This window comes from Mobula hypostoma, chromosome 13 (genome assembly GCF_963921235.1).
Source record: "Mobula hypostoma chromosome 13, sMobHyp1.1, whole genome shotgun sequence".
Taxonomy (NCBI): domain Eukaryota; kingdom Metazoa; phylum Chordata; class Chondrichthyes; order Myliobatiformes; family Myliobatidae; genus Mobula; species Mobula hypostoma.
The window spans coordinates 33,317,633-33,451,386 of record NC_086109.1 but is presented as its reverse complement, the minus strand read 5'-3'; the positions used below and the strand labels follow the sequence as shown (position 1 = coordinate 33,451,386).

The 133,754-nt window shown below is 40.9% G+C and overlaps 1 protein-coding gene across 6 annotated transcripts; it reads right to left on the bottom strand.

Moving 5' to 3' along the window:
- Positions 1 to 17,298: 17,298 nt before the first annotated feature.
- Positions 17,299 to 121,259, bottom strand: LOC134355532 (high mobility group protein HMG-I/HMG-Y-like). Of its 6 annotated transcripts, none has more exons than XM_063065535.1 (7): positions 121,192 to 121,259; positions 117,345 to 117,457; positions 98,438 to 98,549; positions 96,578 to 96,664; positions 67,685 to 67,738; positions 57,532 to 57,582; positions 17,299 to 22,739 (listed from the first exon to the last, which is right to left on the bottom strand). In XM_063065535.1, exons 3-7 carry the CDS (start codon positions 98,537 to 98,539, stop codon positions 22,683 to 22,685), a joined length of 351 nt encoding a protein of 116 aa, XP_062921605.1. In that variant the 5' UTR covers positions 98,540 to 98,549; positions 117,345 to 117,457; positions 121,192 to 121,259; the 3' UTR covers positions 17,299 to 22,682. The 6 variants fall into 6 exon arrangements, with proteins under 6 accessions (XP_062921605.1, XP_062921607.1, XP_062921606.1 ...); XM_063065537.1 differs by lacking the exons at positions 117,345 to 117,457; positions 121,192 to 121,259 and adding an exon at positions 98,723 to 98,852 and having other exon boundaries at positions 17,299 to 18,598; positions 22,679 to 22,739; XM_063065536.1 differs by lacking the exons at positions 117,345 to 117,457; positions 121,192 to 121,259 and adding an exon at positions 98,850 to 99,037.
- Positions 121,260 to 133,754: the final 12,495 nt, after the last annotated feature.

Sequence of the window (133,754 nt, the reverse complement as noted above, 5' to 3'; positions counted from 1 at the left end):
TACAGGGCCAGTGTAGGGAGCAGTTGGCTACAATTCCTCCCAGAAAGAATACTATTGGAAACATACCAGCGTTCCTACATTTTTAGTTGGTGTATACAAGGCAAATTACTTGCATCATATTTATTTCTGATACAGGAAAAAGCTACTTAGACATCCAAGTTTATATCAGTTGTCAGGACAATCCTATCAATTCCATTCCCCACTTATTTCATTATAATCTATTTACCGCTGTATATCTATCAGCTCGCTCCAGTTCACCTAAACCAGGAGCAAGGTATAAATATAGTCACTCAACCTTCCAGCATCTTTTTGTTGTCAAAACGCCATTGTTACCTTGTACATGACTTTGATGTGAGAATTACAAGTCAAAGGAGGCTATCTGTCTCTCCTTCAACTTGTTCAGCTACTCATCCAAATTCTTAAAGTTCAAAGTAAATTTATTATCAAAGTACCTATATGTTTCCAATACTACCTTGAGATTAGTTTTCTCGCAGGCATTTACAGGAAAAAAGAAATACAATAGAATTTCTGAAAAAACATACATAATCAAGGACTGATGAATGTAGAAAAAAAACAAACTGCAAATAAAAAAAATACTGAAAACCCAAGTTGTAAAGAGTCCTAGAAGTGAGCCTGTAGGTAGTAGAATTAGTTCAGAGTAGTGCTGATTTAAGTTATCCATGCTGGTTCAGGATCGTGATGGTTGTAAGTAACTGCTTCTGAACCTGGTGATGTGGGACCTATCTGTACCTCCTGTCTGATGGTAATGGTGAGAAGAGGACATGGCCTGGACGGTGGAGGGTCTTTGATGGACACTGCCTTCCTGTGGCCCAGTTCCATATGAGTATGTTCTATGGAGGGGAGGGCTTTACTTGTGATGGACTGGGTTCTGCCCATCATTTTCATAGATTTTTCTGTTCCTAGGGGTGTTACCATATCAGACAGTGAGCAACTGGTTGATCTACTTCATCCATTTCTCTTCCACTATTACCCTTAATATACAAAAATCTGTCCAGAAGCTCAATTACTGAACTTCAGCAGAATTTCTCAAACTTTCTAAAGTATTTGAAAGCAAAGATTTTGTTATTATAGCATTGCTTACTTATTTAAACCATTTTAATTTTGTTCTTGATAAATCTGAATTAATAAATACTTTAAACTCCTTGACCAAGGTTCAGACCAATCGCTGATTTGAAGTAGTAACAGGATACAAACACTAAACAAAATGCAACAAAAAGCAGAAGCAAAAATCTCGGATTTGAGCAACAATCCTGGAAGATCAACTGCAATTCCAAAAACTGTCAGACAATCCATAAGGTTTAATAACTCACAATCTACTAATACAAACACTAACTACAATATAGATGGAATCAGATGAGCAACTTCTGGATGACGACTCACTTCCTTAATTTCTCAGTTAAGCAGTACAAATATCACAAAAGTGGTTTTACAAGAGTTTCCAGTGGTTCTTTTAAATATCTTTATCCCAGAGATAATTAATTACCTCTCCAAAGTAAAAAAAATAACTTTTCAGAGACTTGGAAACGTTAGTACATGAGATATGTTTGCAACTCAAAAGTTTGCCATCTTTAAATTTGAGGTTAGTGGATGATGAAATGTTCAGTCCCAAACTAAAATCATGCTGCAAAGACCTCAAGACATAAGATATAGAACATACAGTAGTCATGTATATAAATGAAAATTTCCAATAACAGGCAAAGCTATAAACTGCTAAGAGATTTCAGCTCTCAGCATAAGTGACTGACACTGAAGATGAGCTACAGGTTATTTTCATGGATGCAGTTTCACTTAAGGAATTCAACCAGGTAAATATTCAATTGTACTTGAGCATAAATTAAATTTCACCAAATATCAATCATGAAACATATTAATCACTCGGTTTTTACCTTTGTTGTCATCAAATTTACTTGGTGCAGCAGAAAACAAAGCACATTTTAACCCTGGTTAGGTAAAATGTTGCAGAACTGATCAATCCTTGGAATTGTTAGAAACATAATAAATCTTAACCTGGGATTTTTACTGGGATTGCCCTAAGTTGTTAAGCAATTGTTAAGGGTATGGTGTTTGCATTGATTTCATCAAAAAAAGTTTGTTATTTTGCTTTTATAGAGAGCCAATGTTTTATAATCACACATACTTAGCTGTCACTGTACTCTGACAAGGAGTGTATCATGGGCTTTTCAACTGTTGTGTTTTGTGAAAAAATACCAGGCAAAGTTACTAGAGGGCAGCACATTGGACCAGCCGTTCAAAGCTGAGACTTTGCTTCCCATCTCCAGTGACCAGGTTCAGTCCTGATTTCCTGGCTGTCTGCATGGAGTTTGTATTTTCTCCCTGAACCTTGCTGTCTGTACTCCTTGCAGATCAAAAGAAATGCAGGCAGGTAGCTAGTGACCACTGTGAAAATTGCCCCTGAGTGAGTGAAGGGTGGAACCTGGCAAGAGCTGAAGGGACTGTGGGAAGAATAATAGAGCATCAGTGAAGAAGAGAGTTTAATAGCCATTCTGCGGTCAGTGGGCTAAAGGACCTGTTTTGATGCATTCAAATTAGAATTTTATTTCTTACATCCATCTCACAACATGGAGTAAAAATCTTTATGTTGTGTGTCTGTCACTGTGTACAAGCAATAAGGAAGGGAAACATTGCCCAGACACCAAGATTGTATACATAATTCTTTTGTATATATGTATGTACAGACAGGTAGGCAATCAGATCAATCTGTATTGATATGGCCTGGTGAAAGAAGCTGTCCCAGAACCTGTTGGTCTGGCCTTAATGCTGTGGTACCGTCTGCCAGACGGAAGCAGCTGAAACAGTTTGTGGTTGGGGAGGCTGGAGACCCTGATGATCCTCCGGGCCGGTTTTACAAACCTGCTGCTGTAAATGTCCTGAATAGAGGAAAGTTCACATCCACAGATGCCCTGAGCTGTCTGCACAAATCTCGGCAGTGCCCTGTGATTGAGGGTAGTACCGTTCCTGTACCAGGCAGAGACACAGCCAATCAGGATGCTGGCGATGGTGCCCCTGTAGAAGGTTCTGAGGACCTGGGGACTCATGCCAAACTTCTTCAGCAGACTGAGGTGAAAGAGGTGCTGTTGTGCTTTTTTGTACCACACAACCGGCGTGGACAGTTCAGGTGAGATCCTCAGTGATGTGTACGCCGAGGAACTTGAAACTACTCACCCTCCCAACTACAGTCCCATTGTTGTCAATAGGGGCTCATCTATCTCTATTCTGCCCCCCACACACAATGACTATGAAATTTAATAACAACCACTACTACAATCTTGATTTAAATCCTTCTTGGGTTAATGGAAATAAAGATGAAACAATTTAGGTGAAATACTTTTCTACAAAAAAATTCTTGACGGTCAGATTGATAAGAAGCAGGACCCAGCCTTCTGGCTGGACTCATTATGTTACCACCCACCTGAACTTACTCCCCAGACAAACGGACAGGATGAGGCTCTCAGTACCCAAATGTCACAACTATTCAAACTCATCTAAATAATTAAAAATCTACTGTGGTGCAAAGTTGGGGGACCACAATCCCGAGCAAACACTAGAGGGAGAGAGAGCTTAAAAGAAGCTTGTGGGGCGGTCAACACATTTTGCATGCCACAGTCCCAAGGAGTTAATTGATCGTGCATAATTAGGTACTTGGCAAGGTCCATTAGACGGAAGCAGAGCAGCCATTGTGTGAGTGGGCCAGCGTTAGAGTGGGAGTGTTGAGGCTTTAGCGAGAAAAGGCTAGGCAATAGGTCGCTATTTATTCTTTCTTTATTCTTAATGTACATTCAGAGCAGTGGGGATGCCAGGCAGGATAGTGGAATGCTCCTTTTGTGTGTATGGGAAAGCAGGAAGACCTCCAGTGATCCTGACAACTGCACCAGCAAGAAATGCATCCAGTTGCAGCTTCCAACAGACCATGTTAAGAAATGAGAACTGGAACTGGTTTAACTCTGGATCATTCAGGAGGCTGAGGAGTTGATAGGATATACAGAGAGGTAGTTATACCCAGGGTGCAGGATGCAGGTAACTGAGTGGCCGTAAGGATGGGGAAAGGGGATCGGCAGCCTGTGCAGTGTACCCCTGTGGCCATACTCCTCAACAACAGCTACACTGCTTTGGATATGGTTGGGGTGAATGACCTAGCAGAGGGAAGCCACAGTAGTCAGATCTCTGGTATTAAGATTGGCTCTATAGGTCAGAGGGGAAGGGGAAAGAGGCGAGCTGTAGTAACAGGGGTTTTGTTGGTTAGGAAAACAGAAAGGAGGTTCTGTGGACGAGACTGAAATTTCTGGATGGTTTGTTGCCTCCCAGGTGCCATGGTCAGAGACATCTCAGATCGAGTCCACAATATTCTTAAGTGGGAGGGGACAGCCTGCAGTCGTGGTCCATTTCAGTACCAATGTTATGGGTAGGGGGAGTGACCAGGTCCTGCAAAGTGAGTTCAAAGAGTTATGTGCTAGGTTAAAGGACAGGGTCCCGCTTGGTGGCGCAATAATATCAGTGCCGGACTCCAGACCAAAGGTTCCTGAGTTCGAATCCAAGTCAGGTTGAGCGTCGAGCTAGCAACTCAGCCTCATAAAAACGAGAATAGCTTTCTACCGAAACACCATCATGACGGTGCCCCGATAACTCCACTGTCTAGTTAATGGCCATTCTTCTTCTTCTTAAAGGACAGGACCCCCTGGGTTGAGATCTAAGGATTGCTACCTATGCCATATACTAGTGAGACCAGAAATAGGAAGATCATAAAGTTCAACATGTGGATAAGGAGATGGTGCAGAAGGGAATGCTTCAGATATTTGAATCTTTTGGCTGTCTTCCAGGGAAGGAGGGACCTGTTCGTGTTACTGCTGCAAAGGGGGAATGGGAACTAGAACACCAGAACAGATAGTGAATTGGTTGTGGAGAGAGATGCTGTTAAGCCTGCATGCAAAGTCAGGAATCAAAAGGTCAAGTATGGTGGGACTAATGTTCTGAACTGTGTATATTTCAATGCAAGGTATATTGTAGGAAAAGTGGATGAGCTTAGGACATAGATCAGATCATGGAGTTATGACATTGTAGTTATTAGTGAGACTTGGTTGCAGGGTAGATCAGTGTTCTGGGGTTCTGTTCTTTTAGATTTGATAGGGCAGGAGGGATGGGATTACTAGTCAGGGAAAATGTCACAACAGTGCTCAGTCAGGACAGACTGGAAAGCCCATCTAGTGAGGTTTTATGGGTAGAACTAAGGAATAAAAAAAGGTATAACCCACATTAGTGGTATTATAGAACACCGAATAGTCCATGGGATTTAAAGGAGCAAATTTGTAGAGAGATCACAGACTATTGCAAGAAATATAAGCTTATGATAGTAGGTGATTACAACTTTTCACATATTGGGAATCCCATACTTGAAAAGGGCTGGATAGAAACAAAGAAAATAGGTGCAGGAGTAGGCCATTCGGCCCTTCGAGCCTGCACTGCCATTCAGTATGATCATGGCTGATCATCCAACTCAGAACTCTGTACCTGCCTTCTCTCCATACCCCCTCATCCCTTTAGCCACAACGGTCATATCTAACTCCCTCTTAAATATAGCCAATGAACTGGCCTCAACTGTTTCCTGTGGCAGAGAATTCCACAGATTCACCACTCCCTATGTGAAGAAGTTTTTCCTAATCTCGGTCCTAAAAGGCTTCCCCTTTATCCTCAAACTGTGACCCCTCATTCTGGACTTCCCCAACATTGGGAACAATCTTCCTGCATCTAGCCTGTCCAATCCCTTTAGGATTTTATATGCTTCAATAAGATCCCCCCTCAATCTTCTAAATTCCAACGAGTATACGCCTAGTCAATCCAGTCTTTCATCATATGAAAGTCCTACCATCCCAGGAATCAATCTGGTGAACCTTTTTTGTACTCCCTCTATGGCAAGGATGTCTTTCCTCAGATTGGGGGACCAAAACTGCACACAATACTCCAGGTGTGGTCTCACCAAGGCCTTGTACAACTGCAGTAGTACCTCCCTGCTCCTGTACTCGAATCCTCTTGCTATGAATGCCAGCATATCATTCGCCTTTTTCACCGCCTGCTGTACCTGTATGCCCACTTTCAATGACTGGTGTATAATGACACCCAGGTCTCGTTGCACCTCCCCTTTTCCTAATTGGCCACCATTCAGATAATAATCTGTTTTCCTGTTTTTGCCACCAAAGTGGATAACCTCACATTTATCCACATTAAATTGCATCTGCCATGAATTTGCCCACTCTCCTAACCTATCCAAGTCACCTTGCATCCTCTTAGCATCCTCCTCACAGCTAACACTGCCACCCAGCTTCGTGTCATCCGCAAACTTGGAGATGCTGCATTTAATTCCCTCATCCAAGTCATTAATATATATTATAAGCAACTGGAGTCCCAGCATGGAGCCTTGCGGTACCCCACTAGTCACTGCCTGCCATTCTGAAAAGGTCCCGTTTATTCCCACTCTTTGCTTCCTGTCTGCCAACCAGTTCCCTATCCACATCAATACCTTACCTGCAATACCGTGTGCTTTAAGTTTTCACACTAATCTCCTGTGTGGGACCTTGTCAAAAGCCTTTTGAAAATCCAAATATACCACATCCACTGGTTCTCCCCTATCCACTCTACTAGTTACATCCTCAAAAAATTCTATGAGATTCATCAGACATGATTTTCCTTTCACAAATCCATGCTGACTTTGTCCGATGATAGAAAAGAGTTTGTCAAATGTGTTCAGGAAAGTTTCCTTAATAAGTACATAGAAGTCCCAAATAGAGAGAGTGTGATAGTAGATCTCTTATTAGGGAGTGAGACAGGGCGGGTGACAGAAGTTTCTGTAGGGGAACACTTTGCATGTATTCATTATAATGCATTAGTTTCAAAGTAATTATAGAAGAGGATAGATCTGGTCCTTGGGATGAGATTCTAAATTAGAGAAAAGGCAGTTTTGTATGTATCAGAAAGAACCTGGCAAGTGTGGATTGGGACAGATTGTTCACTGGCCTAAATGGGAGGCCTTCATTGTGTGAAATTTTGAGAGTACAGTGTTCCTGTCAGAATAAAAGGCAAGGTTAACAGATTTAGGAAATCTTGGTTTTCAAGAGAAATTGAGACCCTGGTTAAGAAGGAGGTCTGTAGCAGGAATAGGCAGGTAGGAACAAATGAGGTATTTATGGGGTAAAAGAAATGCAAGAGAAAACTTAAAAAGGAAATCAGGAGGGCTAAAATAAGACATGAATTTCAGACAAGGTGATGCAGAATCCTAAGAGATTCTGCAGATATATTAAAAGCAGAAGGATCGCAAGGGACAAAATTGGTCCCCTGGAGAGTCAAAGTGGCAATCAATCAGTGGAGCCAAAAAAGGAGGGGCAATCCAAAATGAATTTTTAGCATTTGTATTTACTTGGGAGATGGACACAGAGTCTATAGAAGTGAGGCAATGCAGCTACAAGATCATGGACCCTGTACAGGTTATTTGAGGCAAATTACGGTGGATAAATCCCCAGGGTTCTACAAATGTGTTCCCTCGACCCCTGTGGGAGGCTAGTGCAGAAAATGCAGGGTTCCTAGCAGAGATATTTAAACCATCCTGAGTCACGGGTGAGGTGCTGGAGGATTGGAGAATAACTAACGTTGTTCTGTTGTTTAAGAAAGGCTTTCAGAATAAGCTGGGAAATTATAGGCCAGTGAGCCTGACATCAGTAGTGAGAAAGTTATTGGAATGTATTCTAAGAGACTATATATATTTGGATAGACAGAGACTGACTGGAGATAGTCAACATGGTTTTGTGTTTGGTAAGTCGTGTCATACCAATCTTATAGAGTTTTTTTTGAGGAAGTTATCAAGAAAGTTTTCTATGTTTCTAAGTTCAGGGCAGTGGATGTTGTCTACATGGACTTCAGCAAGACCTTTGACAAGATTCCGCGTGGAAGGTCGGTCAAGAATGTTCAGTCACTCGGTATTCAAGATGAGGCAGTAAATTGTATTAGACATTGGCTTAGAGAGTGGTTATAGGTGTCTGCCTTGCTGACTGGAGGACTGTGACTAGTGGAGGATCACAGGGATCGGTGCTGGGTCTGTTGCTGTTGGTCATATATAGAAACAATTTGAATGATAATGTGGTAAACTTTTTCAGCAAATTTGAGAATGACTCCAAAATCGGGGGTGTAGTGGACAGTGAGGAAGACTATCAGAGCTTGCAGCAGGATTTGGACTAGCTGATGAAATTGGCTAAAAAATGGAAAATGGAATTTAATGCAGACAAGTGTGAGCTGTTGCACTTTGAGAGGACCAACCAGTGTAGGTCTCACACAGTGAGCAGTAGGGCACTGAGGAAAGCAGTAGAACAGAGGGATCTAGGAATACATATCCATCATTCTTTGAAAATAATGTCACAGGTAGATATGGTTGTAAAGAAATTTTTTGGCCTTCATACATCAATGTATTGTGTACAGGTGTTGGGGTTTTATGTTGAAACTGTTTAACCCATTGGTGAGGCCTTATTTGTTGTATTGTGTCTATTTGGACACCTACCTACAGGAAAGGTATAAATAAGATTGAAAGAGTTCAGCAAAAATTTTTAAGTATTTTGCTGGGGACTTGAGAACCTGAATTACAGAGAAAGATTGAATAAATTGGGACTTTATTCCCTAGAATGTAGAAGACTGAGGGAATAGTTGATAAAGATACACAAAATTATGAGGGGTAGAGACAGGGTAAATGCAAGCATGCAGGTTGGGTGAGACTACGACTAGAGGTCATGGGTTAAGGGTGAGAAGTGAAATGTTTAAGGGGAACATGAGGGGGAACTTCTTCAGTCAGAGGATGGTGAGAGTGTAGATGTTGCAGGTGGTGGACGCTGGGTCAATTTCAGCATTTAAGAGGAGGGAGGGGTATGGAGGGCTATGGTCTGGTGCAGATCAATGGGACAAGACAGATTATTGGTTTGGCATGGACTAGATGGGCCAAAGGGCCTGTTTCTGAGCTGTAGTGCTCTGTGACTCTATGACCAAAGCCCAGTATCTAGGGTATCCACACCCTTCCTCAAGGATAGTGTCTATAAATGGATGCAATTTTCCTTTTGGGGCCTAACTGATGTTCAACGTACCTTCCTTGCTTTATACTTACTTACCACTACCTGTTATGCTGCTGGAATTTAGGGCTGCAATGAAGGTCCTCCATTTCTCTCTATTCTTGGCCACACAGATGCATAAGGTTTCTTCATTGCTGTTTCCGCAAGTTTTGTTTGACCAGTCAGGATTGTTAGCCCTGAGCTGAACCCCCCAAACCTGGAAGGCTGGGAGATCACTCTTAGTCTGGCCTCTAACCTTTGACCTGTTTGACATGGGTGAAATCTACCAAGTGCCAAAGCATAAAGCCCCGACACTAGTTAACATAGCTGTCTGGGTCATGGAGTCACGTAAGCCTCCAAACTACGACAGGGTTTATACCCTGCCCCTTTATTTACTAAGTCCAGTACTTCTTTATGCTTAATGTTTCTCTCAACATTGTGCTGCAACTTCCAAACCTTTCTACACATCCTGTATATGCTAACAGGCCTTTTCTTCCATAAACATAAAGATATCTACTTTGTTCTTAAATCATGTGATACTTGATCTAGAAATCCACATTTCTGACATTCCTCCTAAGTAAAACATGTTGCTTTCCAAAGAATAGCCTTCAAAGCCTTGAGTAGAAACTGCACATACCAAAATACCTTAAAAGATCTCCTTACTTAAATTAGGTTAGTATTAATGAACCTTGAGCCTGAATAATAGATGGAATGTGTGAAAATTAAAACCAGAATTACAAGCTGCAGAGCTGAGACATTTATAGTTAACTTTCGATTTACAGCAATGATCATGCATTTCAGTCTCAAGAGTCACACGAAAACCTTCTTCACAGACAGCACAGTGGATGCACTTTCAAAGCCTACAGAGTTCTTTCTTTTTTAAAGATAAAAGTAAACACAAGGGGAGCCAGCTTGATGAACTGAGCAGCTTTAATGTTTCTTTTTCCTCTGCAAAGACGTCAAACACATCTGAGAGAAACCAGTCTGTGTCTGAAACCAGTAAGTATGTTGCATGTATTCTTTGAATTCGTCACCGCAATACCATGATTGTCATAGCAATGAAAAATCATCAGGCAGTTAATTTAAGAGACTGACTGCACTTTTCATCAAACCCGGAGGCACAATTTTACAGACTGTTGAAAAATTAATAGTTAAAGAATGCAAACTATAATTATAAATTTTAGATCCATGCCAATTTCTGATTGCTAATTTTATTGATAAATACTTTAAAAGGACTTGGATCCTTTAGTTCAAGCTGATGCCTCAAGAAGGCAGATATGCCCTTTTCTCATTTCTGCCATCAGGGAGGTAGTCAGGACCCTGAATATACACATTCAACATTTTAGGAACAGCTTCTTCCCCTCTGCTGTCAGATTCCTGAATGGACAATGAACAAACCCATGAACACTGCCTCACATTTTTGTTCTCTTTTTGCACAATTATATTTTATATATAATTGTAATTTATGTATTGTGCTGTATTGCTGCTACAAAACAACACATTTCATGACATATGTCAGTGACATTAAACCTGATTTTGATTCCGATTCTAAAGGTTTTGTGTGATGAAAGCTGAAAAGCAACACAATACTTTGCGGACTTCCACATCTCTGTGAAAGGAGGAGAAAGCAGCGGTGAAATAAAGCTTGCTTTTACATCTCAGGTTTTCTGAGCAAGGCTATTTAATTCAAAGGTCTGTCCTTGCCCAGCAAAGAAGAGTAAGTTTTCTAAAAAGGCGAGTTCTTTTGGATGACAACACAAAAGAATGCATACAGTGCCTTGAAAAAGTCTTCAGCCCCCACAACTATTTTCACATTTTACTGTCTCATTTTCTAAATTTAAAATATATTGGAGCAGGATTTTTGAGCTAATCTACAAAACAGTGTGCATCATATTTCAAAAGAAAAATTCCAAATCTTGTCAACAATTTGCTAAAAATTAAAAACCAAAATTTGAGGCTGAAAAAGTATTCATCACCTTTGTAATTACTACACTAACTTTACTCAGCTACAATATAAGACCTTACCAAATCACCCAATTTATTGATGTAGAAAATTGGAGGATCACTTGTTTTCAATAAATTCATAAGAATAAATACCCTGTCTCTCTGTAAGATCCAACAGTATGGTACATTTTCAACAGACCATACCAAAATGAAGACAAAAGAGCATTCAAGACAAGGTCAGGGAACAGCACAACACCATCTCAAAGGCCGCATATCTTGAAGTTCAGTGCAGTTCATCAGTGGAAAAAATATGAAATGATTGCCACACAGCCTATGTCAGGCTGCCCCAGAGAAGTATGGCACTTGTAAGAGTGGTGACTATGACGCTAACAGTCAGTGGCTGGACCTGGAGACGAAGTTCATGACTCTACAATCTCTAAGGCCTTGCACAAAAAGGGTATTTATGAAAGTGTGGTAAGAAAGAACCCCTGGCTAAAAAAAAAAACATATTCTTGCTTGTAAAGACTTTACAAAGCATCACTTAGAAGATACTGTAAGGATGTGGAAAAAGGGGAGACTTCTTGGCCTCAACTCTATGTAGTATGCGTGGCATAAATCTGATACTGCAGATCAGCCAGTAAAACCATCCCTATCATAAAGTATAATGGAGGGTAGCATCATGCAATGGAGATGCTTTTCAGCAGCAGGGACTGGAAATCTGGTCAGGTTTGCTGGGAAGATGAATGCTGCTAAAAACAAAGAGGCACACACAAAGTGCTGGAGAAATTCAGCAGGTCAGGTAGCATCTATGGAAATAAAAAAACAGTTGATGATTTGGGACGAGACATTTCTTCGGGACTGGAAATGAAGGCTGAAGATGCCAAAATAAAAAGGTGAGGGGAAGGAAAAGAGGATAGCTGGTAGGCAATAGGTGAGGCCAGGTGGATAGGAAATATAAAGGACTGGAAAGGAAAGAATCTGATACGAGAGGAGAGTGGAGAAAGAGGAGGAGGGGACGTGGGTGGAGGGGACAGACTGGTGAGAAAAGCTGAGAGGCCAAAGTGGGGAATAGAAGAACAGAAGGAAGGGAAAAATATTTTTACCGGAAGGAGAAACTGATATTCATGCAATCAGGTTGGAGGCTACCCAGACGGAATGTAAGATGTTGCTCCTCCACCCTGAGGGTGGCCTCATAATGGCACAAGAGAAAGCTATGGACCAAGATGTTGGAAATGGAATGGGAATCAGAATTAAAATGTTTGGACACCAGGAAGTTGCAGTTTTTGCAGATGGAGCAGAGGAGTTCGATGAAGCCGTCTCCCAATTTACAACAGGTCTCATCCACGTAAAGGACGCAGCATCGGGGGTATTGCACAGAGTAGATGATCCCAACAGATTCACAGGTGAAGTGCTGCCTCACCTGGAAGGACTGCTTGGGGCCCTGAATGGGAGGAAGGAGGTGAATGGGCAGGAGCAGCATTTTGGCCACTTGCAGGGTTAAGTGCTGGGAGATTAGTGAGAATGGACAAATGGACAAGGGAATCACCAAGGGAAGTTGGGGGGGGGCGGGGGGGAGAGATACTGTATGTTTGGTTGTAAGATCACTAAGAGATCCTGGATAAAAACTTGCTAGCCTCTGCCAGAAACCTTAAACTGGAGAGCAAGTTTGTCTTTCAGTCAGTAACAACCCAAAGAACACTGCCAGAGCAACCATGGAGTGGCTTCAGATGAAGACAACTGATATCCTTGAGTAGTCCAGTCAGAGTCCTAAGCTTAACCCCATCGAACATCTCTGACAAGACCTCAAGATTGTTCCACCACCCTCCCCAACTAACCTGGCACAGCTTGAGCAATTTTGCTTCATCGCATTGTGCTAACAGAAATTTATCCAAAAAGACTACTAGCTGCGAGAGTTGGTTCAACTAAGTACTGAGCAAAGGAGGGGATGAATACTTTTGAACTCCTGACATTACAGCTTTTGAAATTTTACTTTTTCTTGCTTTACTATTTTCCCTGTTTCTTGGGCTCTACTGTGAACAAAAGAGCATCCCATTCATGAATATAAATTGTCAGTTAAATTCATCAAAATCCCTGATTGTCATACTGATTTATGTGAACAAAGGGTTAGGGGATGAATACTTTTTCAAGGCACTGCAAACAGAGGTTAGAGGTTACATCATCATCAGGTGCCATGCCCAGTTTGAGCTTTGACTGCCATGGCCCACACACTCCTGTTTCGGGTCAAGTTGATCAATTCATTGGTATTCATTTCCAGTTCTCTGGCTGCTGTCTCCATCATCATTTGTCTTTGTCTTCCTCTTGCTTTCTTCCCTCCAATCTTTCCCATAATTACCATGCATTCTAACTCCTCTTTCCTAATCACATCCAATGAAGTCACATTGCCTTTTCATGATCTCATACATTAATCTCTTTTTGTGTTTGCTCTGTTCATGACATCCTCATCAGATATTTGTTTTGTCCATGATATTCTTTGCATCCTTCTCAAAAACCACATCTCTGCTGCTACAATTCATCTCCTCATGTTACTAGATATTGTCCAACATTCTGAGCCATATAACATAACTGGATAAACGTAACATTTCAGCACTGAGGCAGGTTGTCATGCCTAATTTAGTATTGGTCAGTATACTCTTCATTCTCGTAAAGGTGTTTTTTGCCATCCCTATTCTTCTTTTGATGTCCAAGTCGCACCTGCCATCTAATGTCACCCAGTTTCCTAAGTAGCAAAAGTTCTGTACTTGTTTTATGTCTTCCCCGTTTATTCTCAGCCTGCAGATAGGATTCTCCTTCTTTTTGGATATCACCATACATTTTGTCTTTTTGCAATTGACAGACAGACCCATTTTTGCACTTTCTTCAACAATTACATCAATTAAGTTTTGTAGTTCTTCCTCTGTACTTGCAATTAACAGTGTCATCTGCATATCTGAAATTATTGATGTTTTCACCGCCAACTTTGATTCCCAAGATGTCTCTTATTTTTTGTAATATTGTTTCACTGTACACATTAAATAAATCAGGGAGAAAACACACTCTTGTCTAACGCCTCTTGATTTTTGTAAACTGACTCACTTCTCCATCTATTCTTACAGCGGCAGTTTGTTCCCAGTACAGATTTCTGATTAGGCGGAGGTCTTTCAAATCTAGATGTAGAGTTTTCTGTAATATTTCAAATAACTTATTGTACTTCACTTTATCAAATGCTTTTGTGTAGTCGATAAAACAAATCTTTTTGTATTTGAATAGCCTGTTCTGATAGTATCCTCAACATGAATATTGTGTTTCTTGTACCTTTGGCTTTCACAAAACCACATTGTTCTTTGCCTATTTCAGCTTGTATCTTACTTTTAGCTCTTGTCATCAAAATTCTTAGAAGTATCTTGGTGATATGACTCATTAAACTTATGGTCCTTTGTAATTCACATTCTATTGCTCCAGGTTTCTTAGGAAGAATGATAAATACTGATTTTTTCATCTCTTCTGGTATTATTCCAGTCTCATAAATGTCATTGATTAAATCAATAAGTTTTTCAATTCCATAATCTTCAAGGGTGATAATTTGTTCTATTACTAATTCAGCAGGACCTGCTGCCTTTCCTTTCTTCATCTTATTTGTTTATTGCATTATGAACTTCAAATTTTAAAATACTTGGACCCTCAAAAGAGGTTACAGTAATACCAAAAGCAGGAATAGCTACAGAAATGCACCACATTTTAAACATCATTCATTTTGCAGGAGGGTGTAATATACCTCAATTGTACTACACTAATAAAAACCCAAAAGCACAGATTATGTTAAACAATCTTTTGATTTTAAACAAAAATATTGTATTTTTATAAAAAAAAGGTTCATTTGGACATATTATTCAGTGTGCTCTGATATGAAAATCACGAGTCAAAGCCAACATTTTTAAACATTTCAGCAACCGACTTTATGCCAAAATTTGTTGATAACATTTGCTTTAGTCTTTGTGGCATTACAACAAAAATAATTCAGATGACGAACTCTAAATTATTTACCCAACAAGAAATTTCAAAAGTTGAACTACATTAAAGAAAACAGAAATGCTTCAACATTTGTATTATACAAATGACATCTGGCATTTCTGTTTCACAATTTTTCTCTCGGATCTTCCTGGGAGTAGTGAGATCGGGACAGTTACGTCACATGTACCAATGGATTTTCCAAGTTGCAACCCTGAGAATGGCTCTGCAGAGACCCTGCAGAGTACAGGACTTTGCAGTCACAAGTCCCATTGAAATATTGTCAGCCACTTAATCCAAGCCGCCATATTGAGTCAACTGTCACAAAGACGAGGGTATTTTCTGGAGGACTGGAAACTTGCAAATGCCACTTCACACTTTGAGGAAGGATGCAAAAGACAAACAAATATAGGCCAGTTAGCCCGACTTCAATGCTTGATAAGATGTTGGAGTCCATTATTGAGGATGAGGTTTCGGGGTATTTGATTGCACAAGATAAAATAGGCTGAAATCAGCATGGTTGCCTTAAGGGGGAAATCTTCCTTGAGAAATGTATTGGATTCTATTGCTTCTTTTCACGTCATTGAATTGCATGATGCAACTGATGGCTTTGTGGCCAAGAATGCAGATGGTACAAAGGCAGGTGGAAGGGCAGACAGTGTTGAGAAAGTTGGGAGTCTGAAAAAGGACAAGATGGATTAGCAGAAAGGGCAAAGAATGGCAGATGGAATATCATGCAGGGTAGTGCACGGTCATGCATTTTGGTAAAAGGACTAAAGATGTAGATTATTTTTTTTAAAAAGGGAAAAAATTCAGAAATCAGAAATATTCCTGACAAACAAAACATTAGCTTCTATGTGGCAATGAAAATTGTACAAGTTTGTCTTGTTCACTAAAATTAAGGCAAATCAAACCTGGAAATTCCTGCCACACCTACTTATTCTCAATGAACAGCAAGTGATGGAATGTCCTGTCAACAATCGGCACTTACTCATTTGTAACCTGGTCAATAATACTGGAGGTTCATCAGGACTACTAACTCCGAACCTCTTAGTCCAATTCCCTTCATAAATCGACAAGTACTTAAGCAGTCCCTCATTCCATGCAACAAGGCATCGGCAATACTCGGGCAAGGCCAAGTACCAAGTAATGTATTCCATAGAATCCCAGGTACTGAAAATCTCTAACAAGAGTCCAACCATCTTGCTAAATCCTCCGTTTTCTTCCCGTACTCCTCACCATCATAAATGCCAACCTTTCATTCTTTAATTCACCTCTTGAAATCAAGAAAAAGTTATGCACTGACTATACCCCAATCCCTGCTAATGTGCTGAGAACCTGTACTTCCCAATAAGCTGTTGACACTTTCCAATTCTGTACACCTGACAATAACACCGAATTTAAACTGCATCACTCATTATTGTGGTTTCAGCACAGGATTTGATTACTTCTGATGTGATAATTAGAATTTAATAATGCTTTGAATTTAATCAATAAGTTTAATATATTTTTGCTAATAGTTGACAGCAAACTGCACAACAAATGATTTGAGTTTTATGGCAAAGTATACTGAATTACCACATTTTTTTTCTTCATTGTCTTGTACCCCCAAATGCAATTGATGTCATAAGGTACTGTGAGGATTTTAACCGAGAAGGATGTTACATTAAGACACCCATCCACTATCCCAACTATTCAGAAATCCTGACAATTTGGTACATGGCTCACCAAGTGATGTTTGCTGCTTCTGCCAGTCAACTCTCCAAGGCCTTGGCTCCTACAGTACCTTCTACCTCATTGGTTGCCATGATCGTTTTCAACTCACCAGGGTCATTGGAAAATTTATATAGCACCTGTGTAACATCTAAAAAGAGCAAGTTAGAAGAATAAAATCCAGTAGTCCAGAAAATCTGCAAATCTGGCTCCAAAGTCCCAGGGGTACTGAACTGTTGGAGTTTTATTTAATATTATTGTGAAATAATGTACATTTCATTAATTAAAAAAACACCCCAACTATTCAAAATGCTTTTATTTCATCCCTAAGATTATTTCATGATAATACTAAACACATAAAACTGTACTCAGGTCTGTAACATTAACTATTAGTTATGATTTTTTTTAAGTCAAAAGTTTTCAAAAAGTGTTTTGACAGGAGCATGTAATGTCATGAGTAATCCAGCAGATGGCGGCACAGAAGCACAATTTCAGTTCAAAAGGGCACACAATAATACGAGTTTGAATAATCATTGTTTTTATTGTTGCACCAAACATCATTCAAAAAATAAAATATCAATGTAAGCAATTAAACACAACTAAGGCATTCATGTACAAATCATCTGCCACATTTTATTGATCAGTAAACATGTTAAAGTACTGTACCAAACTCCCACAGTGCCAAGAGATTAGATTTTTAAAAAATGACTGGAATGCAAAACACTTCTGATGGGAAAATATTAAACTATAACATTGTATAACTGTTGTGCCCTTAATCACACACATTTATTTAGATTTTTCACAATCACTGCTTCAAGTTTCTATCATGAATATAAAATGTTTCCACAACATTGTCTCTTTACATCGTTTAGCAAATATGAGATTTCAGTAAAACTTTCTATACTATGCATGTATTAAGTCAGCAGGTTCACCAACATTTGTCCTGAGGTAGGCATTCTGTGATTTGCCTTGAACATAACCAGGATTTTTATTTAACTGAGGTACAATCCAAATCTGTGCTTTATCTCCTTTGCATAACAAGTGTTTTTCTTTTCTGAAGTCTCGTTAACATCTTTGCTTTATTTCAATACAGTAATCAGCTCTTCACTTGTATTCAAATATCCACCAATTTGTAAAACAGCTAACACCATGAATTTCAACTTTTAAACAGTGAGTTGGTAAAATTGTAAAACATATCTGATATCTGTCAGTCCAGTTCCTTGCAGTATAAAACACATGTAGGATCACTGACGCCACAGTATAATCCAGGTACCCACCAGAACAGAGATTGTATATCTTGGTACTGAACTCATTGGTTTGGCAGTGTTGGAAGGAAGGGGAATTAGTCTCTTAATGTTTGGTGCAACAAAATTATAAAAGTCTGTATAAACACATTTGCAATTTACTTCCAAAGATTGCACAAAAACATTTTCCTCCACTGCTACAGTCTTAATGCATCAGTGTTCTATTTACCTTATATGGGTTGTATGCATTGTATCACAGCAATGCACATGGATACAAAACAATGCAAGTATTTTCCCATCAATGTGGGAATTGGGTTTGTGTTCATTGACAATTACCAAGATGATGTACTCTTTCTATTAAGGATATGGTAAAATGGCATGGACATAGGGTAGATTACAAGAACTCATGTCCACAGAAAGAAATCTACACAATACGTAGTATTTTTTCTGTTTCCAGTCTGGTATTCCTTTCCTTAACATCACTGAACCCCCAAATGGTGGCTGGAATCCAGGTTTGTGCCTCTCCTTGTACTATGCGGCATTGAAATAACGATATTGTGTCTGATCAAAGAATGGCCTCTATGAACAGAATAATGAGATCTGGTTTAAAGAGGCAGCATATCAATCAAGATATACTAAAGAGCAGTTGGCAGCTATAAAGTGTAGATTACACACTATGAAAGAAGTCCAGACACAACTACTTACATTCATGATTTGTAATTTAAAATAAATATTCTAAACATTTTTCCAAATTTATTAGTGAAGAATTAAATTTAGAAAAAAATGTTTAAAATATATTCTAAATATTGTGAAACAGTGCTCAAATTACCATCTTTAGTGGTTCCAAGATCTGCCTACTGAAGGGGATGGGTTTAACATGAGAATAGTTGTCTAGCAATCAGTTTTACATAAAAATTAACTATTTTGGGAATGATACAATACAGGTACACCATTAAATGTTTTCGTAACAGATGCCATTTTATAATCTATTAATTTGAATTTACAGTTATAACATTCAAGCATTATAGCTCTCAACATGTCTTGTGACAATCTTCTGTGGCTTCAGAGTCTTTCAAGTAGATTGCAAATTCATATCTTGAACATTTTCTTAAATAACTGTAACATTTACAATGCAAATCCCCTTTCTTTCCTTTTTACCAACTTACTGTTTTTTTTTTGTAATGTAATAAGCAGCAAACTCAAATCTTTACATTTTTTTTCTCTCAATGTGAGTTATACCTGAAACCTTCACCATAGTTAATCAGTGGTTAAGGAGATGCACAGATGAATTGTATTTTGTGTACAGCAGCAACCGAGAAAATATGAAACTAAAAAGAGGTAGTTATGAATACGGAAACCAAAGTTGCATCTGTTCAGCACAGTACTAATACTGCAAAATAATGTGAAATCTGAGTAATGAACTGACTCCTGCTGAAAAATCTTTACAAGCAGATTCATTCATAAGTAGTAAAGAAAGTTGTACTTTACCAGTATTCAAACAGAAATATTTAAGAACATGGATTAACAAATTACCGTTATTGAGTTTTGCCTCATTATATCTATTGACATTTAAGAAGAAATATTTCATTTGCTTATCCATAAACTGGGTATTCCATAACTTTAAACAGTCTTTTAATTGTCCTTTCTCCAAAAATTTGCTTCAAGCCAGTTTTCAATTAAATATCTAGGATAAACACAGCAATTTAAAGAGGCATACTATAATTTGGCAGCCATTTTGTTCAATGCATAAAAGATTTCTGTACTTGTTCATGGTCAAACAACATAAAATTCATTTTGTTTAGTTAAGCAGCCTGAGCACTTTGTGAAAGAGGATTTCATAGACTCAAAATTCTGATACCTGAAGCCACAGGAGGCCGTGAAAGAGCACTTTTATTATACAACGTTTATCTTGTCCATATTAGCTAGCAGGTTAAATCTAAGTTTCAATAACATCTAATATTAGATGCAAATTAAAATGGCAGGATATTAAATAGTCTGTTAATGAAACTGCAAAACCAGTGAATTTATCTGTATAATGATTCAGTCATCATATGGGTGCTATTCCAAATTAGAAGTTACACATTTAATAATGCTTTTCAATATGTCACATTGTAAATGAACTTTACAGGTGATCAATTATCATAATACAGGAAACTCAGCTGTCAATTTGTACACAGTCAGATCCCACAATCACACCTCATCTGCTTCACTGATGTTGATGGGGGAAAGTTTTGGGCAACTGAAGGAAGAAAGCTCTCCTATTCTCTTCAAAATAGGGCCATGGAATTATCTTAACATCCAGCCAAGTGTGGTGACTGGGCTTCAGTTTACTGGCTCACTGAAAAGACAGTATCCCCTGACAGTGTAGCAAACTCTCAGTTTTGCACTAGAGCTTTAGTCAAAATTGTTATGCTTCAGATTTTCAAGTGGCACAAAGCTTTGCTTCGAGAATTGATAGATCTCACAATTCTGCATCAGAATTATAATCAATGATATTCAAAGCATAGTAAATGAAAATTATTCCTCATGAATTTATAATGTCCTCTTCCCTAAAAAAATGTGGATGATTAAAGCATTACCAAGAACATGAAATCCAGAAAACAGACTAACAAACACTAGTTAACTTGGTCCTTTCTAAATTTAACTTTAAGCAATGCTTATGCATTATCTGAATAAGTTGGTTAAACAAGCAAATAATGCCTCTGCAACTCATAATTATAGCTTAACTCTAGCACTTGGTGTTTGTTATAGTAAAGCAATATTGATTAAATGTTTGCAGTCGGTAAGAGGTATTACAATCTAAATAAGGTATCATATGAAGCATTATATTTGCAAGTAATACCTCAATTATTATATTCTAAATGTCATTAATGTTATTTTATCAACAGTCTCTATATAGTTACTTTCAAAGTTCAGCATGTCATAAACTAGGAACTTAACATGCAAAAGTAAAAATGTGTAATTTCTATCTTTCAGTACACTTTTATCCCTCAAGTCTTAATCCGATACCTGTTTCAACATGGCTTAACTGTCAGCATCTTAAAAGTCTCTCCTCTTGAGTATCCACTGAATTTTAAAGGATTCATTGGTACATATATATGTGCAATTTGTTAATTACAGTCGGTATAGTCCAGCTAAAGGATACTCTCTTACTCAAATAGCAATAAAAAATAATTAATCTGTATTGCCAGAATATAAATCTCTATATTAGCAAAATCAACTGAATGGACTCAAATAAATTCAGCAATTGCAGTCTTTCATTTAACCAGGTCAATGGTTCCCAGTTTAATTTTGTGTATTTAAACACATTATTGATCAGTGGCATAGTGAACTCAGCTAAATTACAAGATGACAAGCACAATTGCTGGTGTAAATGCTCCAAGGGGACAAAAAATTATTTTGCATATGTAATTACTATAATTTTAATGTACAAAGTAACATTGCCCATGTAGCATTTTAAAATAATAGTTCAGAAGTAGAATTCTTATTAAATGGACAGATTTCCAAATCTTATGGATTTCCTGAGCCTTTATACTTCTACTGTCGTATTGAAATGAAACATTTTACCTCATTTGACCTATAACTGCTTCTGGATTCAAGTTCAATACAACAGGGGACAAATAATCTCTGCCTAGTTATAAAATGCTCCTTCACTGTCAATAGCTAATTTCACTCCCGTGTTTGTGTTTACCAACAAACCAAATTGTAGTCTCCAATTCAGAGATTAAACAGTCAAATGTCTTTCCTTGAATAAAAAAGGTCTCACTGCTTACTTTTATGGAAAGCAGTGTATGCATTTGGAATACGGAAAGAATAACAGGGCTAAGATTCATGTAAATGAAATGTCACTCTTAACTTCACAAATTATTTAAAATGCATTTGCATGTCACATGAAGCATGGTATACATAATGCAAAAGTTATTAATAATAGAATATAAACATGATTAGCTCCAGGCAAAGTTAACTATTATATAAAGCCTAAAGAATTCTCTTCCACCTGGAAGGATGCCTACAAAGTATAATTCATAATCTGTTTCAAAGACTAACATAGGTTCATCTACACAATCCTAAACCATGCCAAAAACAAAAATAAAATGACTCACAAAAGAAATGTATAAAATGGATGGTTATGTAGCTATGAATGTGTTAGCCATTTTGACTTATAGGAAACGGCTGTTCTATAATCCATCTGGGCTGGGATTCTACTACAAATGCAGGCATGAAGAGCTGCTCTCTGCTGTCTATTATGACAGCCATTGTACCTATCTTCATGTTTGCCAAGGGTTAACACCTCCAACATGTGATATACATTTTCTACACGAATAATCAACAACAGAACAGACCCTTGCTTGTTTTATTTTATTTCTTGGCACTAAAATGTTCATTAGCATTGTCCTCTTAACTGGTTTAATTTGAAGGCCAATACTTAGAAACTTAACCAGAATGACAAAACATGACATAATGAATTCAATTGTTTACACTGCCCTTCGTTAAATGTCATTTTCTTTGAAATACCTTGATCTGTATTTAAAAATGTAGTGTAGTGTTCCAGTGCTGTTGGTAGTTCCCTGTTAAGACTATAATGAAATCAGTGTGATAGGGTTTGTGGTCCAGGTATTGACAGGAGCCAACTGTTGGATGAGGTAGTGAAAATCTTACAGATTTATTGTTCTTCTGAAGATTCTTGAGAAGCATGCTCTTCTTCTTGCTCTACCTTTTCCTACAAACAAAAATGAAAATTACAATCAGAAGTACTACAAGTATAGTCTTCCTATCAAATCTAATTAACTTGGACTTCCAAAGTGGACTTTCCTCACATTTGTCTTTTATATTGTGGTATGCATTGCAATCTCTCAACAAATAAAAATGTAATCAAGACTCACATGTACACATTTATCAGCCGGTAATGGTTATGCAAAGAGTTCCACAGTTTAGCCACATGTGGAGATACAATGGTGAATATTGTATATCAATGCTGAAGCCATTATCTGGTGACTGCATAAATGAAGGTAAAAGCTACACTGAATTATTCACATAATACTACCGAAGAGTTGATGAACTGCCTTGATTCACTGGCAGATAAGCCTTTAAATGGGTTATTGCTCAGCAGGGAGATGTGGACAAACCTTAACTCCGCAGAATGCCAGCTGCAGGTCAACCAGGCAGCTCTGAGACCTCACTGAGCTTTCCATTCGAATTAACAGGGCAACTCTTATAGTCTTTGTACTGTGTGCAGTCATTTAATTTTTTTTTAAATGTCCTTCATTTTCTCTTTGGGTACTGAATGATTACCAAACTCAGAGACATTCATAACAGTGATGGCTTTGATAGGCATTGAGCAGGGCCTCCCTGGCTGTCCAAGATGGGGGAAGACTGGCACCAACTGGACAATGCCAGAACAGTGGAAGGCTGGGTTGAAGACTACAACACTTCTCTCTGCATAAAGGAGTGAAAATAATGTGCCTTATTCATGTGATATAACAGGTTTAAGTGATGTGCACCATTGCAATTACCACTGGACCTGAAAAGCAAGCGAGTGATATTATTTCTTCCACTGAATAACTTTTTTAAAAATCCATAACTTCTAAAATAATCAATTCTCATTTCATTTATTCCAAGTTTGTAAATGCTGGTTTAGTTTGCCAATTCAAATCCCTTGCCATCTTGGCTCACGGACCGGCTCCTTTTGGGTACTGTGCCTTCAACTCTGGCATCGTTATCCCTCTTATGTAATTATACAGTCCTGGAAAGCATCTGTCCTATTCCTCACCCTCCTTTGCTCTCCAAGCAATTCAAAAGCAACCTTCCAAATTTGTACCCACTGTACCAGGAAATCCTTGCTGGAATCTCAGTATTGTATCATCCCAAATAATCAAACTATCATCTAGGTCACCCACAACCTACAGTGTTATTCTGATAAAGCTAATTTATGCCAGTTCAGCCTTCCTACAACTTTAGACACAGATGACTATGCAATCCACCATCTGATATATGATGCACCTCGGCTTGTTCTTGAGATACCCACCATCAGAGGAACCACCTTCTTCAGCCAATTCAATTCATTCCATGTAAAACCAAGGAACAATTGACAGCAGTGGATACAGCAAAGGTTCTGGGAAAAGACAGTATCGCAGACTGTAATGATGAAGACCTGCACTCCATAATTAATATTTACCTAATAAAGTGGAAAATTACCAGGAGGTACAATTTACATAAAGTAGGACAAATCAGCCAGTGAACAACGTAGTCTTTGCTATTGGTTTGCTCACGCTTGAATGCTGGTAGCGGGTGCACTTTATTTGTGCCGGTGGGGGGAGAGGGATCGTTGCTTGTTGCCGCCTATGCACGGGAGGGAGGGGGAGCTGGGGGGGGGGGGTGACTTTGGGGTTCTAACATTTAATTGTTGTTCATTCTTGGGGCACTCCTCTGTTTTCGTGGATGGTTGCAAAGAAAAAGCATTTCAGGATGTATATTGTATACATTTCTCCGACATTAAATTGTACCTTTGAACCTTGAAATCCAACCCAGTTAATTACTGCCCAACTTCCTCTAATCCTAAGCGAAGTGCTGCAAGACTTCACTGACTGAGCGTTCGAGTGGCATTTACTCACTGATACCCAGTTTGAGTTTCATCAATGTACTCAGCTCCAGACATGATGATCACCTTGAGCTACAACGAACAGATGCAATGATGACGACACTTAACATCAAGGTAGCACTTGATCCAGTGTGGAATTATGGTGCCCAGAAGCCAAAAGGCATAAAGGGAAAAATATTCCAACCGCTGCACAAAGGAGGATGGTTATAGCTTCTGGAGATGAATCATCCCATTCCCTTGATATTACTGCATTTATTATCTATCAAACCTGGCATTCTGCTGTTGTTCACAGATAGAGGGAAATTCCCACTGATTATCTCAGTGACTGAAATAGAAGACATTAGTGCCACAGAAAACTCACACAGTTACAAGGTCATGAGCAGGCACTGCCAATGAAACTAAAAGAAAAGCTCCACATTTATTCAAAAAAAAGGTATAGGATGTATTTATTCTGTCAGTCCATGGCCTCATCTGAGCCAAGATGACGCCACTTTCAGAGTGGAGGAGCAACACCTTATATTCAGTCTGGGTAGCCTCCAACCTAATGGCATGAATATCAATTTCTCCTTACGGTAAATGTTTTTCCCTACCCTTCCCCCTTCCTCTATTCCCCATTCTGGCCTTCTACCTCTTCTCACCTACTTTTCACTTTCCTGGAAACTGGTATGAGCTCTTAAAATTAATTTCAGTACTATTCCACAAACCTGAAAAATTGACTTGACATGGGCTGATGGAAAACAGGTAAAAGTGCACTCAGATCTTAGTTGTCCCAGAATGGAGCAGTTGACTGAGATGACATCAAAAAAAGAGAATAATGGTCCTCATTTTCCTGACATGTCCCCAGCCTAAGGGGTAAAGCACAAGAACGGGCGCAATAAGAACAGAACAATGAAGCCAGAGTAGCAAATCTGAACTGTGGCTATTTTAATTTGTTGCAAGATCCAACTTCAGCTATTTTCAGCATTCCCTCAGGTCCACTTAGTGATTAATTTCAGGCTTTCAGCAACACAGGAAATAACATCGGAACAGCATTGCTCATGTGCAGGGATTTCCCCCACCCACATTGATCAAATGCTGATTGAAAAACAGCCATAACCCAGGTTTACAAATACTCTACATCTCGTTGGGAGCAGAGTTATATATCTGTATGTAATCTTCCACCGTAGCAACGGTACTTTGAAGAATATTATCAGTATGATCTAGGCACTTTAGAAATTCCAGATTTCAGTTCATGGCACTTATATTAAAGTGAAGTCTATATGTGATCATTGGCTCCTAACAGTATTTCTTCTGGCAGGAAGATTTATTAAGAAGACTCCTATAGTAAAACATTGCAATACTTGACATCAGTCCAAATTCAAAGTGAAGTATTGTGGAAAATAGATGAGTCAATTTCAAATGTGACTCTGAGTCAGCACTGCCACTTCCTCCTTGGCAAAATGATTGAGAGAATCGGATGCAGAAAATTTACGGAGTGAAACAGAGCATACAGTAGGTCAGCAGTCAAGTATTCACTGATATACCCAGGCCTGAAGGGGAGCTTCAGCTGCTAATCTCTGTGTTTATGCCAAAAACATACATGACTTTTCTTATTACAGTCTTTTTATTTTAAAATAAACTGGTGAATAAATAAACTGAACATCTTTTTAAAATTTAGCTACATACCCCTCTGCTATTCATTTGTGTCTGCCCTATTTAACTGTCTTTATATATTAGCATTAACAAAAGTAAGACGCTATGGTGAATTCCCAGAATTAAAGTCTCTATAAAATTGTTCCCATTAACATGGTCTTCAAAACATCAAAACAATGAAAGTTAATATGCGTAGAAAGAATGGAGGTATTTTATGTTTCTCCATCAAAACACAGAGCTGTTTTTGTCAGATACCCAACTACACACAGAATTTTCACAATAGTAGATCTGAGAAAGCAGCACATGAATACATATACAAGATGCATCTGAAAACCAACACATCTCTACTCCTCCAATGAGAAATCTATTGCCAATAAGTAACACCCACAGAAATGTTTCACGGCACCCAGGATATAATATAAAGTCCCAAAGACTTTATTCTCTTATGGCGCAACTAAGAATCGGAACTCCCATCCCACCATCAGATTCTGCCTCATCCAACCCATGTTTTTCTCAATATCAGCCTACCCCATGAATCAAAAAGGAGGAAAAAAATAGAAAACTAGACTCAGAGGAAGGAAACATCAGAGGGAATGTTTTCCAAAATCCAGAGGTGACCTTAGCATTTCCATAGAGGCCAAATAACCATGGAACAAAGTTCATTTTCCTAGTTTTTAAATGTTATCCCAACAATCACAGTAATTTACAGTATCTTTATTTGTAATGAGGTCAATCAGCACCTCAACAACTTATCTGTTATGTCTCTCAAAAGAAAAAACTCCTGCTATGACACCTTCAGATGAATCTAGCCTATGGATTCACTTGAATCTGCTCTTGAAATTGTGAGATACTAAGCAAATTAATTGTTTCCATCTGGGATAACCTGGTGGCAAGGAAGCGTAAAGTTACTTTAACTGCTAATGGCCACAAGAATGTATACAAAAGTCTTCTCTCCAAATAGAGCCTACCTCTGTGATGACAGACGTTGCAAACCCAAACCAGCAAATACACCACTCTTTTGACAGGTCTAGGCAGGTGTTTCTGAAGATTAGTTTGGAACGAGCTCTTCGCAGAAGGCATGGCTTTGTTCCTGGTTTGGGGTATTTGGCCATATGAATGTCCCTCCCACATTCCCCACAAGCTACAGTTTGAAAATACACCTCATGTCACTGGTAGAGGATTCTGAGGACTGTATCTGAGGCTGCTTGGTCAGATCTGTCAATGTCATCAACGTCCCTTTAACTAACAGGAAAAGCAAAATACACCCAGTTCTGCAGAAACCTTTCCAAGATGACAATTGTTCGAACTCAGCGGGTCAGGCCGTAACTGTGAAGGAAAACAAATGATAGATATTTCAAGTTGAGACCCTTCATCTTGGCTGATGACTGGATGTACAGTCTCGACTCAAAATGCCGACTGTCCATTTCTCTCCACAGACACTGCCTGACCTGCTTTTCCCTCCAGCACCTTCTTGGTTGCTCCAGATTCCAGCATTGCAGTCTCTTGTGTCACCAGTGACAGAATAAGGTCCATATAAATGACTGCTTTTTAAAAAGTACCAACCGCAGAGTCTTAAAATGAGAAACCAATTCCAAAACTGAGATCAAAATTGTATGTGTCTGGATAATAAAAGAATAACTCAGAAAATAAACATACTGTGAGGTCAATAACAGTACTAGTTTCTGCTAAGGAAATACTCAAAACTATAAAATCAGAAGAAATCAAAAAATTAGTGGTTTTCCTTCATGTAACACAGATCAGGCTGCCCCTATGTTTTACAACACAAAAACAGACCCTTCGGCCCAAATGTACATGCTGACCAAATTGCCAAACTGAGCTAACCCTATTTGTCCATGTTTAGCCCATATCTGCTCAACCTTTCCAAGTGTATCTAAATGGACTTGAAACTAATTGTACCTGCCTCACCCATTTCCTCCAACACCCACCATCCTGTGTAGAAAGATTCTCTGTAAGGTTCTCTATAAATCATTCCTCTATTACCTTTAATCTACATCCTCTCGTTTTAAACTCCTCTACCCTGGGAAAGAGATCGATCATTCACTGTCTATTCCTTTCATGACTTTGTAATCCTCTATAAGGACATCCTTCAGCCTCCTACACTTCAGCAAAATAGTCCAAGCCTATCCAGTCTCTCCTTATAACTCAAGCCCACCATTTCCAGTAACATGCTTGTGAATCTTTTCTGCATCCTTTCCGGCTTAAAAACGTCCTTCCTATAGCTCAGTGACCAAAACTGCACACAATACTCCATGTATGGTCTTTTACAACTGGAACATGACACCTTAATTCTTGTGTTCAATCCCCTGACCAATGAGTGCCAAATGCCCATCTCTGTTGCCACTTTCAGGAAACTATGGACATGATTGACTAGAGGGCCTTTTTCCTGTGCTGTATGACTACGAGTCTCGGGAACCTATGTGGTAGGCATCACTGAAATATGGCTAGTTTGTATTTCTCCAAGTATGATAAGCCTGTTTCAATGCCCAACTCAGCCCAACTCTCCTTTGCTGCTTATATTAAAACCAGTAATGCTCCTTACAATGGAAACCCAAAAGTGATCCAATTTGGAATTTCTAACCTGCAAATTAATAAATGTGTACAGCGGCTCTTTTAAAAGGCAGCTCATCAATATTGTTTTCCTCTGACAATGTCTTGCTGTCGCCAAAAGGAGAAATAATGAAGTACAATGCTTTAACCTGGTCAAGAGCATTGCTTGGATGTGAAATTAGACCCTGAGCACTAAAGTGTAGACTTCACTGAGCAATAGCATTGTAAACCACGGGGAATATCAGTTAGGCAAGATGAATGACTCTCAAGAAAGTCCTTGAACTAGCATAAGAAAAAGAAGATGCAAAGGCACATTATTTAGGACACAAGAAAAGTTGTTGAGATTGTCGCCACCTGGGGAATTGATGGCGGTAGATCAGAAGTATGCCTAGAGAAATGTGGCAGATATAACATCAATTATGAATTGAGCATGTTAAGTGTAGACTAGTTAGCATGGAGGGCACTGAGTACTTGGTATTAAGGAGAAAGGCCCTGTGGAAATTAATTGGCAGCTTTTTGCAAACTGGAACTAATTTACAGTACCCCAATGCTTCTAATTAATATGTTCAACCTATTGAGAAGAAACTATGAGTTAATGAGTGATATAACATTGACAATCGAAGTACAAAATGCATGACAAGCATAATGATAATCTCATGAACACTCAAGATATACCACAGAAACACATTTCAAACCATTAGAATCACAAAGCGCTGATTCAAAATTACTGTTTCTATTTCTGAGACAGAAGTACTGGTTACAATTTACAACAGTAGATGATAAAAAAAACTGCAAACTCAACTAGCTCCATCATGGGCAAAGCAGTGAAAATCTGCAGATGCTGAAATTCAGAGCAACATTCACAAAATGCTGGAGGAATTTCTGAAGGGTTTTGGCCCCTAACATCCACTGTACTATTTTCCCAGATGCTGCCTGACCTCCAGCATTTTGTGTGTGTAGCTCCATCATGAGCACTAGTCTCTCCATCATCAAGGACATCTTCAATAGGCGATGCCTCAAATAGGTAGCACCCATCACTCAGGACATGCTCTCTTCTCATTGCCTCCATCAAGGAGGTGGCGCAGGAGCCTGAAGACACACACTCAACATTTTAGAAAGAGCTTCATCCTGTCCACCATTAGATTTTTGTACAATGAACTTATGTACACTACAACACACATCAAAGTTGCTGGTGAACACAGCAGGCCAGGCAGCATCTCTAGGAAAAGGTGCAGTCGACGTTTCAGGCCGAGACTCTTTGTCATGTACACTACCTCTATTTTCTCTCTCTCTCTTTTTGCACTACGTACTTGATTTATATTGTAATTTTTAGTTTTTTTAAATTGTGTATTGCATCTTACTGCTGATGCAAAACAACAAATTTCACAATAGATGCCAGTGATATTAAACCTGATTCTGATAACACAATTGTAAGTGTTGAGGACCTATCAGAATTCTATTTTATTTTCAAAATCGCTTAAGAATGGTGAAAGGATTAGGCTATGCTGCAGCCAGTCTCTTGGTGGGGGACGGAGTGTATCTACATGCAATGCTCCAGTTATATAAATGATCACCATTCATCCGAAGCAAAGCTCAAATGCAATAAACCACATGGAAATTAAGATAAAACCACAAAGGTTAATTTTATCTTTCACTTGCCTGAGTCTTATGACCTGCTTATTTTGTTTCCTTACTGATATGTTCTCCCCAAACATCGTAAGTATATGACTTATTCCTCTTCTAGTGTTTTGACTTTCCTCCTCTAAAAGAACCTGTAATGGCTTGAAGTTTCTGGGAAATGCATGCAGTTTCTCCATGAAAACCAGTAAGTTCAGTTCTTCAGCACAAGCCCATACAAAGTTGGAAGCTCTGAACACATTCCAGTAGCCAAATCTGTTAACGTGCTCCACCAAATCAGTTCCAGGAGTTTGCAGAGGTTCTCCAGTACTTATATTGAAGACTCTGCTCAAGAATGGCGCACCAACTCAAATCTGATAACAGTACCACCCAGCCCATTTATTTCAATAGTTACTGTATAGCTGTGAGAAAGACAAGCAAGGAAAATACAAGATTATAAATAATTGAAAACATCATTTAATTGTTTTTGGACGATTCATTCAGGGACATTCAGAAGTATTTCATAAACCTGACGGTGAAGCTAGGGGCGTGACCCTGCCATTCTTTTTGTCAGGATTCCATGTTCTGGGACATATAAATGTACCTTAAGCTTCTAACACAATAGGTTCCAAGATACTGTCAGTCAGGAAGTTCATTCCCTTGAACTGAACCGGGCAAGAACAGAGCAAAGAGGGAATCTAAACAGTGAACATTGGCAGTAGGAGTCACTCAGCAAAATCTAGACCATCACGTTTATTTTACTGCAACACTTACAATATTTATTTTACCTTATTTGTCTTTCAGGGGATCACAGCATAACTGACAAGTTAAGCAGTAGCTGCATTACCCCTTAGCAAAATCATTACTATTAGCATTTGTAAACAATTAGAATTGTCAGCTTCATCCCAACAATTACTGCCTATAACTTCTGAATGCTTTACAATAGGGCTAAGACTGAAGCGATCAGCAATTACAAATACTCCAACCCTGTAATTTTTCCAGTACATTATTATAGATATCAACAAAGCAGTTACAGAAATTCAACAGTCTCTAAGGTTCCTCAATACACCAACATGTCAATAAAATATGCCTTCAAGAACACTATCCCCTGCACTTTTCAGATATGTACAATGTCCAAGCCCAACAAAACCATATAAATGTATTTTCAAATAACAAATAATGTATAAAATGATCCTATAATTTGAAAACCTCGTGACTATTATGAACATCACCAAGTCATTTTGACAACAAAGGAAATATCATAAAATATGAAAATACTGAGTAATTGAGTTTAAGATGCATGCAATCCAGCTTCCCATTTAAAGAGGCTGAAACATGAGAATTAGGAATTTAACTGAATATTTGCACATATTTCTGTTCATTTCTACAGAACAAAATATCTCTCATTTGGAGTGCTTTGCACACTCCTGGAGTTATATTCAATAATTTATAAATTCTGAATGTACATTTGAAGTAATTCACAAGGGACTCAATTACAGTGAAACTGAACACAAAATTAAAATCCTGCTGCTTAATACATGCCCTTTGTTTTATTAAGTAACTCATCACTATTATTTAATAAAAACATCATTGAATAAAAGGATAATTTTTATAGAAACTGCACTCCCAGGTAACTCACTGGGAAATTATTGACTGAACCTGGACAGATGCTCCTTGCAATTTACCACCAGAAATTGTGGTTGCATTCAGTGACAGCTATTGTAAATTTATATTTTCTTACCTCACCATTTATGTAAAACTGAAATCTTGCTTCAATCATTAAAATATTTTCCCGATTTTAAATTTTGTCTGACATGATAGACACAAGAGATCCTGCAGATGCTGGAAATCCAGAGCAACACACCCAAAGTGCTAGTGGAAATCAACAGATCAGGCAGCATCTATGGAAAGGAATAAAATTCAGAATTTCGGGAAGGGACTTCGCCCAAAGAGTCGACTCCATTCCTTTCCACAGATACTGCTTGACCTGCTAAGTTCCTCCAGTATTTTGAGTGCTTTGACATGATAGACAGGTACATGGACATGGATATAGTGAAACAAAGTGCCTACATCTACTTTTGCAGGTAACTTCATGTAAGATTATAGTAATATAAAAAGTTCTACCACCCTACAATAGAGAGAATGTGTGTGTGAGTGTTGTGTGTAACCTCAGTATAAAATACAAGTGATGGAGAAGATATCCTTCTATATCCACAGAAAGAGAAACTAAATTAAGCACTGTATAGGAGCACTGCTCTCTAATCAAGCCTGAACTGTAATATAGTGTATGCAAATGACTGACATTTAAAACAATTTTCTTGCTTGCACGAGGTCAAATGATTTTCCTTAAGCAGAGAAACATTACATAAAAATTACTATTGAAAACAAGGTTGTTTTTGGCTTACACTCAGCAGTATAGAATCTTATAGCAATTACACTGTCCTTGAGCATTAATTGTACGGTTTCCATTAAAGACTGTGACAGCTGTCTGCTTGAAGTAATGGCACTCACACATTACAGCAACAAAGGCAGCAAGCAGAGAAGTAGAAACTTGAAAGACAAAGTTTTGTTTTGTTTGCAGTCAAGACACCAGGTTGCATCAAATCTCTAATGTCTCCTCAACCAGAATTACAGCAAGATATTAACCTACTAATAGGCATTGCTCATCTGAAGGGCAAGTTTTACATAATAAATTAATGATCCATTGTTTGGTATGATTGAGACGTTTCTGTTTTCTGCAGGAATTAAAACAATTTGATAATTCACTGAATATACCAAGTCTGATTAATGATGACTTAATCAAACAATTCATGATTCCACAAGGAAAACAATACACTGAACAAACAAACATGCATTGGTTAAGGCCACTTTGCTTTCTTGGATTATTGACCCTGATAATACTCCAAAGGGTGAGGATGTACATGCCTATAAGTCTGGACAGCTCAGGGTAAAAAAACTGAACCCCTGAGAATATTTTTATTTCAACAGAGCCGTTTATAATTTTGCCTCCAAGTTTCACGATAGAAAATGCACAGAAATGGCCTTTCAGTCCACCCAGTCCATGGCAATGATCGAGGGTTCAATTCCAGCCACGCTGTGGACAATAAAAATCCTTCCTCAGCTTCCCCTCAAACCTTCCCACCTCTTACTCTAAAACTATTCCTTCTTGTTATAGACACAAAAGAATCGATAGATATGGGAAATCTTGAACAGTAACACACAAAATGCTCAGCAGGTCAGGCGGCATACATAGAGGGAAATAAACAGTCAACGTTATGGGCCGAGGCCCTTTATCAGGACTAGAAAGGAAGGGGACACAAGCCCAGTTCTGGCTCATTCTCTCTTCCAGTCCTGATGAAGTGTCTCAGCCTGTAACAGTGACAGCTTTTATCCCCTCCACAGATGCTGCCTTACCTCCTGAGTTTGTCCAGCGATTTTTGGGTCAACCTCATTATGGAGATCTCTGCTATGCAGAAAAGTTTCCCACTATATACACCCCTCACAATTTTGTGTACATGCACCAGCTTCCCTTTCAGCCTTCTCCATTCCAAGGAAGGCAAACCCATTTATTCAGTCTCTCCTCCAAAATGAAACCCCTATCCGAGTAAGTTTAATTCAGTTTAATTGTCATTTTGCCATACATGAGTACTGCCAAATGAAACAACGTTACTCTGGGGCCAAGGTACAAAACACAGTACGAACAGTCACACACTGCACAAGCACATATAGTACGTAAAAGGTAGCTGTAAAATAGTCAAACAAAAAATAGTCAAAGTCTCTGGGTCTACGAGTGTTGCAGCAGTCTGCAGTCGAACGCGAAACAACTGGTCTCCTGGCGAGTGAACACTGAAGAGCAGCACCGACACCTCCAGTACTGACCCCAACACCTCTCGCAGCACCGACACCTCCAGTACTGACCCCAACGCCTCTCGCAGCACCCACACCTCCAGTACTGACCCCAACGCCTCTCGCAGCACCCACACCTCCAGTACTGACCCCAACACCTCTCACAGCACCCACACCTCCAGTACCGACCCCAACACCTCTCACAGCACCCACACCTCCAGTACCAACCCCAACACCTCTCGCAGCACCGACACCTCCAGTACTGACCCCAACGCCTCTCGCAGCACCCACACCTCCAGTACTGACCCCAACACCTCTCACAGCACCGACACCTCCAGTACCAACCCCAACGCCTCTTGCAGCACCGACACCTCCAGTACCGATCCCAACGCCTCTCGCATCGACACCTCCAGTACCGACCCCAACGCCTCTCACAGCACCGACACCTCCAGTACTGACCCCAACACCTCTCACAGCACCCACACCTCCAGTACTGACCCCAACGCCTCTCGCAGCACCGACACCTCCAGTACTGACCCCAACACCTCTCACAGCACCGACACCTCCAGTACCAACCCCAACGCCTCTCGCAGCACCGACACCTCCAGTACTGACCCCAACACCTCCCGCAGCACCCACACCTCCAGTACTGACCACAACGCCTCTCGCAGCACCGAAACCTCCAGTACCGACCCCAACGCCTCTCACAGCACCGACACCTCCAGTACCGACCCCAACGCCTCTCACAGCACCGACACCTCCAGTACTGACCCCAACACCTCTCACAGCACCCACACCTCCAGTACTGACCCCAACGCCTCTCGCAGCACCGACACCTCCAGTACTGACCCCAACACCTCTCACAGCACCGACACCTCCAGTACCAACCCCAACGCCTCTCGCAGCACCGACACCTCCAGTACTGACCCCAACACCTCCCGCAGCACCCACACCTCCAGTACTGACCACAACGCCTCTCGCAGCACCGAAACCTCCAGTACCGACCCCAACGCCTCTCACAGCACCGACACCTCCAGTACCGACCCCAACGCCTCTCACAGCACCGACACCTCCAGTACTGACCCCAACACCTCTCACAGCACCCACACCTCCAGTACTGACCCCAACGCCTCTCGCAGCACCGACACCTCCAGTACTGACCCCAACACCTCTCACAGCACCGACACCTCCAGTACCAACCCCAACGCCTCTCGCAGCACCGACACCTCCAGTACTGACCCCAACGCCTCTCGCAGCACCGACACCTCCAGTACTGACCCCAACGCCTCTCGCAGCACCGACACCTCCAGTACTGACCCCAACACCTCTCACAGCACCGACACCTCCAGTACCGACCCCAACGCCTCTCGCAGCACCGACACCTCCAGTACTGACCCCAACACCTCTCACAGCACCAACACCTCCAGTACCGACCCCAACGCCTCTCACAGCACCGACACCTCCAGTACCGACCCCAACGCCTCTCGCAGCACCGACACCTCCAGTACTGACCCCAACACCTCTCACAGCACCGACACCTCCAGTACCGACCCCAACGCCTCTCGCAGCACCGACACCTCCAGTACTGACCCCAACACCTCTCACAGCACCGACACCTCCAGTACCGACCCCAACGCCTCTCGCAGCACCGACACCTCCAGTACCGACCCCAACGCCTCTCGCAGCACCGACACCTCCAGTACCGACCCCAACGCCTCTCGCAGCACCGACACCTCCAGTACCGACCCCAACACCTCTCACAGCACCGACACCTCCAGTACCGACCCCAACGCCTCTCGCAGCACCGACACCTCCAGTACTGACCCCAACACCTCTCGCAGCACCGACACCTCCAGTACCGACCCCAACGCCTCTCGCAGCACCCACACCTCCAGTACCGACCCCAACGCCTCTCGCAGCACCGACACCTCCAGTACCGACCCCAACACCTCTCGCAGCACCGACACCTCCAGTACCGACCCCAACGCCTCTCGCAGCACCCACACCTCCAGTACCGACCCCAACGCCTCTCACAGCACCCACACCTCCAGTACCGATCCCAACGCCTCTCGCAGCACCCACACCTCCAGTACCGACCCCAACGCCTCTCACAGCACCCACACCTCCAGTACCGACCCCAACGCCTCTCACAGCACCCACACCTCCAGTACCGACCCCAAAGCCTCTCACAGCACCGACACCTCCAGTACCAACCCCAACGCCTCTCGCATCGACACCTCCAGTACCGACCCCAACGCCTCTCGCAGCACCGACACCTCCAGTACCAACCCCAACGCCTCTCACAGCACCGACACCTCCAGTACCAACCCCAACGCCTCTCGCAGCACCCACACCTCCAGTACCGACCCCAACGCCTCTCACAGCACCCACACCTCCAGTACTGACCACAACGCCTCTCGCAGCACCGAAACCTCCAGTACCGACCCCAACGCCTCTCACAGCACCCACACCTCCAGTACCGACCCCAACGCCTCTCACAGCACCGACACCTCCAGTACCGACCCCAAAGCCTCTCACAGCACCGACACCTCCAGTACCGACCCCAAAGCCTCTCACAGCACCGACACCTCCAGTACCAACCCCAACGCCTCTCGCATCGACACCTCCAGTACCGACCCCAACGCCTCTTGCAGCACCGACACCTCCAGTACCAACCCCAACGCCTCTCGCATCGACACCTCCAGCACCGACCCCAACGCCTCTCGCAGCACCGACACCTCCAGTACCGACCCCAACGCCTCTCGCATCGACACCTCCAGCACCGACCCCAACGCCTCTCACAGCACCCACACCTCCAGTACCGACCCCAACACCTCTCGCATCGACACCTCCAGTACCGACCCCAACGCCTCTCGCAGCACCGACACCTCCAGTACCGACCCCAACGCCTCTCACAGCACCCACACCTCCAGTACCGACCCCAACACCTCTCGCAGCACCGACAGCTCCAGTACCGACCCCAACGCCTCTCGCAGCACTGACACCTCCAGTACCGACCCCAACGCCTCTCGCAGCACCGACACCTCCAGTACCAACCCCAACGCCTCTCGCATCGACACCTCCAGCACCGACCCCAACGCCTCTCGCAGCACCGACACCTCCAGTACTGACCCCAACGCCTCTCGCAGCACCGACACCTCCAGTACCGACCCCAACGCCTCTCGCATCGACACCTCCAGTACCGACCCCAACGCCTCTCGCAGCACCGACACCTCCAGTACCGACCCCAACGCCTCTCACAGCACCCACACCTCCAGTACCGACCCCAACACCTCTCGCAGCACCGACAGCTCCAGTACCGACCCCAACACCTCTCGCAGCACTGACACCTCCAGTACCGACCCCAACGCCTCTCACAGCACCGACACCTCCAGTACCGACCCCAACGCCTCTCACAGCACCCACACCTCCAGTACCGACCCCAAAGCCTCTCACAGCACCGACACCTCCAGTACCGACCCCAACGCCTCTCGCATTGACACCTCCAGTACTGACCCCAACGCCTCTCGCAGCACCGACACCTCCAGTACCAACCCCAACGCCTCTCGCATCGACACCTCCAGCACCGACCCCAACGCCTCTCGCAGCACCCACACCTCCAGTACCGACCCCAACACCTCTCGCAGCACCGACAGCTCCAGTACCGACCCCAACACCTCTCGCAGCACTGACACCTCCAGTACCGACCCCAACGCCTCTCACAGCACCGACACCTCCAGTACCGACCCCAAAGCCTCTCACAGCACCGACACCTCCAGTACCAACCCCAACGCCTCTCACAGCACCGACCCCAACGCCTCTCTCCTGGACCTGCAAACAGGCCACATCGAGGCTTGAAGCCTAGTCCTCGTTATGACCAAGGCCACACAACTTCACCATTGTCCGCCAATAAATCAGTTAACAGCACTTGCAGTATTTCACATTATCAATGTCCAACAGGGTCTTGCAATCACAAGAAAAGCGACTAAGAGAATCACTCACTGTCCAACTGCACAGCACCTTTGTACAGTGACTCTGACGCCTCTCTGTAGCAGGTGGCAGCAACATGGTCCACGCCAAGTCCATCTCCTTCAGTTTCTCCGCTTGTGAGCAACTTGCTGATGGCGTAGTCCTGCAGTACTTTACGTTCTTATTGTCCAGCAAGTCTGCCCCAACGACATGGAATAATGGTAGCACACAAACCCAGCACCATCATCAGAACACTCATCTCGAAACCCAAAGATCCAACAGCCCACATGGACAGAACAAACATAATATACCAAATCCAATGTGGAGATTGCCCCAAACACTATTCGGGACAGACAGGGAGTAAACCATCCAAGAGACTAGCTGTAAGAAGACACAATCCTCTGTCACTCATCTCAGTTCATGAAGACCAAGAAGGACACAAGTTCATCTGGAAACTACAAAAATCCTGGCAGTTGCACAAACCAAGAAATGAAGAAAATTCTTAGAAGCTTGGTTCTCAACTGAAGACTATTAAGAAGCATATTCAACTGGGTGCAATTTACGAACCTACGTGTCTGTGGGATCAGGGCCAAGCAGTGAGCCAGGGACACCCGAGGAACTAATGCTCACAACAACAGATAACCAGGAATATGGGCTAGTGGAGATCACTCAGCTATCCAGTTGGATGAGATCCTGCAGAGACTAGCAGCCAGCGCAACAGCCAACCAATCAGAACAACAAGATGGACAAATATAATGGACAAACGTGTGAGCCCTTGGCAGAAACAGCACTCAGTTGTGCACTGATGATGTCATCTCGACTGGTGATGAAATGTTTACGAACTAACCTCCACCCTCGGCGTACAACCCTTCCAACAAGCAGCCAACTCGAGCTATCAATCTTAACTTTCAGTTCAGACAATAACAACTTTGGTTAGTCCCGTAGCAGCCAATGCATCACCACCTTACCAGAAGAGGTCTGCATCTCTCTAGTGACATCACGTCCTATTTATACTGTGGCAAACAGAACTGTACAGAGTCCTCCGTCACCAAATAAATATTTTATAAAGATAAACCACAGCCGATGAAAGTTTCATGAAATTCAAGGAGTTTTATAAAGCTATAACCAGCCAAGGGAAGCTCGAGATATAGACAGATACAGAGCCGGGAAGAGAAGTGGCATATAGAGTTCGATCAGGAAAAAGGTGAAGTGGTACACTATGGATGGCCGAACTTGGAAGGAAGAGTACAAGGATAATGGTAGATTATTGGCAGTGTGGAGGAATAGAAGGATCTTGGGTCCATTGTTCTTGGATCCCTCAGAGCTACCACACAAATTTATAGAGTGAATATGAAGGTGCATGGCACGCTGCCTTCATTAGTCAGGGACTGAGTTCAAGAGCAGCGACAGCAATGCTGTAACTCTGTAAAAACTCAAGGTTAAAAGTTCAAAGTACATTTACAATAAAAATCCGTATACTGTGTACAATAAAACCCTGAGACTCCTCTTCTTGCAGACAGCCACAAAACAAAGAAACACAATAGAACCCACTTTAAAAACTCTACACAACAAAGACCATCAGACCCAATATGTAGGGACAAAAAAAGAACAAATCTTGCAAACAATAAAAAAAGCACACAAATAAGACACAGAACATTAACTGCAGAATCCCCAAAAGTGAACCCATTCAGTGCTGAGGCAAGCCTGTCCAGGAGCCAGTGGCTACAGGGCAACAATTTCTCCCAAACGTGTCGATGTGGGACCCAAGACTCCTCTACCTCCCGCCTAAAGGCAGCATTGAGAAGAGAGGGAGATCAGTCAAATGCAGGCAGATGGCGCTGAACACCCATTCATTTGCTGCTCTTGTCTTCAACGATTTTAATCCTACTCACACTAATTGGCACGAAGTAAGAGAGCTGACCACGGGCTTATGTTCCACCATCAGGAATCGACACAGGCATATGCAGCAATGACATACCTGCACTCTTCACTCTCACTCTCACCCTTACCAAACCCCCCAGGAGATCACAAAATCGCAGATCATTTAGTTGGCTAAAAATACATCTCAAAGCCAAAAGTGCAGGCTGCAATCAATCACAGTTCAGAAGTACAGGACAGTGTAAAAGTATCTGGCACATGTATATAGCTAGGGCGCCTAAGACTTTTGCACGGTACAGCAGTCATTTTATGTATTGTACTGTACGGCTGTCACAAAATAAAAATAAATTTGTGAGTTATGATAAACCTGATTCTGCTATGGGTCTCTATTGTGGACTGAAAGTGGGATGAGGGCAGGGAGAGGGGAATTATGTTTGGGAAAAGGAGAAGGGAGAGGGAAGCAGCAGAGAGACATTCTGTAATGATCAATAAATCCAATTGTCTGGAATCAAATGACCTTGCCTGGTGGCCCATGGTTGGGAGTGTCTACATCCGCACCCACCCCCCCCCCTTTGCATGCCTTCTCTGTCACCTGTCCCACACCCCTCCCACAATGCTCCACCTTCCCCATTCCCAACATACTTTGCTCCTGCCAGATTTACAAACTCGCTCCCTGCTCCACGCTGACAAATACAGTACTGTGTAAAAGTCTTAAGCACCCTAGCTATATAAATATCTCTAAGACTTTTGCACAGTTCCGTATATATAGAAAAAGAGTATCTAATTGTTTTGTGAGCCGTCTGCAACATGTTACCGTTAGTCATCGGTGCAATCTTGCCAACAGGTTATTGTGTTCAGTTCCAGTCACCTCATGAAAGGAAGAATGAGGAAAAGCTTTAAAGAGGGTACAAAGGAGATTTACCAAGATGCTGGTCCCAACGAGGAAAGGTTGTGTGAGCTAGGGCTTTTCTCTCTGGAACGATGGAGGATGAGAGGTGACTTGACAGAGGTGTATCAGACCATGAGGGACAGAGATGGCCAATAACCAGGGCAGCATCAATTTAAAGTGAGTGAAGGAAAGCTTTGGAGACACGTCAGAGACAGGTTTGATGTAATGTATGTACTGTAACTACACCCAATGGTCACTTTATTAGGAACACCTATACACCTGCTAGTTAATGCAAATATGTATTCAGCCATTCATGTGGCTGCAGCTCAATGCATAAAAGCATACAGACATGATCAAGGGTAAAGCTGCTGTTCAGACCAAACATCAAAATGGTGAAGAAATGTGATCTAAGTGACTTTAACTGTGAAATGATTGTTGGTGCCAGACGCAGTGGTTTCAGATTCTCAGAAACTGCTAATCTCCTGGGGTTTTCTCGTACGACAGTCTCTTGAGTTTACAGCAAGTGGTGCAAAAAAAAAGCATCCAGTGAGCTGCAGTTCTGTGGGTGAAAACGCATTGTTAATGAGAGAGGTCAGAGAATAGCCACAGATTCAAGCTGACAGGAAGGCGACAGTAACTCAAATAACCACGTATTACAACAGTGGTGTGCAGAAGAGCATCTTTGAACACATAACACATCGAATCTTGAAGTGGATGGGCTACAACAGCAGAAAACCACGAACATAATAAAGTGGCCACTTTATTAGGTACAGGAGTGTGTTCATAGATGTATTTATTTTCACAGAGTACTGGGTGCCTGGAATGTATACTCGAGAGCCAAAATGTAGAGCTGGCCAGTGATTCTCTGTTTGGTGAATGAAATGTGGAGGAGGTTGGCAAGAATTGGTCCCAGAATGCGCACCAGTTCAGAGATAGAAGGACAAAACAACACAATTGGGATCGCTGCTTCCAATCAAACGGTGATATGCTTCACTGTTTCTATTAAACTCTACTGCCTTCACAAAGTGGATGTACAATGAGTTAAGAATCTTCTCAAAACACCCGAGAAGGAAGCTTCTTTCAGGACTTTTAATGATATCTTACTTGCGAAACTGCAGGAAGTTAAGTAAAATATGTATTAATTTCAAAACAGAATTGTTGCACATCTGAATATACTATCGATTATTCCTGCAATCGGTATTAACCAAGCTAAGACACACATGCAACACTCCTTTACTATGCTGTATAGACAAGAGTAAACCCGTGGAGCACTGATATCTTAATAATGACAAGCAATAAACACAATACTTCCTTCAAAATACATCTACTAAATGTTTACTGATATTAACAGAACTTAAGACTCACAACTCAATATAGAATGCATCTCAAGTATGTAACATATTGCTCTCTAGTCTTTTATATACACATATTTACACTGTCCCATTCAGGCCTAAAGATTTCATCATGCTGCAGGATTTCAAACTCTTGTGGAATAATGCCTTTCCTGACAAGGGGGATCACTCTGCTTGGCAGGTGAGACTTGTGGCTGTGAAACAAGTTCAGGTTCTGAGGCTTCCTTTGTAGTGATTGTAGGAGTGAGTCTGGGACTGCAAGAAGTATTTCTGACAGCTCTGGACACCTTTCTTCTCTTAATAATTGACTATGCTCTCTTCAACTGATCAAAGTGTCATCTCCTAATCACAGTGGAAGCAACCTGTACTGTGTACGAGAGTGGTCCAGTTCTGTCCTTGATCTTTGGCAAGCACCCACTTTCGATCATCTCTCTAGTCCCTCCCCAGGACTGCTTGTCCAGGAGTGAAACATCAAACCTTTTTATGTGAGGAGCTCCCAATTTGTCTCAACCATTTGTCCTGCATATTCCTTCTGAGATCGAGTTCGAGGAGCGTGAGGGATGACTGAGGAACAGCATAACTAGCGAGCTGCTGGTTCTGAAGTATGCTGCACTATGATATGCAAAGAGGAAGTTGGCAAGCTTCTGATTGAGTGCAGCGTGCTTTGCTGACATTGCTTTAGACTCTGGACAAGCCATTTATAGCGGGGTAATTCGGCGCAGATATAATACGTCTTATTCCATCCATTTTCAAGGAAGACTGAAACTGTTCCGCAGCAAACTGTGTCCATTGTCACTAAATATTCTGGAACACCAGTCCTGAGAAGGGATTTCTCACATCAACTGTGTGCAAGGCTGTGGTAGAGGCTATTCTGGCCATTTAGTAGCTGCACCCACAGCAAAATCCACACAAATCCTCTGCCAGGACAATGCAGATCATTCCCAGGGATGGAAAGGTGCTGCTCTCGGCATCATCCGGATGTGTTAGCATCCTGAACAGTGCATGGCAAGCTACTCAATCTGCCTATTCATCCCAGACAACCAAAGCTTCGAGCCAATGCTTTCATTTTGACCACGCCTAGATGACCGGCCTGTAGCTCCACCAACACTTCAGCTCTCAGCTTGGGTGACACAACACTCTCAATCCCCATGCAAGGCAACCCCCATTAAGGACAAGCTCATTCCAGCGCTGGTAAAAATGGGGAACTGGAATTTCTGCTGCACATTCTGGTCAGTCATTCTGCGGTCTCATGGCAGTGTGGGTTTTTCTCTGGTTTCCCTTTTGGATCATCTTGGCTGCAGTAAGGAGACTTTTAATTTGCCTTAGGAAAAATATGTCAAGAGCTGTGTCCTCTTTTGTAAATTTTTCAGGTATTTTGGTTTCCCAAAGATAAATGTGACAATCATCAGCATTTCCATGATTATCTATCCTTTTGAATTTGATCTTGTAATTGTGTCCTCCACCTCTGAGGAGCCCATCTCTGCATTTGTGCTGCTGCTGTTAGTGGAACATCCTTCTATAGATTAAAAACAAACACTAGTGGTTGATAATCAGTAATGAGGGTAAATTCTCTCCCACACAGGTACTGGTTGAAATACTTTATACTCCAAACCACACTCGAGGCGTATTTGTCAATCTGTACATAATTTTTCTCTATAGCGGTAAGGGAATGTGACACTAAAGGCTATAGGATGTTCACTTCCAACACGCAAAGCACTTCAGTGTATGGTGAAAACTGCCCAGCGGATTATCGGCAACCAACTGCCCTCCATTGAGAACATATATCATAAACACTGCCTGGGCAGGGCGAAAAGCATGATCAGGGATGCATCTCACCCTAACCATGGACTTTTTACTCTCCTCCCATCCGGTAGGCGCCACAGCAGCCTCTGCTCCCGCACCAGCAGGCACAGGAAGAGCTTCTTCCCCAAGGCTGTGACACTGCCGAACCTCTCATCACAGCGTTAAGCAGTATTGCATCCATATTGTACTGTCTCAGTACTTTTATATTTGTGTGCTGTAGCACATTTTTTATTCGCAGTTTTTCGTAAATAGCACTATTTTTTGCATTTCTGGTCAGATGCTAAATGCATTTTATTGGCTTTGTATCTGTACTCGGCACAATGACAATAAAGTTGAATTTAATCTAATCACTCATAACATGACATGATTGCACGTACACCATAAGGCGAGGTGAAAGACGAGCTTCATTGGAAGGTGTGGATTATAATGTATGAGTACAGTGTGTGACATCACTTTTTCCTTTGCCTTTTGGAAAATCACCTCACATTGCTTTGACTATCGCCATTTCTTCCCAATCTGTAGTAATAAGTTCAAGGAGTGGAGCACGTTAGCCAGGTTAGGCAGGAATCTGTTAAAGTAATTGACAAATCCTAAAAAAGGACTGCAACTGTGACACACCCTTTGGCCTTGGAGCATTCACCACTGCTTGAATTTTCTCAGCACACTTGGTGTCAATGGGTGTGACCACAGTAAGTGATGCTTTGTTTAAAGAAGTCACACTTGTTGTGTCGTGCTCAAAGCCTATAATCTTTTAATCTTTTTAAACAACGTTTTGAGATCTTGGAGACATTCCATGTCATCCTCATTGGTTACAATGATTACACCAAGTACCCGGGCAACCTTACAGCATCTGGTCCACAGCTTTCTGCCAGAGTGCAGATGCATTTGCTACACCAAAAATAAATCTATTATAGCGATAAAGCCCTTTGTGAGTGTTTGGACTCCTCTTCTATCTCCATCTGTAGGTAGGCCTCAGCTAAGTCCACTTTGCTGAAGTGTTTCCCCCCAGAAAGATTTGCAAAGACATCATCTACCCTGCGCAGAGGATACAGATATACTTCAGTGCTGGGTTGATAATGACCTTAAAATTACCACAGACCCTGACAGACTACTGGGACCACTGGCATTGCCCATGGGCTCCACTCAACCTTGGAAGGACTTCCTTCAGGCTCCATGAGATCCAGCTCACTGGCTATTTTATCATGGATAGTATATGGAACTGGACTGGCTTTGTAATACTTGGGTATGACATTTTCATTCAACACCATTTTACCCTTGATAAGTTTAAAATTTCCAATGTCATCCCTAAACACTGCTGTGGCATCATCCAGTAGCTTTCCTAATTCACTTTTAGTTGACTGTATTGCAGAGGATGTGGCATGCAAATGGCAGATGGATCTCCAATCAAGCTGTAGTTACTTCAGTCAGTCCCGGCCCCACAATGCTAGCCCTCTGGGTTTTAATCACATACGAGTCCCACGTGGCTTTTTGGTTGCTGTATTTCATTGTTACAAATGTCATTCTCAAGGGAGTTATCCTTCCTCCAGTACAAGTTCTTAGTTACATATCAGCAGACTTCCGTTCCGTATCTTTGAAATTCATTTTATGGAATTACTGAAACAGCAAAGCCAGTATTCAATTCCATTTAATTAATTTGCCTCTCATTTCTGGTGTAAGCCATAATGCTGGTCTCTTGTTAGTTTTCACATTGTAAATCTCAAGGCTAACTGGTCTTACAGCCCTGCCAATTGTTGATTCTTATCATTATAAAATTTTTCATCAACAGCATGCAGATTAGTGCTCTTCTGAAAATGCAACTTGACTTTTTATCTTCTTCTATACCCTGTGCAGTCCATTTATTTTTGTCTACCTGATATGCTCTTTGTGTGTCCTACCTTGTTGTATTTTCTTCAAGTTTTCCCTTTAAACCTGCATTAGTCTAGTGTATGCGAGCCTCTGACACAACAGTAACAATTTGTTCAGCCAGGCATGTTTCTGTTTGGACATTGCAATTTTGTTCACACTCATTTTCATTCTTGACTGCAACTCAATTGTGTCTCTGGCAGCCGTTTCCATTAATACAGCAACTTCAACTACTCTTTTAAATATGAGCTGTGCTTCCATTAGGAGGCATTTTTGAATACTTTCTTATAAGATTCCACAAACTAAACGAACTGTCAGCGTATCATTAAGCCCATCACTGAACTGAAAATACTCAGACAATTTCTTCAATTCAGCCACGTAAGCTGAAATTGTCTCCCTTTCCTTTTGATTCCACCTATGAAACATAAAGCGTTCTGCAATCAACAATGATTTTGGTTTTAAATGTTCCTATATTACATTCCCGATATCACAAACGACAGGAATTCTGCAGATGCTGGAAATTCAAGCAACACACATAAAAGTTGCTGGTGAACGCAGCAGGTCAGGCAGCATCTCTAGGAAGAGGTGCAGTCGACCTTATATTCCGTCTGGGTAGCCTCCAACCTGATGGCATGATCATCGACTTCTCTAACTTCCGCTAATGCCCCACCTCCCCCTCGTACCCCATCTGTTACTTATTTTTATACACACATTCTTTCCCTCACTCTCCTTTTTCTCCCTCTGTCCCTCTGAATATACCCCTTGCCCATCCTCTAGGTCCCCCCCCTCGTCTTTCTTCCCGGACCTCCTGTCCCATGATCCTCTCGTATCCCTTTTGCCTATCACCTGTCCAGCTCTTGGCTCCATCCCTCCCCCTCCTGTCTTCTCCTATCATTTTGGATCTCCCCCTCCCCCTCAAACTATCAAATCCCTTACTCACTCTTCCTTCAGTTAGTCCTGACGAAGGGTCTCGGCCTGAAACGTCGACTGCACCTCTTCCTACAGATGCTGCCTGGCCTGCTGCGTTCACCAGCAACTTTTATGTGTGTTGCCCGATATCACAAAGCCCATTTCGGCTGGTTTTGTTCGAGCAGTTTAAGTTCTAAGCAAACTGTATCTTTTTCCACTCCTTGCACTCAGCTACACTTGCTCTCATTTTTCATTGGCTATTTCATTTGCTTGCCGGTGACCTAGTGGCATCCACACCAGACTTCAAGGTGAGTGGGCCCGTGGCTCCTTGTGCGCTTTCCATCCGCCAGGTTGAAGGCATGTTGGCTTCGTGATGTGGACAGCTTCTCCTTGTAGAACTCGAGCATGTCTTTTTATAACCAAAATGTGTTTGGATGTATTCTTTAGAAAGCTGCACTGACTGTTGTGATGACAAAACATGACTGATTCTGGTTGTGGACTGACCACTGTCTAAGCCAGCTGCTGTTTCATACACCTTTGCCTCTACTGAGCAGCCTCCGTTTCACACTTTTCCTTGAGCGCACTAAATGCAGCTTCTACGTGTGTTCTCTCCATTTCTATACAAGCTGTTCCCTATTTGCATCTCAAATTTGCGCTTAGCACAAGCTTGTACAGCAGCTATGCCAATTGTTGATTCGTTCGGGCATTGCAATGACACGCTCAATGCGCCACATTTGACCTAACTTCCAGGTTTCGGTGATCAACGTTGCTCTGATCGGAAGCTGACATTGTAATGAACAGCATTCAGATGCATGTCCAGTCCTTTGAGGACGAGTTATCTTTTCACTACACTGCCCTCGCAGTGCAGATGTACAAAGCTATGTCGTGAGTTAAATACCTTTTTTAAAAATCACCCGAGACAGAAGCTTCCTTCAGGATTTTTACTAAGATCTTACTTGTGAAATTACAGAGAGCTAAGTAAAATTCTTATTAAATTCAATATAAAATTGTCAGGTGCCTGAATATATTAATGATATTAATTCTCGTAATCATTGTCAACTAAGGTGATACACACAAGCACTACTATGCCATGTAGACAAGAGTAAATTTATGTGCAACGTCTTAATAACAATAAATGATACTTGCTTCTATATATATCTATTAAATCTTTACTGATATTATCAAAACTTAAGACTCATAAATATTGCTGTTTCAAGGGCAAATAAAGAGAGAATGGAGATAGATGTCTTTTCACTTTGTAGCTCAAGTTGAAATCCAAATTATCCTGCACAGGAAATGCTTTAAAAAACAGCTTACGTACAAGAAGTGATGTTCATGCAAAATGAATTGCATACAAAAAAAACTGCGCCTACAGACACCAGAAGGCAGATTAATGGCAAGAACAGAACAGAGAGAAGCTGAGGGATAATCCATCAAGGTTGTAATGTTAGGAAGTTAGCAGAAAAATTAAGTGCTGAAGGATTCATCAGGCTTGTGACTGCAGAATGGACAATAGTGAAAAGGTGGCATAACTACGGCTGATAGTGCGTAGGTTTACAGAGAAAAAGAAAGGCAGAAGAAAGAAAGGACATATGGCAGAAAAGGTTGCTGTGCTCGTGCAACACCAGAAATGTAGAACCTGCAATAACAAAGTGCTGCTACTCCAATCATTCATCACAGAATCCATGCCATTTGAGCAGAATGACCGTGAGTTTCAGTTCATTTTTTGGGTTAGTGTATCCAGGTTCCTCTAGGAAATGCACTTACCGTGTTCCGTATTAATATTCAGTTGAGTCATTCCTTAATTTAGTATTTCAAAAATAAATCCACTTTTGTATGCTTTACCTCTAATACAAATGGTGTCATAAAGGATTCACATGTGGCTTTACTTATAAGAAGTTCATGTCCCATTACACTCAGCTTTTGCAAGTTTTCTGATTTGGCACGAAGGCAAAAGAGTTTCCTCCAAATATATTTTTTTTAATAATAAAAGCTGTTACTTATTGCTTCACATAACTTTTACCTTTTGTGTGTATGCGCGCGCGCGCACACACACACACACACACACACACTGCATTCACAAGAAGGGAAAAAAGATTATATGTATCATGTCATTTTTGCAAAGGATTTTTTCTTTTAATCAAAACAAATTAAGAAAAGGATATATATTCTGTGCCAAATATAAAAAATGAAAATACCAGTAAATAGTTAGCAAAGGACCTCTGGATCACTGCCCATGCTTCAGTGTGAGTAAGACACCCTATTTATTTTGTGGTGAGTTTGAGGAAATGGGAACCCTTATGACTAAAGGCTGACTCGCACAGGAAACAGGAAGAAATTCTGATTAGGATCAGACTCACACCACAATGTTGACTACCAGCTCAAAAATCCAATATCCCTGATGAGAAAGAGCTATCAAAATTCCAATTCTAACAATAGGAAAACGATCCTTGCTATACTGTCGAATATATTTTATAGAAATGCTTAGGACTCAACCAATGCAACAAACGACCTGTAAGTTTACACTGCTAGTCATCTAAGCTCTGGATTTTCTCTCAGCTTGCATCATATGATATGGGAAGTACAGGTCCTAGATGCTCTGTTTTGGCAGCATAACTGTACTGATGTAATTTTCAAGTTATACATTTCAAAAATTGATGCACTGGTTTGAAATACACATGCCTCTTGTCGCACATTAATAATATGCAGATCCCCTCCAGGCTATAAATGCCCAACATGAATCCTTACATGCGAACAAACATTTGGGAGACTGGCAGGCTGGATTTGCCAGCTACTGTGACTCTGTAGGGCGCCATTCTTGACAGTAGCAGGAACTTTACCACACTTTAGTTAACCCATTAACATCTATTTTGTATTTAGAGACAAACTGCCCGGACCAGTAGCAGTGTTTTTATTTCAAACTATCAGTGAAATCTACTGTACCAGGCCCACAAAAAGTTCAAGAAGGGGCATTCATCACTTGGAGTTTCCATTTCCCATCATCTAGACAGTAGCAACCATATTCAAGTACAATAATAATTTGTCCCGTGGTAACTCTAAAGCAAGAAGGTACAAGTGCAATGGAAAGAAACCATGTTTCACCTTTTGATACTTCCACACATGCTAGTTTCCCAACTCTACCTCCCTCAACTCCATCACCATCAATGTCCTCTTCTGCTTGTGTGGTATTGGGAAGAAAGAGACATAGGTTTTGTTAATACACAACTGATAAATACCTAAAAAAGATTGCATCCTGAGAACCTGAATAGTAATAGTGAGAACATGATTAAAGGTTTCTATTTAAGGGAGAAAATTTGCAAATTAATAAACTGTGTATAAAGCCATCAAATAGTGGCCTAAAAAATCACTTGTGCTCAAATAGAAGTGTCATAATAGTGCTCCAGCTGTCCCTGACCATTTTAAAAATGTACCCAAGGAACACAAATTTTAATGACATTAATACAATGCAGATATATTCTGTTCCCTCCCAAACTTATATTTTCCGCCAGGTGGCATAGCCGAACAAAATTTCCATTGAACCGTGTGGTCGGAAGGCTGGCTTCAGTCCTGGGTCAGCTGTATCTGGCAGGAGGCAACACCTTATTTGAGATATGAATCAATATAAAAATAATGTCCAGAGCTCACAAGATTTATAAAAGTGAGAGTTCTGGTGGATGAAAGGCCATTTTAATCTGCTCTCTGCCCCTACAACTTTTTACTGAGATGCAGAGCTTCATGCAATGAACAGGTTCCACTTATACAGAAGTCGACTTTGTCCACAAATCAGAAAATCCAGTAAACACGCCTCTGCAATATTGTAATGAACAGCATCAAAAACCACACAAGACGAATACAAACAATTATTAGAGGAAATGGATTCTGTTGTTCATAAGAACAATTCACATTGGACTTTAAAATTTGATATTATGGAAGCTCTTTCATATGCAGAGAAATGTCCATAGCAGGTGCTTATAACCTTAACTGAAATGTTGACTATTCAGGTATCAGGTCTCCAGGAACTGCATCTGTCTTATAGCCCTACCATATTACTCCCTTCCTTATTATGTTAGATCCCTTTATGACAAGTGGCAAGTATATCTGTAGAATCTTTTAAAAAGGCTACTTCAATAAGATACAACAGTAGAATTAGGCCATTCAGTCCATCGAGTCTGCTTTGCCATTTCATCATAGTTGATTAGATTTCACTCTCAGGCCCATTCCTCTGCCTTCTCCCTACAAGCTTTGACGTCCTTACAAATCATAAACCTATCAACTTCTGCCGTAAATATACCCGAAGACGTGGCCTTCACAGCCTTCTACAGCAATGAATTTAACAGATCCACCACCCTTTGGCTAAAGAAATTCCTCCTTACCTCTGTTCGAAAGGGATGTCCTTACATTCTGAGTCTGAGCCCTCTGGTCCCAGACTCTCCCAATACTGGAAACATTCCCTCCACATCCACTCTATCTAGGCCTTTCAATATTCGCTAGGTTTCAATGAGATCCCCCTTCAATCTTCTAAAGTTCAGCAAGCCTGAGAAGTTTGTATATTGTATACATTTTTCTGACATTTCTACTGAACCTATTGAAGCCATCACGCTTCATATATTAACCCTTTCATTCCCGGGATCAGGTGGCATAATCTTGTAAACCTCCTCTGGACCCTCTCCTATACCAGCACATCATTTCTTAGATATGAAGCCCAAAACTGCTCACAATACTCCAAATGTGGTCTGACCAATGCCTTATAAAATCCTTGCTTTTATATTCTGGTCCTCTGGAAATGAAGGATAAATTACATTTGCCTTCCTTACATCCGACTCAACCTGCAAGTTAAGCTCCAGGGAACTCTGCACTTGGTTTCCCATTCACTTTGCACTTACAAATTTTGAATTTGCTCCCCATTTAGAAAATAGTATAAGGTTATGTCTATATTCCTTCTATCAAAGTGCATAACCATACACTTCCTTACACTGTATTCCATCTGCCACTCTCTTGCCCATTGTCCCAATCTGTTGAAATCCTTCTACAGACTCCGTACTCCCCTATCTATCTTTGTAACACCCACAAACATAGGCCACATAGCCATCAATTTTGTCATCCAGATCATTAACATACAATGTGCTAAGTATTGAACACCGACCACTAGCCAATGGCAGCCAAATAGAAAAGGCTCCCAATCTTTGCATTCTGCCAATCAGCCAGTAAGGGAGGGAGTGATGCGGAAGGCACACTATTGACATTGAGAGTAAGGAGAATTTATGCCTCCTTTGCAGACTCCAAATCACAATACTTGGTTGTATCAATGTTCATCAGGTAGAGGACCATTTCTGTCCTCCCTCAGGATTCCACAGGCATTAACCATATGGTTTCTTGCATTGTTAATCACAAGCCTTGATGTGGAAACCCTTGTGATTGATAAAGGTACTTTGGGTACTATAATGCACACCAAAACACTAAATGAGCATTGCCTACCATCTGAACTTGAATGAAACCCTCATTCCCATCCTGTCTCATTTCTTCTAAAGGAATATATGGGGAATAGCAAACTACGAGAATTGGCAGACACAAGCTACAGACACTCAGAATGATTCAATGACCCCAACCCTGACCCAGAAATGGGCACAAGCTGAGTTACAGTCACAGAGTTTGCAGTCAGTGTGACAACAACTTTAATTTTATCCTCTCAAGACAATGTGTTTCGAAAAGAGAAGGTAGAAACAATGGTCCCTATAGATTCTTGGGGAATAATATCTGTGACAGAAGAAATTATAATACTCTTTGTTCTGGTCCTTGTACGGTCCTGTCTTCTAGGTCCAAGCCTTCTAGCCAAACTATAGCAAAATTCAGAAGATGCATTTGACGGAGGAGACTGCTTTCAAACAATGCTGCTTCTAGTCAGTGGCTGGTCTCCACCCAACCCCATTCCCCCACCTCCAAGTTTACTGAGATCTGTGTGGGCAAGAGGCATGAGGACTGGTGACCTTCTAGGTACACAAGTCCGCACCTCTGGAGTTCAGCTTCCATCATCAGCGGGTCCTGGAGTGGATACCTAAGATCAACGTTCATAAGTCAACCTGAAGCCCCAGTGCTGAGATACAGGACTGTTCTGAGAGTCAGTGAATTTGGAGGCCTTATGGCTGCAAGTCCAATGGAGGCTACAGGTCTGAAGTCAACCTGTCCTGAGGTTGGAAGACTGTGTGTGAGTGGATGGGTGACTGTCCGTGTGTGAGTGGATGGGTGACTGTGTGTGAGTGGATGGGTGACTGTGTGTGAGTGAGTGGATGGGTGACTGTGTGAGTGAGTGGATGGGTGACTGTGTGAGTGAGTGGATGGGTGACTGTCTATGTGAGAGTGGATGGGTGACTGTCTATGTGAGAGTGGATGGGTGACTGTCTATGTGAGAGTGGATGGGTGACTGTGTGAGTGAGTGGATGGGTGACTGTCTATGTGAGAGTGGATGGGTGACTGTGTGTGAGTGAGTGGATGGGTGACTGTGGGTGAGTGGATGGGTGGATAGCGGAAGGAGAGGGGCATGTTTTGCTGTTTTCCTGTTAAACATCATGGGCATGCTATGTTGGTGTCAGTGACACTTGCGAACTGCTCCTAGCATATCTTAAGCTTGTGTTGGTTCTTAACGCAAACAACACGTTTCATTGTATGTTTTGATATACATGTGATAAATAAATTAGTCTGAAATTTGCTGTAAGACAATGAAATCCTGATTTTTCCTCCAGGGCTCATACACTGTCATTGGAATTTATCCACCAATACTAGAAAAAATAGCATTGCACAATTAACATCATTGTTATGTCCAATACCATAAATGTAACACTATGCAAGTATGATTCATGGCAGGAAATGCCCAGTCAAATATCCAGAATGACACAAAACAGAAGGGAAATGGTAGATATTTCATTCAAAGAAAAACAATTTTTATTTGTATCACAGTATTAGGTCGTTGAACTACAAGGCTAATGTGTCTTTTATCTTAACCCTCAGCTCCTCTATTTCTTACATCCATTCTGTCATTTGTTAACTTCTTAACTGGTCCGTGGGGATTTCAACATCAACAGCATTGACTTTTACCCCCCAGAGGCAATAGAAGAAATTGTGGGAGATGGAACTACAGTTAACAATAAACTTAATTCCACAGAGAAAATACAGGAAGACAGGATATCAAACATATTCATAATAAATTGCCTTATTGCCTCTAAGGCAACCAAATCAAGCTCTTCCATTTTCATAGCCCTTACTTACTTATTGAGATACAGTGCTGAATAGGCCTTTCTGGCTCGTCCAAGCCGCACCACCCAGCAACCCCCAATTTAAATCTAACCTAGGCACAGGACAATTTACAATGACCAATTAACTTTCTAACCAGTACACCTTTGGACTGTGGGAGGAAACTGGAGCACCTGAAGAAACCAGGTGCTGCACCAAGCCTACTAATTAGATGCTGGAAGAGTTTCTCAAAGCCTCAGAGTTTGAGCGACCTTCCACAAAATGAGATAATGGACAAATCCGAGTCTTTTCAAGAGATGCCAGGTGAGCTGTAGCCATTCAACATATACCTGACTGAAACTGCTGGCTCTAACTTCACAGGTCTAGAGGCTCGTTGATCTGCAAGAGGATTACATGTGGAATGGAGGATTGAGGGAATAATAAACCATTACAAATAACACCCATCTTTCGAGAAAGATATATATTGTTGCATGCCAGAACAGGATATGATGCAAAAATGAGAGGTTTAATAACAGATGCTGAGACATGCAACATTCAGAAACAAGGTTGAATTAGGCACAGAAAATTCTTCATTAATTTCAATGATGGAGTACAACTGAAAAGTTAAGCAGAGGTACTACTAAACAGTTTTTAAATGCTTGAGTTTATTTAAATGGATAGGGTTTCTACATGCTTTTGCTTATAAACAATAATTTTAAAGTATCTTTAAAACAACATGAATAGTTGTTATATTTAAAGCATTATGCAATTTCAATAAATGGGAGATCAGGGAAGTAAGTAGATTAGCTAAATATCAAAGTTTCTTGACACTTCATTGCTGAAGCTTTGCATCACGGATCACAGGATTCACCATCCTACTCAATGTATGGTTTATTCTCAACTGTAAGGATTTGTGTGTTGGGCCTCCATGAGCCTTTAAAAAAAAATCAGCCACTTCAACAATTGCCTCACATAGTATACAAGTCAGAGGCTACTGCTCCACCGACCAGAATCAGTGGCAGATCTCCGATTATAAATTTGATCTGCACCAAAGTGTTTAGTTAGCAGTCGAACACAGAAGTAAGCTATGAAACATTTATTTTAAAATATATGGGGTGTTAATTTGCCATGATGCATTACTGTCCATTCAGTAATTAAACATGCGTTTACATTTCTCTCATTATATCCTTGAAGCATTTATCCTCTTGCAATTTATGTCAGCTTAAATGGTGGGTGGTTAAGGTGTGAAGGTATAGCTATAACATTACATCTGGTAAAGCAGCCACTGCTTAAAACAGGGAAGAAAATGCTGATAATCAGTTGCAGTTTAACAACTGATCAGAGATCGGTAGCGTCATCGATTCAGTTCTTCATGAGGGAGAAGTGTCTTCCCCCAACCGCTCACCAATAAAATCAGTTTCACTTGCATTATCATTTCTACCTTCAAGTTTTCAGCACTACAAAAAGTTTAATTTACAGAGGAAATATAAGGTTAGAACTTCTAAGTTTTTCTAAGGTCTTGGTGGAGGAGACAGAAAGATGACAACATCATCTTCCCAATAATTCACGATATATGATCAAGAACCAAAATACTTTGTCAAATTATAAAGCCCACCACCAACATTACCTGCAACACTCAATACAGCAGCACCACCATCATTTATCCACCAATAGTCTCCACTAATCAGCCTTCATTCTAACATCATTTTTTTTTCCTTTTCAGGGTTCTTTTGTTACACTCTGACTTCGGTTCTTTGCGGGAATGGGACCCACTCTCAGGGCCTCACAACTGGCCGCTTTTCAATATGCCAAGGATGTGACCTAGAAGACTAGCACGCCTTCAAGGTGCTGGATTTTCGTGGCTCTGGAGGCGGGCAGATTTGATGTTGGTGCCACCACAGAAAACTAGTGTGTTGTGGGAGACAGAAGATTGTAAGCAGCGAGCTGGCAGCTGGCAGTGTGCCCAGAGACTCGAGATCTTTGGCACAGAGCTTGGAAAAAGCAACACAACAGACATTTAACACCATAAATCGGCGAGTTGTTTTCTACGTTTCCCCTCTCGCTGTGAAACGGGGACACCTCTTTTTCCCTTATTAGGGACAGCCCATGGTATGTCGAATTACTGGGTGAACGAGTAGTCTTTGGGGTACAGAAAGTCTGTGACTTTGTTGATGCTTTGCTGCAGCTTGAGTGGTCGGTGGGGGTGCTGATGCTTTTTTGCTGGTGGGGGGGTCATCACTTTGCTTCTGCTTATGCATGGGAGGGGGGAGCTGGGGGGCTTCAGGCTTCTAACATTTAACTGTCATTCATTCTTTGGGGCACTCCTCTGCTTTCATGGATGTTTGCGAAGAAAAAGAATTTCAGGATGTATATTGTATACATTTCTCTGACATTAAACTGAACCTACTGAAATAGCTTTACCCCCAACCTCAAATATAATGCTAAGAAAAGCCACCCACAATATTACTTTGCACAGAATGACAGCATTATTATAACAGGTACGTCAACCATACTGCATAAAACCCAATGAACAGACTTGAGAACAAAGTGCAGCACTACAGTTGGTAAGATAAGCAGTTAACTGAGATGGAAACTATCCTCTCATTATGGAGGACGTTACACTCGCCAACACTGGAGCAGCAATGACCAGTTGTGAAGCTGAAGCCACAGAAAGAAGGTGAAATTGTCATTGATAAATCTTCTTCCATGCCACTTAACTCAGACTTCTCTTCTAAATTACAAGTTGCAGATAATGCAAATATGTGGCTCTTTCTATCTTACCCTCAACACCTCTAATCTATTTTTATTTATCTTTGTATATGCATATGTATGCCATTTTGGAACAGAAATGACATTCATTATACCCAAGCTGTGCCCATGATAGAACTAAATGTTCCATCCAATGATTTCTTAGCACAAAAAAAGTAATCAGCAAGTTCAGAAAGTAAAGGAACTTTTAAGATGATGAAAATTCAAGTTAATTAGTAGGCAAAATAAAAACAGGATGAGCCAGAAGTACTAAGCAACTATTCATTGCCAGCCAGTGGTAGAACTTCACTGTGTTAAATCAAGCCAACCATTCTCACAGCTGCATTTACTTTTTCCTTAAGTAGCAGGTATGTGATAAGCAGAGAACATGATATGTGAATAAATAACTTCATTCATAAACAATCAGCCCTGGCGTGACAGGTGACTGTAGTGAGAATTGTTCTACATGCAATATTAAGCTTTTGGAGTTATAGCACAAATTTACATGTTTTTAAAAAAACTGCAGTACTCAAGTGAGTTAAAACATTTTTTTTAAAAAAACAGACAAAAAGATGCTGTTAGTGTAGGAGTGCTCCTGCATTTAAAAATTCCTTACCCTTTTTCTTGGTCTACCTCTGGGCTTTTTTGTTCCTGTAGTTTCAGCTTTCTGGAATTCCATGGAAAATAGAGTTAACATGCAATGAATATTGTAACTTTTGTTTGCCAATTTATTCATTTTTCATAGAGTCACTACAAAGATAACATAAAATTATATAGCAGTTTTAATGTAGCGATCCGGGTAATAAACATGGGGCATTCAAAGATAACTCTGCCGCGGATGGTCGCAAACCCAGCTGCCAAAGGAGGATGATTGGCATGGGGCTAGCAAGCCCATCCAGTACAAGCACAGGGCTACAGAAACACCAACAAAAGCTCAAAATACCCCCATCCCAGGGAGAGGAAGGATCTGTCAGTGGCCTTTGCCGCAGCAGGGGTGATGGGCTTAAGAAGATGTTGAAAATGAGAAAAAGATGTGCTGGTGGTTTAGGAAATTGGTGTTGATGCAAATATAGAATACTGGAAGGCACTGGTACCAAGCAGCAGTAAGTGGAGAGGAGAACTGAGCACTTAAGTTTGAAAGTAATACTGTACAACGATATAGAATGTAGTAAGGTTGTCAAAGAGATTTCTAAACAAAGATTTTAATTAGAACATTTATGATGGGAGAAAATAAAGGCTGCTAAATGTAAAGATGAAAAATTAGTTTCCTCTGGAGGAAGGCTCCAGAGGAAAGGCTATTTATTCACTGGAATGCAGGAGAATGAAAGGAGATCTTAATAGAGGTCTACAAAATTATGAGGTAAGTAGACAGGGTGAACACTTGCATGTTTCTTTTCCCCTTCAAGTTGGTTGAGACTTGAACTGGTAGTCATAGGTTTAGGGTGAAAGGTGAAGTATTTAAGGAGAATCTGAGGGGGAGCTTGTTCAGTCAGAGGGTGGTGGGAGGAATAAGCTGCCAGTGGAAATGGTAGATGGTAGAGAGTTCCGCTGTAACATTTAAGAGAAGATTGCCTAGGTACATGGATGAGAGTTATGGAAGGCTATGTCCAAGTGAGGGAGATGGGACTAGGCATAGACAGGCTGGCAGAGATTAGAAGGGCCAAAGGGCCCGTTTCTGAGCTGAAAATGAAAGTAACTTAGAAAATAAAATTATATTGAACATCAATAAAAAGAATCACTGAATTCTACAGTAAGGAGTCACCATTGGGCCAATATTCATTATTTGATAAAAGTTTTCCAAATTTTCCTATGCCTCAATTCAAACCTTTTAACCATTGGACATAATGCATGTGGGCTCAGTTTCAATTTCAATGAAAATTACAACAATAATCCTGCTTCAAACCAATTATAAAATGCAAACATTGTTTGATCTTCAAGTGGTCAAGACTTCCTTTAATTCAGAATGTGTGTGGTACAGAAACCCATGCTGATTAGTCCCAATGAAAAGCACAAGCAGAAAAACCAATCCACAAGGCAACTTTCTGTGGGTTATCATTTTGGGTCACTGACAGGATTAACATAACAAACCAGTCATTAAACAATACATCCTGCACAAAAACAAAATTATCAGACATCTTGACCACAATGCCTATCATGCAATCATTGAGGGTCTCTAAACAGTTAATTGCTAATGATTTAATAGAGTTCTTTGACTTTGAAGTTAAGAGTTGGATGAGTTATTAGCCATTATCTTACTTAATTATAATCATTACATGGATTATTTAAAATCCAACAAGCAGAATCAATGCTCACCCACAGCTTCAGAAGGTATTTATTTAACATTCTGATGTCGCCAAGTATCCAACATTGCAAAAAAAACGTTGCTCACCCCTCAAATTTATCTCAGATAATAGTACCTCTCTACAATTTCCCTTCAGAAATTGCCAATTTCATTATAGTAGATAAGCCTTCATATTCCGCAAGTTTCCTTGCCAGTGTCACTGGTGCTAAAGCCCTCACATTTCACACTTGGTCAAAAAGTTTTGATAATTTACACTTATCATTCATTTCAATGGTGATTTGTTCCTTTTATGGAAGTTGCCACAGGTGGACAGACATTAACAGTGCTGAAGGGGCAAACAGTATGACAGTTAGAAATGATCTAGTATGATGTGCTGGTTGCAATTTCTCCTGGATCCAAGGGGTTTACGAACAAACTAGGCAGGCTAAGGGAAGAGGAGAAAACAGTTCAGAAAATGAACACTATAGATCCTGAAACAATGAAAGTGCAGCTACTTTATTTCTTGAATAAATCACTGCATAAGCCTTCATTTTCTCACACACTCTAAGTGGGATTCAGAGTAGCCTGGCTCAGGCCAGCAATCAAACCAGAATCAGGTTTAATATCACCGGCATATGTTGTAAAATTTGTTAACTTAGTGGCAGCAGTACAATGCAATACATGATAATGAAGAGAACAAAAACTAAATTACAGTAACCATTACATATTAAATAGTTAAATTAAATTAGTAGCGCAAACAATAGAAATAAAAAGTAGTGAGATGGTGTTCTTGTGTTCAGTGTCCATTCAGAAATCAGATGGCAGAGGGGAAGAAGCAGTTCCTGAATCGTTCAGTGTGTTCCTTCAGGCTCCTGTACCACCTGGTGGTAACAATAAGAAGGTATATCCTAGGTGATGGGCATATGGACCCCACTTTTTTGAGGCACCCCTTGAAGGTGCCCTGGATACTATGGACGCTGGTCTCCACGATGGAGGTGATTAATTTTACAACTCTCTGCAGCTTACTTCGATCCAGTGCAGTAGCCCCCTACACTCCTATACCAGACAGTGATACAGCCAGTTGGAATGCTCTCCACAGTACATCAGTAGAAATTTGTGAATGCTTCTGGTGACATACCAAATCTCCTCAAATTCCGAAGTCCCTTGCCTTCTTTATGGCTGTTATTGAAATGTTGGGTCAAGATTAGGTCCTCAGAGATATTGACACCCAGGAACTTAAAATTGCTCACTCTCTTCACTCCTGATCTCTCTATAAGGATTGGTTTGTGTTCCCTCATCTTACCCTTCCTGAATTCCACAATCAGTTCTTTGGTCTTACTGACACTGAGTGCAAGGTTGTTGCTGTGACACCAAACAACTAGCTGGTACAAGTCGATCTTCACTAATCCGACTACCTGTAATCCGGTTCCTTCAATAATCCAGCACTAATTATGCTTCATGTGATCCTTCTGTAATTCGGCATTTTCACTAATCCGGCACTCCACAGGTCCCAATGGTGCCGGATTAGTGAAGGTCGACCTGTATATCTCACTCCTGTATGCCCTCTTGTCATCATCTGAAATTCTGCCAACTATAGTTGCATCGTTAGCAAATTTATAGATGGTATTTGAGCTATGTCTAGCCATTGTCATGGGTACAGAGAGAGTAGAGCAGTGGGTTAAGCACACATCCCCGAGGGATGCCAGTGTTGACTGTCAGTGAGATGGAGATGTTATTTCAAATCCGTACAGATAGTGGTCTTCAGGTTAAGAAGTCAAAGATCCAGTTGCAGAGAGGGGTACAGAGGCCTAGGTTCTGGAGCTTTTCGATCAGAACTGTAGGAATGATGGTGTTAAACAACATCCTGACATTTGTATTTGTGTTGTACATGTGATCCAACAGATTTGAATGCCACAGATCTAGCCCTCAGCAGACGACGAACCTCCAGGTTCATCCATGGCTTTGATTTTGAGGACACAAATGCTGAAGAATCTATGTTTGTTACCGCTGTTGTTGCTTTCTTCAACTGTTACATTTTCGGGTCAAGAGCATATCATTCAATTCAGGCAACTTTGGAGGTACTCAAGTATTTGATTAATCTTGTATGACGATTATCTCTTTTTAAACTGTAGGGAACTTCTGGAGAAAGACCATTCACAATTCAGTTTTATCTCAGTTCGATGATATTTTCATACTTACTCTGATATATTCGAGTAAATTCATGTACTCAGTTTTCCCTATTTCAAGATACAGTCAGCAGACATTTAAGAAACCAAGACCAACTGAATTATAACACATGTGGAACAAGGAAAGGGAGAGAAAAGACAGGATTGGGTGATGAGTATTGACATCACGTGGGGGAAGCAAGCTGGGACAACTTTATTCAAATTCTTCACAAGACACAAATGAAGCACTACGTAAGGAATGACATCAGACTGGGCACCTGAGATTGAAAGTCTATGCACCTGATTGAGCATAATACTCGAGGGAAAATGCTCTCTACCAAACATCCATAGCAATTTGCAAGTGACATAACAAATCTTCTCAAAGTCCTAATGAACTAGAGTCACTGACATGTCTTTGTCGTGATTGCATTGATGTGTTGAACCCCAGGAACTTGAAGCCGCTCGCCCATTCCGCCGCTGAATCCTCGATGAGGACTGGAGTGTGCTTTCCTATCTTCTCCTAAAGCCCTGCCAGTGAACCATGCATTTGGACATCAATATTTCTATGTACTTCAGCACTATTAAGAAGCCTACTATTTGTTAAAACAGCTGTAGATGAGTGTGTCCCCATGAAATTGTTCAGGGTCTACCCCAATCAAAAAGCATGAACCATGAAATCTGGAATTTGCTGAGGGCTTGATCAGGGGCATTCAAGTCAGGAGATCAAGAATGCTACAAGAGGTGCAGGTATCATCTCCGGAAAGCCATCTCACAGGTGAAGTGGAGATTCCGGACTAGACTACAATCAATGAGGGATGTTCGACAGCTGTCGCAAGGTTTGAATGCCATAACCTCCTACAAAGTTAAATCTAATGACATGAGGGACAGCAGAGCTTTGCTTCCAGAAGACCTCAATGTCTTCTATGCTCACTTTGACCACTAGCACAGGGAGGAACAACCATGGACCCCCATATCTTCCAATGATCCTTTGGTCTGCCTTCAAGACAGTGAATCCAAGGAAAGCATCCAGTCTGGATGGAGTACCTGGCCGAGAAGTGAAGACCTGTGCTGACCAACTGGCTGGTGTGGTCACGGATGTCTTCAACCTCTCACTCCGGCAGTGTGTGGTACCCACCTACTTCAAACAGGCTTCATATCATACCGGTGCTCAAGAAGAGAGTGGTAACCTGCCTCAGTGACTATTGCCCAATGGCACTTACATCCAGAGTGATGAAATGTTTCCAGGGGGCTGGTGTTGAAAACTATCAGCTCCTGTCTGAGTAGTGACTTGGATCTGCTCCAATTTGCCTACCGGAGCAACAGGTCCACAGCAGATGCCATCTCACTGGCTCTTCACACAACCCTAGAGCATCTGGACAGCAAAGGTGCATACATGAGGATGCTCTTTATCAATCGCAGTGCAGCATTTAATATCATCACACTAATCAGTAAACTCCAAGGCATGGGCCTCAATAGTCCTTTATGCACTTGGATTCTGGATTGCCTTCCTTGTAGGCCCCAGTCAGTTCGGATTGGTAAAAACGTCTCCTCAACAACCTCCATCGGCACAAGGGTATCCATAGGTTTGAGAGCTTAGCTTCCTGCTTTACACCTATCACTGTGTGGCTAAGTACAGCTCCAACACCATTTTTAAGTTTGCTGTGACACCACTGTTGTGGGCCGTATCAAAACTGATGATGAATTAGCAAAGTGGTGAGATTGAAAATTTGGATGAGTGGCGTCATACAACCTCTCTCTCTCAATGTCAGCAAGACCAAGGAACTGATTGTAGACTTCAGGAGAGGGAAACCAAAGGTCCATAAGCCAGTACACTTTGGAGGATCAGAGGTGGAGAAGGCCAGTAACTTTAGATTCTTGTGTGTCACTACCTCAGAGGATCTGTCCTGGACCCATCATATAAACGTAATTGCAAGGAAAGCACAACAGAGCCTCTACTTCCTGAAGAGTATATGGAGATTTGGGATGTCATCAAAAACCTTGACAAACTCTATATATGTATAGTGAAACATGTATTCACAGGCTGCATTACGGCCTGGTATGGGAACACCAATGGTTTTGAGCAGAAAGTCATACAAAAGGTAGTGGATTTGGCTCAATACATCACAGGCAAAGCCCTCCAAGCCATTGAGCACGTCTATATCAAACATTATCATGAAAAAGCAGCATCCATCAAAGATCCTCACCACCCTTGCCATGCTCTTTTCTCACTGCTGCCATCAAGTAGAAGGTACAAGTGCCTCAGGATTCACACCACCAGGTTCAAGAACAGTTACTACCCCTCAACCATCAGGCTCTTGAACAAAAGAGGATAACTACACTCATCTACTGAGATGTTCCCACATCTAATGATCTCACTTCATGAACTCTTTATCTTGCTATTTCATGCTCTCATTATTTATTGCTATTTATTTATATTTGCATTTGCACAGTTTGTTGTCTTCCCTGCTCTTGCTCTTTCATTGATCCTGTTTACCGTTACTGTTCTATAGATTTACTGGGTATGCCTGCAGGAAATAGAATCTCAGAGTGGTATGTGGTGACATGTATGTACTCTGATAATAAATTTTACTTTTCTCCTATCATCTGACTTCCCAAAGTACAACACCTTACACTTGCCACTTCTCTGCTGGTATCTGTAAGTGATCTATGTTCCACTTATAGATTGTCCTTTCTGCTGTCCACAATTCCATTCTTGGTAGTATCTGCAAACTTGTTAATCTACCGATCCACATATTCATCCAAATAGTTAGTATATACCACAAACAACTGAAGTCCTCGAAATTACCCTTGCGGAACATCATTGGGCACAGAGCTCAATTCTTTTCCAAAATAACATCCTTCCATCCCTAGTACTGTATCTGTTGGCTCTGAGCAAGTTAGCCCGAAATCCAAGCTTGCAATTCATCCTGTATCATTTCCCCTGGGTTGAAATGTATATATTTCTTATTGTAATTTATAGTATATTTTATTATACTTATTATACTGCACTGCTGCCACAAAACAACCAATTTCATAACATATGTCAGTGATTCTGCCTCTGGAAAGTCCTGATGGAGTGTCTTGGCCTGAAACATCGACTTCCATAGACACTGCCTGAGCTGCTGAGTTCCTCCAGCATTTTGTGTGTGTTTACTCTGGATTTCCTGCATCTGCAGAATCTCTGTGTTTACAGTATAATCTGTGTGATTTGTTTAACAAAAGGACTAAAAGGCTTATTGATGCAAGGACTTGGACAGATCAGGAGTATGGGCAAAGAAGTGGCAGATGGAATACAGTGTAGGGAAGTAATGGTCATGCACTTTGGTAAAAGGAATAAAGGCATACACTATTTTCCAGCCAGGAAGAGCAGTCAACAATCAGAGATGCAAAGGGACTTGGGAGTCCTTGTGCAAGATTCTGTAAAGGTTAACTTGAAGGTTGAGTCAGTGGTAAGAAAGGCAAATGCAATGATAGCATTCATCTTGAGAGGACCAGGCTATAAAACGAAGGATGTAATGCTGAGGCTTTACAAGGCATTGGTCAGCCCACACTTGCAGTATTATGAGCAGATTTGAACCCTTAATCTAAGAAACAATGTACTGGCATTGCAGAGGTCTGAAGGAGGTTCACAAGGAAGATTCCAGAAATAAAAGGATTAATGTATGAGAAGCATTTGATGGCTCTGTGCCTGTACTTGCTGGAATTTAGAAGAATGAGGGGGATCTCATTGAAACATATCAATTATTGAAAGGTCCAGATAGAGTGGATGTGGAGAGGACGTTTCCTATAGTGGGTGAATGCCGGACCAGAGGGCACAGCCTCAGAATAGAGGGACATCCATTTAGAACAGAGATGAGAAGGAATTTCTTTGGCCAGAAGGTGGTGAGCCATTGCCACAGACAGCCATGGAGGCCAAGTCATTGAGTATTTTTAAACACAGGTGGATAGGTTCTTGGTTCGCCAGCGTGTCAAAGGTTACAGGGACAAGGCAGCAGAATGGGGTATACAGGGATAATAAATCAGCCATGATGGAGTGGCAGACTTAATGGCCGAGTAGCCTAATTCTGCTCCTAAAATGAATCTTTGGAAACATTAAGTTAGTAAGGAAAGAAAAATACTCAAGAACTAGAATACTGGATTAACAATCATCCACAGAGGAGGCTGGTTAAAAAGCTTCCTGAAATCTGCAAGTGAACATTATATGCTACAAAAAATATGAAAAACTACAACAGCAAAGAAAGAAAATGTATGAAAAAAAAACTACTTCCTTGTCTGAGTACAGCAAACACCTCAACATTTTGGAAATGAATGTCTTTAATTCGTTTGTTTTCCTAAGCAGTATAATGTTTTTCCATATACAACAAAAAACAGCTGTTGTAATCAGTATCTCAGCACACTGTCAGATGGTAAGGTTCAAATCCTACAATAGAAATCCAAGCACCAAATCAAGAATTTAACTTTTGGAGATACGACTTTTCAGGTGAGATGTGAAACCAGTATTATATCATCTGTTCCCACTTGGATGCAAGACATCTATTAGAGTTATCCTAGAGTCCTGCCCAACATAATCACCCCTGAACCAATAATCTAAAAAAACAAATTACTTGATCAACATCATGTTTCTGTTTCCAAGGGATTGCTATCTGGACATTTTTAAAATGCAAACCTTTATCTTAATATATTTAAACTCTTCAAAGGCTGCGTATTGATGAAAACTATAGTCACAAAAACACAATGTATGTAGGCACAGTCTATATAGAGGCAACAAAAGCACATTTTATCTGTCTAGTATTGCAGATAAATTTCCTCATGAAGACAACCGGAAAATCTATCACAAATATGCTTGTCCAGCAATCCTATCCTAGGTACGAAAATGTTTGTCACAGGGATTTGCGCAGTGGCTCAGCAAATTCCCCTAATAAGCAATAAAACTATTAAAGTTTTTAATTTACATACTAAGCCAAATAAGCCCATTTCCAGCCAGACTGCGGCAGTTTTAAAACAACTGGCTTCAGAGTTTCAGGGACAGGATGAATTACTACTCCTAGTCATTATCCAGTAACTGTTGCTGGATGAGCACATAGACACAAGGCGGTCCCAACCCTCAACCTCCACTACAAAGGACATTTTAAAACTTCGGAAAACAAAAACTCGTGCTAAAGGTTCCTTTTTATTTCAATTAAACAGTCAACACTGCACAAAAGGAGGGAAATTTGATAAAACACTGGGATAACAGATAACAATTTGTTCACACCGTGTAATCATTTCAGCTTCACACATAGTTTTAGACTTACTAAAAGCCATTTATTTAATTTTGTAATTTGGCCCTGTAACATCTTAATGGCAGTTTACACATTTTTAAAATGATTAAAAGAAGCTAAATTTTTTAAAATGGGAAGGAAGAAAGGAAAGTTAAACATTTTCCTAAACAAATTGGGGAAAAAATCAAGACAAGAGGTCATTTAAGAAAAGTGACATAAAATAAAATAAGTGAGAATAAGGCACTGTAAATTTGTTAGACTTTACAATCGATACTACAATATAAGAACATCCTGTAATATTACAGAACTTCAGTACTTTTAATACTAATGCTATTTCTAGTATCAGAATACTTGTAGAATAGGAATTTCTTTATAATACATAGGCAACTTAGGAGTATAAATAAATGTTTGAACACAACTTGATGGCTTGTTCCATTCCCCAAATGTAAATATAGATCTCAGAAAGTCCAATGAATTGCAAGACAGGCCAGTTAGTTTTTCAGTAGCACATCAGAAAATTATCTCACCAAAATAATATTATACAAGACATTAAAGAAAAAAAATCACTAAATTTGAGTTAACCACATTCACTGTTCGCCAAGTAAAATTTGAGAGTCTCACTGTCATACACATTTATTATTTATTTTGGGATACAGTGCAGGGGGGTCCTTCTGGTCCTTTAAGCCACACGGTCCCAGCCATCCCCATCAAACTTGATTAGCCGTAAGCTAATCATGGGTCAATTTACAATGACCAATTAACCTACTAACCGGTACGCCTGAGGACTGTGGAGGAAGCTGGTGTCTCTGGGGAATACCCATGCAAACTCCTTACAGACCAGCACTGGAATTGAACTTTGAACTCCAGAATCCCCCAAGCTGCAATAACACCACTGCAGTATCATGCTAGTGAAAAACCAATAATGTAAAATGTTGTGAAATATTTGATGTGACTGTACATTTGTTCAAGTGGAAACTGTTGCCAATTCCCCTAACTCACAAATTCTAATATACAGACATGGTCTAACCAGTTTTAGATGCAGTATCAGAAATGTTTGCCTACCAGTTTTTTAGGTCTACCTCTGGGCTTTGTTCCTTCTTCAGCACCACCAGATTTCTGGAAAAGAATTAAATGCAAAAATCAAGTATGCACCAATAAATTAATCATCTTTTTAAAGTGCATTCTATATTCACTCTTGAGAAAACCTGGGAGTCACGATAAGACTAAGTGATTAGCAGCCTTGCGGACAGTGGAAAACTCTACCAAAACCCAGAACCTGCTGGTAAACGGCAGCAGCTCCACGTCAAACAGGTACTTCCAAGTTAAGGCACACTGACGTATTCTTGCTGACAAATCTGTCACTTCTCTCCATTGCAAGACACTGCAGCAAGAGAGCATAGACTTGCCGAAATTCCCCAGCATTTACACTGCTCCCAGATTCTGCACCAGGATAAAAGTGTCTCCACAATCCATTTATTTAAATAGAGAATTTAGATCTGAAAGAAAAATTGGAAAGGGAAGAACAAAATGAATCTTTCATTATTTATATCTAAAACCATTTCAGCAGGCAAGACTTTATAGACAATTTATTTAGTTCAATCTGTAATGGTTGAGAAAATTAGTTAATTTCAAATAGTTTTCAATGCCACTGAATTGCAAAGATTTTTAGAAACACTTCAAAGCAGTAACACATTTGAGATGGCAAAGCAAGGACCTTTCAGTATAAGAAAGCCTTTCACATACGAGACAGCAGTAGCAATATTCTGCCCCTATATTATGTTACACACTGTCCATAAAGTGTCAGGTTTATAGAAATATGCTTGCATTGCATACTCATGGATGGCTTATTCCATTTTATCATCATCAAATCGAAAAATCTTGTTTTACTACCAATAAAACATAATGAGAATTCAGAGGTCAGACAAATACCACAAAGTCCTAAGAGTTATAGCTGTATCTTCCATAGAAGTCATGTTAGCAAGAATTCAAACGCCCTGGGTCCATCATGTGTCCATCACTGCCTAAGAAAATACTGCAGAAAGAATTTGAAGAAAAATCAGTGGAATTATTGCCTTTCCCACACTCCACTACAAGGACTACATATTGGTTGATCTGGAGATAATATTGTCCAGTAGGTTCTTTGGAAGTCCAGGACGATGCGCAGATCTTGTGGTCACACCAATTTTATTAGATATTCATAAAAACAATTATGGTAACCAATTCACCCAACTGTAAGAACCAAAAAAGACAAAAAAAACAACAAAATATCATAAACACGAGGAAATCTGCAGATGCTGGAATTTCAAGCAACACACATAAAAGTTGCTGGTGAACGCCAGGCAGCATCTATAGGAAGAGGTACAGTCGACGTTTCGGGCCGAGACCCTTCATCAGGACTAACTGAAAGAGGAGCTAGTAAGAGATTTGAAAGTGGGGGGGGGGGGGGGGAGATCCAAAATGATAGGAGAAGATAGGAGGGGGAGGGATCCCTATCATAACCCTATATTCTCCTATCATTTCAGATCTTCCCCTCCCCCTCTCACTTTCAAATCTCTTACTAGCTGTTCTTTCAGTTAGTCCTGATGAAGGGTCTCGGCCCAAAACGTCGACTGTACCTCTTCCTAAAGATGCTGCCTAGCCTGCTGCGTTCACCAGCAACTTTCATGTGTATTGAACAAAATATCACGGTCACTTTATACTGAAAATCAGCTAAAACTAGATAGGAAATTATTTGATAATAGCTGTCTATGTAACAGTTCAATTTATTTGGTAACATAGGCTGCAAAGATGGTATAAAGCCACAGAACCAGCTATACTACAAATGACTAAAAATCCAATGAACATTTACAAACAGGTAATCATACAAACACATAAGCAAGCATAAAGTTAAACTACAAGAAAAATGACAACTTGGACCCTAATCCAACAGTATAGACTCTGCTAGGGTGATCTTCACAATGTGGGAGTGGAGGACGCATAATAGGGCAAGCTTGGTGCTTCATGCTTATTCGGGACACAAAACGAAACTGATGTGAGGTATATTTTCTAAACTCTACCTGTGGAATCTGGCTTCCAATATCTCAACCCAAAGTGACAGCAGTTAACACAAACAATTCAGCAAGTCAGACAACATCTATGGAGGGGAATACGCAGCTGACGTTTCAGGCCGGGCCCTTCATCAGATCTCAATTTTGAAAGTACTGTACTCTGAAGCAATGGTAAACCCAGGCGTATAATCTTATTTGAATAAATCTGCCAAATGCTCACTGGGAGCAAGAGAGCATTAGATGTTTTATGGTCAGTGAACCTCTTCCCATTAGATGTACTCTGTGTTCTGTATATATGTACACCCTGTGACCATGTGGGTTTACTGGGGGTACTTCAGTTTTCCCTCATATTCCAAAAAACATGCAGGTTGGTAGGTTAACTTACAACTGTAAATTGCCCTTAGTCAAGTTACTTTTTATTGTCATTTCAACCATAACTGCTGGTACAGTACACAGTAAAAACGAGACAACGTTTTTCAGGACCATGGTGCTACATGAACAATACAAAATCTACACTGAACTATGTAAAAAAACAACACAAAACTACACTAGATTACAGACCTACCCAGGACTGCATAAAATCCACAAAACAGTGCAGGCATTACAATAAATAATAAACAAGACAATAGGCACAGAAGAGGGCAATAGGTTGGTGTCAGTCCAGGCTCTGGGTATTGAGGAGTCTGATGGCTTCAGAGAAGAAACTGTTACATAGTCTGGTCGCGACAACCCAAATACTTTGGTGCCTTTTGCCAGATGGCAGGAGGAAGAGGAGTTTATATGAGGGGTGCGTGGGGTCCTTCATAATGCTGTTTGCTTTGTGGATGCAGCGTGTGGTGTAAATGTCTGTGATGGCGGGAAGAGAGACTCCGATGATCTTCTTAGCTGACCTCACTATCCGCTGCAGGGTCTTGCAATCGGAGATGGTGCAATTTCCAAACCAGGCAGTGATACAGCTGCTCAGGATGCTCTCAATATAACCTCTGTAGAATGTGGTGAGGATAGGGGGTGGGAGATGGACTTTTCTCAGCCTTCGCAGAAAGTAGAGACGCTGCTGGGCTTTCTTTGCTATGGAGCTGGTGTTGAGGGACCAGGTGAGATTCTCCACCAGTGGGTAGTGAGTGGTAGAATCTGTAGGGAATTGATAGAAATGTGGGGGGAAATTAAAATGGGATGAGTATTGGATTAAGATCAGTGTAAACTGTCCCTTTCATTCATCATCATGTACTTGTATATGGTGAGTTAAAGAATCAGAATCAGGTTTATTATCACTGGCATGGGTCATGAAATTTGTTAACTCAGCAGCAGTTCAATGCAATACATAATATAGAAGGAAAAAACTAAAAATAATAAATCAATTACAATATATGTATATTGAATAGATCAAAAAATTGTGCAAAAAACAGAAAAAAATATAAAATAAAAAAGTGAGGTAATGTCCAAGGGTTCAATGTCCATGTAGGAATTGGATGGCAGAGGGGAAGAAGCTGTTCCTGAATCTCTGAGTGTGTGTCTTCAGGCTTCTGTACCTCCTACCTGATGGTAACAGTGAGAAAAGGGCATGCCCTGGGTGCTGGAGGTCCTTAATAATGGACGCTGCCTTTCTGAGACACTGCTCCTTGAAGATGTCCTGGGTACTTTGTAGGCTAGTACTCAAGATGGAGCCACCTAAATTTACAACCCTTTGCAGCTTCTTTTGGTCCTGTGCAGTAGCCCCACCCCCCTCCAATACCAGACAATGATGCAGCCTGTCAGAATGCTCTCCACAGTACATCTATAGAAGTTTTTGAATGTATTTGTTGACATCCCAAATCTCTTCAAACTCTTAATTGACCTGTGGCTCTGACATCAATTGCTATGAAGTGCTTCGAGAGATTGGTTATGGCACACCTCAACCACAGCCTACCAGTCAACGGCAGATGCCATCCCTCTAGCCCTACAGTCCTCCTTAGAACACCTGGAGAATAAAGACGCATACGTAAGGCTCCTTTTCAATGACTACAGCTCTGCCTTTAATACCATCATTCCAAATAAACTGATTCCTAAGCTCCGGAACCTGGGCCTTAGCACTCAGATCTGCAGCTGGATCTTCAACTTCCTCACAGCCAGGACCCAGGCTGTAAAGATAGGGGACAAGCTCTCCTCCACAGTCACTCTGAGCACCAGTGCCCCACAAGGCTGTGTACTCAGCCCCCTGCTGTACTCACTGTACACCCATGATTGTGTAGCCAAGTTTCCATCAAACTCAATACATAAGTTTGCTGATGACACAATTGTAGACCGTATCTCGGGTAATGATGAGTTTGACTACAGAGAGGAAATTAAGAACCTGGTGGCATGCTGCGAAGACAATAACCTATCCCTCAATGTCTGCAAGACGAAGGAATTGGTTGCTGACTTCAGAAGGAGTAGCGGACCGCACGACCCAATTTACATCGGTGGTGCGCAAGTGGAACAGGTCAAAAGCTTTAAGTTCCTCAGGGTCAGTATCACAAATAACCTGATTTGGTCCAACCAAGCAGAGTTCACTGCCAAGAAGGCCCACCAGCGCCTTTGCTTCCTGAGGAAACTAAAGAAATTTGGCCTGTCCCCTAAAACCCTCACTAATTTTTATAGATGCACTGCAGAAAGCATTCTGGTATGGAAGTTCTCCTGTCCAAGACCAAAAGAAGCTGCAAAAGATCGCGAACACGGTGCAGCACATCACACAAACCAATCTTCCATCCGTGGACTCACTTTATACCGCACGCTGCGGGAGCAGTGCTGCCAGGATAATCAAGGACACGACCCACCCAGCCAACACACTTTTCATCCCTCTTCCCTCCGGGCGAAGGTTCAGGAGCTTGAAGACTCGTACGGCCAGATTTGGGAACAGCTACTGCTGAACGGATCCTGACCCGGATCTGGGCCGTACCCTCCAAATATCTGGACCAGCCTCTCGGTTTTTTTGCACTACCTTACTTCCCATTTTTCTATTTTCTATTTATGATTTATAATTTAAATTTTTAATATTTACTAATTTTAACTATTTTTAATATTTAATATTTGTAATTCAGGGAGTGTGAAGCGCAGATTCAAATATCGCTGTGATGATTGTACGTCCTAGTACCAATTGTTTGGTGACAATAAAGTATAAAGTATAATTAAGTATAGCCACTGTCTTACCTTCTTTATAACTGCATCGATATGTTGGGACCAGGTTAGATCCTCAGAGAACTTGATACCCAGGAACTTGAAAGTGTTCACTCTCTCAACTCTGATCCCTCTATTAAGGATTGGTATGTGTTCCTTCGACTTACCCTTCCTGAAGTCCACAATCAGCTCTTTCGTTTTACTGATGTTGAGTGCCAGGTTGGTGATAACATCTCCTCCTCGCTGACTATCAACACTGGTGCACCTCAGGGGTGTGTGCTTAGCCCACTACTCTACTCTGTATATACACATGACTGTGTGGCTAGGCACAGCTCAAATACCATCTATAAATGTGCTGATGATACAAACATTGTTGGTAGAATCTCAGATGGTGACAAGAAGGCATACAGGAGTGAGCTATGTCAACTAGTGGAGTGGTGTCACAGAATCAACCTTGCACTCAATGTCAATAAGACCAAAGAACTGAGTGTGGACTTCAGAAAGGGTAAGACAATGGAACACACACCAGTCTCACACAGGTATCAGAAGTGGAAAGAATGAGTAATTTAAAGTTCTTGTGTGTCAGTATCTCTGAGGATCTAACCTGAACCCAACACAAGCTGCGGAGAGTTGTAAACTTAGTCAGCTCCATCATGGACACTAGCCTCCATGGTATCCAGGACATCTTTAAGGAACAATGCCTCAAAAAGGTGGCATCCATCGTTAAGGACCCCCATCACCGGGGTCTTGTCTTGTTCTCATTGCTACCATCAGGAAGAAGGTACGGAAGCCTAAAGTCAGATACTAATTGATTCAGGAACAGTTTCTTCTCCTCTGCCATCAGATTTCTAAATGGATAGTGAACTCATGAACATTACGTCACTACTTTTTTAAATTTCTATTTTTGCACTACTTTAATTTTTTTATATACACATACACACAATTTATTGTAATTCACAGGTTGTTTTGTATTATATGTATTGCATTGTACCATAGAAACTACAGCACAGAAACAGGCCTTTTGGCCCTTCTTGGCTGTGCCGAACCATTTTCTGCCTAGTCCCACTGACCTGCACATGGACCATATCCCTCCATACACCTCCCATCCATGTATCTGTCCAATTTATTCTTAAATGTTAAAAAAGAATCCGCCTTTACCACCTCGTCTGGCAGCTCATTCCATACTCCCACCACTCTCTGTGTGAAGAAGCCCCCCCAATGTTCCCTTTAAACTTTTCCCCCCTCACCCTTAACCCATGTCCTCTGGTTTTTTTCTCCTCTTGCCTCAGTGGAAAAAGCCTGCTTGCATTCACTCTATCTATACCCATCATAATTTTATATACCTCTATCAAATCTCCCCTCATTCTTCTACGCTCCAGGGAATAAAGTCCTAACCTATTCAACCCTTCTCTGTAACTGAGTTTCTCAAGTCCTGGCAACATCCTTGTAAACCTTCTCTGCACTCTTTCAACCTTATTTATATCCTTCCTGTAATTTGCTGACCAAAACTGAACACAATACTCCAGATTCAGCCTCACCAATGCCTTATACAACCTCATCATAACATTCCAGCTCTTATACTCAATACTTTGATTAATAAAGGCCAATGTACCAAAAGCTCTCTTTACAACCCTATCTACCTGTGACACCACTTTTAGGGAATTTTGTATCTGTATTCCCAGATCTCTCTGTTCCAGTGCCTTACCATTAACCCTGTATGTTCTACGTTGGTTTGTCCTTCCAACGTGCAATACCTCACACTTGTCAGTATTAAACTCCATCTGCCATTTTTTAGCCCATTTTTCCAGCTGGTCCAAGTCCCTCTGCAGGCTCTGAAAACCTTCCTCACTGTCTACTACACCTCCAATCTTTGTATCATCGGCAAACTTGCTGATCCAATTTACCACATTATCATCCAGATCATTGATATAGATGACAAATAACAATGGACCCAGCACTGATTCCTGTGGCACACCACTAGTCACAGGCCTCCACTCAGAGAAGCAATTCTCTACCACCACTCTCTGGCTTCTTCCATCGAGCCAATGTCTAATCCAATTTACCACCTCTCCATGTATACCTAGCGACTGAATTTTCCTAACTAACCTCCCATGCGGGACCTTGTCAAAGGTCTTACTGAAGTCCATGTAGACAATATCCACTGCCTTCCCTTCATCCACTTTCCTGGTAACCTCCTCGAAAAACTCCAATAGATTGGTCAAACATGACCTACCACGCACAAAGCCATGTTGACTCTCCCTAATAAGTCCCTGTCTATCCAAATGCTTGTAGATTCTCTCTCTTAGTACTCCCTCCAATAACTTACCTACTACCGACGTTAAACTTACTGGCCTATAATTTCCCGGGTTACTTTTTGATCCTTTTTTAAACAACGGAACAACAAGAGCCACTCTCCAATCCTCCGGCACCTCACCCGTAGACAGCGACGTTTTAAATATTTCAGCCAGGGCCCCTGCAATTTCAACACTAGTCTCCTTCAAGGTCCGAGGGAACACCCTGTCAGGTCCCGGGGATTTATCCACTTTAATTTTCCTCAAGACAGCAAGGACCTCTTCCTTTTCGATCTGTACAGTTTCCATGATCTCACTACTTGTTTCCCTTAATTCCATAGACTTCATGCCAGTTTCCTTCGTAAACACAGACCGAAAAAAACCTATTTAAGATCTCCCCCATTTCCTTTGGTTCCGCACATAGCCGACCACTCTGATCTTCAAGAGGACCAATTTTATCCCTTACAATCCTTTTGCTCTTAATATACCTGTAAAAGCTCTTTGGGTTATCCTTCACTTTGACTGCTGCAAAGACAACAAATTTCACGACATATGCCAGTGATATTAAACTGCATACTGATTCTGATCAGAAGGACTGAAGCATTTCAAGGCAGTCATTCACCATAATTGTCTCATGGCAATTAGGGATGGGCAAAAATTCTGGATTTACTAGTGATACTCAGATCCTAAAAATTAATTTTAAATATACAGCAATTTTATTTTCCGTGAAGCAAAATAATTTTTCCTGAGGAATCAGAGATTATAAAGTGGAATTTAAAAAATGCCTCATCTCTTCAACACAATAAATTTTAAAGCTGAGCAAATATAATAGAAAGGACATTATTCAAAACGAAAAGAACAGTCTTCCTCAGCATGGAGTTTGCAACTGACAACTTTACTTTTCAGGATCTTTCAAATGCTTGGAATAAGATAAATTTAAATTCAACTCTTTTCTCAGCCTGACATTAGTCACTAAGGTCACAGATTCCACTGTGGCTTGTGGTTCATGCACAAGCAAACAAAGTAAGAGATGGTGGATCAGGAAGAGCAGTTTTACCAACTGCTTAAAGTAGGAACGAACAAAGAAGTTAATCACTCTTGCTGGTCAGAGATTTGGAATGTTAAGCTTTGCCAGATATCAAACTGGAGGTGTCAGGCAAACAGCCATGAAATTCCAAAGGTATGCATCAGTTGGCCCTCTCTTTAACAAAACAAAAACAAACCAAATATTATTTTAAAAAATGGTTCCAGCAGAAATAGTGCATTTACTATTTACAAATGTGTTTTCTCAAAACAAACTATGATCTCAAAATTGGTCCACATGTTTTAGGTACTGCATAAAGCACAATAGCTAATTGGTTTTCCCTTCGAATATCATGAGATTAGCCGAAAAGACTTTTCAAACTATGGTGGGTTTATACTCAAAAGTAAATGGCCCCGACAGGATTCACCCAAATTAGCACAGCTACAGACGTGTTGCTATCTGCTGATCTGAGAGGTGAATACTCTCCATGGCAGCAGTCTCAACGGTTATCATGGTGGAGATAGGGGCTTCAGCTGTCTGTTCCAAAATCCCACTCGCATGAGGAACAAAGGAATAAATTTCACGCCCTCACTAGATTCATGAGTGTAAGGTACATACTGCTGACAATAACTAAACAAGCCATTTCAGTAACTAGTCAGGGATTCATTCAGGATTTGTTATGTGCAGTGCAGATGGTGCTGTAAAACAGGATGTGAGCAATTATTGCATGCTGTGTGGGCTCTTTGGCCTCATTACTGATGAACTACACTCTGTGGTCACTTTATTAGGTACACCTGTACACTACACGTTAATGTAAATGTCTAATCAGGCAATCACGTGGTATCAACTCAGTGCATAAAACCATGCAGACATGGTCAAAAGGTTTAGTAGTTGTTAAGACCAAACATCAGAATGGGGAAGAAAGGTGATTTAAGTGACTTTGACCGTGGAATGATTGATGATGCCAGTCAGGGCGGTCTGAGTATCTCAGAAACTGCTGATCTCCTGGGATTTTCATGCATTAACAGTCTTTACAGAGAATGGTGCAAAGAACCAAAAATAATCCAGTGAGCAGCAGTTCTGTGGGTGAAAATGCCTTGTTAATGAGAGAGGATAGAGGAGGATGGCCAGACTGGTTCAAGCTGACTGTAACTCAAACAACCAAGTGTTCCAACGGTGGTGTGCAGAAGAGCATCTCTGAATGCACATGTCGAACCTTAGAGTGGATGGGCTACAGAAGCAGAAGACCTTGAACATATTTCTGTGGCCACTTTGTTAGGTACAAGAGATAACTAATAAAGTGGCCACTGAGTGTATGAAAACTTTGAATGGTGAGTGGAGAGGGTCACTTTGCCTGGATTGGGAACAATAGGCTCCTTGAGAAAGGCACTATCAGAGAGTTCCTTAGCGTTCAAGACTTAATGCTAATTGCACTTTGACTGTTCAATGAAAGTTGTAGCTTGCATCCAAAAGTACCTGTTTAAACCTGCAAGGGCATAAAAGCATTGTACAAATAGCAATAACACTAGGTGTAAGGGAGACAAGGGACCTCAGATGTTGGGAAAAAACTGGGAACATTAGGACCAAGTCTGACACAAGATCAGACTTGTTAATATAAGCACAAGTAGCAGGTCCAATTTCAGCTGAAAATATTTACTTAGATTAAAAACGTCTGTGTGATTTGAGCATTAAAGGAAAGCGCTAACCTATCCAATTCCTAAGTGTACATAAATGTCTTTGACAATACATTCTTACTCAGAGCATATCATTTAACTTTTTTAAATGTATAAATAACATCAGAAGTTCAAATATGCAATGAATTCATGTAATTGAAGCAACTCTTCCGAATCACAAATTTTTCTAAATAAGAATGGCTTCTTATATAGCATTTTCCAGAATAAAATATAGTGATACATTTGATTTTTTTCTATTAAAGTTATCAACTGAGTTTTAAATGGAATTATAAAAGCTACTCTCAAGACAGCTGAAATCACCAGGGGGAAAAAAAACCATCCTTATCTGCCAATGGGACATCATTAGCAGAAAAGCATGCGTTCTCAAATCAAACAGAAATCACACCCAATGCTATAGATTCCTCAGCAGAACTATTATAAAATGTTATCCTTTCTCATCAGGAGCTTTCCACTGAAAATATAAATGATGCATTGTGTGACGACAGACCAAATTATCAGAAGATTGATGCCGATAAGAGGACAATGGGGGAACATTCAGAAATGTTAATGAGAGACGAGAGGGATTAACGAAAAGGAGACACAGTTCCAAGTATTGTCAGAGACCGGTGGCTTTGAACCCTGAACTGTTTGAAGTTTGATGGACAGGCGATACTCCAGCAGGGGGATAAAAAGGGACAGGTTTGCTAAGGCAACAGACACACGACACCACGAGGTAACGAGACCCTGGAAGCGGTGTGCCCCCACAAGTTGGTGCGAGTTTTGGAGGTCTGGTCGCGGGACCAGCCATAGACGCACAGGGTGGAAAGATACGGTCGGGCAGGAACCCGGTGTGTGCGTCCGCCCTTGCCTGGGTGCCGGGTTCACCGCAGAAGAACGATCGTATCTGGAATGGAGGGGTCACAGTCGGTGACCTCAGAAGACATTACAAAGGGCTCGCCCGAAAGCTAACTGCGAGGAATATCGAAGGTCTGTTTGGAATCCGTTTTGAATATTCATTCGCTTTCGCTCTCTCTCTTCTCCCCGCCCTGACAGCACAACAGCGATTACTGCGAACTGAACTGAACTAAATTGAACTGAACTTTGCGTCACTTGAAACTGATCATTTACCCGTAGACTGCGATAGAGCTTGATTGATCCTATTATCCTAGTTCTGTGTACGTGTGTTTTATCATTGCTAAACTGTTGCATTTATATCCTTTTGATTAGAGTACTGTGTTGCTTATTTCTTTAATAAAACTTTATTAGTTCCAGTAATCCAGACTCCAACTAAGTGGTCCATTTCTGCTGGTTTGGCAACCCAGTTACGGGGTACATAACAATTATACCTCATGTGGACCTCAGTACACCCATCAGTGACACAACATAAACAAAGTAGCTGCAAGATAATACAACGGACTTCTGCTATCTGACTCAAAAAATATATACTTAGGCATTTGAAGAGCGTAACATTTTCTGCATAAAATAAGAATGGATATTTCCCTGCACAATATTTTATATTTTATATTTTTTTAATTAAAATTAGTTCTCTCCTTGCTTATTAAGCATGTATGAGTATAATCAACATTGATGGACATGAAATTCATAAAAATAACTCAAAATTAGGTGTCTTTTGGACCCAGAGAAATGGTTTACAAATTCCAAAACAATTAAAGGAGTGACAATCTATTCTGTTAAAAGTTTTATGTAGTTATATGCCTACATATCCTACGGAGAAAAGTGGACCATGATGCCCTCACATTATCAAAGTACGCAAGTTGGAATGAATTAATCGTAGACAAAAGGAAACTGTTCAAGACACTTGAGCACTTCCCAGAAAACATTCAATGACTCATTATTACAGCTGTGTATGTGTGCGCAATGTTGTAAATGTCTTTACCTGCAATATAAAAACAAATTCACTTACAACTGTTATTGATCAACATTCTTCCAAAGACCAGTTTCAATTCAAATTCAAATTCAACAATTGCTGCCACCCTATCAGAATGCCCTTCTTAAGTTCTTTCTGAATGACAGAAAACTACTTATAACCACTAAAATTATTGCTTTGTTATGTGTACTACAACACCCTTCGCTTACTAGATCCTCCACCGAGCTTCCTTGACATGCATGGCAAATCGATATGAAATACAAGACATTAGAGTAGAGACAAAAGAAACCAACCTGAAACATTAAAATTTGCTCTACATAAACAGGTGCTTTCTGACCTGTTGAATGTGTGTAACATTTTCTGTTAGCTTCCATATCACTTCCCACCTATTATTAGTAAAAACCTAGAGGGCAGGCAACCTAACAATAATACATTAACTTTGATTAAGAATTAGGGAAAAAAATATATAATTCAGCAATGTCAAGCTTGGTAGGGGCATTATATACATGAGAATGTAACTCAGGGTCCTAGGTACGCAGAAAAATATCCTGCATCAGTGCAATTTTCACTGCATTCATCTCAAGGATTACCAACCTGTGGAAAGTGCTTCCCCAATGTTGTGAAGCATTAATTCAAAGTGTTTTTTTTGGTGGAATCAATCAAAGTGTTTTTTTTTGGTGCACAGTGTGCTGCCATCAAAATGGCTAAGTAACCATGCAAGGTAAAGAATACAGACAGGAAACTAGAAACAAACTGTTATTAAACTATATTTAAGCATTTAGGTATGCAAAAGTTTTCCATATCCATTTTCTTCCAACCTCCAGTAGAGTCTTAAGTTTATAAATCTCCGGAACAGTTTAAAATTCCTTAAATTGATAATATCTTTAGAAGATGGAAACATATACACGTTAGATATAGTTGCTTTTTAAAGCCGTAAAGCTTCATGAGCATAAATCATGACCTAGCATATTATAAAGACTGGAGAAATCCAGGCAATTAAACTGAAGATTTTCAGCCTGTTTTTGAAACAGACCTAGTTTGCAAATACTTGACATTCACTGCAGCAAGTGATTTCTGGGATTGCATCAAACAGGAGATGGCTATACATATATAAAAAAAGAGTTGCCTGTGAAGTCAGTGTCAATCACTTTAGCATCTTCAGGGTTTCTGCATTAAGCTACAAATATGCAAACACCCAGAGATAGCTGTCAATTTCACAGAGAAATTAAAGTCAAATTATAAAGACAACGTTTTTAAATCTTGCACTCAATATACCTTACTATTACTTCAGCATTTTATTGCATTTCTAATTATTTACCATAAACTTACATTAACTTTCACAAACAACAGGAATGCTGCAGATGCTGGAAATTCAAGCAACACACATCAAAGTTGCTGGTGAACGCAGCAGGCCAGGCAGCATCTCTAGGAAGAGGTACAGTCGACATTTCAGACCGAGACCCTTCGTCAGGACTAACTGAAGGAAGAGATAGTAAGAGATTTGAAAGTGGGAGGGGGAGGGGGAGATGCAAAATGATAGGAGAAGACAGGAGGGGGAGGGATGGAGCCAAGAGCTGGACAGGTGATTGGCAAAGCGGAAATGAGAGGATCATGGGACAGGAGCTCCGGGGAGAAAGACAAGGGGGGGGGAATCCCAGAGGATGGGCAAGGGGTATAGTCAGAGGGACAGAGGGAGAAAAAGGAGAGTGAGAGAAAGAATGTGTGTATAAAAATAAATAACAGATGGGGTACGAGGGGGAGGTGGGGCATTAGCAGAAGTTAGAGAAGTCGATGTTCATGCCATCAGGTTGGAGGCTACCCAGACGGAATATAAGGTGTTGTTCCTCTAACCTGAGTGTGGCTTCATCTTTACAGTAGAGGAGGCCGTGGATAGACATGTCAGAATGGGAATGGGATCTGGAATTAAAATGTGTGGCCACTGGGAGATCCTGCTTTCTATGGCGGACAGAGTGTAGGTGTTCAGGAAAGCGGTCTCCCAGTCTGCATCGGGTCTCGCCAATATATAAAAGGCCACATCGGGAGCACCGGACGCAGTATATCACCCCAGTCGACTCACAGGTGAAGTGATGCCTCACCTGGAAGGACTGTTTGGGGCCCTGAATGGTGGTAAGGGAGGAAGTGTAAGGGCATGTGTAGCACTTGTTCCGCTTACAAGGATAAGTGCCAGGAGGGAGATCAGTGGGGAGGGATGGGGGGGACGAATGGACAAGGGAGTCACGTAGGGAGCGATCCCTGCGGAAAGCAGAGAGGGGGGAAGGGAAAGATGTGCTTAGTGGTGGGATCTCGTTGGTGGTGGCGGAAGTTACACAGAATAATATGTTAGACCCGGAGGCTGGTGGGGTGGTAGGTGAGGACCAGGGGAACCCTATTCTTAGTGGGGTGGCGGGAGGATGGAGTGAGAGCAGATGTACGTGAAATGGGAGAGATGCGTTTGAGAGCAGAGTTGATAGTGGAGGAAGGGAAGCCCCTTTCTTTAAAAAAGGACATCTCCCTCGTCCTGGTCAGCAATTCGGGTATGACACCCAAAACTAATCTCCCATCATTTTGAAGGGACTCCACATTTACATTTTTGATTCCAAAGTGGATGTCCTTGCATTTATCAACATTGCCATCCATTTGTATCACCTATTCACATAATCTATATATTATTCCTTGGAAGCCACACACCAATCAACACAGCTCAACACAAGCTTGTTGCTCAATATTCCAGCATCAGCAGTCTGTTGGGTCCTCAATGAGCTTCCATTCATCAGCAAGTACAGATTTATTACATTTTGTCTCATCATCCAAATTATTAATATTGACTGTAAAATTCTGGGGCTCAATACCAATACCTCCTATATTCCTCTAGTCACACTCTCCTAACCCAAAGTGACCCACTTATCCCTACACTCCTTTATAAACATTAGCCAATCCTCCATCCACACCAGCACAGTACACCCAACTCTTTGTCCTCTTACTTTGTTTAATGTCACTTTTGTAGCGTCTCTGTGAAAGTCTTCAGTAAGTACAAGTTCAGCATATCTGCTGGTTCTCCCACTCTTCTGATACAGGTTACAACCTCAAATAAATAGGATTTGCCACATGAGATTTCCCTTCCATTCATCCATGTCGACTCTTACTAAACTGATTAAGTTCCCTGCCAACAATACCTCATGTACTTTCTCTGTTGTTGATGCCAAACTCACATGTCTGTAGCTTCCAATTTTCCCTCTTCCCCTTTCTTAAAAAGTGCGGTTACATTTGCTGCCTTCCAATCTGCAAAAACCTCTCTGGGCTCTAAAGTTTTGTAAGGTGACAGATAATACTTCACACTTTATTGTCGCCAAACAATTGATACTAGAACGTACAATCATCACAGCAATATTTGATAGAGTCACTGCCCCTAGAGCCTCCTCTGCAGGTTCTGGGATTTAGTGGTAGTTTGAGTCATTCATTTCTATAATATTATTTTGGTACTAATGGCAAGTTCTTACAGCTCCTCCTACAAAATCTATTGTTCATCAGATATTTTATGCTTTCTTTGATACAGCCTGAGACAAAATATATTAGTTCCATTTCTGTGGCATTTCCTTATTCCCCAACACAATTTTGCCTGTCTCAATATACAGAGTTCAAAGTGATTTCAGTGTTCCTATCTACAAACTCAGAGAAGCTTTTTCTCTAATGTCTATCACTAACTAATTTAGTTTTCTCATTTCTTATCAATATATTGGACAGCCTTTATTTCCTAGGTTTGTCAAACATCAATCTATTTCTTTTGCAACACAAACAATTCTTGTTTGATCTAACACCATCTTTAACTTCTATTGTAAACAAATTATCAAAGTACCTCTGGATAAATAATAAATGCATAAAATCACATTCAGGTAATCAAAACTTTTCAAAGCTAATGACTGATGAAACAGGACTTCAGATTGTGTCACTCAGACAAAAATTATTTCATTTCAACACTGAATGTTTTATGACACAAACAATAATTTTTTTTGCCTCTGTACAGGAAGTGGACATTAAATGAAATCTGAAATGTGTCTAGAGGCTCGTTTTCTGTGGGATTTCAGAAGAGCAAAAAAAAACTCTCTTTGCCAAAGAGAATTCTTACTTCCTCTCTTGGCTTAGAATCAATGAATGAATATTACTTTGAATGCTTTATTCATAATATTTAATCCGGTGTTTTTTATATATCAATGAGCAATAGAATGACAAATGGCATGAATTACATTGCTCAGCAGGCAATCTTCGCTCCATGCAGGATGTGAGCCTACACAAAGCATTTAAGTTAAAATTATTTTATGTAGGTGGTCAATAGTATTAAAAAAATCTACTCTTATTTGAATGATGGGTATCTTACTGGCCAAAATAAATAACTACCCATGATACATGATAGGATCAGTGAGATTCATAATTTTTCAAACAGCATCAGATTTTATGCTTGTGCCTGGTACTGTTGAAATGTTGCTTTTGGCTAGATAGATCCAGGAGTATTGGGACTATTGGAAAGTTAATTAATTCTTAACTTCTTTACTTCAAACTTACTCTTTAATTTGAAAGATTAGTGAATATCAATAATTGTTACTAAGGTAACAACTGAGAAAACAGCAGCTTTGTTACTCTGCTGATTTGGAAAAGCTGCACTTATCTGGTTGTAGACTTAGCCACATACTGTATATCCCTCCTCCTGTTTTGCCTGAACAAATACAGATAGGAGAGGGTGGAGATTCTTGAGCAGAATCAAATGTACTTGTAATGAGCAAAACAAGTAGCTGATAATCTTGCACTATCTAACAAATACAAACATTTCTTCAAAATGCCACACTTTTAGATAAGCAGCTTTTTGCACATCAATGCTTTTTTTTCTCCACCTACACCAGACTTGTCTTTCTCACTTTTTCCATTAGTGGCAAAATTTCTCTCAACCCATTTAAAGCGCTTGGTTGAGACTTTAAGATAAATGGGCACTAGAGTCCGTAGTATCCAGGACATCTTCAAGGAGCGATGTCTCAGAAAGGTGGCATCCATCATTAAGGACCCCCATCACCCAGGTTAGGCCTTCTTCTCATTACTACCATCAGGAAGGAGGTACAGAAGCCTGAAGACATGCACTCAACATTGCTACCATTAAGAAGAAGGTATAGATGCCTGAAGGTACACACTGACTGGAAAATAACGATTAATCATCTTGAAGATACACATTATTTAAATTACTAAATTTTATACTGCATTTGGGGAAGTAGTTGCAACGGAATGTAATCTTGGAATGGAAATGGTCAAGTTCAGCAGGATACCTATGTAGCAATTGTATCATTTTATATATCAATTTATTTAAGATGATAGATCAAAGTTGCTGGTGAACGCAGCAGGCCAAGCAGCATCTATAGGAAGAGGCGCAGTCGACGTTTCAGGCCGAGACCCTTCGTCAGGACTAACTGAAGGAAGAGTGAGTAAGGGATTTGAAAGCTGGAGGGGGAGGGGGAGATGCAAAATGATAGGAGAAGACAGGAGGGGGAGGGATAGAGCCGAGAGCTGGACAGGTGATAGGCAAAAGGGGATACGAGAGGATCATGGGACAGGAGGTCCGGCAAGAAAGACGGGGGGGGGGGTGACCCAGAGGATGGGCAAGAGGTATATTCAGAGGGACAGAGGGAGAAAAAGGAGAGTGAGAGAAAGAATGTGTGCATAAAAATGAGTAACATATGGGGTACGAGGGGGAGGTGGGGCATTAATGGAAGTTAGAGAAGTCAATGTTCATGCCATCAGGTTGGAGGCTACCCAGACGGAATATAAGGTGTTGTTCCTCCAACCTGAGTGTGGCTTCATCTTTACAGTAGAGGAGGCCGTGGATAGACATGTCAGAATGGGAATGGGATCTGGAATTAAAATGTGTGGCCACCGGGAGATCCTGTTTTCTCTGGTGGACAGAGCATACATGTTCAGCAACGCGGTCTCCCAGTCTGCATCGGGTCTCACCAATATATAAAAGGCCACATCGGGAGCACCGGACGCAGTATATCACCCCAGTCGACTCACAGGTGAAGTGATGCCTCACCTGGAAGGACTGTTTGGGGCCCTGAATGGTGGTAAGGGAGGAAGTATAAGGGCATGTGTAGCACTTGTTCCGCTTACACGGATAAGTGCCAGGAGGGAGATCAGTGGGGAGGGATGGGGGGGACGAATGGACAAGGGAGTTGTGTAGGGAGCGATCCCTGCAGAATGCAGAGAGGGGGGGGGAGGGAAAGATGTGCTTAGTGGTGGGATCCCGTTGGAGGTGGCGGAAGTTACAGAGAATAATATGTTGGACCCGGAGGCTGGTGGGGTGGTAGGTGAGGACCAGGGGAACCCTATTCCTAGTGGGGTGGCGGGAGGATGGAGTGAGAGCAGATGTACGTGAAATGGGGGAGATGCGTTTAAGAGCAGAGTTGATAGTGGAGGAAGGGAAGCCCCTTTCTTTAAAAAAGGAAGACATCTCCCTCGTCCTAGAATGAAAAGCCTCATCCTGAGAGCAGATGCGGCGGAGATGGAGGAATTGCGAGAAGGGGATAGCGTTTTTGCAAGAGACAGGGTGAGAAGAGGAATAGTCCAGATAGCTGTGAGAGTCAGTAGGCTTATAGTAGACATTAGTGGATAAGCTGTCTCCAGAGACAGAGACAGAAAGATCTAGAAAGGGGAGGGAGGTGTCAGAAATGGACCAGGTAAACTTGAGGACAGGGTGAAAGTTGGAGGCAAAGTTAATAAAGTCAACGAGTTCTGCATGCGTGCAGGAAGCAGCGCCAATGCAGTCGTCGATGTAGCGAAGGAAAAGTGGGGGACAGATACCAGAATAGGCACGGAACATAGATTGTTCCACAAACCCAACAAAAAGGCAGGCATAGCTAGGACCCATACGGGTGCCCATAGCTGCACCTTTAGTTTGGAGGAAATGGGAGGAGCAAAAGGAGAAATTATTAAGAGTAAGGACTAATTCCGCTAGACGGAGCAGAGTGGTGGTAGGGGGGAACTGATTAGGTCTGGAATCCAAAAAGAAGCGTAGAGCTTTGAGACCTTCCTGATGGGGGATGGAAGTATATAAGGACTGGACATCCATGGTGAAAATAAAGCGGTGGGGGCCAGGGAACTTAAAATCATCGAAAAGTTTAAGAGCGTGAGAAGTGTCACGAACATAGGTCGGAAGGGATTGAACAAGGGGTGATAAAACAGTGTTGAGGTATGCAGAAACGAGTTCGGTGGGGCAGGAGCAAGCTGAGACAATAGGTCGGCCAGGACAGGCAGGTTTGTGGATCTTGGGTAGGAGGTAGAAACGGGAAGTGCGGGGTGTAGGAACTATAAGGTTGGTAGCAGTGAATGGGAGATCCCCTGAGCGGATAAAGTCGTTGATAGTGTGGGAGACAATGGCCTGGTGCTTCTTAGTGGGGTCACGATCGAGGGGTAAATAAGAGGAGGTATCCGCGAGTTGTCGCTGTGCCTCGGCAAGGTAGAGGTCAGTACGCCAGACTACAACAACATCCCCCTTATCAGCGGGTTTAATAATAAGGTTAGGATTAGTGCGGAGGGAGTGGAGAGCAGAGAGTTCCGAAGGAGTGAGGTTGGAATGGGGACAAGGTGCGGTGAAGTCGAGACGGTTGATGTCCCGTCGGCAGTTGGCAATAAAGAGATCCAGAGCAGGCAGAAGACCAGAGCGGGGTGTCCATGAAGAAGAGGAGGGTTGAAGACGGGAGAAGGGGTCATCGGTGGGGGTGGAAGAGTCCTTGCCGAAGAAGTAGGCTCGGAGACGGAGACGGCGGAAGTTCCGCATCATGGCGAACACGGAACTCAGTGAGGTGTGGGCGAAGGGGGACAAAGGTGAGGCCCTTACTGAGAGAATCCTGGGACCATCTGCAGAATTCCTGTTGTTTGTATTTAAGATGATATTTACATTCTCTCTTTGATTATATTTACCTAGTACTATTGCCAGCTCCACCCCCACATCAAGGACATCTTCAAAAGACAATGCCTCAAAAAGGCAACTTCCATCTTTCTTTCTTTTTAAATCTTTTTATTGAGTAAGTATACAAAAAAGGTAAGCCATATAAACATTAATACAATGTTAAAGTATAATAAAATTCCAAAAGATAACAATACCAAAAAGAAAATACTACAAACAATGTAATTTAAGCATAAGAAACCAAGATAACATAATAGTATACTAGATTTTATATATATCAATGGAAAAAAAGAAAAAAAAACCCCAAAAAAAAAACCCACCGTGCAACTAACTAAAAGCAAAGCAAAGCAATGGGCTAACTTGAAACCAAACAGAGTTAAACTTAAAATCACGTCCTCAATCCCGACCTCCATTAAAACAGTGAAAAAAAAACAAGAAGGGTAAATATTACATTAAATGAAAATATCGAATAAAAGGTCCCCAAATCTGTTCAAATTTAAATGAAGAATCATAAAGGTTACTTCTAATTTTCTCCAGATTCAAACATAAAATCGTCTGAGAAAACCAAAAAAAGGTAGTTGGAGCATTAAGCTCTTTCCAATGTTGTAAAATACATCTTTTCGCCATTAAAGTAAGAAATGCAATCATTCTACGGGCTGAAGGGGAAAGATTACTAGAAATTTTAGGTAGTCCAAAGATAGCAGTAATAGGGTGAGGAGAGATATCTATATTTAATACCTTAGAAATAATATTGAAAATATCTCTCCAAAAAGTTTCCAAAGTAGGGCAAGACCAAAACATATGAGTTAAAGAGGCTATCTGCCCCGAACATCTATCACAGAAAGGATTAATATGCGAGTAAAAACGCGCTAACTTATCTTTGGACATATGTGCTCTATGAACCACTTTAAATTGAATTAGGGAATGTTTAGCACAAATAGAGGAAGTATTAACTAATTGTAAAATCTGCCCCCAATCATCCACAGAAATGGTAAGCCCCAATTCCTGTTCCCAATCTACCCTAATCTTATCAAATGGAGCTTTCCTAAGTTTCATAATAATATTATAAATCATAGCCGAAGCAACTTCCATCTTAAGGGCCCCCATCACCCAGGACATAGCTTCTTCTAGTTACTACCATCAGGAAGGAGGTACAGGAGCCTGAAGACATACACTCAACATTTTAGGAACCGCTCCTCTTCCTCTCTCCTCCCCTCTACCATCAGATTTTTGAATGGACAATGTAACAACCCATGAACACTACCTTACTAATTTTGCAACACACATCAAAGTTGCTGGTGAACGCAGCAGGCCAGGCAGCATCTGTAGGAAGAGGTGCAGTCGACGTTTCAGGCCGAGACCCTTCGTCAGGACTAACTGAAGGAAGAGTGAGTAAGGGATTTGAAAGTTGGAGGGGGAGGGGGAGATCCAAAATGATAGGAGAAGACAGGAGGGGGAGGGATAGAGCCAAGAGCCGGACAGGTGATAGGTAAAAGGGGATATGAGGATCATGGGACAGGAGGTCCGGGAAGAAACACAAGGGGGGGGGACCCAGAGGATGGGCAAGAGGTATATTCAGAGGGACAGAGGGAGAAAAAGGAGAGTGAGAGAAAGAATGTGTGTATAAAAATAAGTGACAGATGGGGTACGAGGGGGAGGTGGGGCCTTAGCGGAAGTTAGAGAAGTCGATGTTCATGCCATCAGGTTGGAGGCTACCCAGACGGAATATAAGGTGTTGTTCCTCCAACCTGAGTGTGGCTTCATCTTTACAGTAGAGGAGGCCGTGGATAGACATGTCAGAATGGGAATGGGATGTAGAATTAAAATGCGTGGCCACTGGGAGATCCTGCTTTCTCTGGCGGACAGAGCGTAGATGTTCAGCAAAGCGGTCCCCCAGTCTGCGTCGGGTCTCGCCAATATATAAAAGGCCACATCGGGAGCACCGGACGCAGTATATCACCCCAGTCGACTCACAGGTGAAGTGTTGCCTCACCTGGAAGGACTGTTTGGGGCCCTGAATGGTGGTAAGGGAGGAAGTATAAGGGCATGTGTAGCACTTGTTCCGCTTACACGGATAAGTGCCAGGAGGGAGATCAGTGGGGAGGGATGGGGGGGACGAATGGACAAGGGAGTTGCGTAGGGAGCGATCCCTGCGGAATGCGGGGGGGGGGGGAGGGAAAGATGTGCTTAGTGGTGGGATCCCGTTGGAGGTGGCGGAAATTACGGAGAATAATATGTTGGACCCAGAGGCTGGTGGGGTGGTAGGTGAGGACCAGGGGAACCCTATTCCTAGTGGGGTGGCGAGAGGATGGAGTGAGAGCAGATGTACGTGAAATGGGGGAGATGCGTTTAAGAGCAGAGTTGATAGTGGAGGAAGGGAAGCCCCTTTCTTTAAAAAAGGAAGACATCTCCCTCGTCCTAGAATGAAAAGCCTCATCCTGAGAGCAGATGCGGCGGAGATGGAGGAATTGCGAGAAGGGGATGGCGTTTTTGCAAGAGACAGGGTGAGAAGAGGAATAGTCCAGATAGCTGTGAGAGTCAGTAGGCTTATAGTAGACATCAGTGGATAAGCTGTCTCCAGAGACAGAGACAGAAAGATCTAGAAAGGGGAGGGAGGTGTCGGAAATGGACCAGGTAAACTTGAGGGCAGGGTGAAAGTTGGAGGCAAAGTTAATAAAGTCAACGAGTTCTGCATGCGTGCAGGAAGCAGCGCCAATGCAGTCGTCGATGTAGCGAAGGAAAAGTGGGGGACAGATACCAGAATAGGCACGGAACATAGATTGTTCCACAAACCCAACAAAAAGGTAGGACCCATACGGGTGCCCATAGCTACACCTTTAGTTTGGAGGAAGTGGGAGGAGCCAAAGGAGAAATTATTAAGAGTAAGGACTAATTCCGCTAGACGGAGCCGAGTGGTGGTAGAGGGGAACTGATTAGGTCTGGAATCCAAAAAGAAGCGTAGAGCTTTGAGACCCGGATTCCAGGCCCCACCTCCCCCTCGTACCCCATCTGTTACTTATTTTTATGCACACATTCTTTCTCTCACTCTCCTTTTTCTCCCTCTGACCCTCTGAATATACCTCTTGCCCATCCTCTGGGTCTCCCCCCCCCCCGCCTTGTCTTTCTTCCCGGACCTCCTGTCCCATGATCCTCTCGTATCCCCTTTTGCCTATCACCTGTCCAGCTCTCGGCTCTATCCCTCCCTCTCCTGTCTTCTCCTATCATTTTGGATCTCCCCCTCCCCCTCCAACTTTCAAATCCCTTACTCACTCTTCCTTCAGTCTCGGCCTGAAACGTCGACTGCACCTCTTCCTAGAGGTGCTGCCTGGCCTGCTGCGTTCACCAGCGACTTTGATGTGCGTTGCTTGAATTTCCAGCATCTGCAGAATTCCTGTTGTTTACTAATTTTGCACCCTATTTGCACTACCTACTTAAATTAATTTTACATTAGATATAAAATTAAATATACAGAATACATTTATATATAGTACATTTCTTATTATAACTTGTAGTTTGATTTTACGTATTGCACTGTACTGCTACCGCAAAACAACGAAGTTCACAAATATGTCAGTGATATTAAACCTGATTCTAGTTCTGTAAAAACTGAATATGAACAATGGATTATAACATCCACCCAAAGCAGTGTTAAATATGTGCTTGCATTAGTTATACAGCATTGTTGTATAACCATGTGGTACATCGGGTGGCAACCTTGACATTTAGCAGTTTGTGTCTTTCTTTACTAGTTCAACGCTCAACCCAGCATGGATAGAAAGCATGCAAGGAGCCAGCTGGATCTGAACCCGTGACCACTTGTCTCGAAGTCCAGTACGGATGCCACTACACCAACAGCTGGCTAGTTGTACAGCATGCCAGCATTTTAATAAATTGTGGCAGGCAAAACATCAGTGATTCACTTGCACGAACCATTTCTATGCCTTTACCAGATAATTAAGAGAGCACCAGGTTTCTTCACTTGAAAACTAATGAAGTAAATATTTTATTTATATAGCAGCTATAAATTTTTTTTGTTATGCCCTGATGCAAATATAAGTGTTTTATGCAGTTGAGCTTGTTTCTATTGTATAGATTTTTTTTAGCATTTAAGAAATAGGTTATACTGAAACAAATGTGTGAAATACACTCACAAACAAGAGAAAATCTGCAAATGCTGGAAATCCAAGTAACACACACAAAATGCTGGAGGAACTCAGCAGGCCAGGCAGCATCCATGGAAAAGACTGCAGTCGATGTTTCAGGCTGAAACCCTTCGTCAGCCCAAAACATCAACTGTACTCTTTTCCATGGATATTGCCTGGCCTGTTGAGTTCCTCCTGCTTTTTGTGTGTGTTGTGTGAAATACACTCTAGGTGCATCAGAAGGACAGAAGCTGAGAAATTATTGTGTACATTTTGTGAAAAAGCATTTATCTCGAATAGCTCTTCATTAGACCCTTTGGTGAGGTCACTGCACTAAAACCACCTGTACCTACGTTTCCCTACACAGAATGCAAAGAACCTAAATTTTCTCTGCAATATTCAACTGAATATTCAAAGTTATGAAAAACGAATTCAATTGCAAGCCATAAATAATTAATATTTCAGTATTAGTACCTTAAAATAGCCTTCAACCAACTTGAGTGTACAATTATAATAAGTCAATACAAACATTTTAATACTTAACATATGTAATCTTACATTCTATTTACTGCCATTTACATCCTGCATTGTCACCCAACACTAATATGATTGTAACTATGGAGTTTTTTTTGTTTACTTTGTTTTAATATGCCAGTCATATTACAGCAAATGATATTGGATTTTAAATACAGCAGCTATATTTGTGTTGCAAAGTACTAATTATCTGCGTGACACAATGAACCCTCTATATTCGGCACAACAATAGCAACCAATGTGCTTTTTGATCACAACATCTATCATTTTACGGCTATTTAAATATTATCACTTTAAAAAGTTCTTATTATTTGCAACAAATCAACCAATTTGCACACAGCAATCTCCCGCAGAGGGATATGACAAGACGACATCTTGAATGAGTAATGCTCCTTTGTAAAAGTTTCTTTCCTCTCTGCAACGGTTGCAAGACCTTCTCCCTTTGTTTCCCCATCTGTGGCATCCACCATAACCTTTATATATCCCTCCTCCCACTGGCTACATCTTCCAATCAACCCCTCCTACCCTTGATCCACCTATTGCTTACCAGCTCCAGCCTCACCCCTTTCCCTCATTTCTCATTATATTGACTTGCTCTCCTTTGCATTCTCAAGTCTTGAGCTAAAAATATCAGCTACTCCCTCATTTCCATCGGCACTGCCTGACTGGTTGAATTCTTCCAGCAGCCTTTTTTTTTGATTCAGTAATAGTTGATCGCCTATCCAGGACCTATAAATAACTCCTCGCTGTTCTTTGAAATAGTATATTTAGGTCCACGTAAGAGAGTAGACAGGGCTTCAGTTTAACATCATCCACGAGAAAGCGTTATACTGCCTCTCAAGTCATGTAGCCTAGCAAGAGAGGCAACAGTGCTATAAACCCAAGCTGACACATGTGTTATTTTAAAATTCGGAATACAGGCTCACAGTTCCATTCCAAAGATGTTAGTTTATAAATTAGGCTGACATTTTAGCTCAAGGGAGTAATATTGTCTTGAAATTTTTTGGATGCACTTTAAATCTGCTCTTAAGTATAAAAGATAAAAAGGCACTAATCAAAGTGAGTATTGATTATTGACCATTACAGCACATTGCTCTGCACAGCTGGCAGCCACATTCCCTATAGTACAGATTATAATTCCAAGGATTATTTAAAAATCTTTGGGATCTCTGGAGACACTAAATACAAGTTCTTACTACATCAATCAGAGCAATTAAATTGTGAAGTGTTCTTACCAGTACAATGAAGATAATAACTTTACATACAGCACATCTATTTCTTTAAAACAAAGCGTCCAATGTCTGTCGGTTCCTTAAGGTTGTCATAGCTGGGGTAGGTAGTGGGATAAGCTCTCCTACCTATTAAATACTCCTAATGGTGCGCATCTCAAATAGCCTCTGAGAACTAAATCCAGCTCCTGGCCTTCATGTATGGCTTAGCTACCAAGCCCAGTGCAACCATTTCCACTGACAGGAGAAGGGGCAAAGGCAGGTTACTGGTGCCTTAAAACAAGTTGCATCGGGCAGATGGGGCCCATCAGGAATGGTTGGCAACTCATCTAGCACAAGGAAAACTCTGACCTCAACCCTCCGCTGCCTTGCAGCATTACCCACTCATGGGGAAGGCTTCGGGAGTAAGCCCCAAGGAAAACTCTGGAGCTAAGACAGACCCAGGTTGAGTTCAATGCTGACTGGCAGATCCAGATATGCTGCTGGTACCAAACTGTATAGGTCCCTCTCATTCTTTTGGATTCATCAGTGCGTGGAGAGGGGGAATCTGTTACATGGGTAACAGCTTATCCTCCATATCGCACTACACTAGTGCTTGCGCATCATGTAGACAGCTTGGACACAATATCCATGGTTGATCCCAACCAGTGGAGAGCCTCATCATCTGTTCTAAAAGAAAATACAGACTATGGACTTACAAAATTGATCATTCACCAAGTACATCCGAACTTTACTTTTTTCCCCTTAATTGATGTGGTTAAAAGCATTATCCAAGTATCCTGCATCTCAGTACCTACTAATGCACTGCAGAATCAGAGAGATTTACAGCATTAAGAAAAATCATTCAATCATTGTTCATGCTAGCTAAAAGATGGATTTCAGGTTAACCCCATTTCTCAGCTCTTGATCCATTATGATTATGGTGCTTCAGGTAGTTATCCATTTTATAATGCCTGCCACATGATCCAGTCTGTCATGTTCAATGCAGCATGCAAGTTAACATTGCAACCAGTCTAGAACTGCCAGATCGTTCATCCATATACAGATAACAATTTAAAAATTTGAGTAAATCACAGCAAAGGTGGGCATTAATGCTTCACTAACGCAGAAAGGTGAAAAACAAATGCCCCTATTTTGCAATACAGTAATGGCCCCAACTTTCCCACAGTAGTAACTGTGGTAGACAACTTGTTTTAAAAAAAGAGTGAACCATTTGTAATTATAAGAAGTTCATGTGTTTAACCTACCAGAAGTATTTCATACAAGGTGTATTAAAGGAGATTAGTCAAATTGCACAGCCCTACTTCACTAAAGCAACAAACACGACCACATTTTTTTTGTTCTAATCCTGTTTCTCCTTGTATAATTTATGCTTCTCTTATGAATATTGTCTCTAACACCACATTCAAAATTGCTGATTGAAGATTTTCCTGGGCCCAGCACATAACTGCAATTACAAAGAAAGCACGGCAATGCTTCTACTCTACTTCTTGATTTGGAATGACATCTAAAACTTTAACAAATTTCTATAGATATGTAGAGGAGAGGACTAGTTGCATCCCAGCCTAGTATGGAAACACCAATGCCCTTGAATGGAAAATGCTACAAGTTGTGGATACGAACAAGAGAAAGTCCAAGCAGCACACACAAATTGCTGGAGGACCACAACGGGCCAGGTCCTGGCCTGCTGAAGAGTCTCGGCCCGAAATGTCGACTGTACTCTTTTCCATAGATGCTGCCTGGCCTACTGAGTTATGGATATGGACCAGTCCATCATGAGTAAAGCCATCCCCACCACTGAGCACATCTACAGAAAACATCGTCACAGGAAAGCAGCGTTAATCAACAGGGACTCCCATCACACGTTCTACTCCCACTGTTGCCATCAGGAAGAAGATACAGGAGCCTCAGGACTCAGACCACCAGGATCAAGAACAGTTATTACCCTTCAGCCATCAGGCTCTTGAACCAAAGAGGATAACTTCATCTGGCTTCACTTGCCCCATCAATGAAATGCTCCCACAACCAAGACTCCTCATCTCATTTTCTCAATATTTATCACTTACTTATTATGATTATTGTTTGTTGGCTTTTCCACACTGGTTGAACACCCAAATTGGTGCAGTCTTTCATTGATCCTATAATGGTTGTTATTCTATTAACTATTGATTATGCCTGCAAGAAAATGAATCTCAGTGCTGTATATGGTGACATATATGTACTTTGATAATAAATTTACTTCAATCTATGTATCTGTGCTACTGCTACAAGTAAATTTTTCATTAGATCTGTACTTACATGTACTTGTGCATATAACAAACTCAACTTTTACTTTAGTATTGAGTAACATTACTTCTGTTCTGAAGAGAACACTATTTCTACATATATTCAACAGAAATTTCTATTTTATCTATCTATGGAGTGTTTCAACGGCCATGCTTGGCAGTGAGACACAATGAAAAACAGGTTGAGGTTGAGACTAAGACTGACAAGCAATCTGCTATACCTTCTGCTGTATACTCAAATAACTGTTCCACATGTCAGTCAAAAATTTTCCAAATAAAAGTTTCCACTAATTAACTATTAACGTCAATCATGATGCTTTATCATGAAGAAATACATCTTTACTCACTGGGCACAAATACACCACAAAAAAACCCCAGAATTACCAGCATACACACAACTCCGAAAGATAAAATCATTGTACATTTCACTTCTATGCAAACTTATGTCTGAAAATGAGTTTATCTCACCAAGTTACTCAAAAATACGAGGAACATCAAATGAAGATTTACAAATACAAGAAAGTCTGCAGATGCTGGAAATCCAAAGCAACACACACAAAATGCTGGAGAAACTCAGCAAGTTAGGCAGCAAATATGGAAATGAGTAAACAGTCGATGTTTCAGGCTGAAACCTTTCCTCATGACTGGAAAGGAAGGGGAGGAAAACACCAGAATAAAAAGGAAGGGGGAGGGGAAGATTTACAAATACCTTCAATGACAAATATGAACATTTACTGAGACCCTGGTGTTCTTGCAAATGCATGTACTTACACTGCCAGATTTAGAAGGAGAAACCTTATTTTTACTTCCTCGTGGTCTTCCTCGTGAACGCTTTGGAGTAGGAGCCCCCGTTGGTTCCTTTAAAGAGAATAAAAAGGTTTTAATCAGAATTACTGACTCAATCAGGGTAAAGTAAAATATTTGCTTCACATTAGCCTTATTTAAACTCATTCACACCGTTGCTCTCTCCCTAAGTACAATGTAACTCCATGTAACTGCAGATCACTTAACAAAAATTCATCTTTACAGAATTCACATACCACTACCAAAAACAAAAAGAGATATTGAATAAAAAGGTGTTCTCATAGGATTTATGCACAAAACTTACAAAGAACCAAACTAGATCATTCAGGACTATGATCGCAGGCTATCAATTCACTGCTTGAGACCACTTAAGGGAGTTGCTTTGGAAACTGACAAGGCAATCTCTTCGATGATACACAAGAGACCGCAAATGCTGGAATCTGCAGGAACTCAGTGAGTCAGGAAGCATCTATGAAGGGAAGAAGGATAATTGGCATTTTGGGCTGAATCCAACGAAGTCTAGATGGAGAGTCACAATCCAAAATGTTGACTGTCCATTTCCCTCCATGCACACTACGTGACCTGCTGAATTCCACCTGCATTTTGCGTTACGCTTCCATTGACGCTTTATCAAATAACATTTTCTAGCTCATTAAAATAATAACCTTTGCCTTTGTCTCCAATCCAATCAGAATTCCCCATTAGAGGGCTTCAAGCATTATTCAAGTAAAACACAGAAAACTGAAAAAGCTTGCAATGCAGCAGTGAAATGACAAAACTCTTATACAAGTGTGTTCTTGCCAGGAAATAATCAGAGGACCAAATTCCTTACAAAATGTTCAAAAGCACAGTCTGTAATTTCGACAAGAGGGAATGAATGGGAGGCAAAAGTGATTTCATTACCACACCACCCTATTTTGAAATAGCACGTTTGGTGTGTCTGAAATCTTACCTTTCGTTCTTCAGTGAGGAAAATGACTTTTCAATTAACTTCCAAATGATATTAGTATAACATGATCTTAATCAACAGGCAGAGGGAACAGAAATCACAATTAAAATGTTAAAAGCCTTCCTGCCATGAACCACCTACCAAGTCCTGTTTGGCTGGCGGCCATGAGCAACATGGTGACGTCACCCAGTGCAAAGTGAACGTAACCAAACAGTTGGAGGATTCTTCGCTGATTGGCAGCCCTTCCAGCCAGCAGCAGCCTGGCGACCTCCGTCGCCCGACCAATTACCAGAGGCAAGGGGCCGGGACTACCGGTTCACCATGGTTTAAAGGTCTCGCTATGCGCTGGTGCTGAAAGCAACGTTATAACAAAAGGCAAAACCTCAGCAAAAGGAGAGAATGCAACGTGCTGCAAAATAAAACCACAGCAACTGGCTTGCAACCCCGAAGTGTACCTCGAGGGTCGTGCAAATAAAATTCAGCAAAGAAAATGTACACCTGCTTGTTCCTTTACAGCTTTACGGTGCTGCGCAATTCGTAGTTTTGAAATCGATAAATTATTCAAAAAATTTCTTTCTGCATTCTGTACTTAAAATCGAATTAAAACTGCAACCGATTACAACATCGTGTTTTATGGAGATGTGTTAGCATTCGGAAGATGCTATTTGCATATTTAAAGCAGTAAAAACTTGCATTAAAATGGTATTTGCAAAAAAAAGTGTTCTATAGTCGGTAAGATGAAAAGTAATAAGAAAAAATAGATACATGTTCAGCTGAAATTGCTTTACGCGTGTGTTTAATCGTCTTGCCATTTGGAAAGAAATTATGCCACATCCAGTTCTATATATAAAGTATTTTAGAATTTACACAATTCATACTTGGGTTTGCTTCCTGGGTCTGCCGCGTCCTCTCTTTGGTGTTACGTCCTTCTCCTGCTTTACTGCTAAAGGTTGGCTGGATTTTGCACCTGTGTCACTCATCGTTATTTTTCTGCAAAAGAGTAAGTCACCTATTTAAGCAGAAAGGACAGAGGATTAAATTGCTTCAATGCAGCAAAGAGAAATTGAAACTTCCCACAGTAAACATTTCCGTACAACCGATGCAAATAAAAGCTTGCATTGCTGTGCTCACAAGGCAAATTAAATTAAAAAATAAACACTCACAGGAAAGCAACGTCCAATGTGCAATAGAAATCTCTTTCCCTCCTTGATCAAAATAAAACAAAAGCTGGTACAAATGCAGAGCCCACATATAACACACACTAGGCCTGCCTCTAAAGTCAATTCGTACCCTGAATGATGATCACGCTGCTCTAATACGGCGGGTGGAAGGAAACGGAGAATGAAAATGAAAAAAAACACTCTTGGCTCAGATCCAAAGGCGGGCAATACTCTGCACAGTGATGATATTTTTATACAGTATATAAAAAGTAATTTAAATAAAACCTAAACAATATCAAAGCACTTTCCACAGCCTGGGCTGAGTTACATAGCAGCAAACCAAGTTCTGATTGGATCCCATCCAGCAGGTTATTAAACAGAATACTCCTAAGGGATGATCTACCCACTCAAATATGTGCACTCACTATTATTGTTTGCAACTAAGGATCTTTTTTTGGACAAATTATCAATATGTAAAACATGTTGCAGTGATCCTATTACGCATGCCAACGTACAGAGGTTTATGCTTTGCACTATCACATGCCCTGGGACGGGACTCACTTTGTTCCCTCCCCACCAGGCGGCGAGACTTTGATCAGGATAGCGCACGCTTCCTATCTGCTCCCTGCCTACGGCTTTTCCCGGGTTCCAAAATCAGAAACAGCTCCGCTGACTTTACTATCTCTTAGGCAGATGTAAAAACTACATCCACGTTTCTCTGGTGGCATTTTTCAGTTGAGGCTCTCAATTTCGTTATTTGTTTACCCCTGATGCTTGGTGACTGAAGGTCTTTATTTATGTCGATGAGGTTCAGGAGCTTTTAAACACTATATATATTTATGCTAAAATATACTGTAGTATAAAAAGATGCAAATCTGGTGACCTTTAAATTAGTTGTGCTTCAACTTAATACCTTAACTTCTTCTTAATACCTGAATTTCTTCTCACATATATTTTTCACTTAAGTGGGCAGGAGTAATGTTCTTTCTAAGCTATACTTTCTCAGGCTGATAGTTACAATTTTCCTTCCTGATTTAGTCCACATAATTTCTACACTCCCACTGAAGAGAATTAACTAGCTGATCAACACTTTGTGACCTCACCTTATCATTGGAACACATTTATGAAGCTTTTTTAAAAATTTCAGGTGATCCCATCTGATGTGCAGATGATGACAATGAGGACCACTGATTCCATAAAATACTTATTAAAAATGCTGGTTTTGATAACCTGGGACATAAAATCCTCAAAACAGGCACAATGAATAAGACTTGAATTGTCTAGAAATGTTTAAACTGTTGTTACTGAAAAGATTGCTTTGAAAGTCCCATAAATTTAAAGTCACTGCTTTAAACAATATAAGCAACACACATCAAAGTTGCTGGTGAACGCAGCAGGCCAGGCAGCATCTGTAGGAAGAGGTGCAGTCGACGTTTCAGGCCGAGACCCTTCGTCAGGACTAACTGAAGGAAGAGTGAGTAAGGGATTTGAAAGTTGGAGGGGGAGGTCGAATGAAAGTTGATTTGAAAGTCGACTGGGGTGATATACTGCGTCCGGTGCTCCCGATGTGGCCTTTTATATATTGGTGAGACCTGACGCAGACTGGGAGTCTGCTTTGCTGAACATCTACGCTCTGTCCGCCAGAGAAAGCAGGATCTCCCAGTGGCCACATATTTTAATTCCACATCCCATTCCCATTCTGACATGTCTATCCACGGCCTCCTCTACTGTAAAGATGAAGCCACACTCAGGTTGGAGGAACAACACCTTATATTCCGTCTGGGTAGTCTCCAACCTGATGGCATGAACGTCGACTTCTCTAACTTCCGCTAAGGCCCCACCTCCCCCTCGTACCCCATCTGTTACTTATACACACATTCTTTCTCTCACTCTCCTTTTTCTCCCTCTGTCCCTCTGAATATACCTCTTGCCCATCCTCTGGGTCCCCCCCCCTTGTCTTTCTTCCCAGACCTCCTGTCCCATGATCCTCTTGTATCCCCTTTTGCCTATCACCTGTCCAGCTCTCGGCTCTATCCCTCCCCCTCCTGTCTTCCCCTATCATTTTGGATCTCCCCCTCCCCCTCCAACTTTCAAATCCCTTACTCACTCTTCCTTCAGTTAGTCCTGACGAAGGGTCTCAGCCTGAAATGTCGACTGTACCTCTTCCTACAAATGCTGCTTGGCCTGCTGCGTTCACCAGCAACTTTGATGTGTGTTGCTTGAATTTCCAGCATCTGCAGAATTCCTGTTGTTTGCTTTAAACAATATACTATCTGTTTTAATGTGAAAGCTAAATATTCCTGCTAGATTTTTTTAAAGTTCAGAAGACCTGGTGTCACTGGCAAGACACATTTATTGCCCTTGGTAACATACTTCTGGATCTTGAAAAATTACAATCCATGTGGGTGGAGGTAGGGGATTCCAGCGATTTCGATTTAATGATAGGTTTCCAGATCTTATATTTTGGCACAACTGAACGCCTTGAAAGGCCTTTTCACTGGGAGTTTGTAAGCCACATCTTATCTTTAGGCTAAGTCATAATCACTTTGTTGTTCTTTATATCGCTGCACCTTGACCTGCTTCGTATTTACATTAATTTCTATTTTAATTCAGATTTTGCAGTATTTTGTTTTTTTAATATATTTTTTAATGTTTACTAAAATATTAGTAATGACTTGAAATTTGAGTTTTTGAATGAAAAATCCATTGCTTATAAGATTAGATTTTGATATAAGCTACAGATGGTTTCAGTTATTCCATTACACAAACAAAATTAAACAGAGCAATGGAATGCATTAGATAAATTAGAATGTTGGAGTGGAAATACTGTAACAGGATGTATTTCTCTTTGCTGCTGAGTAACAACCTATATCTAGAATGACCAGATTTACTATAGAAGTCATCTGGGGGCACCAAATGTTAATTACACTTGCTCTTGCATGCTGCTGAAAACATTGCAGAGGGAAGCGAGGCACGTGTATCTAAATGAGTAGGACTCCTAGTGTGTATTGATCCCAATCTATCCAGGGATTCTAATATTAAGACTTAAGCAATAGAGAAAGAAGTATAAACGTGGGTGAATTCGATTTCAAATTATATTAAAATCAAAGGCAGGTTAACCAGATTCAAAGACGTCTTAAAAGCCAACATGAAGAAATGTAACATCGACATCAACAATTGGGAAACCAATACCAAGGACAGGAAATTCTGGCAAGCCATCATCCGAGAAGGAACAGCAACTTTCGAAGCCAACAGATGTGCAGAATTAGAAGGAAAGAGAAGAAAATGGAAAGAGAGGCAGCAACAACCAAAGCCCGATCTGCCATCTGGAACTACCTGTCCTGAATGCGGAAGAACTTTCAAAGCTACGATTGGACTCATAAGCCACTTGAGAGCCCATAGGTAGATCAACAGAATGAAAACCATCATCCTCAACCTCGAGGGATAGCCACAACGGATGGATGTGATAGACAGAGAAATAGATCAAAAGAAAAGGGAAAAAAAATCAGCCTTTCTAAAATGGCCGTTGCCAATAAACGATGGGAGGAATTAAACTTCATACCTTTAACAGTGGCTTAAATATTTGAAATAATTAATATTTAACAGATAGTAAAAAGTGACTAGGACTTGTAGTGACAAGAGTTAGCTTTATACCATAAGCTTAAATGATGTGCACCAATCAGATAAGCAATTTCTCCTCATCCAGCCAATAGGCTGACCCTGGACTTATTTCATAATTTACTGGCATAATTTACATATTACCATTTATCTATTTATGGTTCTATTACTATTTATTATTTATGGTGCAACTGTAACGAAAACCGGTGTCCCCCGGGATCAATAAAGTATGACTATGACTATGACTATTTGAAGTTTGTAAATAGTAAAACAAATAGCAAAATAGAATTTTCATGAGGCTGATGGAAGAACAGTGCAACATGAGCAGCACCTAGTTTACTATTCTTTCACATGAACACAAGCTACTTTTCTGGAACTTGCAAAGCAAGAGCTTTGTCACATCTAAAAAAAAACACAAAATAACCTCAAGAACATGCTCTCCTAATTAATTGCTATGTCCTACCTTGCATATATTTTTTTTTAATTCGATATCAGGACCTCCTTGATAAAATAGACTCGGGTTTAAACTGCTCTTAGAAATAAGTAGTTAAAGGTTTCAAAGAAGTTTACAGTTGCAGAATGCTGCTGTCCATGGTATTATTTGGTATTAATGCAACCTATTTTAAAGGGATGCTCATGACAAAAAGAAACACACAGAAGTCAGCTCCCTCTGAGAATACAAACATATTGGCAGTGCCCCAGTTCTCCAGATACAGTTATGAATGATTTTTGTGAAATATTGCTCCAACCAAAAAAACCCACTTTTTCTCAAATAGAACAGCAACTCTGCATTATGCAGCAGAGTTCATGCAGAATGTTTTGCAATTTTGTTTAGGATAGACTTCCTAATCCTACTCCACTGTTTGTACAGGAAGTGTGGTCAGATAACTGAGTCATGCCCGTACTGGTAAAGTCCCTGTGGTAAATTGGAAGCATAAGAATTTTAACTTTTGATATGATTAAAATATGTCTTCATTAATGACAATCTAGCAAGTTCAGTAATAAAACTCTTCTCTCAAGTGCCTTCACTTTCAAATAATGGGAAGAATTTGAAGGGAAACAGCAGAAACATTGAGTACAATGTTTCAGACATATAGAGAGAACAGGAAGCTACTTCACAGCACTAAATGCTCATGTAAACAAGTAACTATGAAAAGACTTTTCAACCACAGCAGACAGCTGAACATATGTAAACAATTAAATGTAAAGTGGCCGTCAAGCAGGAATCTTTATCGGTCTTTCTTTTCAGCTCAGAGGAAATCATATGTTTTCCATATTATTTAGATAAGTAAAATCAAAGCTATCATTTAATACTACCAATTCACTCTGGTGTTCTTTTCGTCCTATTTTAAAGTTATTTTTCAAAATAAAACTGTTAATTGTTATTACTGTTATTACGTGTTATTATGTATTTGAGTATCTGTGATTTAAGATTTTTTAAGTAATGGTTCAATAGGAAACAAAACAGACTTTGCTTCATTTATTAACAGGGGAGTACTTCTAATTGTGTGGATGTGACAAATGTGTTCATGGTTGCTTATTTTCCACAGTAGGAAATGCACAAAGTACTTTCTTTTCTCCATTCCATTTGTGCCTGTGATAAATCCAGAGAAAATTACATAGAACATAGAACAGTACAGTCCCTTCGGCTCATGATGTTGTGCCGACATTTTAACCTATGTCATGATCAATCTGACCCTTCCCTCTCATATAGATTTCCATTTTCCATTCATCCACATGCTTATGTAAGAGTCTTTTAAATGTTCGTATTATATCTGCCTCTATCACTAGCCCTATGTTCCATGCACCCACCACACCCTGTATAAAAAAACTGCCTCTAATATCCCCTTCCCCACCGATACTTTCTTCCCAATTCCTTAAAGTTATGCCCTCTTGTATTAGCCACTTCTGCCCTGGAAAAGCTCTTTGGCTATCCACCCCATCTCGATCTCTGCCTCCCATCATTCCGTACACCTCAATCAAGTCGCCTCTCGTCCTCCATCTCTCCATTGAGAAAAGCTCGAGCTCACTCAACTTATTCTCATAAAATATGCTTTCTAATCCGGGTATTATCCTAGTTAATCTCTTCTGCACCCTCTCCAAAGCCTCCACATCCTTCCTATAATGAGATGACCAGAACTTAGCAAAACGCTCAAGCGATGTCTAACCAGGGTTTTATAGACCTGTAGTAAGAGCTATGATTAGCAACAGGAGAATGAGTAGTATCTCATCTCTGTCAATGTAATTCTTGATCTAGCCAATAAAAAGTTTATAAGAACAACACAAACAACCTAATAAATCTCCTTCAATGCTGATTTCCATAGTTTCACTCTAGTATATCACGGCTACACATGTAGAATTTTTTTTCCTTCTATGGTCCTTCATGAGTGCACATCGTGTGCACACATTCCCAGGTTTTGTTGGTGCGCATGTAGAATTAATAACCGAGCAGCATATGTATAGCTCTTCCCTGTTCCATTTTGTAATTTCAAAACTTTAAATTAGTTTGAAGAAAACCAAGAGAATGCCTCACTTAAAGTAAAGAATAAACGTAAAACACACATTTCTCAGCTCTCTCGTTTTCCTTTGAATTAGTTTAATGTTTTGAAGTTATAGAACGTAGCATTTATCTCACTGTAATAAGGTCTTTAATATGGACTTCATATTTAAGCTTATTTCCAATCCTAATAAATTTAAGTTAAATTCCTACTATTCTGCGTGATATAACAAATTGTACATCAATGTACAGCAGCCATTAGTAATACACACAGATTGCTGGAGGAACTCAGCAAATCCAGCAGCATCTCTAGAGGGGAATCTATAGACTGGTTACACTTTCGCCCTTCTTGTTCTCATCACCTTCCCTCTGGTTCTCCTCCCTCCTTTCTTCCATGTCCTCTCCTATTAGATTCCTTCTTCTTCAGCCATTTACCTCTTCCATTTATCCCCTCCCAGCTTCTTACTTCAACCACACACCCCACCATTCACCCACACCCCCCCCTCACTCAGTCTCACCTATCACCTGCCAGCATGTACTACTTCCCCTCCCCCCACCTCGTCATTCTGCCTTCTGCACCCTTCCTTTCCAGTCCTGATGACAGGTTTTGGACTGAAACACTGACTGTTTATTCCCTTCCATAGAAGCTGCCTGACTTGCCGAGTTCCTTCAAGCTTTTGTGTGTGTTGCTCAAAATTTCCAGCATTCACAGAACATCTTGTGTTTCTGATTTGGAGCAGGTTTTAACAAAAAAATAGGTTAAGAATGAAATGTAATATAAATATCTGATTTATTACTTATCTTGCTATAGATGATTGGACTTTTCCAATTAGCTTCCTAAATAAATTAAAAGAAAGCATTTAGTTTTGTTCCTGTTGTATTGCTTTGCATTGGAGTATCTTTCTATAGGTCGATTAAATTGCATTGCAACCTAATGCACTAAATCAGACTGATGCACACAATTTCTACAAAAGACAATGGTCAATGGAAACATTAGAACCTTGTTCTTTTTTAAAGCTAACTTAGCTGAATGAATGAAATAAGAATTTAAACTGTTAACTTCACAAAAAATTAATTAATAAGTCACTTGTGATGATGAGGATGTCCACCATGTTGTCAAGTGAAACTGGCACAACCAAGTCTGTCAATGGCATTTGACAACTTTGTGATGAAGGAATGGATGGATGAGCGGCGAGTATTTTCATTCCATTGAGGAGAGTGTTCCAGGATTTTGAGCCAGCAGAGAATTCATGTGTAGTGAGATACTGCTAGAGCTCCAACGAGTTTCCTCAATAGATGGAGGCTGGAGCACATTTTGACTCTTAGCTTGATTGTGGGCTTTAGTAAAGGCCAGTGTTGGCTCTCCATGGTGACGATAATGGCCTTTAACCAACAGCTCCAGGTTTGGTAATCATGGGTAGAATTATCAAAATTGACGGTAGGAATGTACAATTTCTTGAGATCTTGCTTAACCTTAAATGGTTACAGAATTGTCCATAGGACCCAGCATTTGACAGACAATCTTGAGGCATGCCATCCTGATGTTCCAGATCACAAGTCCTGGAGAATCCAGTGTGATGACATTGTCTATAGGCCAGTCCTCCGAAGAATCTCTTCGTCAGGTGATTTCAAATATTCTTTTGAGTCACCATAAATGGAAGATTTATTTTTATATTTATGTTTAATTTCATATTTGTGTATAAATATATAACATATTTATGTAAATATGTTATAAGTAAAAGATGTTCAAGGAACTGACATTCTTGTAACATGTGGCCCACTATTCAGAGCTGTACTAAGGATATAAATCTAATAAACAAACACCTTCATATTTGGAGTTAGCAATCTGTTGCAGTAGGTATATGAAGTAACTTTGGCAAATGTGATATTAGCATCATTGTCTGTCAAGGTTAAACAAACTAAGAATAAGTGAGCTGAGGTGGCAGAGGTGATCCACATTGTCCAGAGCTTCATACTTCATGTAAATCGTGGTGCGATGTACCCTGTGACATAACAACAATATTTTTGATGCCAATCACCATAATCAAACTTATTGCATGCATCAGAGAGCTTATTCATAATGGTCCTATCCACAAACTCGACTGCAGTTACTAACCTGGCCTACTCTAGCAGTATCTCATGTTACATACCTCAAGGAGATCTTGTGACTTTCTTGTGAGAATGATGTAATGGTCTTTTGGAGGTCACCTGATGTAATTTTCCTGCCAATGTGAGGTCATGTGATGACATGTTCACCACGGGTATAAAAGGGAAGACCCCTGGTGACGCGGTTCGTTTTCCAGCTAGAACGTTCGTCAGTGTCTCCGTTCCGTTGCGTATTTGTTTTATGACGTAGTTTCATTTTTAAAACGGAGTGGTACGTTCTATTGCAAGGTACAATAGTGCTGGACTGGCAATTTCTGCTAGATTTGTTGATGTACCTTTTCAGTAGTATTGGAGAGTGAAGACTTTATCGAAGTACAGGATATGAAGGATTAAGAGAAGTCGGGAACGTTCAGCAGTTGAACAAAGGATCGACCTTATTGAGTCTTCATTGAAGAAGTAGCAACCTGCATCGAAGATAACTCCTGCTAAAAGAGCAATGTAGTTCATGCGGAATTTGCTCGCCAGAAGAAAGGTCAGTTGTTTTAAGCCGTTTATTTCATTCATCGTGAATCCTTTGGACAGAACCAGCAGGAAAGTCGCATCTATGAAGAAATCCTTCTCCAGAGAAGTCTCTCCCAATTGAATGTATAAATCTGTTGGACCTTCAAATCTACCATCTTAAGAACTGTATTTGACTTTACCGCTTTAAGAACTGTTTTCGCATTTATCGCTTTAAGAACCAGTACCAAGTGACGATTTGTTGAACGGCCGCATAGCAGTTAACTTCCATTTTTCGTTTTTTTTATTGTTTATCCGTGTTTAATAAATGCTTGGTTGTTTTTATATAACCTGTCTCAATTGATATCCATTGTTGCTGGTTACTTAACACTCACTACATATGACTTCTTTGCTTTCTCAAAATCCTGGAACACTCTCCTCAGTTAAATTTTGGGAATACCTTCACCATAAAGACTATATAAACAGAAAATGATAAAACAGGTTGCGTGCTGTGCTGTAAAATAAAGCACACTTCTTCCTGAGATTTTCACAGAAAAATGTGTTTAGTAAATTTGATTCACTCCATATGATGTCAATAAACAGCTGACAGTACTGCATAGATCAAAGGCTCTCAGAGCAGACAACATACCAGCTATGCAATGAAAATTGGTCCTCGAAAGCTAGATGTGCTTCTGCCAACCTGTTCCAATGCTGTTTCAACTCTATCATTTACCCCAAGATGTGAAAATTACCAAGGTAATTAGCAGAATTGGACAAATCCAATCTGGCTAATTATTAGTCCACATCATCAGTGATTGAGGGAGTCATTGACATCATTATTAAATGGAATTCTTCACCAATAACCTGATCACCAGTGCCCAGACTGGGTTTCAACTCCAGATCACTATGCAGCTTTGGTCCAAACACAGGCGAAAGAATTGAATATATATATTGATTGAGGATGAGCTTATATCAAATAGGTTATGCAAGCTGGATGTATACTGGGATATCAACTGATTAATTGTCCATATGTAATAATATTCTGGATTCAACTGAGAATCAATAAATGAGTCCTACGGCTTAATGGATATCTCAATATACAGAATATTATTGTGACCCATCTTGGTGACCCATATATCTCATAGGAGGTGTTCTAAAATGTAATTCTCATGAAATTCTTCAAAGAGATTTTATTCTTTGGATAATATGTTAAAATGAATTTTGGTATTGCATTCAGCAGAAGTGAATGAGATTCAGACATCAAAGTAATGTTTATCATCCAAAAAGTTCCAAAGCACTTGTTACGTACGTGCAAAGCAAGAATGACAATGGAGTAGTATGATTAAATGTTTTTACTGAGGTGCATTGGTAATGGTACACACGAGGGATCTTACAGTGTGGGAGCTATGAACCAAGCAGCTGAAACAAGAGTATGTACATGCAAAAGCCTGCGTCAGAGGGGAGTGCCTCTGTGGATATAGGCCCAGTTAATCAATCAGCTGCATATGCACCCAACACATTCTCGCAATCAATCTAATATAGTCCAGTATTTGTGTTATTTCCCACCTTAATGCTTAGGTGTGGGCATGTGACCAAGTGGTTAAAGCATTGGACTAGCGAACTGAAGGTCGTGAGTTCGAGCCCCAGCCAAGGCAACGTGTTGGGTCCTTGAGCAAGGCACTTAATCACACATTGCTCTGCGACGACACTGGTGCCAAGCTGTATGGGTCCTAATGCCCTTACCTTGGACAACATCAGTGTCGTGGAGAGGGGAGACTTGCAGCATGGGCAACTGCTGGTCTTCCATATAACCTTGCCCAGGCCTGCACCCTGGAGAGTGAAGACTTTCCAGGCGCAGATCCATGGTCTTGCAAGACTAATGGATGCCTTTAATGCTTAGGAACCTTATGTACAAATTCAGCGTTAAATTTCCAGCAATACAGGATTAACTACTGTTGAAATAGAGTAGTGTGTCTCAGGGCATGATACAAAAACAAGATTTATTCTTTTAAAATGAACTTTACAAAGAAAATCAGATAGGTTACGACACACCAAATCATCATAAAGAAAACAACTGATTAAAACAAGAGATTTTCATAATTTAAAGGCACTTATTTGATCTTAATGTCTGAAAATCAATGCATTCAGCAGTTTGAGGGGAAAAACATATTCACTAGTAACATTTCATACATGAATTGCAAAAGAACAAAGTACAAGTGAATGAAAAGCATGTCAAATCCTGTCCAATTTATTGGCGTCAGCCATAAATGATCAAATGCTTATATCAACACTGATGCAGATTTTACCTGGATTAAATCACATAACAGGGTGTGCTATTAGATGGTTTGTCTGTTTTATTTTACTGCTTTATTTTAAAGTTTAAGGTCTTTTTTCAGCAGATCTATACACATTTGCCAAACCAGCAATACTTTCACAAAACCACTAGTCCTTCTGTATTTGAAAAATGCCCAATTATAAATCATAAGTTTTTCGATGTCTGCAAAGACAAGTATTTCAGGTTGTATACTGTATACATTCTCTGATAATAAACAGAACCATTTGAAATAAATGTAAAATTTCAAAACAAAACCTACAGCAAAACAAATGTGCATTACACATGCTTAATCATGACAGCTTCAGTTATTCGCTTAATCACCAGTAGAAAACCACATTTGAAGGTTTTCTCTATCTTGCATCATGCCAGATTCTTCATTCTATTTTCCATAAGACATACAAGCAGAATTAGGCCACTGAGTCTGTTCCTTATTCGATCGAGGCTGATTCATTTTCCCTCTCAACTTCTTCTCCCCCTGGTTTTTGATGCTTTTACTAATCATGCACCTATCACCCTCCATTTTAAATACATCCATTGAAATGGCATCCACAGCTATCTGTGGCAAACAATTCCACAGATTCACCAACTTCTGGCTAAAGAAATTCATTCTCATCTCTGGTCATCTCAGTCTTATATCCTGAGGCTGTGCACTCTGGTCCTAGACTCCTCCACTGCTGGAAACATCCTCTCTACTTCGAATCTATCTAGGTCTTTCAATACTAGGTAGGTTTCAATGAGATCCCCCTTCATTCTTCTAAACTGAAGTACAGGCCTAGTGCCATCAAATGCTAATCACCCTTTCATTCCCAAGATTGTTGTTGTAAACCTCCTCTGGACCTTCTCCAATGTCAGCAGATTCTTTCTTAGATATGAGGCTTAAAATGCTGACACTGCATTTGCATTCCTCACTACCAACTCTACCTACAAGTTAACCTTTATAGAATCCTGCACTACAGCTCCTAAGTCCCTTTACACCCACAATATCTGACGTTTTTCCCTGTTTAGAAAATAGTCTATGCCTTTATTCTTTCAACCAAAGTACATGACTATACACTTCCTTGCACTGCATTCTATCTGACAATTCTTTGCTCATTCTCCTAATCTGTCCAAGTCTTTCTTCAGACTCACTGCTTTCTGAACACTAGCTACTGTTCCACCTGTCTTAATATGATCTGCAAATTTGGCCAAAAAGCCAACCTACCATTTCCATGTGCGACGTTTAAAGGTGTCGTTGGTCACTTGCATGTCAGATGCTGATGTGTTTCAAATGACTTTGAGTTCTTCTGTGAGGTTGTGGCAATCCATCCAGGGGACATAGCTCCTATGAGTGCCTTTTGACTGGTCTCTGACTCTCTCTGGAAACAGCATCCGCCCGCATCTCCACTGTCAGCGTGCCAGAAGAAAACTGCGTACTCATTTTTTAATGTCTCTTTTTTGGGCAAAAAGCTTTCTGCAAGTCACAAATCCTTCAACCATGACATTAATTGCCTGCTGAAAACATACTGACTCTTCCCTTTAAGAAAGTAAGGTGTGTTTTAAGTAGTGTGGTCTCATGTTAATTGGTGCGAGATGTACAAGGAAATGGGACTCCAGGTGAGGCAATAAGTACTTAGCATCATGGTTAATATTGGCTGGATTGTGGTATTATTAAAAGGAGAACACAGCATAAGTCTTGTGTGATGCCTGCATCATCTGATATATGAGAGTTAAATATGCATTTTGATCTCATGTATTTTTGAGGACCAATAACCTATATCCCAACATTTTAAATGAATAATCCCAAAGTCTTTTTTCCCCAAAATGCTGGAGTCAGCCGGAGGAGTATTCACCAAGTTTAAAGTTCAAAGTAAGTTTCTTATCAAATTAATACATCAACATATATACCTGAGATTCATTTTCTTGCAGGAATTTTCAATATATACAAAGAAACAGAATAGAATCAGTGAAAAACTACACACACGTATGGACACCCAATGTGCATAAGAAGACAACTTGTGCAATTACAAAGTAAACAAATAACAATAAGTAAGTAAGTATATAAATAAATAGTAAATAATAAGAACACAAGTAGTAGAGTCCTTGAAAGTGAGTCCATTGCTTGGGGAACAGTTCAGTGTTGAGATGAGTGAAGTGAAGTGTGGTTGAAAGGTAATAACTGTTCCTGACCCTGGTGAGAAGAGCACGGTTGTCCACATATAGTAGCTCAAGAATGGGCCCTTGCATGATTTTTGTTCGGGTGAGAAGAGGCGGAGGTGGAAAATATTTCTGTCAGTGTGGAACTGAAAGTAGATGCTGTCTGAGGTTGTCTCTTTTGCTTCTCATAGTATCACGCTAAGAAAGGTGGCAAAGAGCACTGGCACGAAACTAAGGTTGTGTTTTGGCACCAATGCTCTTTGCCATGCATACTGAAAAGCGGCCACTCGTGAGGCCCCAAGAGCGGGTCCCATTTCTGCAAAGAACCGAAGTCAGCATGTAATTCCAGGTCAGGGTCTTCAAAAGAACATCGAAAAGGAAAAAAAAAGAGATACCAAAGGTAGAAATAGAGCTGTTTCCAAAGTTGCAACCAAAGGAGTTGTCGTTAGGCGCTATCGTCCTCCTAAGCTCTTTCAACCTTGTTTACATCTTCCCTGTAGGTAGGCGATCAAAACTGCACACAATACTCCAAATTAAGCCTCACTCGTGTCTTATACCACTTCAACATACCATTCCAAGCTCCTGTACTCAAGACTTTGATTTATGAAGACCAATGTGCCAAAAATTTTCTTTACATCCCTATCAACCTGTAATGCCATTTTCCATAAATTATGGACCTGTATTCCTAGATCTCTTTGTTCTACAGCATTCCTTGGTCCCCTGTTGTTCACTGTATAAGACCTACTCTGGTTGGTCCTACCAAAATGCAATACTTGGCACTCATCTGCATTAAATTCCATCTGCCATTTTTCAGGCCATTTTTTCCAATTGGTCCAGATCCCACTGCAAGCTCTGATAGTCTTCCTTGCTGTCCTCTACATCCCAATCATCCACAAATTTGCTAATCCAGTTAACCACATTATTATCCAGATCATTGATAGAGAAGACAAACAACAGTGGACCCAGCACTGATCCCTGCAGCACAGCACTAGTCACAGAACCCCAGTCAGAGAGGCAACCATGTACTATCACTCCCCGACTTCTCCCACAAAGCCAATGTCTAATCCAATTTATTACCTCATCTTAAATGCCAAGCGGCAAAAACTTCTTGACCAACCTCTCATGTGGAATCTTGTCAATGGCCATACTATAGTTCACTTACAACATTATTGCTAGTAACTTGCTCAAAATACTCTATTAAGATTGGTTAGACACGACCAATTATGCACAAAGCCATGCTGACTATTGCTTATCAATCCATGTCTATCCAAATGCTTAGAGTATATACAATCCCTTGGAATACCTTCCAATAAATATCCCACCACTGATGTCAATTTCACTGGCCTATAATTTTCTGGTTTATTTTTAAAGCCTTTCTTAAACAGTGGGACAAACATTGGCTATCCTCCAATCCTCTGGTACCCCACCTCTCACTAAAGGTGATTTCAATATCTCTGCCAGGCCCTCTGCAATTTCTGCACTTGCCTCCCACAGAGTCTGAGGGAACACTTTGTCAGCCCCTGTGGATTTGTCTACCATAACTTGCCTGAAGATAGCAAACATCTATTCCTCTGTAACCTCTATAGGGTCAGTGACCTCACTGTTGCTTTGCTTCATTTCTATAGACTCTGTATCCTTCTCCCAAGTAAATACAGATTCAAAAAATGCATTCAAGATCTCCCCCATCTCTATTGATCTTCCAGAGGACCAATTTTGTCCCTTGCAATCCTTTTGCCCTTAACATATCTGTAGAATCCCTTAGGATTCTCCTTCACCTTGTCTGCTAGAGCAATCTCATGTCTTCTTTTAGCCCTCCTGATTTCTTTCTTAAGTGTTCTCTTGCATTTCTTATACTCCATTAGTACCTCATTTGTTCCTGCTTGCTTATTTTTAACCTCGTACTGCTACGGTCAGAAGTTCCCACCTGCTTCAAAAAGAGCAACAATTATACCAGTGCCCAAGAAGAGTAGTGTGAGCTGCCTTAATGACTATCACCCAGTAGCACTCTCATCTATGGTGATAAAATGCTTTGAGAGGTTGGTTATGGCTAGAGTCAACTCCTGCCTCAGCAAGGACATGGACCCACTGTAATTTGCCTATCAGCACAATAGGTCTACGGTAGATGCACTCTCAATGGGTCCTTACATGGCCTTAGATCACCTGGACAGTACAAACACCTATATCAGGATGCTGTTTGTTGACTATAGCTTAGCATTTAACACCATCATTCCTACAGTTCTAATCGATAAGCTACAGAACCTGGGCCTCTGTACCTCCCTCTGCAATTGGATCCTTGACTTCCTAACCGAAAGACTACGATCTTCACGGATCCGTAATAATATCTTTTCCTCGTTGATGATCAACACTGGGGAACTTTCAGGGTGTGTGCTTAGCCCACTGCTCTACTCTCTCTATACCCGTGACTGTATGGCTAAGTTTAGCTCAAGTGCCATCTATAAATTTGCTGATGATATAACCATTGTTGATAGACTCTCAGGTGGAGATGAGAGGGCGTACAGGAGCGAGATATACCAGCTAGTTGAGTGGTGTCACAGCAACAACCTTGCACTCAACGTCAGTAAAACCAAAGAGCTGATTGTGGACTTGAGGAAGAGTAAGGCGAGAGAACATGAACCAATCCTCATAGATGGATCAGAAATGGAGAGAGTGAGCAATATCAAGTTCCTGGGTGTCAGGATCTCTGAGGATCTAACCTGGTCCCAACATATCGATATATAAAGAAGGCAAGACAGCGGCTGTATTTTATTAGGAGTTTGAGGAGATTTTCTTTGTCACCTAAAACCCTCAAAAGCTTCTACAGAGCATTCTGTGGAGAACATTCTGACAGACTGCATCACTGTCTGGTATGGAGGGGACCACAGCACAGGATCAAGAGAAACTAAAGAAAGTTGCAAAATTAATCAGCTTCATCTTGGGTACTAGTTTCCATAGTATCCAAGTCATCTTCAAAGAGTGGTGCCTCAGAAAGGCGGCGTCCATTATTAAGGACCCCCATCACCCAGGACATGCCCTCTTCCCATTGTTACCACCAGGAAGGAGGTACAGAAGCCTGAAGGCACACACTCAGTGATTCAGGAACAGCTTCTTCCCCTTTGCCATCCAATTTCAAAATGGGCATTGAACCCATGAACACTACATCACTTTTTTTTAACATTATTTTTTGTACTATTTTTAATCTAACTATTTAATATACATATATACTTGCTGATTTACTTAATTTTTTCCATATTATCATGTATTGCATTGTACTATTGCCGCTAAGTTAACAAATTTCACAACATATGCCAGTGATATTAATAGGAAGAAGCACAGTCGACATTTTGGGCCGAGACCCTTCGTCAGGAATTTCCAGCATCTACAGATTTCCTCGTGTTCCAGTGATATTAAACCTGATTCTGATTCGGATTCTGATTCTATCTCATTGGGAATTCTCTTTGACAAGTTCTTTCCCATCTTGTCCTTTTACAGTATAGGAGTCCCAGACAATATGTGGAAAGCTAAAATCACTCATTATATCAACCTTATGTTTCTTGTAACGGTCTGCAATCTCTCTACTGATTTGTTCCTCTTAATTCCTGCAGACTGGTGGGTGGTCTATAATATAACTACATTAACTTGGTCATACCTTAATTGTTCCTCAGCCACACTCATAATGCCTCAGAGGACGAGTTCTCGTCTCTGTCCTGACTGAGCACTGCCATGACATTTTCCCTGAGTGGTAACACCATGCCATCCCTTTTAATTCCTCTCACTCTGTCACATCTAAAACAAGCAACCCCAGTTTATTGATCTGCCAGTCTTGCCCCTCCTACACTAATATCTACAATATCATAATTCCATGTGTTGATCCTTGCCCTGAGCTCATCTGCCTTTCCTGCGATACATCTTGGATTGAAATATACACAGCTCAGAACACAATGCTCAAGCTTTTGGTTCCTGACTTTGTCTGAGGTCTTAACAACATCTCTCTCCATAACCCCTCCTCTATCTGTTCTGGCACTCTGGCTCCCATTCCCCTGCAACTTTAGTTTAACCCTTCACCCTCCCCCCACTTCCTCCATTCCCCCAAGCAGCACTAGCAAGTATCCATTTCAGGTTCAATGTTCTGGTAATTAATACTTGACCTTGTCTGCGCAATACATCCTCTGTGATCTATTCTTAAGCTGCTCCTATTTCTCACCCATGTACTTTTCCTCAGCAATATTATCCAAAACATAAAATTGTGTAAGCTGATTGCACTCAACTTTAATTCACTCACTTGATCTCTCCAATGACATCAATAACTTGTCAGACTGCTTATCCGACCCCCAGGTCTCAATGAGTACAAAGGTTGAAGTTATTGTCCTCAGATTTGACTTCTTTTCTCTCTTCCTAGCAGCTGTCTGAACTAGACCTATATTATTATGTTAAAATGTGCCGAGATGAGAGTTGGATCACATATAGCCACCACCAATAAATGTGACTAAATCTGTAACATCGCCCATCTCCACATTGTGTTCTAACTCAAAGCTACGCCTCTGTTATCTCTAGAAGTTTCAATTCTAAAGCACCCCTAACCCCCATACTTCTGCTGTTAATAAATCTGCTGACACAAAGTGGCCTAACTTATATGAGATTCTTTTCAACTCAGAGCCCTCTACGTCAGATCTCAGATAAGCATCCTACAGTTATTCAAAACTTCCATGCTTATATTCATGCCAATCTCCCTGATAATCATCACTCTGAATCCTTTTACCTATCATTGCTCCTCTAATTCCATCCTCCTAATTATCTCTAGACTTAATTGCTCCACCATTCATGCCCTTGCTCTTTGGTCCACAAAGTATCATGCTTTGGAATTCTTCCACTCAATTTCATGCCCCATAAACCTTTCTTCCTTCCTTTAAGACAACAAGTCAGAAACAGAAAGGCACTTGAGAAAAGGGATCTGCAACCCAACTTAAAGCAATTGTTGATGAATTTATAGTCCTTTGATCATTATTATCCATTACAGATGTTTGCCATTCTCTGTGATGCATCACATTATAACATTGGTGTACTTCTATTATACTTGTGGAAATGAGAGATGAGCAACTGACTCGTGTCAGTTGTTCATCTCTTTGTATCATGGTCTTTTACCAGCATCAAAGTGGAAGGTCTCATATTTTTCCAATTGGTAGGAAGCAGACAAAGTCAGACGAGTTCAAACAACCTCCAAGAAACTTCCTCAGAGACAATCTCAGAGAACTAAATCTTTTATTAATACTTACAAGCTGTGATTGGCTTTGATATCATAAGACAGAGCTGAGCTATCATATAGCAGGCAGCCACTTGACACGTGGTCCTGGAAACTAACCATGGTATTTGCACACACAGTGATTGATTTCCCAACATGCATATTTGTGTAGATACGTGAAATGACCAAACAGAATTCTTACCTTGGCCAAATATACAGGGAACGTGATGGGTCACGTGAGGACAAAGAGACAAAGGATTGTGTTGATCAGATTCCAATCAACATTTTGAAAGGCTCAAACTCCAGTCCATGACACTGAAAAGATTAGGGGACAAGGAAAACAATAAATTCTTCAGAAGCTGGAATCTTGAGTAACATACACAAAATGCTGGAGAAACTCAACAAGTCAGACACCATCTATGGAGGGGAATAAAAACCGACTTTTCAGGCCAAGACCCCTCAACTATCAGGCTCTTGAACCAGTAGGGATAACCCCACTCAACTTTACTCACCCTATCACTGAACTATTCCCACAACCTATGGACTCACTTTCAAGGACTCTTCATCTCATGTTTTTAAAAGGAATGGGGTGAGAATAAAATGGGATTAGAGCAGGATTGGTTTAAGTGGATTAATGATAGCTGGAGCAGACTTGCTTGGCCAAAGGGCTCTCATTCACTATGATTCCATAGCTAAAACAAAAAAAAAACAATAACCATTAATCAGAAATCCAGATAAACCTGATTACTTAGTCAAATCAAGATAACAGATATCTACACCATCTAGGATTAAATTGTTAATGTGAAAAAATGAAAGCTAGAAATCACATCAACAGAGCAGGTTACGTACTCACTGGAGAGCAAATATGGCAAAGTGTGGGAATGGCTGGTCAATTTTCTGCAGGTACCGTTCCTCCCTCAGCTTTAAGCACCAAAGGTGAGAATGTGACCCTCAGGCGCCAAGATAGGGATAGTCAAGGGAGAAATATGGAGAAGACAGCTAATAAGTGCAATATTCTTGATTCCTGCAAAGTTAAAAAGAAAGACTATAGGGTAGATAAACAGAATGGAAATGTTGCAGGTTAGGGTTAAAGTAGATTCAATAACACTGGACAACAAAGATTTTGCTTCCTGAATACTTTTGGATGTATCTTATGGATTTGGGGCTGCTGATCATGAAAATCACCATGAAATTTCCCTATCACACATCATTCTGTTAAATCATCTATGAAAAGTTTTCTATCTTGTTCAGGCATGCCTGGGTATGCTTAGACAGGACAGATGCTACATGGCAGGACAGATTTTAGAAAGGCTATAAAAACATTTCTCACACACTGTTCTATACATTGTATATCACTTTACAATCACATTGATGCACGTGCTCTATGCACATAGCATATTGTGTGTACTCATTATAACAAAGTAATTGTATTTTCAGGAGTATTTGTGATAGCAAAATGTTTTGCCAATGTTGCAACAGCCACGATACTTTCTGTTATATTTGAGGTGAGTATATGCTTATATTTCAAAGATGGACCATGGCTCCTCTTATTGAGAAATCCCATGAGTTCTACTTTGGGCGACCAAGACAAAGCCTCACACTCGTTGTACAACATGCACTGTTGATCTTAGAGCTTGGCTCAGATGTACTTGGAAATGAATGCTTTTCACTGTCCCGACGATTTGGTGAGAGCAGAAAGATCGTGAGACAGACTGCTACTTCTGTCTGACTAGTATGTCTGGTTTCTCTGCTAAAAACAAGAAATCCGTTGAATGCCCTAATCTCCCTTCAGCCATGAAACCTGGACTACATGATAGTAGTCTTCCTGTACCAAAGCCACCAGAGACATGGAGGCAGATGAAGATACCATGATGCACGAGCCAGGAATGGAAAATGACACTGACACTGGTAGAGACTTTGAACGCTTTATGTTGAGTGAGCCTCATCAGGTAACTCAATCTGAGTTAAGTGACCTGGTCAGAGACTTAGGTTTGCCAAAGGCAAAAGCAGAACTACTAGGTGAAGACTGCAAGGATGGTATCTGCTGTCACCAGGCACAAAAATTTCTGTGAAGGATTTTGATAATTGAGACAGATGTTTCTCAGAATAACTGATGCCAAGATTAAGGAACGCATTTTTGTTGGTCCACAAATCAAATAGTTCATCAACGACAGGCAATTCGAAGAACCTCTATTGGGACTAGAGAAAATCGCATGGAAGGCATTCAAAAGTTCAACACTTCACTTTATTATCAAAGTATGCATGCAGAATATGACTCTGAGATATGGCTTCTCCAGTTAACCATAAAATGCAGAAAGATCCTTGGAGCTCCCCTCCCTCATGAAAAAGAAAAAGGAACAAAACTCACAAACCCCAAACCTACCCAACCTCTCCACACAAACTAACAGATCATCAGCCTGGACATGGCAGATGAAACATCAAACCCCTAACCCGCAAGTGGCTCCCACACAATAAACAGCATTCAAACCCCCAACCTCTCCCTCACCAAAAATAGTAACATATTGCCCACCTGCCCATTGGAAGCAAGAAACAAAGAGTAGAAAAGCTGAAGGAGACAGATATAAACTACAGTCCACACCGATAATCACGTGTCCCAGAATTTCAAAAACACCCTCCATCATCTCGAGGAGAAGCTTGAACTCAGTCCTTCCATGGGGATTTCACCTGCTGAGGAGCAACCTCCCAACCCCAGGCCTCCTCCGTATTTGCCTCAATATTTCAGTCTTCCTTAACACTTCGATCAGCAAGAAATGTGTTTTTTTTTTCATTTCAGGATGAGGGCTTCTCATTTCAGAGGGCTTCTTCCCCTCTGCCATCTGATTCCTAATTGGAGTTTGAAGCCTTGGACACTACCTCACTTTTTTTAATATACAGTATTTCTGTTTTCGCACATTTTAAATAATCTATTCAATATACATAATTGATTTACCTGTTTATTTATTATTATGTTTTATTTTATTTATTATTATTTATTTTTCTCTCTCTCTCTCTCTCTCTCTCTCTCTGCTAGATTATGTATTACATTGAACTGCTGCTGCTAAGTTAACAAATTTCACATCACATGCCCCTGATAATAAACCTGATTCTGATTCAGTTCTATTTGGTGCAATAGAAATCTCTCACTTTTATACATATAATTAAAACTAAACTTGATACAATATTAGAGGATTATAATGTAATATTTCCATGTGATTAAGGAAAATTTTAAGTTAAATATTCAATTTGACAATTAAAAGAGCTATTCTTAGTGCATACATGCATCTAATCAGAATCAGGTTTAATATCACCAGCATATATCATGAAATTTGTTAACTTTGGGGCACCAGTGCAATGCAAAACATGATAAATATAGGGAAAAAAGTGAAGCATAGTAATTATGTATTTGTATATTAAATACTGAAGCAGTTCAAAAACAGAAATTTTGAAGAAAGTATTGAAGTTGTGTTCGCGGGTTGAGTGTCCATTTAGAAATCAACAGTCTATGCGATTTCCGTGATCCTAAGTTTTGGAAATACATCTTACCAACTTTGTCATCTAAATTTGATTAAAGCAATCACTTTTCAAGCCACAATTTCATTTTTCATCACCACCATTTGTCGTAATGACATTCCATGAAACATTATGTACCAGCTAATGGGTGCCCTGATACTGGAGACATTTACTCAGGCACTGACTCACTTCCCATGCATTCAACAGTCTTTGTTAAGTAGGAACAGTTGAGTAAAGGAAAGGTTTTTGATTTGCAACAGGATTGTTCCTAATGAGAGATTTCCACAGTAAAATGTAAGCAAAGTGAATCAGAAGACGATGGTTACTATTCAAAGACAAATTTAACTTGCAAAATCTAATTATTTGATATATTTTTCTACCAAGCATACATATGGAAACCACACTGCAGCTGACAGGAAGGCTCTACAACACGTGGTCTGAACTGCCCAATGCATCACCGGCATCAACCTACCTGCCATCAAAGACATATATTCACAAAGTTGCTGGGAAAGGGTCAGTAACATCATAAAAGATCCTACCCAATCTGGTCATGAACTGTTTGTCCCACTCCCATCAGGGAGGAAGCTATGCAGCATCCATGCCAGGACAATCAGACTCCAAAACAGTTATTTTCCCCAAGTAGTAAGGCTCCACCCACTGACCCACCTCTCCACACCCACACAACCACTACTTTATCATTTCCTGTCAGAGTCACCTTATATAAGGACACTCTATGCCTTGCGTCACTTCATGGGCATACAATCAATCTATGTATGTAAGCCATCTTATATACTTATTTTTTAGTGCTTTTTTATTATTGTGTTCTTCATCTTATTGTTTTTTTTCTCATGCTGCATCAGATCCTGTGTCGTTCTCCTTTACCCTTGTGTACTGGAAATGACATTAAACAATCTTGAATCTTGAATCCTGAATTCTCTAAGTGCTGTTTTTTGTACAACAGAAGCAAATACATAAATGAATTCAATATAGGCTTGGTTTCACTTAATATGGTCTTAAAATGCTGCAACAATAGAGGTATTGTTTCTTTAAATTCACCTTGCCCTGCCCTTCCCAACCTTTTTTGACACATGTTCAGAACAGAAAATAGCTTCAGTCATATTAGTCCAAATTCAAAACCTTATAATGGATTCCATTTTCTGCTCTGCATGTTATTCTTGGATTGTGCTCTCTTCACGTATGTTACTCTAGACCAGGGTGTTTTTTTTTTCAACGCTCTTTCCATATTTTAGTTTTGAAATACAGCCAGATGTTCTTCTGTGAGTATTGCACTGAAAATGCAGGCCAGCTGGTGCAGGAATCCTGACCTCATTCCAAAGTGGTTTTAACTGTGGTATTTTAAACTGAATCTCCAAGTTACCACTTAAAACAGAACTCGCAGATACATGTACAAAGGATGCAAATACTTTACATGTAATTTACGTATAGCTATTTTGAAAATTTAACCCAATGACGTCCCGTCACTGAATTGTTAAAGCAGGAACAAATGATTTGGGACAATTGGTTCACACCATTGTTTTTTTTTGCTGCCTGATAATCTTGTCTTCTTTTCTTTATCTAATACTATCAATATAACCTATTATTATCTACACACAGGTGCCTCTGTACTAGGTACAGGAATGGAACCCAGTGTGGTCTTCTGCTGAAGTATAAGATTCGAAGTGTTGTGCATTCAGAAATGCTCCTCTGTTGTAATGCGTGGTTATTTGAGATACTGTTGCCTTTTTGTCAACTCAAACCTGCCAGGACATTTTATTTATTTATTTAGCTTGGCAATACAATGCAGAGTAGACCCTTCCCGTCCTTAGAGCCACGCTGCCCAGTTCTGACCAACCATGGGACAAAGTACAATCACCCATTAACCTACCCAATGCATCTTTGGACTGGGGGGGAACGAAACCGGAGCACCCAGGGAAAACCCACGCATTGCATGGGGAGGACGTACGGAAGGCGACTCCTTACAGGACAGTGCTGGAATTGAACTCCGAACTCGGAAACACCCTGAGCTGTAAAAGAGTCGCACTATCATGGCGCCCATGACCTCTCTCATTAACAAGGTTTCTTAACTCACAGAACAGGCTCTCACTGGATGTTTTTTTTTGTTTCTTGCACCATTCAGAATAAACTCTAGAGACTGTTGTGTGTGAAAATCCCAGGACATCAGCAATTTTTGAGATACTCAGACGACCCCACCATTGCATGTCAAAGTCACTTAGGTCACATTTCTTCCCCATTCTAATGTTTAGTCTGAACAACAACCGAACCTCTTGACCAAGTCTGCATGCTTTATGTACTGAGTTGCTGCCACATGATTGGCTTAGTTATTTCCATTAGCAAGCAGATGTATCTAATAAAGTGGCCAATGAGTGTATTATTTGATGAAGAGTACTTGATCTTTGCCCCATGTATTTATCTTGGTTATGCATAAAGTCATCCATTCTATTGCCTTCCAATACTCTTTAAAGAGACAAGTTACAACTTATTCTCCACTTGGAGTATCTTGTCCGATAACATCTTGTTGATATTCAGTATTTGCCTCGAGCAACTCTCTAGGTTTTCATCAATGTCAAAAACATTGCGTTTTAGACAGAAGTTTCAGTTTTGTTTTCCTACCACCACTTCATCTCCTCTACTCAGTGTAAAATCAAGAGAATAATTTAGCACAAAACCCAATCAGCTCATTTACTTGAGGAAAAAGGTAACAGTGAAGAGACGCCTAATAATGGTTTCAAGGATTGTGATATGGAATAATCCCCATCCATTAATCAGAAAATAGGCAGCTTGCAAGCTTCATTCATATATGTAGCCAGCACAAACTAATAATGTTCATTATGATACAACCATTGTTGGTAGAATCTCAGATGGAGACGAGAAGGCGTACAGGAGCGAGATATGCCAACTATTGGAGTGGTGTCGCAGTTACAACCTTGCATTCAACATCAGAAAGACGAAAGAGCTGATTGTGGACTTCAGGAAGGGTAAGATGAAGGAAAACATACCAATCCTCATAGGGGATCAGAAGTGGAGAGAGTGAGCAGTTTCAAGTTCCTGGGTGTCAAGATCTCTGAGGATCTAATCTGGTCCCGACATATCGATGCAGTTATAAAGAAGGCAACACAGCGACTATACTTCATTAGGATTTTGAAGAAATTTGGTATGTCAACAAATACACTATAAAACTTCTATAGATGTATCGTGGAGAGCATTCTGACAGGCTGCATCACTGTCTGGTATGGTGGGGAGTGGCTACTGCACAAGACCGAAAGAAATTGCAGAGGGTTGTAAATTTAGTTGATTCCATCTTGGGTATTAGCGTACAAAGTACCCAGGACATCTTCAAGGAGTGGTGTCTCAGAAGGGCAGCGTCCATTATTAAGAACCTCCAGCACCCAGGGCATGCCCTTTTCTCACTGTTGCCATCAGATAGGAGGTACAGAAGCCTGAAGGCACACACTCAGTGATTCAGGAACAGCTTCTTCCCCTCCACCAACCGCTTCCTAAATGGACACTGAACCAATGAACACTACCTATCTTTTTTAATATATATTTCTGTTTTTGCATGATTTTTAATCTATTCGATATATGCATACTGTAATTGATTTACTTATTTCATTTGATGTTGTTATTATTATTTATTTATTTTCTTCTTATTCTATGTTATGTATTGCATTGAACTGTTGCTGCTAACTTTACAATTTTCACTGCACATGCCGGTGATAATAAACCTGATTCTGATTCTGATTCTGATTCTAAATACTGAAACTTGGTAGTGTTAGTTAAAGCCAGCCTATGGTACTTAAAGGTAGCTGTATTGAAGCAGCATCAATCTGCGACATGCACGGGCAAATCTGATCATGCAAAATTGTGTATTGTAGAAGAAAGTGGGTACCAAGGATTTGGAGATTCACTGTTTTTATTTTATATAGTTTATTCTTTATAATTGTCAAACGTTGTCATTTTTGTTGCATGCCATGCCAACATACCACAGCAAATTCCCAATACATGTAAGTGTATATGACAATTAAAGTCTATCCTTGATTCTTGATTATTGGAGATCTTGGTGGAAAAACTCAGATATCCTAATGTCAATACCAAGAGCTGGATTTATTGACAGATAAATTCAATGATCTCCCAGAGGTGACCAAGGTGTTCAAAGTTCATTACATCTACGTTACTTACCTACCAGTGATTGTCATCAACCAGAAGCTGTTCAAATGGTTCCGTTTATTATCAGCAAATGTATACAATATACAACCTGAAATACTTGTCTTCGCAGACATCTATGAGAAACAGAACCCGGAAAGAATGAACGACAAGAAGACGTTAGAACCCCGAAGCCCCCTCTACTCCCACCCCCCCATCCAAGCAGCAAGAATCAACGCATCAACCTCCCCTCTCCCCCACCATTTCAGCAAAACAGTGTTAGCACCCTCCACCGATCAAGCCACTGCAAAGCTCCCAAAGAGAGACCATGATCTGCAGTCAACAAAAACTATTGTTTATCCAAAATTTCGACATGCCACGGGCTCTCCCTCTCACTAACAAGGCACAGAGAGATGTCACCCATTTTCACAGCAAAAGGGGAGACTGACAGTCGCTGTTACAACATTACAGTCTACTGCATCACTTTTTTTTCAGAGATTCTCTGACTCGAGAACTGGCAGCAAACGTTCCCCACATCAAGAGAGAGAGAGAGAGTGCAATTGCTCAACTACAGACTACCTCCATCTGTACATCCACTGCAGTGGAATCCTGAGGTTCTTCTCCTGCAATGCCTCAGTGGGCAATAAACGCCTGGAATCAGCTGTCCACAGGGCTGTGCAGAGCTGCACCCTGGAGACACCATTTTCCAAGCAAAGCCTGGAGGATGTCGGAAAATAGTCAGCCGGTGAGCTCCAGGAGCACGAACTCATCTGCCATAAAGAAAAACGCAGTTTGAGTGCTGTTGCAGATCAGGACCTCAACAGAACCCCAGCCACCTTGAAAAGGAAAAAAGACATTAAAGAGAGGAATTTAAGCTGTTTATGCAGATGAGTTTGAAGCCAATTGGTGCCATCTTAACTCCACCCAAGAAGAACACATTCTTGCATTTAATGTTGCTGTCAGGCTACAGTTTGAAGACACTACCACTATATGGTTTAGCACTATGTTCTATGAAGGTCATGCAGTATGCCTTGTCCACAGCTTATCTCCATGCTCAGGTTTTACTCTATCAGATACGTCCCCCTCCACCAGCCTCCTCACAGTTTAACAAGCTTCTTTTGTCTCCCTATTTCAGGTCAAGCTTCCAATGAAGAGTCTTGGACCTGAAACATTAATTCTGTTTCTCTTCCTGCACATACTGATGGACTAGCAAAGTATTTCTGGCATTTTCTGTTTTAATCCTCAACACCAAGTGCTCAGTTACACTAAACCAGCTCTAGTGGATGGTCCATATTGTCCAAAAGCTATCCATAAACCAGTACATAGAAACATAGAAAATAGGTGCAGGAGTAGGCCATTCAGCCCTTCGAGCCTGCACCGCCATTCAGTATGATCATGGCTAATCATCCAACTCAGAACCCTGTACCTGCCTTCTCTCCATACCCCCTGAACCCTTTAGCCACAAGGGCCATATCTAACTCCCTCCCCTCTTAAATATAACCACTGAACTGGCCTCAACTGTTTCCTGTGGCAGAGAATTCCACAGATTCACCACTCTCTGTGTGAAGAAGTTTTTCCTCATCTTGGTCCTAAAAGGCTTCCGCTTTATCCTCAAGCTGTGACCCCTCATTCTGGACTTCCCCAACATGAGGAACAATCTTCCTGCATCTAGCCTGTCCAATCCCTCTAGGATTTTATATGTTTCAATAAGATCCCCCCTCAATCTTCTAAATTCCAACGAGTATAAGCCTAGTTGATCCAGTCTTTCTTCATATGAAAGTCCTGCCATCCCAGAAATCAATCTGGTGAACCTTCTTCGTACTCCCTCTATGGCAAGAATGTCTTTCCTCAGATTAGGGGAACAAAACTGCACACAATATTCCAGGTGTGTTCTCACCAAGGCCTTGTACAACTGCAGTAGTACCTCCCTGCTCCTGTACTCGAATCCTCTTGCTATGAATGCCAGCATACCATTCGCCTTTTTCACCACCTGCTGTACCTGCATGCCCACTTTCAGTGGCTGGTGTATAATGACACCCAGGTCTCGTTGCACCTTCCCTTTTCCTAATTGGCCACCGTTCAGATAATAATCTGTTTTCCTGTTCTTGCCACCAAAGTGGATAACCTCACATTTATCCACATTAAATTGCATTTGCCATGAATTTGCCCACTCACCTAACCTACCCAAGTCACCCTGCATCCTCCTAGCATCCTCCTCACAGCTAACACTGCCGCCCAGCTTTGTGTCATCCGCAAACTTGGAGATGCTGAATTTAATTTCCTCGTCTAAGTCATTAATATATATTGTAAACAACTGGGGTCCCAACACTGAGCCTTGAGGTACCCCATTAGTCACTGCCTGCCATTCTGAAAAGGTCCCGTTTATTCCCACTCTTTGCTTCCTGTCTGCCAACCAGTTCCCTATCCACATCAATACCTTACCCCCAATACCATGTGCTTTAAGTTTGCACACTAATCTCCTGTGTGGGACCTTGTCAAAAGCCTTTTGAAAATCCAAATATACCACATCCACTGGTTCTCCCCTATCCACTCTACTAGTTACATCCTCAAAAAATTCTGTTGGATTCATCAGACATGATTTTCCTTTCACAAATCCATGCTGACTTTGTCCAATGATTACACCACTTCCCAAATGTGCTGTTATCACATCTTTGATAACTGACTCTAGCGTTTTCTCCACCACCGACGTTAGGCTAACCGGTCTATAATTCCCCAGTTTCTCTCTCCCTCCTTTTTTAAAAAGCGGAGTTACATTAGCCACCCTCCAATCCTCAAGAACTAATCCAGAATCTAAAGAGTTTTGAATAATTATCACTAATGCATCCACTATTTCTTGGGCTACTTCCTTAAGCCCTCTGGGATGCAGACCATCTGGCCCTGGGGATTTATCTGCCTTTAATTCCTTCAATTTATCTAACACCACTTCCCTACGAACGTGTATTTCCCTCAGTTCCTCCATTTTACTAGACCCTCGGTCCCCTACTTTTTCCAGAAGATTATTTATGTCCTCCTTAGTGAAGACAGAACCAAAGTAGTTATTCAATTGGTCTGCCATGTCCTTGTTCCCCATGATCAATTCACCTGTTTCTGACTGTAAGGGACCTACATTTGTTTTAACCAATCTTTTTTCTTTTCACATATCTATAAAAGCTTTTACAGTCAGTTTTTATGTTCCCTGCCAGCTTTCTCTCATAATCTTTTTTCTCTTTCCTAATTAAGCCCTTTGTCCTCCACTGCTGGACTCTGAATTTCTCCCAGTCCTCAGGTGAGCCGCTTTTTCTGGTTAATTTGTATGTTCCTTCTTTGGAATCGATACTATCCCTAATTTCCCTTGTCAGCCACGGGTGCACTACCTTCCCTGGTTTATTCTTTTGCCAAACTGGGATGAACAATTGTTGTAGGTCATCCATGCGATCTTTAAATGCTTGCCATTGCATATCCACCATCAATCCTTTAAGTATCATTTGCCAGTCTATCTTAGCTAATTCACATCTCATACCTTCAAAGTCACTCTTCTTTAAGTTCAGAACCTTTGTTTCTGAATTAACTATGTCACTCTCCATCTTAATAAAGAATTCCACCATATTATTGGTCACTCTTACCCAAGGGGCCTCGCACGACAAGATTGCTAACTAACCCTTCCTCATTGCTCAATACCCAGTCTAGAATGGCCTGCTTTCTAGTTGGTTCCTTGACATGTTGGTTCAGAAAACCATCCCGCATACATTCCAAGAAATCCTCTTCCTCAGCACCCTTACCAATTTGGTTCACCCAATCTATATGTAGATTGAAGTCACCCATTATAACTGCTGTTCCTTTATTGCACGCATTTCTAATTTCCTGTTTAATGCCATCCTCAACCTCACTACTACTGTTAAGTGGCCTGTACACAACTCCCACCAGCGTTTTCTGCCCCTTAGTGTTATGCAGCTCTACCCATATTGATTCCACATCCTCCCGGCTAATGTCTTTCCTTTCTATTGTGTTAATCTCCTCTCTAACCAGCAATGCCACCCCACCTCCTTTTCTTTCAAGTATATCCCTCCTGAATATTGAATATCCCTGAATGTTGCGCTCCCATCCTTGGTCACCCTGGAGCCATGTTTCTGTGATCCCAACTATATCATATTCATTAATAACTATCAGCACATTCGATTCATCCACCTTGTTACAAATTCTCCTTGCATTGACACACAAAGCCTTCAGGCTTGCTTTTACAACACTCTTAGCCCTTATACAATTATGTTGAAAAGTGGTCCTTTTTGATTTTTGCCCTGGATTTGCCGGCCTGCCACTTTTACTTTTCACCTTACTACTTTTTGCTTCTACCCTCATTTTACACCCCTCTGTCTCTCTGTACTTGTTCCCATCCCCCTGCCACATTAGTTTAAATCCTCCTGAACAACAGTAGCAAACGTTGTTCAGGAGGATTGCTTACACTTCTGTCAAAGTAAATGATTTTTAAGACGACATAGAAAAAGTTTTAAGAATCTCAAAGTTACCTTGACAACTTGCAGCATCCTCATTAACACATGGGAATCTTTCATGCTCCAGTTAATGCATGTCCTGCTGAGTTCCTCCAGCAGATTATTGGTTACAGTTTCATCACCTGCCGTCTCCTGTGTCTCTATGGGAACCTCTCACCTGCGATCGCTCAAAGTGAAGAAGAGCATCTTGAAAGTCATTAAGGACCTCAAACATCAGGAGACTATGCACAAACAGTAGAATACACGTGTAACATCCCAAACCGCTCACCTACCCAGGGAGGACAGGTGAGACAGAGGCCAGAGGTGATTAATGGACTAAGGGGAGGAATGGGTATTGAAGGATGATGTAAAATGAGCCAGGTAAGGGAGGGAGAGGGGTAGCGTTGGGAGACATGATAGATAGGGGCAGACCGAAACGAGCAAGTAAGGTAGTGGCAGAAGGGGTAGGGGTAGGTGAAGGTGGCGAACCTGCTGGAGGGGCATAAGCAGGAACATAAAGGCTATCACTGCTGGCATCTGGAATAAAATAACTGATAATTGGAGCCATTAGGGGAGAGGTGAAAGGGAGAAAGGAACCCAGACCAAAATGGGGTTGGTAGAGCCAGCAAAAGAAATGCATGCATAGGAGGTGGAATGAATTGGAAGGGGCAGCAGGTCAAAAATGAGTAACAGTAGGGCTGGAGGAAGGATGTGGGAAAGGGGATGAAACTATGGTGTCACCATCTATTTCACCCTTGCAGAGTCAGCTGATCCTGTATAAGATTTCTGACAGCCCAGAGCCACAGAATGGAAACAGGAGCAAGTCATGAATGGAAAACTCAATGACATGGGTGGACAGGCAAAAGAAGAGAGGCATCAGGAGGCAAGTGCATCCCTATGGGATGTCCATCACCTGACTTGCATTTGCACCCATAGAGTTTATATGGCTGGACCAACTGAAGTTTTGATCAATGATGATATTGTTTGTGGAAGTACATCTATCACTATTTGTAGACATGTCCTGTCGCACTGACAGGATAGACCCACCAGAGGGAGTGACCCCATGTTACACCTTTCTTTATATGATCTGATTTGAATTCATTTATTACTAGTTCAAACCTCAGGATTACTAATCTGGTGATTTAATCAATATTGTTCCCTGGAGATTTGATTCTAGTGCTCAGATGGACTATTACATCTCCAATGAGGGCGTTTTAGCATTGTTTCAACTCGAACATAGCAACTACTTTAGTGTCTTGGTACCGCATGCCCTCTGATAGCTGTGCTAGTCTTTCTTGTGACCACTTGTGTTTGGCACATTTAACTCAGTAACAATATTTAATATTGCTTGCATTCAAACTATTTGAAGATGTATTTATGAAGATGATTAAAACATTAAATTCCATAAAGGGTTTGATATCCTAAAGCTACTTTGGAAATATTATTATGTTTTTTTTCCACACAAATATAAGGAGCAGGAGTAAGAACAGGAATAGGCCACCAGGACTGCTTTGATATTCAGATCAAGGTCCTATCTTCTGACGCAGAGCTATTTTCCATCATTATCCTCAGATCCGTTGATTCCCTTAATGCCTAGAAATCTGTCTGTTTCAAATAAATATCATGGCTCAACTTCCACAGCCACTGAGAATTTAAAGAATGGAGAAGGTTCTCACTTTGACCGAAGTATCTCCTCATTTCAGTCCCAAATGTCCTTTCCCTTACCCTCAAACTGTTTCCTTGGTCCTAGTCTCCTCAGTTAAGGGAACCATCCTCCCTACACATAGTCTATCAACCCTTTAACAATTTGATTTCAGCAAGACAGTCTCGTAGTGAGCAATATTCACTCTTTTCTTTTTCCAGAGGAAGAGAGCTCCAAAGACTCACAATCTTTTGAGAGAAAAAGAGGTGCCTTATTTCTGTCTTAAATGGGTAACCCCCTTATTTTTATACTGGGACCCTTAGCCCTCAAACATTTTCACCACATTTAATGTTAGGGTCTCTCACCACTTTATGTTTCAATCAACATCTCTCTCAGTCTTATAAATTCCAGAAGATACACACTTAAGCTGTCCAGCCTTTCTTCATAAGGTGACCTGAACTCCAATTTAATTAACTGTTCCACATACCTATCCAATCAACCTCTCAGTAGTTTCCAATGCACTAAAATCCTTCACTAAATAAAGAGACCAATACAATAAATAATATTCCAGATGCAGGTTCCTTCATGTTGTTATAGTCAGTAGTGGGGGTAAGCTCCTAATTCCTATCAAATGCTCCTGGTGGCGTGCATCTCAAATAGCCTCTGACATCCAAGTCCAGTTCCTGGCCTTCTCATGTGGCTTAGCTACTAAGCCTGATGGAACCATTTCAATTGACAGGAGAAGAGGCAAAGGTGGGTTACTGGTGCCTTTAAGACAATTGCTTCTGACAGACAGGGTTTGTCAGCTGTGGTTGGCAGCTCAAATAGAAGGAGAACTCTGATCTCAAACCTCCGCTGACTTGTGGCTGTACCCACTCATGGGGGAAGCTTTGGGAGTAAATCCCAAGGAAAATTATGGAACTGGAGTCCAATGTTGAATTCAACGCTGACCGCCAACTACTGTGATGCTGCTGGTGCTGAACTGTATCGGTGTCAGCTGTTCCTTTGGATTCATCAGCTGCATGGAGAGGGGGGCCTGCTGCATGGGTAACAGCTTGCTCTGCATATTGTACTGTCCTGGCTTGCATATCATGCAACAGCTGTGTTATGTTTTGTAACTTCTAAACACTAAACTAATTCAAAGGAAGACACAGGAGTCCAAAATGGGGGTCTAACTTCGAGTTTACCTTAAGCGAGGCATACACGTATCACATGGTAGCATGATGATGTATGCAATTAACTTTTTTTTACATTTAACCCGTAATTCTATATTTAAATGAACAAGAATACTTAAACAACTAATATATTATATAAGACTGTTCAAATACTATTGAAAGATGAAATACACAACAATCTGGAACACAATAACCATGGCCAAACCTGACCAATGGAGGCCTCCTCAAAAATTCTTGATACAGTCTCATCTGTACCTATTATGACTGAGGCATAACCTAACAACTTTTATTTCTGGATCATCTGACTGGGTCTTTCAATTGCTGGTCCAATAAATAATTACTATGGTCTTGACTCTTTTCCTTCTCTGTTTTCTCCCCTTGCCAAACGTTCTCTGCATTGAAGTGGAATCTATTTGCTCCCACTTTTTCCAACCAGCCCCAATCCTGCTCTGACATTTTGCGGTTTCCAATGACATTCACAGGGAATATCACCTCTATTCCCATCAGTGCAGATATGTCATTCCAGACCCTGAGCATGGGAAAAAGGAAGAAGTGAGTCAAGGACAGGCATGTGTAATTTTTTTTGTCTATTTAACTTGGTAGCTCTGGGAGTGTTGACGTATGAAGAAACACCAAAATACTAACTAGGTTCCCAGACACTGATGCCCAAGTGAAGTTCTGAAGGCTGAAAGCGACAACGAGTTTTGACTACTGTTTTACTTCACCCAGCTGTAGAGGTACAAGGACTGATTGTAACCCATCTTCTGCCACTCAGGTTGAGACCAGTTAACTCAGCACAAACAGGAAGCATAAAGTTTCTCAGTGTGACAACTGTATCACAAAACATTACTTTTTAATGATAACAGTTGCTTTTGGTTACAGGCATGATAATAAAATACACTTCAAATCCTCATTGTTTTTATATGAAGGCGTGTTTTCTGTAAAGTGGCTTTTCTTTGCTCAGTTGAGAAAACCAGCAGGGGAATTTCCTTTGGGTGATTTACTTCAATAATACAACCACTTTGCTTCACATTTTATGTTTGAAGACTGAAGTCTTGGCTTTTTCAGTTCGTATTCAAACTCCTCCATATTTGCAAAATGTTTTCTGGCAATGATCCCTTTCAGCTGACTGTGAGAATGGATCCTTATGCACATAACTGTGTTAACCAAGTATGTCATTGTCTATGTTATGTTTTCAAATCTCTGACTCAGTAGTCCCTCCTGCATATCTAACTGACAGGTTATGATTAGCTTTTTGTAGTCCACATCCTCTCACAGGAAACTTTCGGAAGCTCAGAATGTAAAAGGCAGCTGTCTGCGCTGATTCAGAAGTTGTGAGCAATGCATGACTCACTCAAACACCTAAAAAATTTATGGGCTAAGGAAATACAAACAAAAATAGGGCAGACATTGCCTCGGGGATTTTCACAAAGATACGATTATCATGCATTTTGAAATTGACATCCTGCATTGTTAAATTGCAGGACTTTTTACAATTTTCTTTCCTTAGCAACAAAACAAACAATTAGAAACATATTGTACAATATAATGCTTTATTTCTGTGTTCATGGTAAAAATGATTTATTAACAGAGAAGCCAATAATTTCTTTACTACTGAGCACTTACCTTAGTCCAGG

Excerpts from the sequence above, each read along its gene's own strand:
- LOC134355532 (XM_063065535.1), bottom strand. The coding sequence starts at position 98,539 with ATGAGTGACACAGGTGCAAAATCCAGCCAACCTTTAGCAGTAAAGCAG. Across the intron at positions 96,665-98,437 it reads GACCCAGGAAGCAAACCCAA|GAACCAACGGGGGCTCCTAC; the intron begins GTATGAATTGTG and ends TTCTCTTTAAAG. Across the intron at positions 67,739-96,577 it reads CTCCTTCTAAATCTGGCAGT|AAATCTGGTGGTGCTGAAGA; the intron begins GTAAGTACATGC and ends ATTCTTTTCCAG.